Below are 144179 nucleotides of genomic sequence, written 5' to 3'. Positions count from 1 at the left end.
GTGTCCCTCCTTTGTGTCCTCTCTAGTCTTCTGTGTCCGTTTGATCAGATAATTCAGCTGTGATCACATTTGTTTATGTTTTACAGAAACGAAACTTAAGACCGTTTGGCTAATTAGCATAAACTGTTAGCGGCGATAAACCAACTCGCTCCTTGCGCCGCTGATGCGATCAGTTTCTTTTGGACTAAATGACACGACTCTGTGGATTATGTGTGTTATTTCTGTGACAGAAGAGGCGCTAATGATGGTAAGTGTGTTCTGTGTGTATAGAGTATAGGAGATAGTTCATGTTTTAGCTTTTCAGCGTCACACGAGTGCAGATTGTACGTGTGCAGATTGTACGTGTGCAGGTTTAGCGCAGCTCTTAATTTTACAGTCATTTCACTCGTTTGGTCACTTTATTTATGTTGGTCAATTTATTTATGTGACTACTGTTGTGGTGAAAGGCTGGAAAGTGTCTTTTGGACGCATGCGCACTCAACTTTATGTTGCAGTAACCGGGGTACTGCGTTTACATGCCACAAGTAACCCGGTTACTATCGGAATAAACCAGCTACAGTAACCTGGTTTCTAATAACCGGGATACTGTCATAACCGGGTTACTGAAACCGGGTTACTGCGTTTACATGCACCCTGAAGAAACCGGGATACTCAAAAAACCCGATCATAACCGGGTTATTGATGTGCATGTATACGCACTCAATGTGTAGTCAGTCAGCCACAAGAGCAGCCATCCACCACCATGGCAACCAAGGAATTCCATGGCACAAACAGAATCCATTATGTGTTATTAAAACTGTTCCTTCTGGATGTTGTTTTGACGTTTGGTGTTTCACTGAATCTGTGGGAAAAAAACAAAACACAGAAACAGTTCAGATCAAAATCTCATTGTTCCAAGTGAACAATAAAACCATTATTGTCTCACATGAAAAGTGCATTGTTCAAAAGTCTTTTCTTTTCATTCGGTGGACGCCAGTAAATCATTTGAATGAGTTATTTGGACATTTTTGGCCACAAGTGAAAAATGTAGCTCTTATAAAAAAATTATAAATCCCATATTCTGAGGTTTATTAAAGATGCACTGTGTAACTTTTCTGGTGGAGGGTCCATCAAATGCTTGTTGCTTGCTCGATGGTGACATTATTGCTTTGTCTGGAATGGTTCACCGTACGGCATTAAACCTTTCTATCTTCATGCAGACTAAACCAGGAAGTTACAGGTCAGATCTGTGGAGAGGCAATGCCGCTCACAGTCAGAATGCCTGTTTTTATAGGTATTTTTGAGCTATAAAACCTCCTGTATTTGAAAAAATGTAAGGTAAAGCTGTTTAATGTCATACTGTGGAACATTCCAGGCAGAACAATAACCTCTCCATAGAAACAAGCAGGTGACGTCTACTGAACTTTAGTTCAGTAGAGGTTGGCAAGCCAGGCTGGCGCCACCTAGTGCCTCCACTCAATTTCATTTCTCTCCAGCGACTAGGTCAATCAGAATACACTAGACCAGGGGTGCCCAATACGTCGATCCCGATCTTCCAGTCGATCGCCAAGGTCGTGTGGGTAGATCGCCGTGTCTTAGTACTCGTCTTGGACTCGATTGCGTTTGGACTCGGTCTTGTCTCTCACTCAAGGTCTGACACTCAACAAGTGTGATCATATTTCATTACAGCCGCTGCTGTTGGCAATAAAATTGTACAGGTGTGCAGGAGGTTGTGGGGCGTCTCAGTGCAGCTTGTGCGCTCATTTGAAACCTGCGGAGACTCTATGTCACATCACAAACACACACGCTCCCTATGCACGGCTCGTCTGCAACAGCGTGTGCCCTTGTGTACCAGCGTGCATCACAGGGCAGGTTCAACTTCCTAAACATCCTACCTGTCCATCTGCCTCACGTCAGCACGCCGCCCCTCGCCTTTTCACGCTCTCACTCCTTCCTGCGTACAGCGAACACAAGCCCCTCCCACAGTGCGGCTGATTAGAAGAGTAAGACGAAACGTGAAGCAAAAACGTCTAAATTTGTGTTCCAGTGTTGGCACAAAGCAGGTCTACAGCATAGAGCAGATCTACAGAACAGACCTACTGCCACATTTGGCTGAAGTTTGTCTAACAAAAGTGCACAAATGCATCTGTGTTTGTCACGATGTGCGTTTGGTTTGGTAAACGTGCAGAGGCTGGTAAATATCACTGCAAAACCAGAAAAGAATGCAACTTCAGTTTGGAACTTTAAAAAACAGGTTTAAAAATCTTCCTTCACTTTTTTCACAGTTTTGTGTAAAGTGCCAGAGGAAGTTCTCTTAAAGAAGGGGTTCTCAAACTGTGGGTGAGGGTCCAAAAAAGGGGCACAGAGTGTTTCAGTGCAGTTTGCTTGGCTTTGTATTAGGTACATTATTTTGACTTGGTCATTTTGTAAGTAGCTCGCATGCTGAAAAAGTGTGAGCACCCCTGCACTAGACAGTTCGCAAAAACCCCAGAAGTGCGAGTTCGGGCACCAGCCAATCAGCGAAGAGCCATACATTCTGTGTTGTCAACTATTCCCGAGATCGAGGATTTAAAACTGGAACAAAGAGAATGTTTGGTGAATTTTATCAAGGGGAAAGAAGTTATTGTCCTTCTTCCTACAGGATTTGGGAAAAGCTTAATATACCAGTTAGCCCTGTTAGCGGCGCATTACATACCAATACTGCAGTGATTGGTTAAATAAAAAAAAGTACCCGCCTACCATCGAGCAAACGAATCCTAACACTGCAAGGTCAGACGGTTTCCACGAATCAGGCTAGACATTGACAATTCCAGAGCTGAAATTATCCATATGATTCTAGTGAAGGTGTACGGAGATTAAAAACACAGTGGAGCACTTCCTGTATTACCACATGACATCACAAAGTGGAACAGTGTTTTCTGATTGAGAGAAGAACTGAGCCTATGTTTGAGTTTGTATAAATGTGTGAATGAAACAAAACACAGCTCCAGGTATATTTGGGATGATGTCATAGATGAGAAAATTACGTAATATGGGACCTTTAAGACAAATCCTGGTTTATTTTGGGCTCATCAGATCTTTAATCCCGACCTCCTTCTCCTTGTTAAACTGCCTCACACATGAACAGATGGGCTGAGGTGGTGTTCACACTTGAATTCAGATGAAGGGCAGGGGTTTGTAGAAGTTCGGGACATTCACAGTTTTTGAAAGAAATCTCCAAACTTCTAATCCTCTCCCATTATGGCAACAGACTTCCTATTTTTTATTATTATTTTTATTTTTGAATGTCTTTAGCTCTTTTCCGGGAGCAGACGTGGAACTTCAAACTGAGTCATGGGAATCGTGAGGGGTTTAATCCAGACTATAATCCTCCAGATGGGACAGATTCGCTCGGATTTGGGAACAGAAATTCACAGTAACTATTCCACGCCGTAATTTTGGCTACTGTAGATGGAGTGCGTTTGATACTGATTGGGGACTTCATAAAAAACATTGCACCATAATATTAAAGACACTTAGACCCCATTTACACTGAAACAAAAACAGTCTTTTCGTGGACTGATGACGAGGTTCCGTTGTTACTTAGCGTAACACTGGATTTTACAGAAACAAAACTTAAAACCACATGGCTAATTTGCATAAACTGAGCACTCAAAAAACAGCTCGCTTTTTGCGCTGATGCAGTTCAGCTTCTGTCGGACTAAAGGACTATGTGTTCTTTCTGTGACAGAGGATGTGCTGCTAATGGTGAGTTTGTTCTGTTCTTCTGTTGTGTTGGAGATGTTCATGTTAAACTTTTCAGAAATTAAGTAAGTCTCCATTTATATAGTGCTTTTCAAAGACATTTTTGTCACAAAGACGCTTTACAGAGCATTACATTCAGCATATATTATTCATTCACTCTATACCTGGTGATGGTAAGCTATTGTTGTAGCCACAGCTGCCCTGGGGCACACTGACAGAGGCGCAGCTGCCATGCCAATCGGCACCATCGGTCCCTCCGACCACCACCATCACTCACGCACACACCACTTTCATACTAGGCAAAGTGGGTGAAGTGTCTAGCCACTAGCACCAGTGCCCTGGACAGGTTCATTGATTGACTGTATTTAACTGACCTTGACTGTTAACTGTTCTTTGAGACCTGTAGCATGTTTTGGGTTGATGGGGGAAACCGGAGCACACGGAGGAAACCCATCCAGACACAGGGAGAAACATGTAAACTCCACACAGAAAGGAGATCGAACCTGGAACCTTCTTGCTGTGAGGCATGAGTGCTAGCCACTCAGCTACCGTGCCGCCAGTTATACAGTCTATGTGTACGATCACACGCATAGACCGTTCTTATGAATGGACATATATTCTAGCTTCTTAGCGTTTTGGCACTGAATTAGCTATTTCTTGGGGCATAGACCTACATCAGAGTATCAGTGTTTTCAGGCTTCCACACAGTGCTGGATCAGATCTGTACTCAAATGAATTCGTAGGAGCTGGCGACACCAGATTGTTTCGTCTCTGGAGCTGTTTTCCATTGGATTAGTGTGAACGAACACTGGATCCGCAACAAAAACGATTCGAATATGTACAAGTGTGAACGGGGCCTTACTAGTAGGACTGGGTATCATTCAGAAGTTGCCGATACGATACATACCTCGATACATAAGCCACGATACAGTGAGATTTAAATTCACTACAAGTCAGTATGATATATTTCAAATCTATTTTGAAGAATGACGATGAGCTGTTTTTCAGTGGGTTCTGGCTGTGCGCTCCTTCATAACGTCCCTCCCTGTCAAACTGCAAACATGTCTGCGCGGATTTTATTGTTTCTTCTAGGCTACATGTGAAGAGTTCCGTTACAGCTTTACTTTTACGCAGAGCGGAACTTAAGCTCTGTACGTATTACTGCGCATCGGGAAGAGATGAGGCAACTTCATTCCCCAGGAGTATTAACCAGCCTCCTCTGTACCTGTGGAGCGACCGGGAGAGTAGGGAGGAGTCGTGTCTTTCCTCAGATCAGAATGACCCGAAAAGTTCAGCATTTTAATAATACTGTCCTCATCTGTATTACCAAATTTTCCGCACTATTAGTCACTCTGGATTATAAGGCACACTGTCATTAAATGGTCTATTTTCAAACTTTGTTCACAAATAAACTGCACCGGACTTTAAAGGAAACACAACAGTTGGATGGGTCAGTGGGACTTTGTTTGTGCCGTTCACGGTGACTCTGGTCTTTGTTCGGTTGTGGTGTGTAGGGAGGGTGCTGTCTGGGACCGCTGGATTGTCGGCGTGTTCTCAGTGACTCAGTTGTTCAGTTGTGTCTAGAAGCGGCACATTGCACTTGCTTTTTCGGTTCGTTCCTCCATTCCGTTCCTTGTCAGCGTGGAGTGATGAGTGTATCTGCGGTTGTGTTTCGCCGCGCGGTCGCTGTCTGCTCTGTGTGTGTTTGCGTGCGCTGCAGGTGGTGTGGCTTTGTAGTTTACTGAAGTCGTGCTGGGACACCCGAGCGGATTCGTGTATAGGGCGCTCTGGATTGTGGGGCACGCAGTCGTTTTTTGATGGGGTTGGAGGCTTATGAGCGCGCCCTATGGTGCGGAAAATACGGTAAATGATTGGCCTATAGAATGTTGTGATGTCACCTGAAACACAGCCGTAATTCAGATCCATCCATCCAATTTTTTTCCACTTTATCCAGGGCTAAGTTATGGAGGTAGTAGTCTGAGCAGGGTGACCCAGATTTCCCTCTCCACACACACTTCCTCAAGCCCTTCCAGAGGGATCCCAAGGCATTCCCAGGTCAGCCCAGAGACATAATCCTTATAACATGTCCTGGGTCTTCCCTGGGGCCTCCTCCCAGTGGGACATGCCCAGAAACACCTCTCCAGATAGGTGTTCAGAACAGATGCCCGAGCCACCTCACCTCACCGAGCTCCTCACCCTTTCTCTAAGGGAGCACCCAGCCACCCTGCGGAGGAAACTCATTTCAGACACTTGTATCTGCGATCTTGTTCTTTCAGTCATTACCCAGAGCTCATGACCATAGTTGATATGGTGATATGGTGATTATGGTGATATGCAGTGGTCCCTTGTTTAAAATCGTAAAAATCGTAAAAATAGCCCACAATAGGTGAAATCCACAATGCAGTCACTTTTATATTTTACAATTATTATATCTGTTTTAAGGCTATAAAACCCCTCACCACACACTTTATACACTTTTACTCACACAGGAGTGTTACAGCCCTTTTTACCTCCATCGCAGCACAGCACCACACCCGCCTTGCCTGCACCTGCCCGCAGCCGCACAGTACAGCACCGCACCTGCCCATTAACCCGAGATTATATCAAACTTTTGAGCTGCCTACGTCACGGACTGAACCAAGACTAAACCAGGACTAACCCAGGACTGATTCCAGGACTGAAGAGGAGGATTAAACCAGGACTGAGCTAGGACTAAAACAGGACTAAACCAGGACTAAACCAGGACTCACTGTCTGGATAGGCTTGGAGCTGACCTCAGGAGAAAGGACCAGCTCAGAGCTCCGCACCTCACAGAGCAAATCTCAGCCATATCCCGATCGCGCTTTGTGGACACTCAGCTCGGGGTTCTCTCTCTTAAATCCAAGATTAGTCCTGGTTTAGACCTGGTTTAGTTCTGGTGTAGTCCTGATGTACTGTAGTGCTGATTTAGTCCTGACCCGCCCATGTGTAATCACTACTTGCCCGCATACCCACCCGTAATCAGGATGCAGGGGGAGGGACACAATGCGCTTTCATACGCTGTAAAAAAAAAAAAAAAAAAAAAAAAAAAAAGCATGCAAAATTGCACTTAAAAAAATCTGTGAAACAGTGAGACCACGAAAGGTGAACCGTGATGTAGTGAGGGATGACTGCGGTGATTATGGTGACATGGTGATTATGGTGAATATTGTGATATGTTCATGATCAATTCAGACACAGTTTATTCATAAAGAAAACCTGAGTCATGTTTGGGTGACGTCCAGAGAATAATGGAAACACAACTGGGCTGAAGGGACCAAACAGACCTGCTCCAAGACCCAAAGAGAACTCTTCTGTAACTCCTCTGGTGGAGTGGGATTAAAAAGAATGTTTTCTCCAAGTAGATGGAGTCTCCAGGCAAAGTTACTGCTCAGATCTGTGGACAGGACATCCTTCTTACTGAAAGAATGCATGCTTCTTAAAGTATTTGGGCCCTAAGAAATAAGTGTTAAATCAGTTTAAGGCCAAACTGTGGATCATTCCAGGCAAAGCAGTAACATCCACACGAGACAAGCAGGAAAAGTGATTTAGTACATCTTTAATCTGATGTTTTCAAGACTGTGTTTCCTCCTGGTTCCATCATTTGTTAAAACTATGACATGTAACTCCCACAGGTCCTCTCCCACCGGACTGAAGTAAGAATTAGAGAAACATGAAAACCTGTCATAACTGAGTGTTTATTCAGATTTTGTTAAATCACTGAACCACAATCTGGGTTTTCTGATTTCCCTAGTGACACTTTGCATTTGATATCATCAACACTTCCTGGAGGTGTGATGCTAACTAAAGGCACTACTCTGTTAGAAGTTCTGATACTCAAGTTTTAGTGCGAGCTTCATTTGAACACAATCTGTCCAGAAATACATGACTTGGTTAGAACTACAAATCTCCCACACATAAAACTACAGTCACAATCTACAACAACAGTTGTTTTTTTTTTTTTCGGCTAAAGTGACCAGATTGGGGTTATAAAATCAAATACTTAACCTGTTTAGATTCATTTTGTAGTTTTGTCTTTAGTTTTCATATGATCTTAAAACTATTTTGTCTGTGTTTGCAAATGTCTGTATTGTGTTCCTATGGTAACTGCTGAACATTATGCCAACAGAGATGTAAGTAGAACACTTCCTGCATGTCTCCGCAAAGTATTAATAGGATTTCTGCAAAATGCCTAGACTGGAGTTTAAGAGCATGACAGGTTTTCATGTTTTTCTATCCATCCATCCATTTTCTTCTGCTTTATCCAGCAGTGTGAGCGGGGAGGCCCAGACTTCCCTCTTCACACACACTTCCTCCAGCTCTTCCAGGGGGATCCCAAGGGGTTCCCAGGCCACCCAAGAGACATAGTCTCTCCAGGGTGTCCTGGATCTAAGCTTAGTATTAGATTTTACACTGTACTTCACAAAAATTAAAACAATTAACAACTTACTAAAATCTTAAAGGGCCAATGTTATAATATTTTCTGTTCTGTGTTATAATAATGTAGTTTCCTCATCGCAAACAGACCTGGACTTGTGTTTTGTTTCATTCACATGTTTAACACTCAAACCCTGCATATTTAAGTTCTTCTCTCAAACAGAAAACACTCTGTTCCACCTTGTGATGTCATGCGGTAAAACAGGAAGTGCTCCACTGTGTGTGTTGTTGTTGTTTTTTAAACTCCATACACCTCTGGAACACCAGCTCTGGAATTGCCAATCTCTACTAAACTAAAGGTAAACTGTAACTGTTAACTTGAAAACTCAGACTTCATGACATCACAAGGTGGAACAGAGCATTTTAAGCTTTGTATGCAGACAGACTCATAATAAAGAATTACTCAAACATGTGAATGAAACAAAACACAACTTCAAGTCTGTTTTTGAGGAGGTAACAACATTCTAACATGACTTAAAGCTCAAATGAAATGTGGTTGAATTGTGAGCAGAGCCCACAGCGCAGAGCACACATCTCAGCCCAACACTGTGAGAGTTCGGGGTGAGAGTGTCGCGACCTCATTCGACCTCCGCTCCTCATCACTTCCTCGTTGGTTGCCATGGTGACGCTGACAGACGGCTCCACGGTGTCCCCAGAGGCCGATCGGGCAGAAAAAAAAACATCACTTATTGACAGCAGCGATCAATAACGTTCAGTCAGATTTAAAGAAGAAGAAATGTGAAGTGTTCCAGAAAAGGGGCAGTGTTTAGCTACATGTTTGTTTAATTTAAGGACTTTTTAATAACAATTTAAAGGCGCTGTACCTGAGTTTTGCTTTTTTAACATGTGAAAAACAGAACTAGTTCGCAGTGGTCCAAAATTATTCCGCGCTTACCTCATGTATTTTGATCATCTGAATGCTTCACCATGATGCAATTATTAGCACTTTTCACAACTTTCTGAGTCCAGAGTGAGGTTTTGCTGTCACAGTAAACCTAGCGACAACTAGCATGCTAACCGTGCACTTCAAACCGTACACAGAGACTGCGAATGTCCATGCCCAATATACAGTACCTGTACTGGTGCAAGACACATTTTGTTGTTCAGATATATGAAAAAGAAATTGGGTACAGGCCGTTTAAATGAAATTATACCAGAATTGACCAGAATTTTTTGTTTTTGTTTTTTTGTTTTTACTTTTTAAACTTTTTTCCATCCATCCATCCATTTTCTTCCGCTTATCCGGGGCCGGGTCATGGGGGCAGCAGTCTAAGCAGGGACTCCCAGACTTCCCTCACCCCAGACACGTCCTGCAGCCCCTCCCTTCAGCGTGTCCTGGGTCTTCCTCGGGGCCTCCTCCTGGTGGGACATGCCCGGAACACCTCCTGAGGGAGGCGCCCAGGAGGCATCCGGAACAGATGCCCGAGCCACCTCAACTGGCTCCTCTCTGAGCTCCTCCCGTGTGACCCTATCTCTAAGGGAGCGCCCAGCCACCCTGCGGAGGAAACTCATTTCGAGCGCTTGTATCCGTGATCTTGTCCTTTCGGTCATTACTCAGAGCTCATGACCATAAGTGAGAGAAGGAACGAAGACTGACCGGTAAATCGAGAGCTTCGCCTTTCGACTCAGCTCCTCTTCACCATAACGGTCTGATACAGCGACCGCATCACTGCAGACGCTGCCCCGATCCACCTGTCAATCTCACGCTCCATCCGCTCGTGAACAAGACTCCGAGACACTTGAACTCCTCCACTTGAGACAGGGACTTTTTTCTTTGCTACACAATTCCAATTCCATTCCATTGCTGTCCTCTGTATGTACACATGCATCCTGAATTTTGAACTTCCGGTCATCGCCCAATGCATACTGAGAAGGGCCCTCCGAAAAGATGAGCATCAAACCGCCATGTTTGATTTCCCAGTGGGATGTGTTTATTGACAAAGCTGATCTTTTCAAGTCTTTTGAACCATGTCGCTTTTGTTTCTGGTTCTGATATTGTCACATTTTAGTTATGGAATGTGTTGTTTGTTTCTTGGTGAACAGATGGTGCCTTTCGCTTTGGCATTGATTTTTAAAATTTGTAACCAGGGTAGATTGAGGGATCGGGGTTTTGTTTTGTTGTCACTCCACATACAAAATGTTCGCTGCAAACTTGGGATGATTTAGGCAGCCAAAGTTTATCTTTTTCATCGTTCCTGTGGATCATTACTGCCCATCGCCTTCACCTTTCACTATTTTTCAATTCCGTTGGGAAACAGTTTGAACAGAGGTTTGCATTCACACAGATCTGATTCTCTTTTGCATTTATGGAGTTCAGAAACACATTTCTCGAGTCGTTTTCTGCCGTTAGGACATCCAACAACCACACAATTACAATGTCTGAATCCCAAAACTAAAATATGACAATATCAGAACCAGAAACAAAAGTGATATGGTTCAAAAGACTAGAAATGATCGACTTTGACAATAAACGCATCCCACTGGGAAAACAAACTTGGCACTTTTTTGGAAAATCCTTCCCAGTATGCATTGCGCAATGACCGGAAGTTCAAAATTTGAGATGCATGTATAGAAAATGTTGAAAGTAGTAAACATAAATAAATAAAAATAAATAGATAAATAAATAAATGAGATGGTGTGTCCAAACTATTTTTTCTCTCACAAATTTTTTTCCATAAACTTTCATTTAAAAACATATATTTAAAAAACACAAAATCAATCAGTGTATTTAAAATCTGTTTCTTTATTAAAACATTGCACAGAATCTTGAGGTTTAAATGTGTTTTTGGACTTAAAACATCTGAGTTATGGATATTAGTTAGCAGCATGTAGCTGGTTAGTCCCAGTCATGTCTATGAAATATTAAGCTTTTTCTGTGGTCTATGTGAAAAATGTATGTAAATGAATGAAACGGTAGTTCCAGAACCAGATCAGGTGGCTACGGTTGAGCTCCATTTCAAGCATTTAAACAAGACACGGAGCATGTTGACAGTAGAATATAGTAGTAGGGTCCAGGGGTAGAAAGTAACTCATTTCAAATACTCACGTTACTGTAATAGAGTCAATTTTTGGGGTAAACTGTACTTGTAGTAGACTGTCAAACCTGTAATTGTAGTAGAAATTACTTGCCTGACACAGCCACAATAACCCATAATTCCTGGCACAGTTTTGTTTATCGGTACTAGTGATCCTTACTAGTGTCCTTAACTAGTCCTAAACTGCACTACAGTACTCTGTGTGCTGACTGTCACTGTTTGATCTCGAGCTCGTCAGGTGATGAAAATTTGGCAGCAAATGTAAATACGTCATATAATTATTTAAATATAAATACTTTATATAAATATTATTTTTTATTTTAAAAATAAATAAATAAAAAATAGAAGGTGCAGACATTTTATTATTTGCCAAAAAAGAGGATTGCTTCATAGGGCCAGTTCAAGTGGTGAGAGGCAGAGGGGGCTGGGGGGCTGGTCAAAGTTAGTTTGAAGACCCCTGCTTTAGTCTGTCTACATCTCCAAAGCTCAAAATGCTCTGTCCACCTTGTGATGTCACGAAGCAGCAATTTTCAAGTTAACAGCTACTTTTTTACCTTTAGTTCAGTAAAGATTGGGAATTCGGTGTATAGAGCTTAAAGGGGATAGTTTGGTTTTTTTTTACATGAATCTGTATGTCATCCCCGTAAACAGTGTCGTGCATCCACACTGACTTACCCCCGAAAGCATCTGGCGAGCCGAGATACTGGCCGTTTTTGGTGCTGACGAAAGTAGTCCAGCAAGTTGGCTGGGGATATTAAAATAAAGCGTTTTTCTTCTCAAAGCAATATGTGTTCAAAAGAGTGATACATTTGCATCACAAAACCTTCGTCCTCAAAAAAATCAGACCTCATAATCACTTGGCACTATTTTCTCTCCGTTCGTATCACTGCGTTGTTTTTTTTTTTCATGTCAAAAAACCCGAACTATCCCTTTAAAAACACAGTGGAGCACTTCCAGTATTACCACATGGCATCACTAGGTGGACCATTTATGTATTAAACATGTGTGAAAAAAACTACTACTACTACTACTACTACTACTACTACTACTACTACTACTACTACTACTAATAATAATAATAATAATAATAATAATAATAATAATAATAACAGAACTCCAGGTATGTTTGTGTTAAGGATACAGCATTATAACATAAAATCAGAAAATTGCATAATATGAGCCATTTAAATAAGAGGTTACTGAGTATTGTACAGGCCCCAAACCACAACTCTCTCCGCTTCTTTACCAACAAACACACGTTACAGCTGTAAATCAAAAACAAAACAACCTGAGGGCCAATACAAACCAGTCTGAGGGCCACGTTTGACCGCGGGGACATAGTTTGGACGCCCCTGGATCGTGGTGAACTACCCCCATCTAGTGACCACATCTCAGTATTACACAAAATGGGCGTTCTCCTGCGTCATCACGTCACGTCTGCGTCTTTACGTCTGTGGACTTTCGCCTCTCACACCCACGCCGTGAAGTCTGCAGCCGGAGTTAAGCACAAAAAACAACAATTTCTGCTAAATAACTCAACTTAACAAGGTATTAAACGTGCACATATAGTTAAACTTTACGTGTGCACAACCTGTAATGTTTATACGTCCCGGGAACGTGTGTTTTTTGCAGTTCAAACAAATAGCTAACTTGCTAAGTCCTATTCAACCATACATTCATCGCATATGTCGGATAAAAAATTGCAGAATATTGTGTAGCATGGTTTCAGTGCGAGGGTGAGTTTGTGTTTGTGATTTATGGGTGTGCACGTTTTGTAAAAGTTTTCAGGCACTGATTTCATTCTTTTTTCGTGAGATTGAGAAGGACGTTGTGTGACAGACCGCTAGACGCATGCGCAGAAGTCGTGAATGAAATGTCCATTTGGGAAAAAAAAAAAAAAAAAAGTGGAAAAAACTGCTGTACAAATATAGAAATTACACCTATATGAAGAAGAGACATTTAAATAAACTTGAATTATAGCACCAGGTATAGAAAATTAGCTGGTTATAGTTCAAATTACTGTCTCTCTTTTATAATAATTTAAATTTACTTAATACAATTTTTAACAAGTCAGTTCAAATCTCACTTTAAACCTAAATATCATGGGTAGAGAGGTCAAATCCATTAACCCACAGGTTGGCGGTGCAATTCCTGCCCCCACAGATGAATCCTGTTGTTGTGTCCTTGGGCAAGACATTTAACCCACCTCATCCCCGATGTCCTGGTGTATGTATGAATGTGTGTGTGAATGAGGGCGTGGTTCTTTGATATAAAATGTGTTGGTGCCTTGCTTATAGAAATGTGTGCATTTATTTACCATTTTAAAGTTAGTTTTAGTCAGTTGCAGCCCTAGTTATTGCATATTTGCTTTGTTACCGTAATGCTTGTTGTGGTAGTTGCTAATATTTGAACTTTTGCAGATCCAAGATGAAGGAAGTATCTTCAAACAAATGTGCTGGAGGTTTCCAGAAGGTCTTTGAACACGAGAGGTGAGGTGACCTTTTTGTTTGCCGAAAATGCTGTAATATATTCTTAAAGATGTAATATTCAGTTAATATAAACACATTGCCCCACACTTAAATCACAAATGTATTATCTTGAAAACACTCCAAAAATCAACAGAAAAAGCAGATTCAAAGTATTCTATTTTTATTTTCACTTTTTGCCCTTAACTTACAAAGCTTTACATTTTAAATCTTGTGCCCTACATCCTAAATGTAGAGCACTTTACTCACAAAATGCAGGCCTGTGGTGGTGAGAAGAGAAAGATCTATAACATGGTTAAGAACTCTTCCAACAACTTTATAACAACAACAAAAAACCTTTGTATACAAATCAGGTTAATTAGTGAATCAATTTTTAAGGTTTTATCTGTTTTTTTTCTCATTTGATTTCACACTCCTTACTTATTTATTGTATTGTTTTTGTTAAGCGCTTTGAGATGTACGTTGTGCAGTATTTTGATTTTTACGAGTTGAAATCATTTTGTTTATAGCACTGAGCTGAAGTGTAAGATGAAGTTTGCAGTGTTCCTTCCTCCAAAGGCAGAGACACAGAAGTGCCCCGTACTGTACTGGCTCTCAGGTCAGTCACCGAGGAGGTTTTATGATGCTAATCAAGATTAATCAATAATTAACTAACTGACAAGCAAAATTAAATCACTTTATTTAAATGTAAATTAGAATTTTCTATGTAACTGTCAGATGGCAGATTTGTTGACCTGGTTTATGATTAATATCTCTGTCATTACTGAGACTATTCACATTCATCATAGTTTCAGAAAGTGGTGCCAATATTCAACTCCAAAGATGTACTTGTAGAAAGGAGCCATGAGATTAATGTAAGTTTGTGGAGCCGATCCCAAACAAATAATGAGAAGGAGAAGCATTTCTGGATCATAAGTTTGGATATTTATTAAAAAAGAGTAAATCTCCCATAGAGTTATATAGACTCCTGCCCTCTGTTTGAATTCTAGAAGGTAAACGCTGCCTGTTGCACCTCAGATGTAATCTCCTGTAGCAGCCTTGTTTTGTTGTTGTTTATGTTGTGTTCTCTCTTCAGGGCTCACGTGCACAGAGCAGAACTTCATCACTAAAGCCGGCTCTCAGCTCGGAGCCGCTGAACACGGACTCATCCTGGTGGCTCCAGACACCAGCCCACGTGAGTGCAAACCAGTGATGGAAGAAGTATTCAGTTTGGTTGCTTAGTAAAAGCACAGATACCAGAGCAAAGAAATACTCAAGTAAAAGTAGGTATCACATGAAAAGAAAAAAAAACAACTTAAGTAAAAGTATTAAAGTGCTGTTTAAAAATGTACTTAAAGAGTGAAAAGTATAAGTATATCACACAGATTTTGAGATCTAATGAACATTAAAATTTAGTGATTTTAAGATAGATTTGTGCTGAATTTTGCATCAGCCCATTTTTGCTTGTTGTTTTTAGTTGTCTATTTTTGTTTGCTCAAACTATGAACATAAAAATTGAAAATAAAGGCTCAAACTATAATAAGAAATACTTTTCTTTTCAGTCCTGTTCAAAAATGTAGAAAAATAGAAAGTACAGATACCTGCTCTCAATTGTAGTGAAGTAAAAGTAAAAAGTATACACTTTAAAATCAACTCAAGTACTGATAACTAAAATTTATACTTAAGTACAGTACTTATCCAAAGTAAAACATAATGATCCATGGGTAATAATAACTGTAGTAACTTTATATCAGACAAAGCTTTAAACTTTTCCATCTCATATTAACTCAATTAGAAGCTTTTACTGGAAAAAATATTGGTGATTCTTGTATTAGTTAGTTTAAGAGTTTTCTGTCAAATGTTAATGCTTCTTGCACTGTGAACTGAATATTATTATGAAAAACAATATTGAAGATCGAATCATTGTTAAAATACTTAAAAATGTAAGCCATACATAGTTCCGTAGCACTTTTCTTACTTTTTCCTACGTTTCCCATGATGCCGCAGGTGGGTGTAACATCGAGGGGGAGGACGACGGCTGGGACTTTGGGACCGGAGCAGGTTTTTATGTGGACGCTACTCAGGAGCCGTGGAAGAACAACTACCGCATGTACTCCTATATCACAGACGAGGTACACGGGAGAGGGCTGAAAGATTAGCCACTGCTCTGTCAGAAAAACAGAGATACAGAGTAGTTTTGAGAGATTTTGTCATGCCCTGGTTCTGTTTTTCACATTCTTAAGACGGTACCATTGTGATTCTCTTGACTTCTGTGTATGTGTTTGTGTTTTAGCTGCCCAAGCTGATCAACGCTAACTTCCCCACTGACCCTGAGCGCGTGTCCGTCTTCGGACACTCCATGGGGGGGCACGGGGCACTTATCTGTGCCCTCAAGAACCCAGGCAAATACAAGGTACTCCTCTTTACACATGTATGCAAATGGGAGATGGTGACCGACATTAATATATTTTATGGTAACACTTTATTTTAGGGTATACTTATTAACATCTAACTACCTTGTAATTAGCAGAGTTGTAGATGATTAATTTGTTATTAGTTAGACTTTATAAACACTGTCTATTAATACATTCCTTATTGCTGTTTATTAGTTTGATAATATCCATTTTTGTCCATGAATTATGATTCTAATAAGCTTTTGAGTAATAAGCGTGTTGTTAAGGACTAGTAGCACAAGAAATGTAGTTTTTACTTACTGTATTTTCCGCACTATAGGGGCTCTGGATTATAAGGCGTACTGTCATAGAATGGTCAATTTTCAAAGTTTTTTCACAAATAAACCACACTGGACTTTAAATGAAACACAACAGTTGGATGGGTCAGTGGGACTTTGTTTGTGGCGTTCACGGTGACTCTGGGCTTTGTTCAGTTGTGGCGTGTAGGGAGGGTGTTGTCTGGGACCAACGGATTGTCGGCGTGTTCACAGTGACTCAGTTGTTCAGTTGTGTCTAGAAGTGGCACATTGAACTTTTCGGTTCGTTCCTCCGTTCCGTTCCTCATCGGCGTGGAGTGATGAGTGTGTCTGTGGGTGTTTTTCGCTGTGCGGTCGTTGTCTGCTCCGTGTGCGCTGTAGGTGGTGCGGCTTTGTAGTTTACTGAAGTCGTGCTGGGACACCCGAGTGGATTCGTGTATAGGGCGCTCTGGATTGTGGGACGCGCAGTTGTTTTTTGATGGGGTTGGAGGCTTATAAGTGCGCCCTATGGTGCGGAAAACACAGTATTTGCACTTAAAAAATATTGCTTACTCTTATAATATAAAATAATGAAACCCTGTCTATTCAGTGTTAATTCATGGCTAGTTGGGCTCTATTAAGTCATTAAGCTCTAAATATGTCCCCCATTCTAAAGTGATGTTTTGATCGTTAATAAGTGACGAGTTTGACACAAATTAAAATGAAATATGGTCACTATTCTATTGCGGTCTTTTCTTCACACTTAATTTATGCATTGTGACATGCAGATTAATAGTTCATAATTGAACAGGTAGTTGTATAAAACAATTCATGAACAAAAATGGCTTAGTATCAAACTAATAAGCAGTAATAAGGAGTGTATTGAAAGTGTTTGTAAATGTCTAATAACAGAAAATTTTATGGGGAAGTAGACATTAATAAGGGCTGAATAAATACTAACTCATGACAAATTAACCATCTACAGCTATGCTAATTAGCAGGTTGTTAGACGTCAATATGTGTACCCTAAATTTTATTTTTTATTTTTTTTGCATAATCTGGATGACTATTAATAATAATAACTAATAATGCAGCAGGAATGTGCTAAAATGTGTTTGTAAATATCTTAGTTGAGGTTCAAGTCTCGCAAAACAGGAATGGAGCAGAAAATGAGCCACAAAAGTGCAGAAATGTCTCTCTATTTCCATGTTTGGGAGATTACACTGCCTTTTTTTGTTATTTTAAAATAGTTGTATTAATATACATAATGTTGACAGAGACACAAAGGCCACGCAGCTGTAACAGTTTGCTGCAGTAAAACTTGATGGTGTTATGATTTGAATGGTGGCGCGTGCAGACGTAGCGGCCCCTCGCTCTCCCAGTCTACACATGGGACAGAGAGAACATTATTTAGATTCTTTTGTACGTCTAGAACCTGTGAAGAAATTGACAATAAAGCTTTTAACTTTTGAACTTTGAACTCACCTGCAAGATTCCATGGAAATAGAAAGTTAAACCCATGCTTGGGTACTATCTCCATGGAGAATGTTCGTAAGTACAGATATGTAATGTATATGATGCCATATTATTATAACAGGCCAATTATAAAGAGTATAGCCAAAGGAACATTTCCATGGAAACAAACAGGAGGCCAAGGAAGAATCAGGTTTGTGGAGCTACGACTCCGCCCAGAGTAAAGGTGCTTGTTTTTCTGTTTTTCATTGCAATAAACGCAACCAGACAAATGGAAAAAGTAACATATTGTAGCTTTAATATTAATATATAAATAATATGACTATGTACCTCCATAACAACAATTGCAATACATTCCAATTTTCAATATTTCTCCTGCTTCACAAAATATCCTGTCTACATCTGTATGAAACGTCTCCTGCTGCTCGTGTGTGTGTGTTTTATTTGTGTGCGTTGTGTTTCAGTCTGTGTCTGCGTTCGCTCCCATCTGTAACCCCATGCAGTGTCCCTGGGGTCAGAAGGCTTTCTCCGGATACCTGGGCCCTGAGCGCTCCACCTGGGAGGTACTCATCACTTCATTACATCATTACAATCTCTGTCATTTAGACGCTCTGGTGGAATTTACTGTTTAACTTCTCCTCCATTCTCTCCTCCTTCTTCTTTCTCCCTTCCTTTCTTTCCCTACCTATCTCTTCCTCTCTCCCTTCTGTCTCCCATCTTTCTTACTTCTCTTCTCCTTTCTCTTCCACCCCCTAATTTCTCCTTGTCTCTTTCATCTCCTCCTCCTCTCTTCCCAACCGCGCTCTCTCCCTTTACCCCCTCTCTTCACCTCTCTCCCTCTCTTCTCCTTCATCCTATCTGTGCTCCGTTATCCTCTCCTCTCTCGACCTCTTTTTTTATCGCCTTTCGCCTTCCTCTCTCCGCCTGCCTCTCACTCTCCCTCTTTTTCCACCACCACTCCCATCTCTCCTCCCTCTCTCTCCCTCTCCTTTCCCCTTCTCTCTCTTCCTGTCTCTGCCACCCTCTAATATCACCTTGTCTCTTTCCTCTCCTCCTTCTCTCCTCAACCTCACTCTATCCCTTTACCTCCTCTCTTCACCTCTCTCCTTCTCTCATCTCCTCCTCTCTCTCCCTCTTTTCTCCTCCATTCATCCTCTTTCTCATTCCTTTTCTCATTTCTTCATCCACCTCTCTCTCTCTCTCTCTCAACCCCTCTCTCCTCCTCCACTCCCATCTCTCCTGCCCTCTCTCTCCACACCCTCTCCCTCCCTCTCCTTCTGTCTCTGTCTCTCCCTGTCTCCCGTGGTCTCTCTTTCTCTTCCCCACTCTGTCTTTCTCTCTGCCCCTCTCTCCGTCTCTCCCTCGCTGTCTTTCTCTCTGTCCTGCTCTCTTTCTCTCTCTCTCTGCCTTTCTCTCTGTCTCGCCATCTCTTTGTCTTTCTCTCTCTCTCTCTATCGCTCTCTGCCCCCCCTCATCTCTTTCTCTCTCTCTGTCTCTCTCTCTCTCTGTCTCTTTCTCTCTCTCTGTCTGTCTCTGTCTCTGTCTCTGTGTGTGTCAGGCGTACGATGCCACAGTCCTGGCCGCCTCATACTCTGGTCCTCAGTTGGACGTCCTCATAGATCAGGGCAAAGACGATCAGTTCCTGTCGGCGTCTCAGCTGCTGCCCGACAACCTCATCGCCGTCTGCTCCGAGAAGAAGATCCCCGTGGTCTTCAGACTGCAGCCGGTGAGGAACTCTGCTCTTTGCACTAAAACACACCTCACGGACACATGCAGGGTTTGGCAAAAGTATCGACAATCAGATACTAATCAGTACTAAAACTCATACCGATACTCATACTCATATTTCGCAGGTATTGATACTAAAAACACCCATTCACAGGACAGAAATGAACCTCATATTAACGTCACATATGAACAGTTCTTCAGATAACTACAGCATAAACAACAGAACATAAGTTTACCAAACTCTCTATCTCACTCCAAATCACTAAATTCATTCAATTCTTCATCCTCGGTGTCACTTCTGAGCAACTCCGCACAACTTCGGTTGTCACTGAAGTCCAGGCTTTGTCCATCCATCCATTCTCAAGGTATTTCTTTAGCAATAAAACTGGACAAATACAAAAAGCAAAACGGATAAAACTGATGCCATGCAGTGGAAATTTCCAAGTGCGGCAATAAGATCTCCATAGAGACGAGAAGGTGGCAAACCCTCCACCAGAAAAGTTCCGTAACAGTGAGTTTAACCATTCTTGTTCTTTTTCCTCCTGCAGGGCTACGACCACAGCTACTTCTTCATCTACTCCTTTATGAACGACCACATCAAACACCACGCCAAGTTCCTCAACGCCTGAACTCTCAGATCCACCGTCTGGACCAGGGTCTAAACAAAGAACTAAATCAGAACTTTCTGTGACAATTTGGTAACTCCAAAATCAAAGACAATTTTTACACCAACCACAAAATAATCTCACAAAAATAAACACTTTAAATGGCCTATATTATGCTATTTTTTTGATCTGTGTTCTAATGTTTCCTCATCACAGACAGACCTGGGCTTGTGTTTACTTTCATTCACACAGGTTTTCATGAGTTTGACTCGGTTTGGTGGGAGAGTACCTGTGGTGAATGTTCGTGTAAGTTTTACATCAGTTAAGTGACATCATCAACAACAACAAAAACAGTTCAACCTAAAATGCAGGAACATTTCTATTAAACATTGATTCAACAAAATAAAGGTGTCCTCTAGTTTTATTTGTCTGATCATGACTATTGTGGTTTTGGTCCTTTTTAACATTACGGTTGCTAGGTAACAGTTATGGAAGTACCTCTACATTTGTCACATCTGCTGCCCGTGTCCAACCAAAAAGTAAAATTATAACAAGACTTTTGTAAAATCTTGAATATGACGACAACTGTATGTGTTAAAGGACCCATATTACTCTATTCTGATCTATGTTTTAATGATGTTTCCTCACCACAAATTCAGACCTGGAGTTGTTTTGTTTCATTCACATGTTTAACACACAAACCTGCACATTTAGGCTGAGCTCTTCTGTCAAACTGAAAAAGCTCTGTTCCACCTCGTGACATCATGAAGCAATACAAGAAGTGCTTCACTGTGTTTTTAAACTCCATACACCTTCACTAGAATCATTTGGATCATTTCAGCCCCATCAACCCCATAAAACATGCACCACAGGTTAAATCAGGGGTCATCAAACAAAGGCCCGCGGGCCGACTTCACGCCCCTTTCACTGGCCCCCAGCCCCTCTACCTCCCACCACATGAACTGACCCTATGAGGCCTCAAAAGTTGTCATGGTCTATTTTTTTTACTTACTTTTTGGCAAATAATAATATAAATAATATATTTATATGATGTATTTACATTTGTCACCGAATTTCCGTTACCTGACAAGCTCGAGATCAAACAGTGACGGTCAACACACGCAGAGTTCTGTAGTGCAGTAAAGAACAGCAAAATGGCAGGTGTTAAAGTACAAAAGCTTGACAGAAAGTGCGGAGTTTTGAAAGAACAGAGGACGACTGATATTTTTTGTTCAGTGTAAGGAGCGTCCAGTTTGATATGTAAAGAAAGTGGCAGTTTTCAAAGAATATAATCTGCGTCATCAGGGTCAAACAATCCTGTTATACGACCGACCCAACCTTGGCTCATCACAGTCAGGAGCCATAATGTGGCCCCCAGAGAAAAAGGTTTGGTGGCCCCTGGGTTAAATCCTCCAACTCCAGTCCTGACCAAGCCTAGGAACAAGATCATGGAGATTTAAGGTTTTTAAAACCACGTGACCTGGTGTTTATGCCGCCATATTGGAGATCAAACTATCCATCTGGACAAATGTGTAGTATTTGTGTGTGATAACATTTGAATTGAATAACATTGGTTTTGACCTGTGCTGCTATTGGATGTTCTGGCCGGAGTCAATCTGCTAAAGAAGGAGGCCTAAGTATCTATCGATCGGATCCCAGCTGATAAAGATCGTGGACATAAAAAGAGGGATGGAGCCCACTGAGTACAGTCGTCTGTGCAGGCAGCATTTCATTTCTGGGGAGGGACTCCACACAAACTAATAAGGGATTTACACTAAATGAAATGATACATACCAGAAGTATTTTTGTCTCATAGGTATGAAGAATGATACCCCACTTTCACCAGATTACGTCCCATCATTATTCATGTACAACCCACCGCCAGTGTAACACAAAGCAAAATGTTCACTTATTTCCTATGAATGAAGATCTAACATGAAAAAACAGATATAGAAGCATGCGTTGATTAAACTAACAAAGCGTCCATTGGAATTAGATGGGGATTTATTCCACAACCCAGGAGGACGACATTAGCTTTATACCTTTCTAATGACGCTGGTCTAACAAGCTGGTGATTTCAGGACAGTTTTATGTTGTTTGCGCCGTTTAAAGTCGCCATGATTATATTGTAACTGAATAACACCATCCAGATCAACCCCAACCTTGACCTCCTGACCATATGACTGCCAAAACATGAAATCACGTAACTGCCACGTCACATGCAAATCCTCAATTGGTCCTCCGGGGCGCCCCACGTGCTGCCCACTGCTCCTGGACGGATGAGTGAAATGCAAAGGAGAATTTCCCTACAGGGATAATAAAAAGTACTGCAAAAAATAAATTAAAATGTTTGGCAGATCAGCAGTTACAACCAGCTGCCTGTAAGTGACATGGATGCGATTAGAGTCACGTTCTCCATGAAAAACTTCTGCTGGGCGATGGTTTCATCACATCGGAAGTCCTCATCCACTTCCAAACGTCTTCCGGTAAACGTGAAAAGAGCCTATTTCACACTCTGAATTTGAATGAGGCTTGAAAATATTTGTGCCGAATATTTAAAAAGTGAGTTTTCTATTTAGAATTTTTAAAAACACTTAAAATGTACACTTCAGAATAAACAATTCAAACATGTTTTTTTCAGAGTTAAAAAATTCTAAGTGAGAAATTCAGCGTTACTTAAAATTCAAAATCTGATAGACCAAATGATCTTCATAAACATGCGACTGTTATTATGAGCCACTTGTGTTTTTGAAGAGAATAAAAAGTCCACACTCAGCTTTAGCACTTTTACTGTGCAGTAGTTTACAGTATTTACAGTATTCACAGCAGGTTAAGGCCACATCAAAGGGGCAGTCATGCAAGCACATCTCTGTACGAGAAAACTCTTGGTATGAAAGACAGTTTTTACATCAACCACAAAATAATATCTCTCACAAAAATACAAAAAATAAACACTTTAAAAGGGATGATATTACTCCGATATTATGTTTCCTCATCACAAACAGACCTGGAGTTGTGTTTTGTTTCATTCACACATTTAGATCTAGATTTAGGATCTTTTCTCTAACAGAAAACACTCTGTTCCACCTTGTGATGTCATGCAGTAATATAGAAAGTGCTCCACTGTGTTTTTAAACTCCATACACTTTCACTAGAATCATTTTGGAGCGGGTGGTACCACAGGGTGTCGCTGCTGGGCCACAGACAGGCAGAATTTAAGGGGAAGATGGTGTGGATGTGTTTGACCACGGATATTGGCAGGTTTTAAATCGTTTGCGTTGTGAATGTGAATGAGGATGTGTTTTTGTAAATTACTTGTTTGTGTTAAGGCGGTCGTGCCGTTTTTAAAAGCTGAGCCGTGCATAAAATACCCAATGACCCACGGGTTATGTACTTGGGCTTGTTGCATGAAAACAACATTCAAACAGAGGACTTCTATTTGTTTAAAGTGATGCTCTTGGCTAGTAAGAAAGTAATTACACTGTAATTACTTTCTTTATATCTTTATATCTGTCCATTGCTGTAATTATTACAGCAATGGACAGATATAATAGAGGAAATTTATGGGATGGAAAAAATAACCTATTATTTGAGACTGAAAGCTGCTAAATTTGAAAAGCGATGGTCCAAATGGTCTATTTGCAAAGCTCACTCAAGTGCATGAGGTATTTATTTTTCTTTTTGTTCTTTTATGTACATTTGTTAAAATTTTGAAAAAGCACAAATTTTTAAAAAAAGAGAAAAGCTGAGCTGTGCAGCGGGGGAACTCTGCGTGGAGCTCACGATGCACAGATAGCTACATTTTTAAGTTTATTAAAATTTCTCCAGCCTGTTTAAGTGTTTTTTGTAATTTTGCATTTTTGTGTTTACAGTTACAGTCACTGTCCCTGCTGACCTTTAGTTGTTTTTATTTTTGAGTTCACTAGTTGGCTTATTTTCTTTTATTTTTTTGTTTTGTTTCCGGTCACTCCCCCTCCCAAAACGCCTTACCGTATTTTCCGTACTATAAGATTATATAAACCGCACCCGAATTTAAATGAAACCCAACAGTGTGATGGGTGAGTGGTTTTGTTTGTTTGTCACATTCACGGTGACTCTGGGCTTTGTTCAGTTGTGGCGTGTAGGGAGGGTGCTGTCTGGGACCAACGGATTGTCGGCGTGTTCGCAGTGACTCAGTTGTTCAGTCGTGTCTAGAAGTGGCACATTACACTTTTTTCGGTTCGTTCCTCTGTTCCGTTCCTCGTCGGCGTGGAGTGATGAGTGTGTCTGTGGGTGTTTTTCGCTGCGCGGTCGCTGTCTGCTCCGTGTGTGTTTGCGTGTTCTCCGGGTGGTGCGGGTTTGTAGTTTAGTGAAGTCGTGCTGGGACACCCGAGTGGATTCGTGTATAGGGCTCTGGATTGTGGGGCGCAGTTGTTTTTTGATGGGGTTGGAGGCTTAAGAGCGCGTCCTATAGCCCAGAAAATACGGTATGTCCATTCCTCTTAAATAAATGACCTAAACCTAGACATAAATCCCCGACTCCGTATTCTTACTACCAGGGCTATAACAATTCGGATGATTTCAGATTTGGAACTGCCCATTTCTATCAAACTAAATGCAAATAGTAGCTGTTAACTTGAAAACTACCACTACATGACATCACAAGGTGGAACAGAGCATTTGGAGTTTTGAAGACACATACAAACTAATAAACAAGGATTCCTCAAACGTGTGTGAATGAAACAAAACACAACTCCAGGTCTGTTTTTGTGGAGGTAACAACATTTTAACATGACTTGAAGCTCACAAGAGTCAATTTTGTGTAATATACGACCGATATACTTTACTTTTAATTCATTTGTATGTTTTTGTAACTCTAAATAAATTCACCAGCAGATCCTTTTGCAATAATAACCACTGAGGATCAATGAAACTAGTCCCAAAGATTTCCCAAACCAAGATTAAACTTCTAAGTTTGCCGTTTTAGCTCCGATATCTTTTTGGAAGAGTTACATTAAGGTGCAGGAAGTAAGAAGGAAATATTGTATTAAATGTATTGCTTTTTCCCCGTAGCACTGCACAGGGCATGGACTCAGATGTAACAAAAAAAACGTTTATAGATGCTAATTTCTTACAAGAACAAATCATTATATTATTTGGGGTCACATGACATCTCAACAGTTTCCACGGAGATCCCAGAAAAGCTACGTCGTGCAGCTTTAGGGGTTCTACGTCTACAGCTGGATTTCCTCTCCACGGCTCAAAGCAGTTGGTCCCACCTCACCTCGCAGCTAATCCACTGTCAAAATGGCTCGTGTTTTTGTTAAGATTGTCTTTACAGGTCTTTGGACACAACACTTCACTAAAGTTGCACACCAAAAAACTAAAAATATATATTAATATAGTTTTTTTTACCCAATTTAATAAACAGATATGAACATGTTTTCCTAAAAAGTGGAAAATATTTCTCATTTATATACACAGTTCTGTTTCCAATTTCGTAACATTTTAAGAAAGCTTTTCCAAATGCTCCTTTACTTTTAAAACAATATTGATTTACTAAAAGTGAATTAAAAACAAGGGGCTGATCGTATAAATATAGATTTTTAGGGATGGTACAAGATCTCGCGAGACAAAATCGTTCACACAAGAGACGAAACAAACTTCTGAGATTTTATTTCATGTTGTTGGTTGGATGAAAAGGGTCACATGTTGGTGAGTTGCGTTAACCAGTTTGGCGCCACCTAGTGCCTCCGCTCAATTTAATTTCTCTCCAGAAACTAAATCAGAAATCGGAATACACAAGACGGTTTGCAAGAACTCCAGAAGTCTGGGCACCAGCCAATCAGTGAAGAGCCATAGATTCTGTGTTGGCAACAATTCCCAAGATCGAGGATTTAAAGACGGAACAAAGAGAATGTTGGGTGAATTTTATCAAGGGGAAAGATGTTATTGCCCTTCTTCCTACAGGATTTGGCGCATTACATAAGTCACGACCAAATAGCAGTGATTCGTTAAATGGCCCATCTCATACAAAATAACTCTTTTCACATTGTATCTTCTGCACATAAACAAGGACAATTTGGGTTTTGGAACATCCATTACACAATAGTTCTGAAATCTTACTGATTTCTTGGAGATACTCACAGACCAGGAATTATGACAGGCCGACTATTGCTCATCCCCCCCCCCCATCCTGAGAAAGCACAGGCTCCGCCCTCCAAACGTGATGTAGGCTCATGAATCTATTAAAATAACTGGATACAGTGTTGCTGCTTGTAGCTGCCTCCAGTTGACGTAGTGTCACTCACTGGTTCTACAGCGGAAAAAATCCCATGGGCCGAGAGAAGATTTTTTTCATAGAGGCAATGTAATCACATCATCTACAACTTTAAAAAATGTCGGATTTTGTGGTGATTTTTACCTATTTTTAGATCATACGCTTTTTCTCAGCTCAAAATCCTTCAGTTGTCTTAACAAACGCTTTATAATCATTAGCTCCGGCTCCGCTCTGCTCCGCTCTAGCTCCTCTCACTCTGATTGGTCAAAGCGAGCACGTGATACACGAACTCGTGCACCGTGCGTGCGTTCGCATGCATTCGCATGTGCCCGCGGGAGAAAAAGAGCACTACTGCACATGCTCGGTCGGCCCACAGCCACCGGAAGTAGGCTAGGCTAATCTGGGATCATGCGCCATTGAGCTCGGCCCATTGACATGAATCGGCGGCCATTTTGGAACCTGGGGGTTTGCGTAGGCTCTGAGTGAGCCGCCCTTCCTCCGCCCATCTCAGGGAGGGAGGGGGAGACAGACGTGCACCCTGACAGTGGTAGAAATAAACTTTTATTCATCATGGAGATACAGCGCGTTCAGCCGCATGTGTTGGACCTGGAATCGGACGAGGACTTTGAGGTGCACGAAGCTCAAGCACCGCGTCGACATCAGCTGAACATTACTGATTGGTAAAGTATTAATAAACACTAGTAGATCAACTTATTATATTGTGCACACTGCAGTCAGGGTGGAGGCGGTGGAGCGGGGCGGGTGTGTTTTCTTCTACGTCAATCGCGTCATAGGTGTATCTGCCGTGTCATCGTTGTAGCAGCTTTAGTTCATTGTCACGTGGAAGGGTGGCAGAAATACGCTGCAATTTGTTAAAAAAAAAACGCTGGATCAATCTAAAAAAACACTTCGGCGACAAATACAAGGCCCACACATCACTCTTAGAAAGCAGAAAGCTCGGAAAAGTTGATTTTGCATGAGATGGGCCCTTTAAATAAAAAAAGCATCCGCCTACCGTCGAGCGAACGAATCCTAATGCTGTGAGGTCAGACGGTTTCCACGAAGTGAAACCATCAGGCTACATTTGCGTCTCTTACAGTTCCAAAAAAGCAGCACTAGAATGGAAACGAAACTATGAAATAAAATAACAAAACTGTGAGCCCGAAACTGGAAACCAAACAGTGAAATTTACATATTAAGAATTATATTAAAATCTCGTCTCGTCTCGTCTTGTGGAAATTTTGTCTCGTCCCATCCCTGAATATTTCGCACTCAATTAATTAAAACTATTCTTTGTTTTCCATTGGCAACTAACAGGACATTTTGGAAAGCCTTAAGATTTTTGGAAAAATACAAGTTACAAATGACCAAATTTGCAAAAAAGTTGATTTTGTGCTTGCATATTTTAAAAGCATTTTGCATAATTTACATGTTTTTTTTCCTGCTCGTGACATTATAAAACAAAATCTAACTGAATAAATAAAAACATGAGACCCATTTCTTGGATCAAAAATTGCTCCCAGTCATTTCATCCCAGTTTCTGTTAAGATTAAAGATGCACTGTGTAACTTTTTGGTTGGGGGTCTGTCACCTGCTTGTTTCTATGGAGATGTCATTGTTCTTCCTGGAATGTTCCACAGTGTGACATTAAACAGCTCTACTTTACATTTATTCAAGTACAGGTGGTTTTATAGCTCAAAAATACCTAGATAAACATGAAACTAGGCATTTTGACTGTGAGCAGGGTCGCCTCTCCACAGATCAGACGTGTAACTTGATCTGGTTTGGTCTCCATGAAGATAGAAAGGTTTAATGCCATACTGTGAAACATTCTAGACAAATCAATAACATCTCCATGGAGAAAAGCATTTGACGGAGCCTCCACCGGGAAAGTTACACGATGCAGCTTTAAAGTAGAATATTGTGAAATACTTTTAAAGGAACTGTGTGAAACCAGCGCTCTTACTGTTAAAAAAAAAAAAAGTACTACAATAATCCATGTGTCATTCGTTCATTCGTTTTTCAATATAAACCCAAAAATAAGAAAATGAAAAAAGAAGGATTTTCTTCATTATTTGTCTCCAAAACTAAAATGAAAAAACGGATAACAATTCAGTTTTTTCAGTTTTCAATTTTGTGTTTGGAATGGAAAAATGGATAATGGCCGTTTCCCGTTTCCGTGACTTAAACTGCGATGCCGGACTGAAACAAGACTAAACCAGGAGTGTCGGGACGGACCTGGAGGTGTGCTCGCGTAGACTGTCAGGTGATCAGGACTAAGACTGGGGCCAGACCAGGACCAGAACCAGGACTGAGACCAGTTTAGCCCTGGTTTAGCCCTTGTTTTAATCCTGGTTCAGTCCTCGTTTAGTCTTGGTTTAGTCCTGTTTTAGTCCTGGTTCAGTCCTGGTTCAGTCCTGTTTTAATCCTGGTTCAGTCCTCATTTAGTCTTGGTTTAGTCCTGTTTTAGTTCTGGTTCAGTCCTGATTTATTCCTGGTTAGGTCCTGGTTAGTCCTGGTTTTAGTCCTGGTTCGGTCCTGGTTCGGTCCTGGTTTAGTCCTGGTTTAGTCCTGGTTCAGTCCTGGTTCAGTCCTGGTTCAGTCCTATTTTAGTCCTGTTTTGGTCCTGGTTCGGTCCTGGTTCAGTCCTGGTTTAGTCCTGGTTCAGTCCTATTTTAGTTCTGTTTTAGTCCTGGTTCAGTCCGGCATTGCAGTTTAAGTCACGGAAACGGGAAATGTCCATTATCCGTTTTTTTCCATTATTCATTTAAACACAAAATCAAAAACTGAAAAATCGAAATCATTATCTGTTGTGAACAGAATGAATGAACGAATGATACACAAATTTACAACCACAACTGAACATTGTCAAAGCCTTAACCTGCAGATAGATAATCGAATTTTTTTAAATATCTATGAGAAAAATAAATGGAAAATTGACTTCAGAAACCATGGCAATTTCATTAAGAATAAAAATCTTATATACAGTTCCTTTAATGATAATTCCACAGTAATCTACTTTTTAAACCTAAACTTACCATCAAAAATTCACATAAAAATAATAGAAACTGTCCCTGCGGTCTGTATAAACTTTAGTGCTGTTTATGTAGTTTTACCTGAATACAACAACTGCAATCACACAGTCCGTTTGAAAGGCGCTCGTCCGGTCTGCGCCGCGAAGAAGACGAGACGGCCGACCTCAAGCCGCGGGGGATCTTCCTCCCTTTCCTCTGGTGGGTTTTTCAGTGTGCGTTTTGTGCTTTTTGTCCCGGGTTTGCTCACGTCCCGAGCGCGGTGTGGTCGACGAGGGCTTGCACCGTGACGCAGAGTTTCACCAGGCCCTTCTCCTCCAGGATGTGGTGAGGGAGACACAGTTTGTCCTGGGAAATATAGTCCAAAAACAGAACCAGGAAGTGGCAGAGGAGGGACAGAGGGGGCAGTAGGGAGCAAGGGAGAGTGGGTTATTTAGACACGATCATAAAAATATTAAACAAATAAAGTTAATGTATTTTGGAAGTGACGATTCAGGACCTACCCATGCACCAAATAAACTACAGTAAGTCCCAAAATATGTTTCATTGACAAACTGATGTCGTTTGGTTTAAGCGTGTCCAAACCGTGTGGCAGTCGTTCATTCGTTTTTCAAAATAAAACCAAAAATAAGAAAAGAAACAACTATTTTCTTCATTATTTGTCTCCAAAACCAAAATGAAAAAGTAGATAAGGATTCATTTTTTCAAGTTTTGATTTTGTGTTTAAATGAATAATGGAAAAAACGGATAATGGCTGTTTCCTGTTTCTGAAACTTAAACTGTGATGCTGGACCGAACCAGGACTAAACCAGGACTAAACCAGGACTAAACCAGGACTAAACCAGGACTAAACCAGGACTGAGTGTCGGGACGGGCCTGGAGGTGTGCTCGCGTAGACTGTCGGGTGATCGGGATTGAGACCGGGACTGAGACCGGGACCAGAACTGGGACCGGAACTGAGATCAGGACTGAAACCAGAACTGAGACCAGGACCGCAACTGAGACTGGAACCGAGACCGGGACCGAGACTGGAACTGAGACCAGGACCAGAACTGAGACAAAGATTGAGACTAGAACTGAGACCAGGACTGAGACCAGGACCGCAACCAAGACCGGAACCGAGACCGGGACCGCAACCAAGACCGGAACCGAGACCGGGACCGAGACCAGAACTGAGACCAGGATTGAGACTGGGACCAGACGCAGCCCAGACCGGGACTGAGACCAGGAATGACACCAGGACCAGATCGGGACTGAGACCGGTTTAGTCCTGGTTTAGTCTTCTTGTAGTCCTGTTTTAGTCCTGGTTCAGTCTTGGTCCTGGTCCCAGTCTGATCCTGGTCTTAGTCCTGGTCTCTGTCCCGGTCTCAGTCCTGATCACCCAACAGTCTACGAGGGCGCACCTCCAGGCCCATCCTGACACTCAGTCCTGGTTCAGTCCTGGTTCAGTCCTGGTTCAGTCCTGGTTCAGTCCTGGTTTCAGTCCAGCATCGCAGTTTAAGTTTCAGAAACGGGGAAATGGCGTTTTACATTTTTTCCATTATTCATTTAAATGCAAAATCGAAAACTGAAAAAACTGAATCATTATCTTTTTTTTTCATTTTGGTTTTGGAGACAAATCATGAAGAAAATAGTTTTTTTTTTTTTTCGTTTTCTTATTTTTGGTTTATTTTGAAAAACGAATGAATGAATGACACATGGATTGTGTATGACAGGTTTTCATGTGTTTCTTGGTTTGGTGGACAGTACCTGTGGTCAGTATTTATCGTAGCTTTACATGAGTTTAGTTGCTGTTTATGGAAAAACAGTTAAGAAGAAAAGTACAAAAATACAGGAAGTGGTGAGTTCTGGGGTGTTTTTCACACTGTCACTGATGTGGTCGATGTAAAAGAGCTCAGGCTGGTGTGAACTCTACAGTCACATTTCAGAGCACAGTAAAGAGCCACTATAAGGCCCCGTCCACACTAGCTCCAGCTCCCACGAATTCATGTGAGTACGGATCTGATCCAGCCTGAAAAAGCTGATACACTGATGTAGGTCTATGCGCTGCAAGGTAATTCACCGCCAAAACACTAAGAGGCTAGAATATATGTCCATTCATATATACGGTCTATGTATACGACCTGCAGACGTATAATCTCTGAAAAGTTTAACATGAATCATCTCCAACGCGATAGAAGCACAGAACAGACTCACCATCAGCAGAACATCCCTCTGTCACAGAAAGAACACTCATATTCCACTGAGTCGTGTCCTTTAGTCCGACAGAAGCGAGCTGTTTTTTTTGAGTGCTTAGTTTATGCTAATGAGCCATGTGGTTTTTAGTTTTGTTTCTGTAAAACGTTAACAAATATGCTCAAAGCTGTGTGGATAACTTGCATAAACTGAGTGCAAAAAAAAAACAGCTCGCTATTGTCAGCTTCTGTTGGAGTAAAGGACATGACTCAGTGGAATATGAGTGTTCTTTCTGTGACAGAGGGGTGTTCTGCTGATGGTGAGTCTGTTATGTGTTTCTGTGTTGGAGATGATTCATGTTAAACTTTTGAGAGATTATACGTCTGCAGATCGTACAAACAGACCGTTTATATGAATGGACATATATTCTAGCCTCTTAGTGTTTTGGCGGTGAATTACTTCGTGGTGCATAGACCTACATCAGAGTATCAGTGTTTTCAGGAGTCCACACGGTGCCGGATCAGATCTGTACTCAAATGAATTTGTGGGAGCTGGTGGCACCAGATCGTTCAGTCTCTGGAGGCGTTTTCAATCGGATTAGTGTGAACGAACACTGCATTCACAACAAAAATGAATTGAATACGTACTAGTGTGGACAGGGCCTGAGAGCGCCTCAAACAGGTGGTCTCAGAGCGCCTCCACTCTCTCTCTGGAGTGGAGTGAGAGCAGTGTGAACGTGGTTGACCTTTGGCTGATCTCCACAGTCTGCACTGACACTGACAGCTTGGTTTCTGCTCCTCTGTCTGCTCCTGCCTCCGTCTGTGCAGGTGAGCATGAGCCTTCACTGTGTGTTGTTTTCTCTTCTCTCTTTTATGGTTGCTTGGTAACAGTTTAGCAGCAGTTTAGTGAAATCAGTAGTTATTGTTTAGCCTGTCACATGCACTTCCAAACTTTAATTATAACACCTTCCCATGTTGGTTGGAAAATTAAACCTCAAACCTCGCTTAAACCTGTGTAAATCAGCTTGTTCATTTTGCATCTGAAAATGGTGAGACGACAAAATGTAAAGACAATGTAAAACTTTATTAGTTTGATGATGTCTGGGCTGAAACACATGTGCCCATACCCACATTCAGTGTAATGGGCTTCAACTCTGATAGCGTCACTGGTTAGTCCATATTGTCTGAACGTGAGTCCCTTAAAGGTCACAGGTAAACCCTCTGCTTATTAAACAAAACACTGTATTTCACTTCACACGCACATGAAGCCTGTTGGTACATTTACATGGCCAGAAGAAATCAGAGAACAGCATATCAGATAAACCCATAATTAGATCTGATTTCACAAGAGAAATCTGATCATCAAAAACCCCTGGTGAATGGATCTTTTGAAAAACTCTTATTTTTGGAAGACAAAGTACAGTGGATTTTAAAATACTCTTTTCAATCTTTCAAGGGACCATATTACTGTCATTCTGATCTATGTTCTAATGTTTCCTCATCACAAACACACCTGGAGTTGTGTTTAGTTTCATTCACACACGTTTAACACACAAACCTGCAGATTTAGTTCTTCTCTAAAACAGAAAACACTGTTCTATCTTCTAATGTCATGTGGTAATACAGGAAGTGCTCCACTGTGTTTTTTAACTTGATACTAGATCATTACTAGAATCATTTGGATCATTTCAGCTCTACAATTTCCAGTCAGTAGCTATTAACTTGAAAACTACCACTTCATGACATCATAAAGTGGAACAGAGCATCTGGAGCTTTGGAGATGCTGACAGACTAATAATCCAACATGTGTGAATGAAACAAAACATAACTCCAGGTGTGTTTTTGAGGAGGAAACATGAAGAGTCAATTTTGTGTAATATGGAACCTTTTTCATTTTTGTCAAACCTGCACCGGTGTGAACAGTCAGAAAGCAGTCCGATTACTCACCTCAGATGGACCTGTTTACATGACACTTCAATAATCTGATAACACCACAAATCAGATCATGATCAGATCATGAACAGATCATGATCAGATCATGAACAGATCATGAACAGATCATGAACAGATCATGAACAGCCAGTGTGACATGTGGATTTGGGGTTTTCAATTTAAAACACTCTTTCCTGAAGATACAGATGCAACAAATTTGTGCAGAAATTTTCATTTAGGGATTCAAAATACTTAAAAAATCTAAATCTGAAGACAAAAATTCTCTTCCAAACATGTCCCTAATATGAGAACAGTATAAAGCCTGTTAGTGTAAATGCTGAAGAGAAATAGCATGATAAAAGTACAGTGGACTGTGTGTGTGTGTGTGTGTGTGTGTTGTTGCATAGTCTGATAACTTATTATATACTTATTATACCTTATATATCATTAATATAAATCATGTATATACAAAATATAGGGTAACTAATAATGTTACAATATTACAGAGTCATTTATAAAGTTGAACATTTCAGGCCTTTTCATTCAGTGATGGCTTCAGACTGTGTGCTGTTTCTTAAAGTTTGTGCTAAATCAGAAAGTACATAATGTGTTCTGTACAACTCTAAACCCAGAGTCTTCCAGACCAGAGACTAGTTCAAATGGTCTGGAGCAGACCTTCCCAAAGTCTATGTGCCACAGTCCCCATGTCTATGTGCAGATCACACAGGGACCCTCCAGTCATATTTTACACTAAATATAAAAGAGTATGTCATGTTTTCTCCTTAGATTTACATGTTAAAACAACACATTCCAGTTCCATTAATACTAATATAATGAAATATAAACAAATATCTTATATAAAGTTGATTTAAAACTCTTATTTTCTTTCTTGCTTGTTGTGTGGACAACCTTGGGGGCCCCTGCAATGCTTCTGCACAGCCCCCCCAGTCCTGACAATAAACTGTAGAGTAGTCTGTAGTAGACTGTAGTCTTAACTCTAAAGGTGTTAACCTCTTATTGAAACACACGTGTTGATGTTCAGTGCAGTTCTTCAGATGGATGCATGTACACAGCTCTGACAGAGTCACTGGGACACTGAATAAGGCCTAGAGCATCCACACGTCTGTACCACCACACAAAGGCTTCTTATTGAGGCTATGATATGAAAGGTACAGTATGGAACTTTCTGTATGTGGCACATTTACCCACATGGTTCCATGGAAACTGAAAGTTAAAACCATACTTCAGGACATTGTTCATGGAGATAAACAAGTTTTATGCCATACTCTGGAATATTATAGCTAAAGGAACAACATTTCCATGGAAACAAGCAGGTACAGGTCAGGTTGGTGGAGATGCAAGCCCACAGTAAGAACACACCTTTTTCAGTGCTTTATCCACAATAAAAAAAAATAAAAATAAACAATATGGCTAAAAGGTTACATACTGTGGCTTTAAAATTACAATAAAATGTGTGCCTATGATCATTTGGGTCAATTCAGCAGGAGCTCTGAGGGCCAGCAAAATTGTAGGGGCCATATGTGGACCCCAGGCCACAGTTTGGTCTCCCTTGTTTTAGTCTATATGATATAACATAAATATTGATACTTTGCAGTGACATCACGTTGGGGGTGTTCTACATGTATCTCTGTGGTGTTACCATGGTGACACAATGCACACATTAACAAAGACTGTCAAAAATTATTAGACTACTTGGTATCGGCAAGGACTCAAAAAGAAGCAGTTGTACTGTTTTTGAAAAAGGAGTGCATCCCTATTAAATATTAAATACCTGAAAAAAGTATGTCTGTTCAAAAAAACTTGTTGCAGTTAATAGGTGTTTTTTATTGAAATGAGTGACAGTCTACTCCTGAGTGGGATCGTCATCAGGAGGAGCAGCTCAAGCGCAGAGTGAGAGGTCTCCATGCCTTGTCCCTCGAACCACACTCGCGTTCTCACATCAAAACATTCCACACAACGAATGATGAAGCTGCTGTACCCACCTATGACATACAACCACTCGTCAACAACCTCGATGCTAAAGTTACTGCGCCGCTCAGCACGTTGAGTACGGGGCACCACGTGTTTGTACTGGGGTTGCAGGTCTCCACGGGGTTCACGCGTAGATTACACATGTTCCTCATCTGTGTGATCATGGTCCGCTGATTGGTTACTGCTCACAGTTAAAGCCTCCACAAAAGTAGCTCTTTCTGTTGTACGTCATGCTGCTGGAGTCGGTGCTCTGTTTGGTGAAATCATCGTCCCCTGGAAAGTATCGTTTGACTGTCTCCAGCCTCTCCTCTCCATCGTACCTGCCTATGGTGTAGATCAAACCATCCAGCAAAGCCATACTAATGTGGCACCTTCAAGAATGCATGGGCGTACTTCTAGTCTCGTGTGATTTGCCAGGTCGTGCTCTAACCAGGTACACAGATCTGTTAAGGAACACTGCACTGTGGTGTGACTTCATCGTCCACCCAGAACTTGGCAAGGTTGTTGTACACTTCAGTGCCGTTGGTTGGGTTCTGCAATGGCCTTTGACCACCAAAGTTACAGAGGGACAGTTGTTGGTCCATAACCTCACTGCAGGTTTGGATAATCCCACTCGATGTAAGTGGACAGCAGGTGTTAAGCGCTCCTGAAGGTTTTCCTGGGCGATATGGACCCAGTGAAGCAGTAGTCCAGGATGATCTTCATGATTTCAGCTGACACATTAGAGATGTCACAAACCTAGCATTCAGAGCTTGATCAGCAAGTGAACAGAGCTTTGAAGGATGTGCTGCAACTACACAAGGCATCTCACAACTTCTGCTCCCTTCTCTTCTCCTTGGACACGATCACGGAAGCGTACAGTGGTTGGTTTTGTATTTAACATTCATGTATTTCTTTGAGGAGAGGTAAAAACACGTCTCCCTAAATTGTGAGATATGAGATCAAGTACAGCAGTGTATTTCCCTTTAAGAAAGTAACTGTATTATATTTGGAGCTGTATTCTCTTCAGAACTCAAAATAAGTATTCAGAATATGTATTCCCCGTACATGTTTTCAGTTACTTCCGAATACTGTCTCTGTATTACCAATAAGGTGGCTACGTATCTTCAATAGACTTAGCTCTTATAAAAACAACAAAACATGAGTTCGCATCTTGGATCTATACTTCCATGGTTCAGAACTCCACAGAAGGTTTGGACGGTTTGTTTTTCAAGAGCCACTGTCCACACTGCAAGGTGATCATACATACAATAACAGTACTAGTAAAAGAGTTCAAAATATCTAGTAGACTAGTACTAAATGGATTCTATATTCTCTGTAGACTGTGTTAGACCTACATAGGACACCAAGCTCATCATAAACTAATGTGTGGAGATCCCATCCTGTGTGAATCTACTGAAGAGTCCATTTACTGTTGGAAGAAGTTTCATTTTAATTACTAGGAACTAAAACTGTAATCATATTTGCACTATTTCATGTACCTTCTGAAATGCTGTAGAATTTAGCAAATTTTGTTAAAAAAAATTTTTCCCTGGAACCCCGTTTTTGTCCAGCATTGACACTTGTATAATGTAAATGACACTTGAACACTTGAATTTTTAAAACATTCACACGTTTTAGGCAAACAGTAGAACGTGTAACTGCAACAATAGACACGGACGATTGATTAGTCCTTAGACTACTACGTTCCAGTTTGCAGCCCTGTCATAAACCAGCTCTGATCAAATTGTGTTCAAATAAAGCTCAGATTAAAGTCTGACAAGCCTCAGACAGAGCAGTGCTTACAGTTAGCATCACACCCCCACGGATTGTTGATGATATCAGCTGCAAAGTATCAACTGTCAATAAACGTGTCATCTAATACTCTGAGAAAAGGACCCTCAGTTACGTCAGTTCGCTCCAGGTATAAGCTAAGAACAGCAGCAAAATACAAAGTACATGAACCAGGCTTGGACCAATCAGATCCCAGAAGTGCCAGGAAGGGGGCGGGGTCTGCGTGGTCACCGAAACAAAGGAAGGGGAGGGGCTAAGGCAGGAAGGGCAGCAGGAAGTGGACGGGTGAGCTTCCTGTTTTGGTTGGGTGTCCATGGCGACCAGAGCGCGGAGGGTGGAGCAAACGGGAGACAGGCGGCACTGAAGGATGTCGTAAGGAGAGCACAGGGAAGACTGCAGTAGTAGTAGTAGTAGTAGTAGTAGTAGTAGTAGTAGTAGTAGTAGTAGTAGTAGTAGTAGTAGTAGTAGTAGTAGTAGGAGGAGGAGAAGCAGTAGTGGTAGTGGTAGTAGTAGTAGTAGTAGTAGTAGTAGTAGTAGTAGTAGTAGTAGTAGTAGTAGTAGTAGTAGTAGTAGGAGAGGAGAGGAGAGCAGTAGTAGTAGTAGTAGTAGTAGTAGTAGAAGAGGAGTAGTAGTAGTAGAAGTAGTAGTAGGAGGAGGAGGAGAAGTAGTAGTAGTAGTAGTAGTAGTAGTAGAGTAGTAGTAGTAGTAGTAGTAGTAGTAGTAGTAGTAGAGTAGTAGTAGCAGTAGTAGTAGTAGTAGTAGTAGTAGTAGTAGTAGTAGTAGGAGGAGGAGAAGCAGTAGTGGTAGTGGTAGTAGTAGTAGTAGTAGTAGTAGTAGTAGTAGTAGTAGTAGTAGTAGTAGTAGTAGTAGTAGTAGTAGGAGGAGGAGGAGGAGGAGGAGGAGAAGCAGTAGTAGTAGTAGTAGTAGTAGTAGTAAGAAGAGGAGTAGTAGTAGTAGAAGTAGTAGTAGGAGGAGGAGAAGTAGTAGTAGTAGTAGTAGTAGTAGTAGTAGTAGTAGTAGTAGTAGTAGTAGTAGTAGTAGTAGTAGTAGAGGAGGAGGAGGAGAAGCAGTAGTAGTAGTAGTAGTAGTAGTAGTAAGAAGAGGAGTAGTAGTAGTAGAAGTAGTAGTAGTAGTAGGAGGAGGAGGAGAAGCAGTAGTAGTAGTAGTAGTAGTAGTAGTAAGAAGAGGAGTAGTAGTAGTAGAAGTAGTAGGAGGAGGAGGAGGAGAAGTAGTAGTAGTAGTAGTAGTAGTAGTAGTAATAGTAGTAGTAGTAGCAGTAGTAGTAGCAGTAGTTTAAGTTGTAGGAGCAGTAGTAATAGTAGTAGTGATAGTTGAAGTAAGAGAAGTAGCAGTAGGGAAGTAGTAGTGTTTGTAGTTGTAAGCATAGTAGTAGCAGGAGCAGTAGTAATAGTAGTAATGGTGGTGGTGGTAGCAGTAGTAGTAGGAGTAGTGGTAGTAGAAGTAAAAGAAAAAGAAGTTGTAGTGGTGGTGGTGGTAGTAGTAGTTGGAGTAAAAGTAGTAGTAGTAGATGAGAAAGAATATAATGTCAGGATGAGATTGGTGATAGAAAAAGTAGTAATTGCAGTAGTAATTAGTATATGATTAGACAATTTGTAGTAGTTTGGATGTCGTGTTTATAGTTGGAAGCATAGTAATAGTAGTAGTGGTAGAAGTGGTGATAGTAGTAGTAGTAGTAGTAGTAGTAGAAGGAGAAGGAGGAGGAATAGTAGTGAATGATGAAGAATAAAGAAATGAAATAGACCGACAAATGATATTAGTAGAAGTAGTAGTAGTAGTAGTAGTAGTAGTAGTAGTAGTAGTAGTAGTAGTAGTAGTAGTAGTAGTAGTAGTCATTGTTGCACATAACGTGAAAGTGAAAGAGACGAGAGAAAAAAGGAGAGACACAGTCCAGGGGAAAGTCAAAAAGAAGAGAAGGAGGAGGTTAGCATTCAAGTTCAGAAAAAATGACAAAAAGAGAGACAGAAAGAGAGAGCGAAAGAGAAACTAACGGTGCAGGTCGGGAGGAGCCAGAGCAGCCAGCAGGGGGAGCTACTGCAGGTTAGTGCCAGCGACAGGTACACTGCAAACTAAGAATATATGTACATGAGGTGAAATGACTTTATTTTGAGAAGATTAACAACACACTAGGGAGAAGCCGATTTGATTTATTTTTTTAATTTGTACCAACACTATGCAACACGGCAGAATCCTACGTGTATCACCTTGATGGCAATACAACGTCTTGATTAAAGATAACTCAAACATTTTTAACGTTGGTGAAGGAAAGAGAATAAAGAAGCGTATAAAGTAGGGTGACCAAAATTTCAAAATAAAAAGCTGAGACATCCCCGTTTTTTTGGTGGTTGGTAATAAAAAAAAAAGTGAAACGAGTGCATAATTAAGGAAAATTGTTCTGCAGAGACCATTCATGACTAACACGTGAGTCAGTATCGTCACATTTTCTTTCTGTTTTGGTCATTTCTAACCAGCCTTTCTGTTTTTTACCTAAACAAATGACACTTTATGCCACTTTGCTGTTGGCAGGGATCAAATTGGTCCAAAATAGGGACACCTGAGACCTGGGTATCATTAAGAAGTTGCCGATACAATATATACCTCGATACATAGGCCACGATACGATACATCTCGATACAGTGAGCTTTAGATTTGATATGAGATCTTTCAAATCGATTTGATACACTTCAATACAAAATAATGTCTAAATGTCTTTATTAAAGCACTTCTTTGTTAAACCACAGTGAAAAAGAAACACACCCACATGAATCATCAAAACAGCTTGCTCCTCTGAACAAGCAACAAAACTGAAGCACTATAACAAAATAATTTAGTGAACAATTCCAAAAAATACTCTTGGCGATATATCGATACAGCCCTGATATCAATACTGTATCATCATGAGTAGATGTCACTATTTCCCCGGGACAGTCCCAGTTTTGTCCTGTGTCTCTTGTCCCAGCAGATTTATCCAAAACCATTGATTTGTCTCAATTTTATACAAAAAATGTCCCAGGTGTCCCTATTTTTGACCAGTTTGATCCCAGTAAAGAGAGTCATACATTGTAATTTGTTTAGGTAAAAAGCTGCTTAAAAATAACCAAAACACAAAGAAAATGTGACTATACTCACTCACATGATAGTCGATACGATACATAGGCCACCATACGATACATATCTCAATACAGTGCACTTTCGGTTCGATACGATATATTTCAAATCAATTCATTACGGTTCAATAAAAAATAATATCTCCAAATCATGGCTGTGATACTAAAAGTCTTTGTTAAACCACTTCTTATGCAAAGTTCATATGAAACACAAATATTTTAAATCATCAAAACAGTGAAAATGTCAAATGTGTCACATAAATGAGTTTCCTTCCTCCAAACAAGCAACAAAACTCTGGCACTGTATCCAAATTATTTAGTAAAATAAACCAAAAAAATACACTTGGCGATATATATATATATCTATATATATATATCTATATATATATATATATATATATATATATATATATATATATATATATATATATATATATATATATATATATATATATATATATATATATAATATATATATATATATATATATATATAGATAGATAGATAGATAGATAGATAGATAGATACAGCAACCCCTGATATCAATACTGTATCACCACATTAAACAATACGATATATCAATATTTTGATATTTTTGCTCACCCCTGCCTGGGACATATCTTGTATTAAACTGGGACAAATCACTGGTTTTGGATAAATGTATGTGACACATTTGACATTTTCACTGTTTTGATGATTAAACTGTTTGTGTTTCATATTAACTTTGTACAAGAAATGATTTAACAAAGACTTTTAGTATCAAATCGATTTGAAATATATCGTAGCTCACTGTATCGGGATGTATCATATCGTGGCCTATGTATCGAGGTATATATCGTATCAACTTCTTAATGATACCCAGGTCTCAGGTGTCACTAGTTTGGACCAGTTTGATTCATGTCAACAGTAAAGTAGCATAAATTGTAATTTGTTTAGGCAAAATATAGAAAAGCTTCTTAGAAATGACCAAAACACAAAGAAAATGTGACTATACTGACTCATGTGTTAGTCATGAATGGTCTCTGCGTAACAGTTTTCCTTAATTACACTAATGTCACAATTTTATTAACAACCACCAAAAAAAACGGAGACGTCCCAGTTTTTTATTTTGAAATTCTGGTCACCCTACCTTCAAGTCAAAATAAGAAGAATATTTGAGTTCATTTAACCTCATGTACATATATTTCTAATGCAGTGCTCAGCGAGTTAGCAGAGTTAGCGGAGTTAGCGGGGTTAGCGGGGTTAGCGCAGAGCGGCTAGCGGGTCGGCAGACAGCAGATTAGCAGTAGCTTTGTTAGCTTAGCATCAGAGCATTTGTGAACCTTAAACTTGTACATAAATATTCTGTTTTGCTTTGTTTGACTTAGTAACTTTTCTGGTTTATGGTTTAAATGTGTACCATGTTCTTACTTGTATAATTTTACATCACCTTTTCATAATATCCGTATTTTAAAGGTGCACTACGTAACTTCTCTGGTGATGGATTTGCCTAGCAGTGGTCTCAAATGTTCCACAGTACGGCATTACGCTCACACATCTTGCAATTATTCAGTTATCGACGTAAAATGGCTTGAAAAACAATGTAAACAACATCCTTCTCCATGGAGATAGATACGTTTAACAGACAACGGACACACCAGAAAAGTTACACACTGCACCTTTAAATGAGTCCACAATTTTGGCACAAATGACTCTAGTTTTGTTAACGGACAGTTCAATATGACATGTAAAGATACTGTCTCACCAAAATGTTCACTCACAACTGAAGCCACACTGCAAAAAGTCATGTTTAGATAAGTTCATTTAAAGGAATTACGTAAACAGTGTCGCAACTTGAATTGACTTGAGTGAAATAAGATCATTTTAAAGGAAACATGTAAGATTTTGATTTTAAATTTCATACCTGAGTCCCAAACATCTAAACATGTTCAAATCAAATGTACCTTTTACTGATAACAATTGTAAAGCTGATTTATTGTTCACTGACAATCAAATCAACTCCAGGTAATTCAAGTATTTTCGACTCGTCACAACAGTACTTTTTGCAGTGCATCCACATAATTCTTTTGTATCTTTATCTGGTGTAGTGAAGCAGAAGCCACAGTCAGCAGCAGCAGTTGAATGTTCCAGAACAGAACTGGGATTTGCAGTAAGCCAATAATGAAATAGCACTTTGAAGTTTACATGAAATAATCAAACATATGAGTCTAATATCAACAGAAACCCCAGGCCTGTTCAAGAAGAGCCTCTCCCCAGGTTCATAAACAGATCAGACACATGTGTTCACAGTCCAGACACTGCTCTTTTGAATCTACAGGCTGAGATCTGAGGCCGTTCAGGCAGGTTAGTGTATTCAGGAGGTCATCAAGTTTAAAAACATAACTTGATTTTCATTGTTTTTATCTGTAATACAAGAAACACTGCTCTAGAGTTCAAAAGAGCAGTACCCCCCCTTCCCTCCCCCCCAACCCTCCCTCGGGTCTGGGTCTCACCTCTGGGACTCCGATCCTTCTGCACGCGTCCAGGAAGTTCTCCACATTTCGCCGACACTTGGCCATGCTCAGTTTGGGCTGAAAAAAGGAAAAAAAAAAAACATAACTGAATGTATTGTATATGAAATTTGCAGTTGTTTTGTTGAAATGTATCTTCTTATTGATAGAACTTCAATTAGTCACCAGTAGGTTGTTGGTTCGAGTTCTCTTTAAAGGACACACATTATGCCAAATGGATTTATATAACATTATTATAGTAGATGACGATCCCACTCAGTTATAACATTGTTCCTACATCCAACACCATACCTGGAGTTGTATTTTGCTTCATGCACTCTGATTTGGTGAATCCTGTTCAGATTACATCACATTGATGTGTCAGAGGCATGTCATATGCATGTTGCGATTTCTAGCTTTTGTGTTTTTCAATAGTGATTCCCTCTGCTGCCAGTAGATGTCCTCCTAACACCAGATCACCAAAAAGCACGTCTACATTGTTTCTGCTGCTAAAACAATAGTACTAACAGTGTTGGGAAGGTGACTTTTAAAATGTATTCCCCTACAGATTACAGACCCCAAACGTTTGTAACGTAATCCATTAAATTACTTAAAGTGAGTAATGTAATCTGAATAGTTTGGATTACTTGACTTTCTGTAGAGTAGCAAAGACTCTGATATCTTCAGATGTTTTGTCTGCTAAAAGAAAATAAAAAGCCCAGTTTTTACTTAACCATATTAAAAATATTATTGATAGAAGAGGAGGAAACACGGTCCGCGCAGCATGATTTAGTCCTGTTAAATCCTGTTTTAGCCCTGGTTTAGATCTAGTTTAGCCCTGGTTTTAGATCTAGTTTAGACCTGGTTTTAGACCTGGTTTAGTCCTGGTTTAGTCCTGGTTTACAACTGGTTTAGATCTAGTGTAGACCTGGTTTTAGTCCTGGTTTAGACCTGGGTTCAGTCCTGGGTTCAGTCCTGGTTCCTGATTTAGTTCTGGTTTTGTGTCCAGCAATGAGTGGAATTACTAAAAAAAAAAAAAAAAAAAAAAGGGATATAGCCCAAAATGTGAAAACAGGAAAATACCGCCGTGTAATCCCTTTATTTCAACAAAGTAACTGTAATCCAATTACTACTCATTGAAACAGTAACTGTAACTGAATACAGTTACTCATAATTTGTACTCTGATTATGTAACTCTGGTACATGTAATCTGTTACTTCCCAACACTGAGAACTAAAGAGCATTAAAGGCCAAAAACACTACAAATAATGCATTGTTTTTGCCCTTTAAGTAAATGTTTATGTAATTAAAATGAGAATATCCAGTCAAATCAAACTGTCAATATTAATATTTGCCCATATCATCCACTCAGCATCAAGACAACACTCAGTCATGCACCCGAGGGAGAACTCAGTGCCAAAGTCTCGCTGAGGGGAGGTTAAGTCTTGGTACGCACCACAGCAGGGGAGGGGACGTGGATACTGGCCACAGATCTGGGCTTGATGTGATTTGCCAAATGGCACAAAACAACTCCATCCATGAGAGAGGAGCCCAGGTCTTCAGGAAGGACCACCTTCAGACGAGACTCGATGCTCTGAGGAGACAGGAAACCATTATTTGTTGGGATACACCATCTCATTACATGTTCTTTTATTTATATATATATATAAATATATGCTGAAGGACAGCACAGAGGCACTGATCCTGGCTGCTCAGGAGCAGGCCCTGGCACTCGAGCAATAGAGGCCCAGATCTACCACACCAGACAAGACCCACGGTGTAGACTGTGCAAAGAGGCTCCTGAGACAGTCCAGCACATAACTGCAGGGTGTAAGATGCTGGCAGGGAAAGCATACATGGAGCGACATAACCAAGTGGCGGGCATAGTGTACAGAAACATCTGTGCAGAGTACGGGCTGGAGACCCCAGGATCAAGGTGGGAAACACCTCCAAAGGTTGTGGAGAATGACCGAGCCAAGATCCTGTGGGACTTCCAGATACAGACTGACAGAATGGTGATGGCGAACCAACCAGACATAGTGGTGGTGGATAAGAAACAGAGCAGAGCCGTGGTGGTTGACATCGCAATACCAAGAGATGGTAATATCAGGAAAAAGGAACACGAGAAGCTAGAGAAATACCAGGGGCTCAAGGAAGAGCTGGAGAGAGCCTGGAAAGTAAAGGCATCAGTGTGCCTGTGGTGATCGGACACTCGGGGCTGTAACCCCCAAACTGGAAGAGTGGCTACAACAGATACCGGGAAAAACAATGGACATCTCAGTCCAGAAAAGTGCAGTACTGGGAACAGCAAAGATACTGCGCAGAACTCTCAAGCTCCCAGGCCTCTGGTAGACGACCCGAGCTGATGAGGGTGAGAGACAACCACCGTGGAAGGTGAGAAACACATTTTTTTTTTTTCTTTTATTTTATATATATAATATATATAATATATATATATATATATATATAGATAGATAGATAGATAGATAGATAGATAGATAGATAGATATATAGATATATAGATATATAGATATAGATATAGATATAGATAGATAGAGATATATAGATATATATCTATATATATGTTTTTTTTTGTTTTTTTTCTACTGAAACCATCAAATATGTGAAGAAAAATATAAGGAATTATGTAGCAAGGAAAAAAGTTAAAGGTCCTATATAATGCTAAATTGACTCTTGTGAGCTTTAAGTCATGTTAGAATGTTGTTACTCTCTTTAACACAGACCTGGAGTCGTGTTTTGTTTCATTCACACATGTACAGAGACTAATAATAAAGTGTCACTCAAACACCTGTATAGCTCCTGTGATGTCATCAAGCAAGTTTTCATGTTAACTTTACCTTTTGTTCAGTAGAGATGAGAAATATTGATTAATTGATGAAATTATCCAAATGATTCTAGTGAAAGTGTACAGAGACTAAAAACACTTCCTGTATTACCACATGACATCACAAGGTGGAACAGCCTAAATCTGCAGGGTTTGTGTGTTAAAACGTGTGTGAATGAATCAAAACACAACTGTTTGTGATGAGGAAACTACATTAGAACAGCGTAATATGGGCCCTTTAATAAAATAGACAAAGCTGGATGACTATGTTTGTTAATGTGTGTCTCACGTCTCTGAGCTGTTCCATGAGCTCCAGCTCCTCCCTCAGCTGCTCCATCCTCCTCCTCATGGTGAACTGAGGGTCCACAGACTCCAGGCTGCGGTGGCTGCGCACAAACACTGCAACAACACAAAGTCACTGTTAGCACAAGTATACAATACATGTGAAATGCTTCTTTCTGTAATTTACTCTACAGTAACTTTACTCTCAGAATGTGAAAAATGAAGGTACATAGTCATGTAGTAGGCACACACTCAACAGTAGTCAGATTTCTACGTTAATTTTGGTAAAATATAACTTTTTTTTCCCAGGTGGAGTTCAGATCATCATAGGTATCTTATTTAATATCTGAGTAATCCAGGTATTAAACATGCACTATGTAACTTTTCAGTCAACTGTTTTGTCTGAAATGCCTCCACAGATCAAATGGTCGCCTCTGTGAAGTTAAATACATTAATGCTACAATGCGGAACATTCTAGGCAAAGTAGCATCACCTCCCTGGAGACAAGCAGGTGGTGAACCCTCTTTCAGAAAAAGTTACATAGTGTACCTTTAACTAAAATTAAAAAATCTTGGCTGTTTTTGGAGTTAAAACTTTGATAAATAAGTCAGGTTTCATGCAGGGTAAATGCAGGTTTAACTCCAAGATACTGGGGGATGGATCAAATGCAGGTTTAACCCAGACACATTGATATATGGGTCAAATATAGGTTAAACCCAGAGACACTGGGGGATTGGTCAAATGCAGGTTTAACTCAGAGACACTGGCGACGGGTCAAATGCAGATTTAACCCACAGACACTGAAGTATGAGTCAAATATAGGTTCAACCCAGAGACACCAGGGGATTGGTCAAATGCAGGTTTAACCCAGAGACATCGTGGGATCGGTCAAATGCAGGTTTAACCCAGAGACACCAGGGGATTGGTCAAATGCAGGTTTAACCCAGAGACACTGGCGACGGGTCAAATGCAGGTTTAACTCAGAGACACTGGCGACGGGTCAAATGCAGATTTAACCCATAGACACTGAAGTATGAGTCAAATATAGGTTCAACCCAGAGACACCGGGGGATTGGTCAAATGCAGGTTCAACCCAGAGACACCGGGGGATCAGTCAAATGCAGGTTTAACCCAGAGACACTGAAGTATGGGTCAAATGGAGGTTTGACTCAGAGACACTGGGAGATGGCTCAAATGTAGATTCAGTCCAGAAGTACTGAAGTATGGGTCAAATGTAGAGGACAAACTCTCTACAAGGACAGTAAAGTGTAGGCCAACCTCAACCTCTAGTTTACAGTTCACCTGCACAGTATTTGTACATGAGTTTTTTTATTTTTTGTCTGTATTTCTCTGTCGTGTCTGTGTGTTTTGAATGACTCTGTTTATTGTCTATTGCCTTGTATTTCCAGTCTGTACTTTTGCCCTGAGTCATTTGAACAGCAGCTGACGAGTTCATGTGGAAATCTGAGCGTGATGTGAGATTCACTGACACAGAAAAAACAAAAGCCATAAACAGAACATGAACAGCGCAGGGCATTACACATGACACAGTACAGCTGGACAGAATTCATTAAAAGACAGTCCATAAAACATGTACCAGTCTTATGCAAGCGCAGTGTTATGTGTTATGCTACACTGCTAACACAAGCTAACTCAAGCTAATAAGCTCAAAGAGTGACAGAGCTGCATGGAGACGTGATCAGAGCTGCAGGCGACTGAAGAAATTCTAAAGGTGTGGGAAAAGCTGTCAAACCTATTACTTTTTATTATCTCTGTGTATCTGACCCAACCTGCACTCACAAGACGACACCTGCAGGGGGAGAGCATACAAAAACTATTCATGCAGAGAAAAGTACTAGACAACAATGTATTTAATTAAATGTGTGAATCCTGACTTTACATAGAACTGACTGACAATCAACTGAACAGAAATGAACACTGAAAGCCTTTTATTTACACTAATAATAATAATAATAATAATAATAATAATAATAATAAAAAGATGCATTTCATGGAGATAGATGCATTTTATGCCATACTTATGGAGATGCAAGCCTGCTCACATAGTTGTTGTTTTTTTTGCAACACAACCAAAATGAAATCTATTTGTGTAGTTTTTTAGCTTTCTAATGTGTTATAACGTTGTTACCTCATCAAAAACACGCTACTACTGACAGCTACTACTGACAGCTACTACTGACAGCTACTACTACTACTACTGCTGCTGCTGCTGCTGACAGCCGTAGCTGTAGTAGTACCTAAGACCTCTTCGGGTGTGTTTTTGATGAGGTAACAATGTTATAACACAGTAGAAAGTAGTAGTATTAGTAGTAGTACTAGTAGTAGCTGGTAGTAGGAGTGGTAGTAGTAGTAGTAGTTGATAGTAGTAAAAGTAGTAGTAGTATGTAGTAGTAAAAATAGTAGTAGTAGTAGGCGGTAGTAGTAGTAGTAGTACTGGTAGTAGTAGTAGCTACTACTAGTAGTTGATTGCTACTACTACTACTGACAGCTACTATTACTACCAGCTACTACTACCAGGTACTACCACTACTACTACTACCAGCTACTACCAGTACTACTACTACCGCCACTACCACTATCAGCTGCTACTACTACTACCACTACTACCAGCTACTACTACTACCACTACTTCTACCACCACTACTACACTACTACTACCCCACTACCACTACCACCAGCTACTACTACTACCACTACTTCTACCACCACTACTACCACTACTACTACCCCCACTACCACTACCACCAGCTACTACTACTACCACTATTTCTACCACCACTACTACCATTACTACTACCACTACTACTACTACTACTGCTAAGCTTTCTACCATGTTATAACATTGTTCCCTCATCAAAAACACACATGAAGAGGTCTTAGCTGTCATCCATGCATGTTTTTAGCAATCTCTCCCGGGTCTCATTCGAACCCTCCTCAAGGTCAGCAGTACAATCTTGCGAACCCTCCCCCATGCTCCCACACGACAATTCTCCATAAATATACAAAAACATACAGACGCAGGCTGACTGTGTTGTTATAGCGCTCTTAAGGGGAGTGTCTTAGCATAGAGAGCAAAGGGAGGATGTTGGCAGTAGAAGTAAAATACCCCCACGTTAAAGTCCCCATTAGTTTACATAATGACTCCTGATTTCTGTTAGGTTGACTTGGCAGTAAATCATGCAGAGATGTGGACTCACTGAGAGCACTGTTTATTTATTCTGCCTGTGGACAAACTGCAGTTCTCATCAGCAGCCAGAGGGGGGCACTGTTTCTGAACTCACACACACCAGGGTTCATACAAGTTCTATTTTCAGAAACTGCTTTTCCACATGAATGAAGAACTGCACTAAGCAAAAATAACTGCCCGACCCAAAGACTTCAAGAGCCACAATACAAGCACTACACTGGAGAACATAATGTGTACTCTAGTGTTGTCAAGATACTAAAAACTCCATTTCGATACTAAGGACTAAGGACTACTCGATACTCAATACTGATTCTGATACCACAGTGATAAATAAGAACAATGTCAAAAGTACTAGGGCAGAATCGCTTGGTCAAATGCATGATATAAAAATGTGTTTATGTAGTATAGTTACGTAAAGTACTGTGAGCTCAGTCAAACATGATCAGTGATGACATCTGATCACATACAGCAGCCACTGTGGAATTATAACATCAGAAAATCACAGCCTGAGGTAGTGACGGGGGTGCTACTACTACAACTACTACTACAACGGACAACTACTACTACTGCTACAACAGACAACAACAACAGCAACAGACAACAGCAACAGACAACAACTACAACTACAACTACTACTACAACTACTACTATTACTACTACAACTACTACTGCTGCTGACAGCTACTACTACTACTGCTACTACTTATGACAGCTACTACTACATCGGACAACTACTACTACACTACAACTACTACTACTACTACATCGGACAATAACAATTACTACTACTACTACTACTACTACTACAGCTACTACTACTACTACTACTACTACTACTACTACTACTACTACTACTACTACTACTACTACTACTACTACTACTACTACTACTACTACTACTACTACTACTACTACTACTACTACTACTACTACTACTACTAGCTACTACTACTACTACTACTACTACTACTACTACTACCAGCTACTACTACTGCTACTACTACTACTGCTACTACTACTACTACTACTACTACTACTACTACTGCTACTACTACTACTACTACGCTACTACTACTACTACTACTAGCTACTACTACTACTACTACTACTACTACTACTAGCTACTACTACTACTACTACTACTACTACTACTACTACTACTAGCTACTACTACTACTACTAGCTACTACTACTACTACTACTACTACTACTACTACTACTACTACTACTACTACTACTACTACTACTACTACTACTACTACTACTACTACTACTACTACTACTACTACTACTACTACTACTACTACTACTACTACTACTACTACTACTACTACTACTAGCTACTACTACTACTACTACCAGCTACTACTACTACTACTACTACTACTACCAGCTACTACTACTACTACTACTACTACTACTACTTGCTACTACTACTACTACTACTACTGCTACTACTACTACTACTACTACTACTACTACTTCTACTACTGCTACTACTACTACTACTACTACTGCTACTACTACTACTACTACTACTACTACTACTACTAGCTACTACTACTACTACTACTACTACTACTACTGCTACTACTACTACTACTACTACTACTACTACTACTACGCTACTACTACTACTACTACTACTACCAGCTACTACTACCAGCTACTAGCTACTACTACCAGCTACTACTACTACTACCAGCTACTACTATACTGATCCTAAACTAGGTTGGTAGTTTGAATCCCGCTCTTGACATAAACATCATGGGTACAGTGATCAGAACCACTGACCCAGAGGTTGATGGTGTGATTCCAGCTCCCACAGATGACTGACAACTACCACTACTACCACTACTACTACTACTATTATTGAGCAAGGCACTTTTCCCATACAATTCCATAATATGCGGCTAGTGGACAGGAAGGGCAACTGGCATATTCGTTGTGGCTATCTTTAAGGCCAAAAGGCTAAAAAAAAAAAAATCTCCTCTTGAGGTACTTCACGCAGATGTTGACAGATGTGGTGGAGCGTGAAGCTTGCCGATTGGTGCGTTCACGTGCGAGCCGTTGCGATTGGTTGTTAATGAGGTCGTGAGTGATGTAATCTGGTGCGCTACAGTGGGTTAGTCATCGTCTTATCAGGAAAGAACACTGCTCTTCACACATCAATGAAATTATACAGCCACGGAGGGACTACAACAGTGTTATGTGAACTGGAATAAACCCCCAACGTTAAAGGGCCCATGCGACGCTGTTTCCTGATCGATGTTCTAATGTTGTTTCCTCATCACAAACAGACCTGAACTTGTGCTTTGTTTCATTTACACAGTAACATGGTAAAAGGAGCTGTTAACTTGAAAACTACCGTGTCATGACATCATAGGGTGGCACAGAGCATTTTGAGGTTTGGAGATGTAGACACACTAATAATTAAGGGTTACTCAAACATGCGTGAATGAAACAAAACACAGCTCCAGTTTGTTTTTGAGGAGGCAACAACATTATAAAATGGCGTAAAGCTCAAAAGAGGCAATTTTGTGTAACATAAGATGTGTGTTAGGGTCCTTTTCACTGCATTAGTCACAATTTAGAAGCTTGTAATAAAATGTAATTAAAGGCAATGCACCCGATTTTTATTGTCTTAAAGGGACAGTCCAGAATTTTGGACATAGGACCTCATTTCCTAGTGAGCCAGAGTGTTGGAGACGTGTGAAGACACTTTTTAAAATATTCCATCCAGTCCTTGTATTTGCAGAGGTCGCTGGTGCTAGGCTATCCTGCCACTAAAAACAGTCTTACCCACTCCACAAAACACCCGAATCAAATCTATTATTATGCCAGACTGTCGATGTGAATGTCTGCAGTGAAGACTGCAGTGAGCGCTACATTGGAGAAACAAAACAGGCACTTCTCAAGAGGATGTACCAACACAGACGAGAGAGCAATACTGGACCTCAGTCTGCTGTACATCTGTACTGTATTGCTGCCGAAAAGCCAACATAATATCAGAATATTTGTTTTGTGGCATGACTCCCAGTCGACATTCACCTGATATTGCCTTGTTTTGTAGTCCAGAGTTACATGTAGAAGTAACTCTACTTCATCATCAGTCCAAACAAGCAAGACGTCTTTTGTGCGTGTGTTCGCCATCATCAAATTCTTGTGTTTGTTTGTTGTGGAAGACGAAGGACTTTATGCGCATGCGCTCTCTGTAGTATTGTGTGTCCAGCGGCTTTGGCTGTATCCTGTTTACAGCACCACATACAGGTGTAGCATATGTATTACTTCGTTTTCACTCAGTGCACTGTTGTTGTGTCGACGTGAATATTTATTGATCCGACAAAGTGTGTGGATGCAAATAAAAAAACATCCAGGAGTGTTTTCGTGTGGACGTAATCTCAGTGTAGTTAGCTCCTCCCTGCAGGCAGATGTAAAGTAGTGTCTACCGGCATCTGACCAGAACTGAAGAAGCAGCTTGGAAGAGCTGCAAAACGGTTTTGACCTAAATAAACATTTGTACAGTTGACAAATTGAATTTCTCCTTTGCCATGGATTCGACCTGGATGACTGAGGGATTCTACACACAGTTTGCAGTGCTCCGAAAGTTACCCCTCACTTACCTCATGCACTCTGAGCATCCTAATTATTCACCACAATGAGTTTATAAGCACTTTTCACAACTTTCAGAGGCCTACAGCAACTAGTATACTAACTGCACACTTCCTGATTCTTTCACAACAAAACGTTTATAATCAGATGCGGGCAGAGCATAGCAGACTTATTTTGACCTCTAGAGCTCCATATATAATATATCTGTACTGTGGAAAGACTAACTTTGCTCAAAAACATGGGGAAAAAGAACTAGTACAGGCCCTTCAATTTTAGCACACACACAGACAGACACACACACACACACACACACACACACACACACACACACACACACAGCTATACATCTCATTCTGTAGCGTGGGTCTGTAGTGTTGTTTCAGTTGTGCCTCCTCAGCGTATCTTAAAGTATTTTGGCCAAAGTAGAGTTTTTCCACGTCTCGTCTCATGTTTTCTGTCGTAAAAACGTTTAAAGACATTCTGAGCTGCAACCGCTCTTTATACGACCACAGGCATCCGGGAGGGCATCTGAGCTACAGACGCTATGTTAGAGCAGACATCGAAATGGACTGGAGAGAGTTTATAGTGTGCAGTTGTAATATAAATACAACAATACCCAGTGGACTATTAAAGGTCCTGTATCTGATTTTTACTGTCTTTAAAAATAACTTGAAAAACGGAACTAATTCATTTGAAAAGTGCACTTGTTTCTATGGATATATCATTGTTCTGCCTGGAATGTTCCACAGGGTGACATTAAACAGCTCTACCTTACATTTATTCAATTACAGGTGGTTTTATAGTTCAAAAATATCTAGAAAAACAGGCACTCTGACTGTGAGCCAGGGAGCCTCTCCACAGATCTAACTTTAAGTTTGTCTAGTTTGGTTTCCATGACGATAGAAAGGTTTAATGCCATACTGTGAAACATTCCAGACAACGCAATAACATCTCCATGGAGAAAAGCACTTCACAGACCCAGAAAAAGTGGAGTTTTGGTGCTTTGTTTCATTCACAACACAAATCCCGCTCCACTGTGTTTTTAAACTCTACACACCTTCACTAGAATCATTTGGGATTGTCACTTTCTTCACAAAAAGTAAAAGGTCGCTGTTAACTTGAAAGCTACCACTTCATGACATCACAAGGGGAAAAGAGCATTTGGCGTTTTGCAGATGTAGACAAACTAATAACTAATAATAATTCAAACAATTGTAAACTAAACAAAACATAACCCCAGAAATATTTTTGTGCATAGGATAGAAATCAGTGCATATTTGGGAAATTCGTGCATACTTGTCTGTAGTTGAGCATAAAATAAATATTTGTAAATTCTCGTATGAGTCCAGTCGTACATAAAATGTATTGTGTATTTTATCCATCAGAATACGAACTGAAACGTTATGACATTAAGAATTACAATCACGAAATGAAAATATACGATTACGCTTATTTCAGTACGAATACAAATTCACATTCTACTGTCAAAAACACGTCGTCACTTTACAGGCATTATTTATTGAGCAAAAGAAATTAGGACTAAAACAGGACTTAAACAGGACTGAACCAGGACTGAGTGTCGGGACGGGCCCAGAGAACCATTGGGTGAAGATTAGTCCAGGTTTAGTCCTGGATTAGACCTGTTTTAGACCTGTCTTAGTCCTGGTTTAGACATGGTTTAGTCCTTGTTTAGACCTGGTTTAGTCTTGGTTGAGACCTGGTTTAGTCCTGGTTTAGACCTGGTTTAGACCTGGTTTAGACCTGGTTTAGTCTTGGTTGAGACCTGGTTTTTGACCTGGTTTAGTCCTGGTTTAGACATAGTTTAGTCCTGGTTTAGTTCTTGTTTAGTCCTGGATCAGACCTGTTTTAGTTCTCGTTTAGTCCTGGTTTAGACCTGGTTTAGTCCTGGATTAGACCTGTCTTAGTCCTGGTTTAGTCCTTCTTTAGACCTGGTTTAGACCTTGTTTAGTCCTGGTTTAGTCCTGGTTTAGACCTGGTTTATTCATGGTTTAGTCGTGGTTTAGACCTGGTTTAGACCTGGTTTAGGCCTGGTTTAGACCTGGTATAGACCTTTGTTTAGTCATGGTTTAGTCCTAGTTTAGACATGGTTTAGTCCTGTATTAGTCCTGTATTAGACCTGTTTTAGTCCTGGCTTAGTCCTGGCTTAGTCCTGGTTCAGTCCTGGTTCAGTCCTGGTTCAGTCCTGGCTCAGTCCATATGTGGCACAAAAGTCCAGCATCTCAATCAATGTTTCTTCTGCTCAATAAATAACCCCTGTGAAGTGACGACGTATTTTTGAGAATCGAGTAGCGTCTGAGAATTCGTATTCATGCTGAAGAAAGCATAATCATACATTTTCATTTCGTGATTGTAATTCTTGTGAATGTCGTAACTTTTCAATTCATATTTTGATGGATAAAATACACACATTAGATTTTAAGTACAACTGGACACATTTAAGAGTTTACGAATATTTATTTCATGCTCAACTACAGCCAAATATGCATTGGTTTTCTGTCCTATGCACATGGATATTTCTGAAAGCTTTCACACTCCATAAGGTTACAACATTCTAATATGACTCAAATTTGCGTAAAATTGGACCTTTAACTACAAACGGCAAATAAGATGAAGAAGCAAAGCAGTCCCAGTGTGTCTGTGTTAAAAACAATAAAGTTTGTTATAGTGAGTCCCGTTTTTGGGGCAATGCGGAAACCTACCACTGTGAATGTCCACGACGTCATGGTCTCTGTAAGGGGGCGTGTCCTGTGAGCGGTGGGAGGAGTCAGGACCGCGAGGGGGCGGAGAGCAAGGCATGGAGGGCGGGGCTAAACCAGGAAGTGTGCGGGAACCACCGGCGACGACATACAGGGCGGGGAGGGGCGTGTTTTTAAAAGGGGTGTGGTTATAGAAAATGCGATTGGAGTGGAAGGATAAAAACACCATGAAAAAAAAGGTTTAGACAAGACGTGAGGAGGCAGGGTCACCAGAAGGGGGTGTAGTGCGTGTTTGTGAAAGGAAATAACGAGAACAGCGTGTAAAAAATACCCCAAAACACCAAAATGTACCAGTTGATGTAAATAAATGATCATAAAAGAGGATTAAAACCAAAATTTGCATGCATTTGGTAGACAAGAAGCAAGCAGAACATTTAAAAAGACGAAAAATGAGTGAGTGACATGTAGGGATGACAACAAAGAACAAAAACAGCACAAAACAAAATCATTATTAGCAGCGGCACATTCAAAAACAACATGTTAGCATTGTTAGCAGTTAGCGGGACTTTTACGTACAGTTAGCAACACAGGCTAAATGGATGCTAGCAGTTTAGGAGCATGGCGGCTGGGAGTTATAATGTTGTATTGACATAAAGAAGCACAATGGAGTTTTGATAAGCTAAATGTAAGGTAAACTAAAACTGTGGGTGATTTTTTTTGGTTGTTCTTTCAAAATAAAAGCTTTAAATGAAAAAATATTGACTCACCCGAGCGAGGTTTGAGACCAAACGGTGCAGTGGAGAAAGCTGGAGGACCACTGACTGGAGATCGGTCATTTCTCTGGAACAAGAATTACATAAACAGGGGTAAGTTAGCAAAAACAAAACAATGTAAAAGAAAAAAAAACATATACTTGGTTTATAATTTACAAATAAAGTCTCTTTCTATGAAGTCGAGCAAAGTCTAGAGCGGCGATTGCTGGTTTCAGATGACATCACAACATTCTATAGGCCAATAATATTTACACAGATGGGGGCACCTAGTGCCTCCGCTCAATTTCATTTCTCTCCAGTAACTAGGTCAGGAATCAGAATACACTAGATGGTTCGCAAAAACTCCGGAAGTGTGAGTTCAGGCACCAGTCAATCAGCGAAGATCCATACATTCTGTGTTGTCAACAATTCCCGAGATCGAGGATTTAAAGCCAGAATAAAGAGAATGTTTAGTGAATTTTATCAAGGGGAAAGATGTTATTGTCCTTTTTCCTACGGGATTTGGGAAAAGCTTAATATAACAGTTAGCCCCGTTAGCGGCGCATCATATACATCACGACCAAATAGCAGCGATTGGTTAAATGATAAAAAGTACCCGCCTACCGTCGAGCGAACGAATTCTAACACTGCGAGGTCAGACGATTTCTATGAAGTAAAACCAGCTGATGAATCAGGCTAACACCTATAATCAATATTGTTAAAATTTGTATTGTTACAATACTATTTTTGGCGGGATCTGACCGATACCAGTCTGATACCGCAGTGTGAAGAAGTACACTTAGGCTACTCAGTTTTGTAACATACAAGAGAAAAAATAAATCTTCTAAAAGGCTATTTTTAAAGAAATGCCACAATAAATATAAATTTCACTAATATTTTAGTCCTCAAAATCTTAATGCTCTTGACATAAGTAGTGCTGATTTAAGATGATTTAAGCAGTTTCACTTTCTACCACATGCCGGTGTCCTGTCCATTTGAGCTACCCTGATGCTTTATTTTCCTCCAGAGTCCTCTCATTGTGTGAACACACCTGTACATAGCTCCTCCCACACTACCTTGCTATAGTCTGTGACATACAGCGCTCTCCCATCCTCTTTCTGGACACTAAATCTATGTTATATTACATAGAAATGTCTCAACAGACTGTTTTCTGTGTAAAACTTATGTGAGACAGTCTAAGAAAAAGATCTTGTATATCGTAAGTGCGTATATGAGCGCATTTAATTAAAGCTGAAAGCAATTCTCAAGTATTTAAAAGTTAATATCTTTGTAATTTTTGGGTCTATTAATGTAAAATAAAAAGTGTCTGAAAGATAAAATCCTCCTCTGTTAGAATATTTCAGTTGTAAGTCCCTTTGAAGCTGTTTTCTTGTTGCATCTGAGAAGAATGCTGCGATAACTTTTCCTTTTGGACAAAAATAAATGACAACACAGCGCGCACGGAGGGACACGTGCGTATCGACACATGTATCGAATCGTGAGACCAGTATCGAACAATTTAATATTATATTGAATATCGTTGCATCCCTTGTAGATATGTCAGTGCTCTGTCAGGAATGTTCCACAGTATGACTTTAAACAGCTCCACAAACTTTCCATATGAATCTCATGGCTCAAAGTATTTTGACCAGATAACAGTCCTGTCTTCAGACTCCGCCCCTGCAGCCTGGTGGTTGTGATCCAAAACACCTGGCTGTAATCGGGGCAGTGCTGTGTGATGTCACATAGTACTTGAAATCGCAGAGGCCATGGGAAGAAGCACGCACTCCTTTTTTAACACGGAAAAGCTGCAAGTTTGACCATTTTGCACTAAAATTGGACTTAGAACAGTAGGGAATACTATTAAAACACAAAATAGCAAAAAGGTTGAGTTGAGTAGCGTGATACATTTTTCAAAATCAGATGACGACAACGATGACTGACAGCACACAAGATCTCATAGGACACACAGTTCTAAATTACATGAAAACAAACTACTACACTTTTAACAGCAAATTAAACAAAGCCAAAACATAGACTTCTAAAAGGTGCTGTTTTTTACGATGTAACCGATTTTTTCTCTGAGCAAAATACATGCGTCAAGAATTTCGGACTTTCGGTCATTGTGCAATGGATATTGGGAAGGATTTTCAGAAAAAGTGAGCATCAAAGCGCCATGTTTGTTTTCCCAGTGGGATGTGTCTATTGACAAAGCCGACCTTTTCTTGTCTTTTGAACCATATCACTTTTGTTTCTGGTTCTGATATTGTCAGAAATTGGGATTCGGACATCGTAATTGTGTGGTTGTTGGATGTCCTAACAGCAGAAAACGGCTCGAGAAATTTGTTTGCGAACTCCACAACTGCAACAGGGAATCAGATGTGTGTGACTGCAAACCTCCGTTCAAACTGTTTCTCTTCCCAGCAGAAATGAAAAAAATAGTGAAAGGTGAAGGCGATGGCAGTATTGATACACAGGAAGAATGAAAAAGGAAACCTTTGGCTGCCTAAGAAATCATCTCGAGTTTGCGAGTTTCTAGCGAACATTTTGTATGTGAAGCGCCATCAAAGCAAAACCCGAAGCACCAAAGCAAAAGGCACCAGCTGTTCTCCAAGAAACACCTTCCACTGCAAAGCGACCAAGACCTGATGTTGCTGTAAAACCACAAGAACAAGAAAGTGCGAGCTCGGCGTGTTTGTCTTCTGTAACTCACGCTTAACAAATGGGATCCCGCTTTGATGTCGCTCCACATACAAAATGTTCACTGCAAACTCGGGATGATTTCTTAGGCAGCCAAAGGTTTCCTTTTTGGTCCTTCCCGTAGATCAATACTGCCCTTCACCTTTGCCTTTCACTATTTTTCAATTCTGTTGGGAACGGAGGTTTGCAGTCATTTATTGAGTTCACAAACTTCTGAAGCCCATTTCTCAAGCTGTTTTCCACTGTTAGGATCCAACAACCACACATTTACAATGTCCAAATCCCAAAACTAAAATATGACAATATCAGAACCAGAAACAAAAGTGATATGGTTCAAAAGACTAGAAAAACTGGATTTGTCAATAGATGAGATTTGATGCTCACTTTTTTGGAAAATCCTTCCCAGTATGCATTGCACAAGGACCAGAAGTCCGAAATTTGTGATGCATGTATTGGTCTTACCCCAGTATAGATATACTGTGTAAGTAGCTCTCGAGGTCAAAATAAGTCCATTGTGCACCGTCTATATGTACTCCACTATGGTCTATGTGAAAAGTGCTTATGAACTCATCGTGGTGAATAATGAGGATGCTCTGAATGTATAAGGTAAGTGAGGAAAAATTTTGGACCACTCCAAACTGTTTACAATGAACTCATTTTGTTTTTCATGTGTTCAAAGATGCAAAAAGGTACAATGCCTTTAAATCAATCAGTTAGGTGTTTGCAAAAGTCTCTGGACATGGCTTTGATTACTATAGATACATCAGCACCAGTTACATGAACATTTAAGCAGAAGCACTGGACCATCAGACAGACTTAAAGGTGCATTGTGTAACTTTTCTGGTGTCTGTCAAATGCTTTTCACCGTGGAGATGTTATTGGTTTGTCCGGAATGTTTCACAGCATGGATTGAAACCTTTTTATCTTCATGGAGACCAAACCAGACCAAGTTACAGCTCAGATCTGTGGAGAGGCGACCCCGCTCACAGTCAGAAAGCCTGTTTTTCTAGGTATTTTTAAGCTACAAAACCACATACTTTAATAAATATAAGGTAGAACTGTTTAACAACAAAGCAATGACATATCCATAGAAACAAGCAGGTGATGGACCCCAAACCCAAAAGTTACATATTGCACCTTCTAACCTAAATCCTTATGCTCTCTCTGTCTATGTTGTTTACCTATATTTGTTTACCTGTCTGGACAAATAGGCCTGATACTGCAGCAGTGCATTCTGGGACGCACACCTGGCCTTCTCTAGAATCATCTGCCTCTTCTGCTGGAACTCACAGGGCTATGAACGCATCACAGCTTTAAACTCTTAACTCTTAAAAAGTAAGTCAACTAAACAACCTTAACATCATAACACCGGAGCTGTATGGTCCTTAAAGGAGACACATGATGTAAAATAGAGCTTTATGAGCTGTTATGATATTTCCTCATCACTAAAGATCCTATATTATGCTAAACTGATTTATGTGAGTACCTGGAGTAGTGTTTTATATACTATTAATATTACAGATGTTATAGATATTATATTTAGATATTATTTAGATCTAGAAAATTGGTGAATGAAAATCTCCCGCTTGTTATGGACATATGCCACTATGAAGAGGAAGTCACCCGTTTCACTCACTAAGCTGTTTTAGATCAATGTTGCAGTTTACTAAGGATGTACTGATCCAGGTTTTTCAGATTTTTCGATACCAATAACGATAGTATGTCTTTAATCTGCCGATATCCAATGTTAACCGATACCGATAGGGACGAAAACTGGCATTTATTTCTCTCAAAATACAGTTCAGGGTTCTCACTCTTTTTCACTGACAAAATTTGAAAACTTTTCCATGACTTTTTCATGACCTAAAGTGAATTTTCCATGACTTTATGACATCTACATGTGTATAATTTGGTATTATAATTTTTTAACATTCAAAATACTGTCAGTGCATTTATTGTTGTCTCTTTTAAACAAAAGACGCAGACGTTCGGAAATAATCATAACAGCCTAATGAGAACTGAACAGAACGCTGTAGTTGGTGAAAGAAATACTAAAATTCCACGACTTTTCCAAAACTTTAATTGAATTTACAAATTTCCATGACTTTTCCAGGATTTCATGACTGTGAGAACCCTGATATTTACTGTAATTCATCTGTTCGTGTTATGTAACTGTTATGGTATCCAGCAAATAACCACTGAACAACTTTGTATGGGTTAAAGTTCAAACATCATGAGATGTCATGGGGCTATATCAGTCAGTAAACAGTCCAACCGGGATATCGACTGACCCGATATCATGGAACTGATACCCGATAATGCACATTTTCCTAGATTGGCACAGATATTTGATACCAGTGTCAGTACTGATGCATCCCTACAATTTACAATGAACAAAATGTAAAAGAGCACACTATGATCTCTTTTAAATGATAACTTTCCATAACAATAACTACAGGGTCACTATTTGGGTAATTAATGTCTCCTCCACTTTTGATTCATTCTCTGGGCACAGAACATATTTTAAAACACAAACTAAACAAGACACAAACTCTCAACTGTACTGTATACATTCACTGTTGAGCAAATACCAAAGACTGTATAAAGAAGTTTACTAAGGGAGTGTGACATCACCCATAGCTTTGGCTCCAGTCAAATGAAGCTCACCGAGGCGGCAGGTATAGGGGCAAATTTGAAGCCGAGTTCCATATTAGGAATTCACTCCACGGCAATATAATGTCATCAGTTTTGGGGACAGATTGGTGGCAATTTAAACTATACTATGTAATTTGAGAACTGTTCATCAAAAATCAATCAAACTTGACCTAAAGTGGCTCTGTACCTTTGGTGTAGTGCAGTTGTCAGCCTCCTGTCCACTGTAAAGACAAAAACAGAGAATGCAAAGGATTATTCATTTAACATTCATTTGATGTAGAAGTTGTCTGTGAATTGGTCATTTCTTACTTGCGAGCCTCGTCGATTGTGACCATGTCCACTGGATACAGCTGGACACCGGACAGGTCTGTGCTGGCTCTGAAAACATCAAAATATAGGAGTTTCAAAATAACAGTTGGCCAAGTTCTTCTAGTCTTTTGTTTTTGTTTTTTTTTTACAGATATGAAAAAGTTTATTTTATCTAAACCTTTTAAACACCATTATACATGGAATGGATTAGAATGTCTATTTATTTTGTACATTGTGACAAAATGTGAGTTATTACTTATTTGTTTTAAATGGTTAATCACTATGGTAACAGCCCTAATTTTTCACTATTCTGAAACCCATAGATACTAGGTTTACATTTTGGAAAAAGACCAAGTCAAGAATAGATGTGAACCAGGCCTACACCAGGTCTACACTAGGACCAAACCAGGTCTAAACCAGGATCAAACCAGGTCTAACCCAGGTCTAAACCAGGTCTAAACCAGGACCAAACCAGGCTCTAAACCAGCTCTAAAGTAGGACCAAACTAGGTCTAACCCAGGTCTAAACTGGCTCTAAACCAGGCCAGGTCTAACCAGGTCTAACTCTAACCAGGTCTAAACCAGGATCAACCCAGGTCTAAACTAGGACCAAACCAGGTCTAGACCAGCTCTAAACTAAGACCAAACCAGCTCTAAATCAGGACCAATCCAGGTCTAAACCAGCTATAAACCAGCTCTAAACCAGGTCTAAACCAGGTCTAAACCAGGACCAAACCAGGACCAAACCAGGACCAAACCAGGTCTAAAGCAGCTATAAACCAGGTCTAAGCCAGGTGTGAACCAGGTCTTAACCGTGTCTTAACCACATCTAAACCAGGATCAACCCATGTCTAAACCAAATCTAAACCAGGCCTAAACTAGTCCTAAACCAAATCTAAACCAGGTCTAAACAGGACTAAAATGGTGGGACCTGATTGGATCCTGCAGCAGCTCCACAGCCTCCTTCAGTTGGTGAATGAGGTCGATGTGAATCTCTGTGCTCCCAGGGACTTTGGACCTGAGACAAAACAAACAAAAACAAATAATACAGCAGGATTTATGGGTAGGACAGTCGTGTAGGGACCACACGTTAAGGGTTGATTGTAAAAGGCAAAATAAGAGCTCAATTTTCTTTGTGTTAGTATTTCTTAAGAACCTCACTTAAGTTGTGTTTTGTTGTCATCTTGGATCTTTACTCTGCACTCTGAATTTTGACTGTTGAATTTGAGGGCTTGATCATAAAAATGTAACTACAATACAAACTTACAATAAATAAAAAGAATCTATATATCAAAATTTGGAAATGCTCACGTAGGCTCTGCTGTCCAGTTAGTGTCCTCTTCTATCCTCAGAGGCTCCTCGAAGTCCGCTGCTGTTCGACCCTAAAGACAACAAATAAAACGTCAACAAAAGCATAAACAGGAGCTCCAGCTGCACAATCACATGACCCGAATCCTGAGCCGTGATTGGCTGAGTTGCAGGGACATCACCGCTGTCTCCTGAAGCAAGACAATAGGCCTAGTGTAACTCACTCGAACAAGCAAGACAGAAAATATAAGAAAATATATCAAAGTTAACGTCACAAGATTGTAGAATCCCTATAGATACTTTGCAGTGTTCTACATGGATGTCTATGGTTGAAGGTTCTGCAGTTACCATGGAGACACGATGCACATATTAGCAAACACTGCCAAAAATGTTTTTAAAAAGTCTGAAAACTCAAGAAAAAACAAAATGGATTTAAGCGGCACATTTTCAGGGGTTTCTGATCAATTCGAACATTCACGATCTTGTTTAGGAGTTTGATTTTTAACACAAAAGATGAGAGTAACAAACTGAAAAACTGTAATTCTATGTGTGAGGGACTTGTTTAACTGCACAAAAGCATCTCCCCAACTCAAGCTCTTTCTGGTCAGATTGTGTGAAACCAAAGTTCAGATCAAGTGTAGCTAGAATAACAGAGCTTCAGACAGAGTAGTGCTTTTAGTTAGTTTCACACTCACGGGGAACGTTGTTGACATCTGCCGTAAAGTGTCAATAGTTTAGCTGGAGGACAAGTCAAAACTGTAAGGTGGAGTTTGCCGTGTAACTGTCAGATTGCAGATTTGTGGACCTGGTTTATGGTTCATATCTCTGTAACTGGACTCGATTTGGACTCGAGTCAGACTTGAGTCACTATTTCGATGACTGGAAACTCGACATGTTAAAATGGACTAAGACCTGGGACTCAACTCAAGCTAAATTTTACAGGCACAAACTGGAACATATCCCTCTCCACTATTTAGCAAACAGTCGGGAGCAAAAGCTGAACTACTGATTGATATCGTAGTCCAATGTCTCACAATGATATTTTGGGTATTTGATTACGAGCTTCATCGCTTAACCCTCTGACACTCTTGGAGACCGTTTGTGTACATTTTGCAAACTTTTTTTTCACTGTTCAAAGCAAATGTGTTATGTTGCAGTTAGAGCTATGACACTTTCCAGATAATGTTATTTTTTTATTCAAATTTTCCGTTCTCACCTCACCCCTCCTACCCTGATTCATCAGTCAGTTTCACTTCGTGGAAACCGTCTGATCTCGCAGCATCACGATTTGTTCGCTCGACAGTGGGTGGGCACTTTTTATTATTTAACCAATCACTGCTGCTATTTGGTCATGACGTATGTAATGCACCGCTAACAGGGCTAACTAGTATATTAAGCTTTTCCCAAATCCCGTAGGAAGAAGGGCAATAATGTCTTTCCCCTTGTTAAAATTCACCAAACATTCTCTTTGGTCCGGCTTTAAATCCTCAATCTCGGGAATCGTTGACAACACTGAATGTATGGCTCTTCACTGATTGGCTGGTGCCCGAACTCGCACTTCCAGGCCTTTTACGAACCGTTTAGTGCAGGGGTGTCAAACTCATTTTGGTCCGGGGGCCGTATCCAACCTACTTTGATCCCAAAGGGGCCGAATCAGAAATCGCATGGCATATAAACCCCAAAAATAACAATAACTTCAAATATTTGTGCAGAGAAACACAAATCTATTACAGAAATCTTTTTTAATTGATGAACTCTTTCTTTTGCAAAATATTATAATATTATGAACAACCTGAAACTTTAAGAAAAATGCAATTTCAACACAATGTTTTAACATGAACTTATATGCAAACAGGAATAAGTCAATTTTTCTTGGAAAATCCTGCACTCGGCTCCACTTTTCTCATGTTGGACATTTTGCTGATGAGGGGGTCACAGTCAAAATGTTCGTCCTTTAAAAGAAGCAAAGAGGCTTCATTTGTGCTGCTCTGGTGGGAGGGGCCACGCACAGAGGCCCTGGAGATGCTGCTATGATAAGTGGCGTAGAAAATTACTAATATTTTAATAGAAAATATAATTAAAATATTTTAGTAGAAAATCAGCAGAGGGCCAGATTAAAGGTTTTGGAGGGCCGGATCTGGCCCCCGGGCCTTATGTTTGACAGCTGTGGTCTAGTGTATTCCGATTCCTGACCTAGTCGCTGGAGAGAAATGAAATTGCTAAAATTTTTAACTAAGTTGTTCCCCCTCAGAACCAAACATGTCCCAGTGACTTCCATAATAAACTGACTTTTTCTGCTGTAATAAAGACGTTATATGATGTGATATCATGAAACACCATCTCAAATTAAGCTTCTGGGTTGAAAACTGAATAATTTCTGAAAAATTTCCTCTGGACCTCCTCTGGGCCCCTGTGGTTTTTATATGGACGTTCTGAAGCTGATATGTTGCTGTAAATTATTGACATATGTAAGTGTCTAATAACAGCAACTCAAATAATCCCAAATTTTGAACTTTTTGTGTTTTTGGCATCTAAAAAAATGTGACTTTTGCATCTGAAATGCCCCCTCTCTAAAAATATTCATGAAAGTTGGATAATTTCTTGATATGTTTGGACAGAAGACAAAAGATTTGAGCCATTGAAAGTGAAAACAAATGTTAATTCTGTCTTTTATAACAATTTTATGTGGTGGGAACAGTTTGTGTCACGAAGGGTACCAACGTGACCAAAAATATTGAGGTGTCAGAGGGTTAAATTCATTGTTTTATTGCAGTAACAGTTAAAAAATGTTAATTCTGTCTTATTTTATAGCACTTTTATATGACGGGAACATTTGTGTCACGAAGGGTACCAAAATATTGAGGTGTCATGAGGGTTAAATACATTGTTTTGTTGCAGTAACAGCTCAAAACAGAGGGAACTACAGAGACGATGATTCTTGGTTTAGCTTTTATGCCATAGTGTGGAATATTACAACTAAAAGAACAACATTTCCATGGAAACAAGACAGAGGCGTTCCCCCAGGCCAAATATGAGTCAGGTTTGTGGAGATGCAAGCCCGCTCACCTTAAGTATGCATGTTCAAAATACACAAGATGAAAAAAAATAAATTAATAAATAAACTTTCTATATACGTTCTATATTTTGGAAAAAAAAAAAAAAAGTTACACACTGTGGCTTTAACAAAGTGCTGTCATCAATGTGGATGCAGCTTTTCCTTCAATCCATCATCATTAAAACTCCATACCCTCCTCCTCTTCAGTTTTCCTCATGTTTATTCCTTATTTGGCCATGTCTCTGTATCCTTTCTCTCTCTGCCAATACAAAATGCATTCGCTCTTAACTCAAAGTGACATTTCAGGACACGCTCGCAATAAAACAAAGCACTCAACGTCTAAAAACAGCCACCAAACACAAGAAAACGTCAAAAATAACATTACGTAAGAGCACTTAGCATAGCATGGAGCATTATTTATGGATTCGGACAATTGCTGCATGAAAGTTTAAAGAGGAGGGAAATGGAAAAGGAGAAAAACTACAAAAGTGGGGAGAGACGCTAAAAGTAGACTTACAGCTTCTCTGATAGAGGTCTGCCACTTGCTTGTTTCCAAGGAGATGTTATTGCCTTTCCCTAGAATGTAGTCTTACTGTAAGCAGGGTCGCCTCTCCGCAGACCTGACCTGTAACTAGGCCTGTCGCTATAACAAATTTTAAAGCACAGCATACGAGTATTGATGCGTAAACGATAATACTGAAACAGCTGTATGCTTCTGGATAAAGCAGCAGTGTTCCAGTAAACCACTTTAAAATATAGACTGTAGACAGCAAAATTAACTTATTAGTCCAAACTAAGGCGATGTTCAGACTAGACATGGGCATGATTAGTTGACTAATCAATAATTGATCATTAAGAATTTCGTCAATCACGTTCATTTTTAATCAACAAACCAAATGTAGGTTGCTGTGTGTAGTGTAAGCAGACGAGGCTGCGTCTGACACAAACACTGGAGTTGTGCCTCACAGTCCCACGTTTGGGCTCTGGCTCCTTGGAGACACTGTTCCACTCAGTGAATGTGTTTACATGTACATCAGTGTCTCGGGTATGATCGAGTTTTTTGAGTGTCCCGGTTTCATCATGGTGCATGTAAACACTGTATCCTAGCTACTGCAACATAAAGTTGGGTGAGCATGCATCCAAAAAACAAACACTTTTCAGTCTTTTCATCACAACAGGAGCCAAAATAAATAAAGTAGCCAACATAAATAAAGTGACCAACATAAATGAAGTGAATGAAATGATGTTAAATAAAGAGCTGCACTAAACCTGCGTCTGATCTCTGAAAATATGAACCATCTCCAACGAGACATAGGCACAGAACAGAACAGAAGCTGAACGCATCAGTGCACAAGGACAGAGCTTATAGTTTATGCAAATTAGCCATGTGGTTTTGAGTTTCGTTTGTGTAAAACATAAACAAATGTGTCAAAGCTGCATTAAACACATTATAATGTCAAACAGGCTGATGTGGTTCTATAGTGGTTATGGTTTATATGTTGTAAAGTTGAGTTTATTTATGCAGACTGGCAATAGTAATAATAGTGATGATCATTTTAATATAAAAACTTTAATGATTAATCGAAAATCAATTGTTAATTCTCCAGACGAACAATTAAGAAAATCTAACCGACTGCCCATCCCTAGTTCAGACTGCAGGGCTTAATGCTCAAGTCGGATTTTTTGTGAAATCCAATTTTTTGTGAGGTCGTTCATATTTCCAATTAAATGCGACTTGTATGTGATCTCCAGTGTGAACTTTAAACACCCCAAAAGTGTCCCACATGTGCACTGGAGGACACGACGACGTCACACACAGCAAGCATGCTCAGTGTTTACGGAAACAGCCTAAACATGGACGCAGCATTGAGCACCTGCAGATTTTAAAGTTGCTGTCGTACCGGAGCCAGAACATGTACAGCTTATTTGTTTTAAGGAGGAGATTGAGAAGGACGAGGTTTTTGGCCATGACGTTTTGTGAGGCAGTGACAGCAACGTCCGTAGAAAGAACGTGTGGGTCGGAGCCAAGAGTGGAGAGATTGCGATGTACTGCGCTGCTTCACTGACACAGAGTTCAGACAAAATTTTCATCTGACGAGAAGAACGTTTGTGTACATTTGTGACGCCAAGGTTGGATAAAAGCGTCCTGGTTCAGACTGAAGTCGCATGTCAAAAGATCGGATATGTATCGGTTTTAGGAGCACATATCCAAGTGGCCTGGGTCGCATCTGCAAAAATCGGATCCGTGTCGTTCAGAATGTCATTAAAAGATCAGACACAGGAGCATAGGGGTGAAAAAATCGGATTTGGGTCACTTCAGGCTGCAGTCTGAACACAGCCTAATTAACCAAACAAGTGATTTATTCAAAACTTTCATTACAAAAAAACAACAAAAATCTTTATGACACTTTGCATTAATGACATGATGGGGGTGTTGTACGTGTATATCTATGATGAAGATAGTCTGAAAACTCAATAAAAACACTAAATGGATTTAAACAGCACATTTTCAGGAACATCTGATCAGTTTGAGCGTTTATGGTCCTGTTTAGGTCTTTTATTTTCAACAAAAAGGTGAGAGGAACTAACTGAAAAACTAAAATACTGTGCCTAATGCTGGATTTGACTGTAGTATTATTTATGAGAGACTTGTTTAACGGCACAAATCACCTTACCTGTTGCCGTTCCAACTAAATCAGTTCTTTCTAGTCAGATTGTGTTAAAACAAAGCTCAGATTAAAGTCTAACAAAGCTCCAGACAGAGCAGAGCCTACAGTAAGCAACACACCAAAGAAAGAAAAGAAAATGTACACAGTATAAATATATGTTTCTCTTCCATTTAAGTCGATATAGTCGTTATCGTGACGTATCTGTAACCTGTCCTGCTTGTCTCCATGGAGATAAGGCCTCATGTTATTACTGGGCTTCAGATGACGTCACGATATCGCCGATAATATTAAATACAGATGGGTGCAGGAAGTTCTTGGGTCTAGTCACTAAAAGAAATGATCCGGATCAACATTTGTGAATTTACTTTTCAGATTTTCAGGCTTATTTCATGGCAAAGTCCAGTGTGATCAATAGGAAAAAATCTCATCTGAGACTATGACATCATCACATTCTAGAGTCTTTGCTTTTTTTTTTTTTTTTTGGCCTAATCGGTCCATGGAGCTATTCTTTAAACTCGAGTTAGCCTTATACGGCAAAATGGAAACTGAAAGTAGTTTCCGAGTTGCTTACGACAGGGGGAGATAAAGGACGCTTCAGCTCGCAACAATTCATCTCACAGACTCAGAAATATGTGATTTAAGGAGAGAACGGCTCAAAAGTGTGTCAGATCCAAAGTCTGTATCAGTGGTACTTGATTTTCTTCTTTTAAAGGTCAGGTACAAACTACAAACTGAGAGTTGTAGACTTTTATTTTTAAGATTAAAGAGCTCATACTACAGTATTTTCTGATTTATGTTCTATTGTTGTTTACTCATCACAGACAGATCTGGAGTTTTGTTTTGTTTCATTCACACACGTTTAAACACACAAACTCGATATACTATTTAGGCTCTTCTCTCAAACTGACAACACTCCACTGTCTCTTTAAACTCCACACACCCTCATTAAAATTATTTGGATCATTTCAGCCCTGCAATTTCCAATCTTCACTAAACAAAAGGTAAAATGTAGATGTTAATTTGAAATCTACTGCTTGGTGACATCACAAGGTGGAACAGGGCATTTTGAGCTTTGGAGATGTAGGCAGACTAATAATAAAGGGTTACTCAAACATGTGTGAATGCAGCAAAACACAAGTCCAGGTCTGTTTATGATGTAATAACATGATAACACGGCTTAAAGCTCACAAGGACTCATTTTGTGTAATACATAGGGGTGTAACGGTACATGTATTCGTGCCAAACCGTTTCAGTACAGGATGTTCGGTTCGATGTGCGTCTGTGTACGAGTGAGTTCGCACAATTTGTGTGTGTTTACATTCCTCCTCTACATGTGCAGCTACACGAAAGGCTCGGCTCTTTAATATTCATGAGGGAACTCGTCCGTGATTGGGGTGGCAGTGTTCCCCGCCTTGACTATGTCCCGCCTGAACCACGTGAATCCTCGCAAAACTACGCTCGTCGCACCCTGGTCTTCACTTTCACCTTTCGTCAGCACAGAATCTCCGCCCCTTCCCTATTGACATTGTAACTGCAGCAGATCTGCACTTACTGCAGATAATGAGGACAAGTTGGTTCTTCTGGCCAGAAATATGAAAATTGAGTTAAACTGTTAGTACTGCACTTTAAAAGTTTTGTATACATTTGTTGCTTATTTGAGAATATTTTATTTAGCTTATTAGTATTACCAAGCAGCACTTTGCATTTATTTTATTTTCCCGTTTGTATAATGTTAAAACAAACTGTTGATTTAATAAACAAAAATAAACAACAAGCAAATGGTTTTCATTTTGTTCCCATACTGTACTGAAAATGAGTCAAACCGTGACCTCAAAACCGAGGTACATACCAAACTGTGATTTTTGTGAATTGTTACACCTCTAGTAATACAGGACCTTTAAGCAATAGCAGCTTTCACATTTTACACAGTTTTTTCAGCTTTTACAGAAGAAAATGTCATTACTGCCTTTGAAAGCTTGTGTCATGAGTCTATGAGTCTAATTTTGTGATTAATAAAACCTGATTTGATTATTATTGTCAGGAGCGTTACCTTAATGTAGTTGAGGAATCGTGAGCTCAAACTGGAGTCCCTGTAGAACTGTTCGCTCAGGGTTTCCGTTGGACTCTCTTCAATCAGACGCACCGAATCAGAGTTGGGATCTGCACAAGAGACAAAGTCAAGTCAAAGTCAAAGTCAAAGTTACACACGACTGAACTGAAAAGCTACTACATCACATTTAGAAAAAACTAATATGGGCCCTTTAAACCCTGCATAAAGTTGCATTATGAGGAGACAACCAGGCCAAGTTCCAGGTCAGATCTGTGGAGAGGCAAGCCTACTCACTGCCAGGTGCTTCTTCCATGGGTCAGCAGTAGGATGGGGTCAGACTTTCGGGTCAGCTGCAGGATTTCAGACCTCCGTTTGTAAGTACAGAGGCTTTATAAATAAAGCCCGAGTCAGGATCTAACCCACAACCTCCTTACTGAGAGGAGGAGACGGGCTAACCACTCTGCCACATGTATACAAACCTGTCATGGAGCTCAGTTGGTCGCTGGAGTCGTCTTTGGTGAACCCTTCTTCTCGGATGTGGCTCATTGGTGCATTTAGACTGACGCTCTCCTCGTCCGATGGCTGAAAACACAAAGATATTTAGAGCTGATGACTTTATTTGTGTATTTTGTTTTATTTTAACTTGTAGTTAAACATGTATATAATTACACCTTATTTGACACCAGTCTGTTGCTATTTTTGCTACTTATTCATTTAGAATTCATTATTACAATTTCTCTTTTGTTGTAATTAGAGCCAGATCAAATTGATTTTTTGATGCCACTGAATAAAACAGGATAATCTCAGTTGCAATACGATACCGATAAAACATTTATTTTGGAGGTGCAGATAGCCGATATAACAGCTGATATATTTATTTAGTGATGTAAACATTCACTGCAAATCTTCAACTGATTATAAGACATAGGTTTGACTCTATTAGATTTTAAATGGGGTTTGTTTAGTTTGCTACATTTCCAGTAATTTTGTCTCTTTGCAGTCATATTTAAAGACAGTATGTAGGCCTAATGGCATTTTTGCATGACATCTGACACACAGACACACAGGCACCTCTCAGAAAACAAGTCTTCACAAATAAGTCACCTTTAATCCTGACTCAAAACACTTTGATAAAAACAAGCAGTAGTTTTGTTGTTGGTCTAAACTGTGGTGAAGTTCACTTTTATGTATAGTCAATATCTTAGATCAGGTACAAGAGCATTTAAAGGGACAGTCTGGAATTTGACATAGGACCTCATTTCCTAGTGAGCCAGAGTGTTGGAGACGTGTGGAGACACTTTTTAAAATATTCCATCCAGTGCTTGTATTTGCAGAGGTCGCTGGTGCTAGGCTAGTGCATGTCAATGGCCATAGTTATCCTGCCAATAAAAACAGTCTTACCCACTCCACAAATCACCCGAAACAAAACAATTATAACACCAGATTGTCGATGTGAATGTCTGTGTTGACAGAATAATTTTAGAAGTAAAACCAACCTTGCATTTGAAGGATTTATGTCTGAGTAGCAGCGAGTTTCACTTCCTGACAGAAAGCTTGGCAGCGGCGGACTGATATCACCTGGCACTGGCCTTACCGGCAAAGTGAAATTCCGCTGCTGCTGAGAAAATAGTCCCTCAAGTCCCACGATTCATGTGATGCAAGGTTACTTATATTTCAAACATTATTCTGTCAACACAAACATTTACATCAGCAGTCTGGTGTAATAATAGATTTGCTTTGGGTGTTTTGTGGAGTGGGTAAGACTGTTTTTAGTGGCAGGATAACTATGACCATTGACATGCACTAGCCTAGCACCAGCAACCTCTGCAATTACAAGAACTGGATGGAATATTTTTAAAAGTGTCTCCACACGTCTCCAACACTCTGGTTCACTAGGAAATGAGGTCCTATGTCCAAAATTCCGGACTGTCCCTTTAAAGCCAGCGCCTCTGTGCAGCCTCAGAGCGACTGAAGAGAACACACTGGTGTAAACAAGAGCACATGAGTCACATGACTCTGGGGTGCATTCAGGTCCAGTACGGTGTCACACAGACAGCCAAATGACTCCTCTGTTAAATATTGATGCGGTAGCACATAGTAACACATTTATCTGTCTGTACGTTAGATTAAATGTAGAGTGTAAACTTTATAATGAGGTATCACATGCCCACGTGGACATGCCCATGTCTCCAAGCGCCCATATCAGTTAGGTCAATATTACTGTTCAGTTTTATACACTACTTGAGACCCATTATATTTACTGGAGATTAACATTTGATAAACATGAATGTGTCCCTAGATACATCTGAACAGTTTTAGTGATCACAATAAACAAGATCCAGTTGTTTAAGCAGTGTTCAGACTGTTTCCACAGAAATGTCTTTGTGTATTTTGCTGAGTCGTGCCAAAATCACTAAATCATGACAGATGAAGCACAGGACAGGAAGCTGTGGATGGATGTCTCTGACAACATGTTAAAGCAGAGCTAGTCTCAAAATGGCAAAATTGCAGATTGCAAAAATATCATCAGATTACTGTTATTGGAGTTATGAAATTATAGTTTTTTTGTCAGTATTTGTCTGTTCTCAACTCTGAAAAGTCCTCAAACTGGTGCCTACAAACAGGAAACTCAAAGCCATCCCCCTGTCTCTGTTGTGTCCTCACCTCTGTAGCAGACAGTCTCTTGTCTCCATTGTCACTGCCGACTCCAGAGTCTGAGTCCAACTTCCTGTGAGTCTCCATGTCCTCCACACTGGAACAAACCACACACGACATATATACACATATATACACAACCAGTCAAAGTTTTTTTTTGTGTTTTTGTTTTTTTATGTTTACTACTTTCTAATTTTCAGATACAAATAAATATTAAACAACTCGACAAAATAGCTTTCATATTTTATATTCAAATCCACAGTCTCCACCCTTTGCTCTGACAACTGCAAACTCTTAGGCTACGTTTATATGATGACGGTCTGAACAGAAGACACAAAAGTGGCATCGTGTCTTCACTTTTTATTTCACGTTTAGATGAGTGTTTTCGGGAGGAAATCGGCATGCATACGGTGACGCAAAAGTGTGTGGAATTGAACTGGATTTGCATGCCAGGCGGTTAAGTGGTGACATTAGGTGATGATGTATGTGACGTAAACGCGTACACGATGTGAGCAGACCAGAGTTTTGCGTCTTGGGCAGTGTGGACGGAAACGCTACAGCAGAGCATATTCACCTTTTCCACTCTGGAAGGTGGTTTCAGATTTTTGCATTTTTAAGCCCCAAAAACGCCGTCACTGTCTACATGAAAGGCACTTCCGATAAAATATTTTGTCGTTTTTACCCGCAAGCGTTCTCGTGTAAACAGTCCCTAAATCTCCTCTCAATGCGCTTCTTGATGAAGTTTCTTGAAATGGTTTCCACTTCACAGCTGTCTCGCTTCAGGGTCAAAAGTAGTAACCAAAGCAAAGGACTGGTATTTAAAATCAGTTTTGAATTTAATTTTGAGTTTACTTTTTGCACGTTTCATTCATAATTTTGATGCCTTCATTGAGAATCTACAGTGGAAACAAAGACGTAAACAAACCTTTGACTGGTAGTGTGCGTATCATAAAGACATATTTATACATTGTGTTTGGAAGTAACTATGGATACGTTGCAGTCATATCACGCTGGTGGGCTCTGTATATATGTGTATGACTTAATGTTCAGTAGTTACTATGGTGACACAGCGCACACATGAGCAAACACAGCCTGATAAGTTTGCTGATAAGTGATAAGCCTGTAAGATCTACACTGTGCTGAACATCACCAGAGCTGTAAAAAGGAAGTCTCTATGGACTCAAACTCAAAATTGTGTGTATTATTTTTTTAATGTCTATGTATTCGTCAGCAATACATTTGACTTTGAAATGTGTAATCATGACAGGTCGATTTTGGGCTTCTTTCAAATCTTAAATTCTTCTCTAAATTGTGCAGCCGAGGTTACGTAAAAGTATCTAGTACAGGCCTGATTTTGCAGCGGAGTGAGTGCGAGGAGCAGAGACTGAAGTGGGCCAGAGGAAAAGATAGTCCTGATCTAGTTTCTGTGTCCCAGGAGGAGGAGGAGTCAGGCTCACGTCTCAGATACAGACTCACATTAGCCTTAAACTCTGGGGTAAAAAATAGTCTGTAGCTTTCCATGTCTTATGGGTGGGCAGTACTCGGTGACACTTAAATTTTTTAGTAACTTTTTTAAAGAAATGATACTTTTCAGAGTACTTTTTTAGTCTAAAGTGATAAAAGCTTCATGTGGAGAATATGAAATGATGTGAACATTTGTGTTTCTTGCAGCGCTCCTTAACATATGATTTGTGTCTGTCAGATTTTGTGCGTTATTAAAGGACAATTACATTCACTTCAAATTATAAATCAATTATGTTACGATAGTTACTCTTTCAGTTACTCTTACTTGAGTAGCAAGTTTCCCATTTATTTTTTAGTCTTACTTGAGTTATTTCTTGGACCACTACTTTGTATTTCTGCTTGAGTAATATTATTTTGCAGTAACTTTACTCTTACTAATCTGAAAATGACCAAGTACAGTATTTTTCAGACTATAAGGCACACCAGATTATAAGGCTCAATATCAATAATGTTGAATTCTCTCACCTATTTTCATACATAAGGTGCACTGGATTATAAGGAGCATCAAGCGAAACAAACGGACAACACTTGAGACTGATCCTTTAGTCCAGGCGTCCACAATCCATCGGCAGATTGTGGCGTAATTCGCCCGACGTTGCCTCCCTGTCTTGGTGAATGTGTATCATGAATATGAATGTGGGTGGATCATTTAAGTTTGTTTTTTTATTTCCTATGAGGATGACTCAAATATACATTGAGTAGTAATGTGTTTAATGCAGCTTTGCGCACATTTGTTTAAGTTTTACAGAAACAAAACTTAAAACCACATGACTTATTTGCATAAACTATAAGCACTGAATAAAAACCTGCTCACTTGTGCGCTGATGCGGTTCAGCTTCTGTCGGACTAAAGGACACAATTTACTCCTCAAGGCTCCTGACTACGAAAGCCGTAATGCTCCGACAATCCATCAAGCGGTGCAGCTTCATAGTTACCAAAGTCATACTAAAACATTTTGACGAATTTTTGAGCGCCGTGTACCACATAAAATCAGTTCCAGATCAGTAAGCACAAACAGAATACATACATAAGGTGCACTGGATTACAAGGTGCACTGTCGATTTTTGAGAAAAGTAAAGGATTTACTTTACTACTGTGTGCGTTAGGCTACGTAAACATGACAGTTCTCCTGGATTTTTTTTTTTTTTTTTTGCAGGTTGAAAAAAAATTGGGAGGGTTGCAGCCTGCCTTGCATTGGAGGACCCTGGCAATGACGGGTCGCTATGTCATCGTTTTGCAAAAGCTGTGGTTTGCTTGTCTACACGACAACGCAACACCGGTGTTTTCAGATTTCTCCACTCTAGAACCCGATCTCAAAAAACGCCATTTTCGCCCACCCAAAACAAAGGCCAAAATGAATACAAACTTCACAGTTTCGACCAAAAAACTTTATCGTGTGGACAGGCCCTTATAATCTGAAAAATATGGTAAACAGGACAGAACTAGACCCTTCCTGAATTAAAGCTGCACTGAGCAACTTTTTGGCCAAAATATAAGCAAGTTCATTCATTTTGGTGTTTTTATTGCATTGAAAAATATATAAACATGCAGCCTATATTGAGTGGGCTTGCCTACCCACAAGCCTGACTCTTATTTGACTTGGAGAAAGACCTCCTCCTGCTTGTTTCTATGGAAATGCTGTTCCTTTGGCTATAATATTCCACAGTATGACGTAAAATGGAGAACGTTCCGAGGTATGGATTCAACTTTCTATTGCTATGGACTCAAGCGGGTGACGTGCCGAAGCCGCCTGCAGAAAGTTACGCAGTGTCGCTTTAATCTAACTGTCGATGAGAAAAACAGAACCTCTTACCTCCCCGTGTTTGGGCGTGACATGTTGGGCAGGTACAGAGAGTCGGCCATCTTGTCACTTTGGCACGCCTCCAGACTCAGGTACTTAAAGATGTGTACTTTCCCTTTAAGACAGATCTGCAGCACAGACGCACAACAAAAACAACAAAAACAACAACAACAACAACAGTGTGAGTAAGAGCTACAGAGAGGACTCACTGATGCAGGGAGGAAACTCACACTCAATGAATCGACAAATGAAGAGCTGACTAGTCCAAAAATGATTTCTATAGTACTCTGAGACTTTTGTAATACACAATCAACCAAAGAAATGTTGGAATATGGGCATTGGAGGCGTCACAATAGACAAAATTTACAAATTAAGTGTATTACAGTAGTAGCAGTACTAGCAGTAATAGCAATAGTATTTGTATTAGTATTTGCTGTAGCATTGTTAGTAATATTGTCAGTAGTATTGTCAGTAGTATCATTAGTAGTATTGTCAGTAGTACTGTCAGCAGTAGTATTGCCAGTAGTATTGTCACTAGTACTGACAGTAGTATTGTGAGCAGTAGTATTGTCAGTAGTATTGTGAGCAGTAGTATTGTGAGCAGTAGTATTGTCAGTAGTATTATCAGTAGTTGTAGTGTCAGTACTTGTATTGTCAGTAGTTGTATTGTCGGTAGTATTTTCAGGTGTAGTACTGTCCATAGTTGTATTGTCAGTAGTATTGTCAGCAGTAGTCTTATCAGTAGTACTGTCAGTAGTATTGTCAGTAGTATTGTCAGTAGCTGTATTGTCAGTAGTAGTACTGTCAATAGTAGTACTGTCAGTAGTAGTATTATCAGAAGTATTGTCAGTAGTATGTCAGTAGTATTATCAGTAGTATAGTTGTATTGTCAGTAGTATTGTCAGTAGTATTGTCAGTAGTATTGTCAGTAGTATCGTCAGTAGTATCGTCAGTAGTATCGTCAGTAGTATCGTCAGTAGTATCTGTCAGTAGTATCGTCAGTAGTATTATCAGTAGTATTGTCAGTAGTTGTATTGTCAGTTGTAGTATCGTCAGTAGTATTGTCAGTAGTATCATCAGTAGTATCATCAGTAGTTTTATCAGTAGTATTGTCAGTAGTTGTATCGTCAGAAGTATTGTCAGTAGTACCGTCAGTAGTATTATCAGTAGTATCGTCAGTAGTATCATCAGTAGTTTTATCAGTAGTAGTACCTGAGCAGGGGGGCTCTGTAGAGGGTTGTTGTCCAGGTTGAGACTCTGCAGGTGTCTCATTCTTCTGTAGGACACTGGGATGGTGGACACTTTATTACAGGAGAAGTCCAACCTCACCAACGGCAGCTCACACAGGTCTGAGGAGGACACGTTTACACAGTCACAAGGAGGACAAACATTTAATATCACATCAAAACAATCACAAAAACAAGAATCATTCCTTTGCGTTGGAGTACTGCCACCACTTTTTACATTTACAGATAAGTCCTATATTACGCAAACTTGACTCTTGTGAACTTTAAGTTGTGTTATCATGCTATTACCTCATCTAAAATACTTCTTACATTAAGTATACTACATTATTAGGCTGTCTGCATCCCAAATACTCAAAATGCTCTGTTCCACCTTGTGAGGGAGGTAGTTTTAAGCTTTAAACTGCTGTAAATTTAAAAGTTAGGTGAATCCTGGGCTGAGATGATTAAGGTTACGTTTACACTGAAATTAATCACCGAATCACTGTATCAGAAACGATTTGCTTCCAGACACGTCATTTCTGTGTCCAAAAGCCTTCCCTATCCACACAGCTTTGTGCATATTTGTTTACGTTTAACAGAAATGAAACTTAAAACCACATGGCTAAACTGCATAAACTAAGCGCTCAAAAAACTGCTCGTTCCTTGTGCCCTGACGCGGTTCAGCTTCTGTCAGACTTAAAAAGGACACGACTCAGTGGAATATGAGTGTTCTATCTGTGACAGAGGGATGTTCTGCTAATGGTGAGTCTGTTCTGTGCACTGTTTCCATTTGTCTATGGTTTTCCACAATAGCGTCACATGAACGATGTCACGAACACAGCAAATCAGGAAGGCACAAGTCACAGTAACGTGGACCAATAAGGACCTAACTAGAGCTCCTACATCAACATATCAATGTTTTCAGGCGTCCACATGGTGCTGGATCAGATCTGTACTCAGGTGAACTTGTGGGAGCTGGCGGCAGCAGATCTGGAGCCGTTTTCCATTGAATACATCCACAACGAAAACAACTCGAATACGTACTAGTGTGGATGGGGCCTAAAATGACTCTAGTGAAGGTGCATGGAGTCTAAAAACACAGTGGAGCAAAGTGGAGTTCACTCTGGAACAGTGTTTTCAGTTTGAGGGAAGAACACGGCGCATCCTGTACAGCGAGGTGGATTCACGCGATATTTGTGAGTTCACAAACTCAAGAATCCATACCTGCTGTACGGTTAATTGACCGAGTAGGACCAATCACAGAGCAGCATTGAGACTTCAGACTATTAAGTTTGATAAAAACAAAAAACAGGTAAGAGCTTTGTGCATTTGTGGACAGAAGAGATATCTGAGCTTTTCAATCAACTGGATTTAACTAAGTTTGATTGTTGTTTTGTTCCACTATTGTAGTGCTTCGACCATCAGATTTTAATACTCATGATACTCCGTGTTTTCTGATCTCTTTCAGCGAGAGACGTTCTACATTGATAATGTGTAGAACTCAACTCAGAGTGACACACAGATCAATCTGACGTGAGCCTAAATATGCTGAATTTGAGTGTCAAACATGTGTGAATGAAACAAAAACCCAACTCCTGGTCTGTTTGTGATGAGGACACAACATTATAACATAGTAGTGTAATAAGGATCCTTCATCCTCCACATTGATTGGATTCATGTTTGATCTGAGTTACTTGAGCCTGACTCAACCGCACCACACCCAAGTCTCCAAAAATACACAGAACCACAAACCACAGGGGTCAACCCAAGTTATAAACACAAGATTCAACCTCAGTACTGCAAAATCACAGTATACTTCAGATAGAATGTCTTAAAGATCCTACATTACGCTTAAGTGACTCTTGTGAGCTTTTAGTCATGTTACAATGTTGTTCCCTCCTCAAAAACATACCTGGAGTTGTGTTTTGTTTCAGTCACATATGATTATTATTAGTTTATTATTTGTCTACATTTCTAAAGCTCAAAACTGGTAAAGGTGTATGGAGGTTTCAAAACACAGTGGAGCACTTTCTGTACTGCCACATGACATGAGATGGAACAGAGTGTTTTCTGTTTGAGAGAAGAACTCAGCCTGAACATGCAGAGTTTAAACAGAACTCTGTGGTGGGGTTTGCAGTGTAGCTGTCAGATTTCAGATTTGTTGACCTGGTTTATGGTTCTTATCTCTGTCATTACTGGGCCTATCCACATGAAACAAAAACACAAAGTTCAGTGTCTTCTCTGTCTGTATAAATAAACAAAAGTGATTTTTTTTTTCACAACAGCTTCAAAAAGTGGTGCTGTTATTCAACCAAAGACGTGATTGTTGTCCGTTCAAAAGGACTTTAAACTATCAGATTAATAAAACAAATAATGAGAAGGAGAAACTTTTGTGGATCATAAATAAGGGCGAGCGAGTCTGCGTCACTGACCATCAGGCAGCACGCACAGCAGGTTCCTCCTCACGTTCAGTTCCCTCAGAGACTTGAGGCGGCTCACGTGACGAGGCAGAGCTGTGATCTCGTTGCAGCTCACGTCCTAAAAACACAAACGCACAATCATGGGTTTTTATACTGCTATTTTTGTATTCTAACTTAAAGGACTCGACTGTGTCCCAGATATGAGGTAAATATGTTCAAATCAAATATACTGGAATGTCTTTTGTGCTAATAAAAAGTCTCTCTCTCTTTCATTAGACAAAAGAATGAGATTTTTAACATTAAATCATAGTATTTTCTTTTCTATTCACATGTGGTTTTATATCTGTGTAATCCCTCAGTGGTCCAGGTAGGTTCCATAGTGGTCCAGGTCTAAACCAGGACTAAACCAATACTCGATACTTTTGATACTAGATTGCAATACCTTTTTTAAAAACTGTAAGGGCGCAGGTTACATACAGTTAACACTATGGGCTCTATTTACGCTTACGTCACAAACTAAGAAGACATTTTTTAACATGTAATGACAACTTCTGGCGGGCTCTGTTCGCAGTAGTATGTCTAAGAAAATCTAGGAAAAAAGAGAAAATGGCCCAGTCCAAACTGGGCACTGGATACATGCGATTAGAAGAGATGGGGGGCCAAATTCAAGGTGAATCCAAACAGCACATACATCTGCAGTCTTCATTTTACCACTGATCACATTTACTTCAATGGGTTTTACCACAGTCAGTCGATGAGCCCAGTGTCGGGAACAACACTTGAAGTTGCTTCCAAACATCTTCCTGGTTTGTGACATAAGCGTGAATAGAGCGTGTTGTACATTTAGAGTGTACATTTATCTTGTCAGTGGCGTTAATTAATGTAATTGAGACATATATCAAAATGCAAACACTGTTAAAAGTTTTAAGATTGTCTGAAAACTCAAGAAAAAATACAAAATGGATTTCCATCCATCTTTTTTTTCCGCTTATCCGGGGCCGGGTCATGAGGGCAGCAGTCTGAGCAGGGACTCCCAGACTTCCTTCACCACAGACACTTCCAGCTCCTCCGGGGGAACTCTGAGGTGTTCCCAGGACAGCCCAGAGACATAGTCCCTCCAGTGTGTCCTGGGTCTTCCCCAGCGCCTCCCTCCGGTGGGACATGCCAACAACACTTCCCAAGGAAGGTGTTCATGAGGCATTCGGAACAGATGCCTGAGCCTCAGCTGCTCCTCTCAAAGTGGAGGAGCAGCGGCTCTACTCTAAGCTCCTCCTGTGTGACTGAGCTCCTCACTCTATCTCTAAGGGAGCGCCCAGCCACCCTGCGGAGGAAACTCATTTGGACCGCTTGTAGCCACGATCTTGTCCTTTCAGTCATTACCCAGAGCTCATGACCATAGGTGAGGGGAGGAACGTAGACTGAGAGGTAAATCAAGAGCTTTGCCTTTCAGCTCAGCTCCTCTTCACCACAACAGCTCGATACAGCAACTGCATCACTGCCGATGCTGCACTGATCCGCCTGCTCACGCTCCATCCTCCCCTCACTTGTGAACAAGACCCCGAGATACTTGGATGGATTAAACAGCACATTTTCAGGAACCTGTGATCAGTCTGAGCATTCATGGTCCTGTTTAGGAGTTTGACTTTCAACTTAAGAAGGTAAGAGACTGAAAACTGTTGGCTGTTGCTGGCGAGCTTGTGCCTGTACTGCTGTTTGAGAGGGACTTGTTTTACAGCACAAACTCAGATTAAAATGTGATTTGAAGTTTGCGGTGGTCCTCACCAGCTCCATGAGCGCGTGCAGCTGTCCAACGGCCTCTGGAAGATTCACCAGTTTGTTGTTACTGGCGTTCAGGACTCGAAGAGGAAGACTGCACAGACACGCCGGCAACGCACACAACTGGTTCCGACTAGAGAGAGAGAGAGAGAGACAAAGAGAGGGAGGAGGGGAGGAAGAGGAAGAGAGAGAAGAAAAGAGAGAAAAGAGGGAGAGAGAGAGAAAGGGGGAGAGAGAAAAGAGAAGAGATAGAGGGATAGACACAAGGTAGAGAGAAAGAGCGAGGAAGAGAGGAGGGGGAGGGAGAGAGAGAATGGGAGAGTAGAGAGAGAGAGAGAAAGAGAGGGTAAAAAGGAGAAAGAGTTAAGGTGGAAAAGAATTAATAAAACAACAGTGTTTGATAAAAAGCAGTCCTCCTCTGATACACACAGTCTGCTCTTTATCTCTTTATTGCTCTCTCTCTCATCCCTGCATCCATCTCTCTCTTTCCCTCTCCCTTATCTCTCTATCACTCCCTCCATCCCTCCACAAATGTAATAAAACAGCACATCGTATGACACAAAACACTGACCTCCTCTGTTACACACCTGCTCTCTCTCTCTCTCTATATATATATATATATAAATTGTTTTTCTCACTCATCTCTCTCTCTCTATCCCTCTCTCCTCCCTTTCCCACTTTTCTCTTTCTCTCCTTTAGCTCTTGGTCTTCCTCCTCTTTCTTTCTCTCTATGTTCTCTCCTCTGCTCCTCCTTTTCTCCTTTCCTCTTCACCTCTCCTCCTCTGCTCTTTCTCCCTTATCCTCTGCTATTCATCTGTTCCTTTTCTCCTCTCCTCCTCTCTCTCATCTGACCCTCTCCTCTGTTCCTCCTTTTCTCTGCTCCACTCCTCTGCGCCTCTTCTTTTCTGCTCCTCTCCTCCAATTCTCGTTTCCTCTCCTCCACTCCTCTCTTCCTTGCCTCTCCTCCTCTGCTTTCCGCTCTTCCTTTTCTCCTCTCCTCTGCTCCACTCCCCTCCATCTCTCTTCCTCTCCTCCTTGTCCTCCTCTCCTCTCTCTCCTCCTATTCTCCTCCATTTCTCCTCCTCCTCCTCCCCTCCCTCCCTCCCTCCTCTACCCCTATGCTTTTCCTTTACATCCTCTGCGCCTCTCTTCCCTCTCTCCTCCTCTCCTCCTCCATCTCTCCTCCTCTCTCCCTCTCACCTCTTCTCCTCTCTTTCCTCCTGTCCTCTCCTCTTCTTCTCTCTCCTCTCCTCCTGTCCTCCTCTCTCCTGTCCCTCTCCTCTTCTTCTCTCTCCTCTCCTCCTGTCCTCTCCTCTTCTATCCTCCTCACCTCTTCTCCTCTCCTCCCTCTCCTCCCCTCTCTCCTCCCCTGTCCTCTCTTCTCCTTCTCCCCTCCCTCCTCCTCCTCCTCCTCCTCTCTCCTCCTCCTCTCCCCCTCCCTCCTCCTCTCCTCTACTCTTGTGCTTTTCCTCTACTATCCTCTGCGCCTCTCTCCTCCCTCTCTCCTCTACATCTCTCTTCCCTCTCTTCCTCTCTCCTCCTCTCCTCCTCTCTTCTCCTCCTCCCCTCCTCTCTCTCCTCCCTCTCTCCTACTCCACTTCTCCTCCTCTCCTCTTCTCCTCTCCTCCCTCTCCTCCCCTCTCTCCTACCCTCTTCTTCTCCTCCTCTCTTCTCTCCTCCCTCTCTCCTCCCTCTCTCCTCCCTCTCTCCTCTCCTCCTCTCTCCTCCTCCTCCTCGTGTGTTGATGTGGCGTTGGTGTGTGTCGTACCTGAGGTTGAGGTTGGTGAGGGACTGCAGGCTGATCATGGTGTCTGGTACAGTCCTGATGCAGTTGTGATACAGGTTGAGACTCTCTAGCGCCACCAGCTGACACACTTCTGAAGGCACGTCCGCCAGTCTGTTTTTGGACAAGTCTGAAACAGAGAAGACGGAGCCACGTGAGTTGAAGGTCAAAATGAAATGATTTTACTACAAACAAATTAAAACAACATTTCTCAAACTACTCAAACCTTGAAACCAGGACAAAACAGGGCTAAAGCAGAACTAAAGCAGAACTAAACAGGACTAAAACCGGACTAAACCAGGATCAAACTAGGATTAAACAAGAATTGAACCAGATCTTAATCAGATCTAACCCAGGACTTAACAAGGACTAAACCAGGACTAAACCAAGACTATGCCAAAAATACACAAAGACTACACCAGAACTAAACCAGTACTAAACAAGGTCTAATTCAGGACTAAATTAGGGCTAAACCTGGACTGAACCAGGACTGAACCAGTACTAAACCAGGACTACAACAGGTCTCAACCAGGACTAAACCAAGATTGCCCCAATAATACACCAGGACTGAACTAGGACTAAACAAGTTCTAAACCAGAGCTAAAACGGGAATAAACCAGGACCAAACTAGGACTAAAAAAGGTCTAAACCAGGACTAAACCAGAGATAAACCAGGGTTAAACCTGGACTAAACTAGGACTAAACAAGAACTGAGCCAGATCTTAACCAGATCTGACCCAGGACTAAACAATGTCTAAACCAGCACTAAACCTGGACTAAAGCAGGACTAAACCAGGACTGAACTAGGACTACAAAAGGTCTCAACCAGGACTAAACTAAGACTCCACCAAGAATACACCAGGACTGAACCAGGACTAACCAGGACTAAACCAGGACTAAACAAGGTCTAAACCAGGACTAAACCTGGACTAAAGCAGGACTAAAGCCGGACTAAACCAAGACTGAACTAGGACTAAACCAAGACTAAACCAGAACTAAACCAGTATTTGACAAATCTTTATCTAAACTGCAGATCTCTGTCATTTAAACTGAGAAATCTATTAGTGTTTATATTTCCTCCCGTCATTGTTCGCTCCCATTCTCACACTGGCACATCACTTTGTTTCTCTCAAATCTCAAACACGACTCGAGTCTTTGTTTTGAAGGTCGGACCTGATGACCTCACTTCCTGTCCCACAGTTTATCAGCAGCAGCGCCCAAATAAGGCCAAGAAATGTCACTGCAATTGTTCCCTCTGACAGCCCGCGTTTGGTACTTCCTCTCAACAGATAAGACCTGGTTTAGTCCCAGTTTAGTCCCGGTTTAGTCCTGGTTTACTCCTGGTGCAGACTTGGGTTAGATCTGGTTTAGTTCTGGTTTAGACCTGGTTCAGACTTGAGGAAGAGTCCTAATTCAGTCCTGATTTCTGGTTAAATCCTGGTTTAGAACTGGTTTCCTGATGTAGTCCTGGTTTAGTCTCAGTTTAGTGTTGGTGTAGACCTGGTTTAGTCCTGGTTTAGACCTGGTTTAGTCTCCATTTAGTCCTGGTTTAGACCTGGTTGTAGCAGACCTGGAGTAGTCCTGGTTTAGTCCTGGCTTAGTCCTGGTTCAGTCCTGGTTTTAGTCCTAATTTAGTCCTACGTTAGTCCTACTTTAGTCCTACTTTAGTCCAGGTCCAGTCCAGGTCCAGTCCAGATCCAGTCCAGATCCAGTCCAGCCCTGGCTCAGTCCTGGTTCAAAACCTGTTTTTAGACCTGGTTTTAGTCCTGTTTTTAGTCCTGTTTTTAGCCCTGGTTTTAGTCCTACTTTAGTCCTACTTTAGTCCTGATTCAGTCCAGGTTTGGTCCTGGTTCAAAACCTGGATTTAGACCTGGTTTTAGACCTGGTTTTAGTCCTACTTTAGTCTTACTTTAGTCCTACTTTAGTCCTACTTTAGTTCTGATTCAGTCCTGGTCCAGTCCAGGTTTGGTCCTGGTTCAGTCCTGGTTCAAAACCTGGTTTTAGACCTGGTTTTAGTCCTACTTTAGTCCTGATTCAGTCCTTGTCCAGTCCAGGTTCAGTCCTGGTTCAGTCCTGGTTCAGACCTGGTTCAGTCCTGGTTCAGTCCTGGTTCAGTCCTGGTTCAGTCCAGGTTCAGACCTGGTTCAGACCTGGTTCAGTCCTGGTTCAGACCTGGTTCAGTCCTGGTTCAGTCCTGGTTCAGTCCTGGTTCAGACCTGGTTCAGTCCTGGTTCAGACCTGGTTCAGTCCTGGTTCAGTCCTGGTTCAGACCTGGTTCAGACCTGGTTCAGACCTGGTTCAGACCTGGTTCAGTCCTGGTTCAGACCTGGTTCAGTCCTGGTTCAGACCTGGTTCAGTCCTGGTTCAGTCCTGGTTCAGACTTGGTTCAGACCTGGTTCAGTCCTGGTTCAGACCTGGTTCAGTCCTGGTTCAGTCCTGGTTCAGACCTGGTTCAGTTGAGTCATTCTACATAAATGTCTGTTACACAAACATCTTTAATATTTTATCTTTGCATCATATAAAAAAAATATAGTGAGCACAATTTTCCTTTTCACAACAATTCAAACATTTCTGAAGTCCACAATTCACATTTTCCACAACAGTCAAATATTTTCGCCCCATGAATCAGGAGAGGAACTCAGTCTGTCTGGTCTAGAAATAAAAACTGCTTGGTATTTGTCTGGTAAGTCCCAAATGAAACCTCTGTATTTTCAGACCAAACACGACAAAGGAAACAAACACCCTCATTTATGGAAGATTTGTTTAGTCACATTTATATTTGAAACACAGCTGAATTTCTCATTTCTCGTTTTGAACTCTTGTATTGTTCTCATTTTGAATTTCAAAAGCTGAATTTTTAAGTATGTATGAAAATAAATACATAAAATAAAAAACGGAAATTCATTTTTTAAATATTCAGCACAATATTATTAGCCGATAGCCGATATAATCGCCGATATATTTAGTGATGTAAAAATTCACTGTAAGTCTTGAATTGCTTAAAAACCTTAGATTTGACTCTAGTGGATTTTAAATTGGGTTTAAAATGTATTGTTATTCTGACTCTGTGCGTCATATTTACAGACAGTAAGTCGGACTAATGGCATTTTTGCATCACATTCTGGTGATGGGTATTCAAGTTCTTTTTAGAGAACCGGCTCTTTTGGCTCGGCTCACTAAAAGCAGCTGGCTCTGTCGGCTCCAAAGCGGTTTTGTTGCAAGCAGGACTAAACCAGAACTGAACCAGGTCTAAACCAGGACTGAAAAAGGACTAAATCAGGACTAAAACAGATCTAAACCATGTGTAAAACAGGACTAAACAAGAACTGAACCAGGACTGAGTGTCTCTATCTCTCTCCCTCTCTCGAGCCCAAGATTAGTCCTGGTTTATTTATTTTATGCTAAACTAGAGCCAAATATGCTAGTTTTTTTCTATCCTATGCACATGCATATTTCTGAAAGTTTCCTTTTCAGCCGCTGACGCTGTCAAAACTACCACAAGTCTGCACGCGACATGAAGAGAAAAAAAGTGAGAAAGAGACAACCCAGCTCCCAATAAGAAACATGCTCCCGTCGTTCACTTCAAAGAGCCGGCTCTAAGAGCCGCTTCGATCGCGACCGACCCATCACCACTAGCTAGTAAAGAAACTACCGCTATTAGCCTTTAGCCGTAAATGCTGCGTGCCGCGGTAATGAATTATATGCATAAATGTGGATCATTCACATGTCTATTCACAGCTCATTTACATATCAATGCAGGTCCAGTAACATGTTTACGGCCAATGTAGTCACTTTACAATAGGCCAATAGAAAACAGCCTGTTTATGTGTGAGAGCTACAGCAGCTAACCCATAATAAATGACCAAAACTAGCTTCAAAGTCGACATATTTCCAACACTCAAGTCCTTTTAATCCAGACTCAAACCAATTGTCCGTAAAAAGAAAATCTCAGTGTTGTGCACATGGATCTATGTCTGTGGGTGTAAACAAGAGCACGTGAGTGACATGACTCCGTGGGTGTGTTCAGGGACAGTACGGACACACACACACACACAGACAAATGACTCCGCAGATAAATCCTGATGAAAATCCTGATGTGGAGCCACATATTAGGACATTTATCTGTCTGTAAATTGGATTAAATGAACAGAATGTAGAGAGTTTAAGCTTTATAACGACGTATAACCTGCCCAAGTGAAATATCGGCCCATATGGGCAAGATTTAGGCCAATCGCAGATATGTTTCTAGTTGCCCATATTGGCCGATAATATCGGCCAACCAATATATCGGCCGGGCCCTAATTCAGAGTTTAAAAAATTCACAGCAAAAATCCAAGATGCAAAGACATGAGCAAATTCAAAAGCATCATCAGGTCACGGTTTAGAAAAGACCGGATAGTCTTGGTGGAGTCCTGGTTTGGTCTAAATTTAGACTTGGTGTACTAGACCTGGTGTAGTTCAGATTTTGTCCAGGTTTAATCCAGGTTTAATCCAAGTTTGGTCCAGGTTTGGTCCAGGTTTGGTCCAGGTTTGGTCCAGGTTTGGTCCAGGTTTGGTCCTGAACCAGGACTGAACCAGGACTGAACCAGGACTGAACCAGGACTGAACCAGGACAGGGGCCCTTTATTAATGTTGTAGTTTGTGGAGGAAATTATGGTACTACAAAAATGGCAGCCCCTTTTACAACTTGCTAAATGCTTGCTGATCTGCTCCTCTCTCAATCCTCTCTTCTTGTCTTTGTTTTCAGCAGAAAAAGCTCGGACCCTTTAAACCTCATCTCTGTATCCGAGCGAAGTCATGTGACTCCCAAACAGGAAGTACTATTTTAACACACACGACACACACAGATCCGCAGTGTCTCTATGGCTCTGTAGAGAGAATATGCAAACTCTGAACTCTGAACTTTGACCCTCGTCTGCAGGAGAGAGGACGACGGTTATTTCAAAATACTTCAAAATATGATTACTCGCACATTGAGATGAAGTAAAAGCAGGAGTCTGGATGTGACATATGATTTATAAATAAAGTTAATGTAGTAAAGGATGTTAGTAAAGGATAAATCAGGACTAAACCAGGACTAAACAAGAACTTAACCAGGACTAAACCAGGACTAAAACTGGACTAAAACAGGATTAAGACAGGACTAAACCAGGACTAAATTAGGTCAAAAGTAGAACTAAACTGAACCAGGACTAAATCGGGACTAAACCAGGACTAAAGCAGGACTAAAGCAGGACTAAAACAGGACTAAACCAGGACTGAACCAGGACTAAACCATGAGTAAACCGGGACTAAAGCAGGACTGAATGAGGATAAAATCAGGATGAAACTGAGACTGAACCATGTGAAGTTCAAAGACTTGATCAGATGATGAAGAGCGAGACACAAAGGAGTGAGTGTGCAGAGACGGAGGAAGAGGAGGAGGAGGAGAGAGAGAGAACTGTGAAAGCATGAATACTTCCTGCCCACTGATGTTCTGAAGAGAGAGAGAGAGAAGGAGGGAGGGGGGGACAGAGAGAGAGAGAGAGAGGGAGAGGGAGGAAGACAGAGAGAGAAAGGGAGGGCGAACAGAGAGAGGGGGAGAGTGAGAGAATAAGTGAGACAGGGAGCGAGAGAGAGAAAGAAAGAATAGATGGGGAGAGGGATGGGGAGAAGGATTGAGAGGGAGAGGGAGAGAGAAAGGGAGAGAGGGGGAGAAAGAGAGAGAGACAAAAAGAGAGAGAAAGAGAGAGGGGGAGGGGGGGTGGAGAGTTTCCTTGTCATTTACTCTGTCAGAGTTGTATTTAGAGAGATTATGTACACTGAAGTAACGTTTATACTCCTACTGCACACGCCCACTGCTCTGTACTCTCCAGTTTTATTTTCTTAATCTGTACACACACATAGATTCTGTATGTAAGTACAGTAATTGGTCTGTCTACATCTCTAAAGCTCCAAAAGCTCTGCTCCACCTTGTGATGTCATGTAGTGTTTTCAAGTTGGGACATTTCCAATCTCAGTCTAAATCTCCAGGGTTTGTGTTTTAACCCTTCAAGACCAAAGGGCAATTTTAGTACATTTGTCCTCACCTGGATTTTTTTCTTAATTTTGCTTTTAAAACTCAAAATGTATGTATGTTCAACTACTTAGTCTTCATCAGGGCACCCTGACAGCCCCGATGAAGACTAAGTAGTCGAAACACGTTGGCGTGACTATTAATAAATTCACCTCAAATCAGAGTGCCTCTGCCATCCTTTTTTTCCACTCCACAAGAATCTAATCCCTCCGGTTTGATGAGCACCTGTATGCATAAGTTTTTGATTTTTTGACATTCTTATTTTTATGTATAAACAACTTTTTTGGACATAAAAATGCTTAATTTAGGGCCTTAGCTACAAAAGTGCAAAATATCAAGTCTGTAAGTAAACTCAAAATATCCTTATTGCCTCAAAACAAAACAAAAGTACTGGTGTCAGTCATGGAAACAGCTGGTGTCAGGTCCAGGGCACAGAGCCACATCACTTCCTGCATTTCTATGGCGTTTATGGTTTTGTACATTTTGACTGAAATAAACCTTTCAAATAAAAATAGCAAGGGATGCACAATTACGCCGACCAAGATGTGTAATTTGTCATTTATTTGAGAAATAAGTGCACGTAGAGCGGCTTTTTCAATTATTACAAACACAGACGCTTAGAGCAGCCGACCATTTTGACTCACTACACTCTTTGGCAAAGTTTGGCCCAATCAAAATGGATGGAGCATATGTGTTTGGTGGAAAACAAAATTCAGGACTGAACCAGGTCTAATTCATTAATAATTAAGCCAGGAATAAACCAGGACTAAATCAAGATTGAGCCAGGACTAAACCAAGACTAAACTAGGACTAAACAAGTTCTACACCAGTGCATAAAGCAGGACTAAACCAGGAATAAACAAGAACTAAACCAGGACTAAATCAGGACTAAATAAAGATTAAACCAGGACTAAACCAGGAATAAACTAGGAATAAACCAGGACTAAACCAGATCCAGGACTAAACCAGGACTAAGCCAGGACTAAATCAAGACTGAGCCAGAACTAAACTACGACTAAACCAGTTCTACACCAGTGCAGAACAGAGCAGAAAACAGAGCTATATGGGCATTCTAAAGCCGTTTGACATGAATATTGTGATTTAAAATGTCCAAAATATAACATAATGACAGTTTTGGGTGTCATAAACACAGTCTTCTTCAGGTTTTTTACTGCGTTGGTGTTGTATAAGTCTTAAACAACGGACTGCGAGCCGCTCAAACCACAAACAGATGAGGCGTTAGCTGCAGTAAACACACACGATGCAGTATTTCCTTTGAGCGTGACCACGTGTGATACGGGTCAAAGGTCAATGCGTCTCTGAATGAGTCTCTTATCTCTGAGGGTTTTACGAGAACTACAACAGCACATAACATGACTCATTTCACTAAGACACACTTCAAAACATGCACGGTGTAACCTTTCTGGTGGAGGGTCCGTCAAATGCTTTTCTTACATAGAGCCTTTAAAGAGAGGGTATTTAACTAGGGATGCACCGATACTGATACTGGTATCAGGTATCGGCCCAAAACTTCCTTAATATACTCGTACTTGTTAAACATTTTTTTGATATCACGCACCGATACTATTACACAACACTAGGGATGGGCATGATTAGTCGATTAATCGATAATTGATCATTAAGAATTTCATCGATTACGTTAATTTTAATCGACAACCCGAATGTAGGTTGCTGTGCCTAGTGTGACCAAACAGGGGTCTGTACATGTGTCTCTGCACTCAGAAGGAGCGAGCAAACACAAACAGTAGGTCAGTCTGCAGCGTACCGAAGCACAAATGTGTATTTAACGATGACTTGTACAAGAAATTCCACGCTTTCCGTTGCGTTCGGGACAAGTGGGAGTCCATGTGCACAGTGTACAAAGCAGCACATATGTGTCGGTGTCCAGAGGGAAAAAGCTTTGCCAGGTGAGAGTCGCTCAATGTCGATGATGAGTCCCCACCTCCCTCCCCCCGTACGGTGTCCTGGTTTTGACAAATGCAAATATGTTCACACTAACCTGTATTCCACTGAATCATGTCTTTTAATCTGACAGAAACTGAACCGCATCAGCGACACAAGAGCTGTAGTTTTATCTTCGCTGAGTTTATGCAAATTAGCCATGTGGTTTTAAGTTTCGTTTCTGTGAGAGTTGCGCAAAACTGAATTAAACACATTATAATGTCCAACGGGCTGATGTGGCTCTAGAGTCATTACAGTTTATATGTCGTAAAGTTGAATTTATTTAAGCAGATTAGTAGTGCAGATAGTAATAATAATGATGATCATTTTAATATAAAAATGTTAATGATTAATCAATAATCAATTGTTAATTCTTTCGATGATCGATTAAGAAAATTTCATCGAATGCCCGTCCCTACACATTACACAGTATCCCGGTTTCAGTATTCAGAATAAGCCAGTATCCGAGTAATGAGAAACCAGGATAAATAAAGGGACTGTACATGAGAATGAAATGACTGTTAAATAAAAGAGCTGCACTGCACACGTACTATCGGCACACATATGACTGGCACACGTATGATCCATACACACGTACGACCCGCACACACGTACGACCCGCACACACGTACGACCCGCACACGTATGATCTCTGAAAGGTTTCAAATGAACCATCTCCAATGTGATATACGCACAGAACAGACTCAACATCAGCGTCACATCCCTCTGTCTGTTCCACTGAGTCGTGTCCTTTAGTCCGACAGAAGCTGAACGGCATCAGTGCACAAGGAGAGACCCGTTTTTTGTTTTTTTTTCAGAGCTCATAGTTTATGCAAATGAGCCATGTGGTTTTAAGTTTTGTTTCTGTAAAATGTAAACAAACGTGGCAAAGCTGCATTAAACACATTATAATATCATGGTTGTTTATATTTTTCTTGGTTTACTAAATATATAATTTTTGCACTTAAAAGACTATGTCAAAAAATCAGGATACTACATTTGATCATGTCACAGGGATATGAGTGTCCTAGTTTCTCAGTGCACTTGTAAACAGCATATCCTGAATACCGACATAATCGGGACATGGCTAATAACTGGATACTGATGTGCACGTAAACGCACTTATGGGGTTGGGGTTATCGGTATCGGTACTCAGTATCGGCAAGTACAGAAATTATTATACTCGTACGGGTAGCGGTTTTCAAAAAAGTGGTATCGGTGCATCCCTAGATTTTACTTTTTACACAGAACACATTTAGATCACTCTGTTAGATTAGATTCTTTTAAAAACGCCATATTCACCAAAAAACAACCTATCAACATGTTTTATAACTTTTACTTTTGTTTTTGAAGTTCTGAGTTCCCCCTCTCTTTGCTCCCCATGCTAAGACACTCCCCCTTCAGATCTTCAGTCAGCGTGCATCCCGCTAATGAAACTACTGCACATCACATCAGGTTTGTGAAGTTGTAGTACTCTGTTTTGTATCATGTTTTTGTGTATTTATGAAGAATTATCATGTGGGAACATGGGTGACGTAGGCTTGTGGGCGGAGCCTTGTACAGAATCTTACAGCTAACTATAAGGAGAGTTCAAATAGGGCCCAGGAGTGATCACTAGATTACTCAAACAGGCATGGATGACTCTAAAATGTTTCAGGCATGTTTTTGATGAGGAAACAATGTTATAACATGAGAGAAACACCCTCTCTTTAATGTCAATATTTAAAGGTGTACTATGTAACTTTTTGGTGGGGTTCGTGACCTGCTTGTTTCTATGGAGATGTCTTTGCTCCGCCTGGAATGTTCCACAGTATGACATTAAACAACTCTACTTTACATGTATTCAATTCACATAATCTGACCTGTAACTTGGTCTGGTTTGGGCTCCATGAAGAGAAATATTCCAAAGTAATAACATCTCCATGGAGACAGGCATTTGACGGACCCTCCACTAGAAAAGTTACACAATGCACCTTTAAGATTTAGCCTTTTTTATTTTGATGAAGTTTAATCATATTTTCACTTCCTGGGTGGGCAGTAGATATAATTACACAATAGTTATAATTAGTCCAAAAAAAAAAAAAAAAGAAGGTTGAAATGATGAAATCTTAGATAATTTGATTTAAAACTCAGCGCTACTTCCTGTATTTTTGTACTTATCTGTACTTCTTTTCCGCAAACTGTCTTTTAATTTTAACTGATGCAAAACTATAAGAAATATTCAGCATTGGTACTATCCCAACAAACAACAAAAGTCAGAAAAACATGAAAACCCGTCAGATATGTATTTTAAAAGTGCATTGTGTAACTTTTCTGGTGGACGGTCCATTCATTCCTTGTCTCCATGTTGTTGCTTTGCCTGGAATGTTTAACAGTATGTTATTATCTTTGTCTGTTTCAGTAAAAACAACCATGCGACGCCACTAAGAAGAGTTACAGGCTTGATCTATGGAGAGGCGACCCCACTCGTAGTAAGAATGCATGTTTTTAAAGGTATTTTTGAGCAACTAAAACAACTTTAATTGAATGAATGCAAATGCAAAATGGATACGTTTAATTGCGCATCGTGGAATATTCGATAATGTCATCACAGAGACAAGTATGAAAGTTACACAGCGCACTGTTATATCAACAAAAGTGGTCTGAAAAACGACTGGGCGATATGGAGCAAAAAATATATCTCGATATGTTTTGGTATATCTTGATATACAATATATATCTCAATATCTGTACAGGAAAAATAACCCCCCAAAACTACAGGCAAAAACAAATATGCCAAAACCAGGAGTGCTCCTTGGATATACAAAAATTGTGCAGAATTGTCCTTTTGGTGCTCTTCAGTGTAGGGACAAATATGCCAAATTTCACCAGTTCAACTCAAGCTCATCTTTGCATCAAGTCTGTTAACCGTACGATAACCAGAACCATGAGTTCATTTAGCACAGGAAGCTCGGGAGGTTCCTTATTTTAATAGATACATATATGAGTGAACATAGTTAAAGCATTAGCCATCGCGTGCCAAATAGGAAGTTCTCCAGGAGGCTCTTAATAATAATAATGTGTTTAATACAGTTTGCCACATTTTTTTTTACACTTTACAAAAATGAAACTCAAAACCACATGGCTCATTTGCATAATCTATAAGCGCTGAAAAAAACAGCTCGCTCCTTGTGTGCTGATGCGTTTCAGCTTCTGTCGTACTAAAGGACATGACTCAGTGGAATATGAGCGTTCTCTCTGTGACAGAGGATGTGCTGCTGATGGTGCATCTGTAAATGGTGGAAAAGATTTGTGGTGCTAGAAGCTTTGGTTGGCACAAACTTTCAGCATTAACGGGCTGGTTGTGGGCGCCGCAGGGAGGGGTAACAAAATCAAGGAACGTGAGCGCAGAGAAGACAAACAAACAAAGTCAGAATATACTTCGCCGAATACATGATACATACAATATAGGATATGTCAGAATCCATTTGGTGTTTAAAAAATATCTCGATATATTTTAAATTTGGAGATATCGCCCACCTCTGCTACTACATATAAATATAATAAAACAATTGGAAAGTGCGAAGTTAGCATGCTAGTTGTTGTTTGCATCACCGTCCCAGCAAAACTCCTCCCCCGTCTCTGAATGTTGCGAGAAAGTCCTTATAAACTCATCACTGTGAATAATTAGGATGCCGGATTGACACTTTGCAGCTGACGTCGACAACATTTTCAGGGGGCATGACGCTAACTAAAGGACTGCTCTGTCTGAAGCTTTGTTAGACTTTAATCTGAGCTTTATTTTAACACAATCTAACCAGAAAGAGCACCCCCCAGCGCAATGTCACTGCGATGTATTAACAGAGCTAATGTATCTGATTATCGGTATTGAGGTCATTTCCACGAGATGAGACAAGATACGAGATTGGGTCCACGAGAATGAGACAAGATGAGAGGTTAAAATAATTCCTAATATGTACATTTCACGGTTCAGTTCCCAATTTCTCTCTCACAATTTTGTTATTTATGTCTTTTCATAGTTTTGTTTCCATTCCGGTACTGCTTCTTGGAACTGTAAGAGATGTAACTCACCAACACATGATCTTTTTTGTCCAATCTAAATGTAAACACTTGGGGAAAAAAATCACTTTTCTCTTGTGTGCACGATCTTGTAGTGATTCTGTCTCGCGAGATCTTGTGGCAGGAGATCTTGTACCACGCTTATAAAACGCAGTCATGTTTTTTCGTTGGTAATATTACTGGAATTGTGATTGGACGACATTTCGCACTGAGTCGGTGGAAGACCATTTTTAGCTCTGGTCTGAGGAGCTGTGGTTTCCTCTGGTCAGCCTCTTCCTGATTCAAAAACAACCACAAACACTGAGCTCGTGAAAGCCTGAGATAGACACTAGAACAAGAGTCTATATGTCTATACAGACAGTCGCTTTCTCGTCATACTGACATTTCAAACTCGATTTCGATACCACGATGGTCATAAAAACACCATTTCTTTAGACAGTTGAATGTCATTTTCAACATTAAATCATAGAACTTTCTTTTCTATTGCCATGTGGTTTTATATCCATGTAGGGCTGGGCGATATGGAGCAAAAAATATATCTTGATATATTTTGCTATAATATCGAGATACAATATGCATCTCAATATCTGTACAGGAAAAATAATCCCCCGAAACTACTGCAAAAACAAACCTGCCAAATTCCAGAAGGTCTTTTTTATTGAAGTGCAAAATATATTCACATATTTAAACGTGTTTTTTGAAGAACTCACATGCATTTTTTATAACAATTATAACTTTTGAATGTTAAAAATGACTTGGTTGTTTAAACATATTTTACTGAAAATTAGATAAGTAGTTATTAATGAGTTTGGTAATCAAAGTGATGTATAATGATGTGGAATCTTGTTAAAATAGACAGGGCTGATCAACTGAGTATTTAAATAGGGGATACCTATGACTATAGTAATCTGACCCCCCAATATGTTTATTATAACACAACATTACTAAATTCAAGGTCTTTATCCATACAAATCATTGCCTAAATTGACATAATGATTAAGGATTATCTGAACAGAGCAAAGTAAAAACCATAACAATGTAAAATACAATATAAAAAGTGACCAGATTGTTCTGTATATGCAATTTTAACAATACGTTACACTTACACAAAATACCAAGTCGTTCTCCATCAAAACATTCCTTAAAATACCTTAAAAGAAAGTGAACTACTGCAAAAGCAAATCTGCCAAATTCCACAACGTTTTTTTTTTTTTTTTTATTGAAGTGCAAGAGGTCGGCATTTCATGTAGGAACAAAGTGCTTCTGCCACATTTAAGATTACAAAAAATCCCTGATTACATAAATAATAATTTAACTGTAAAATAAAATAAATAATACATTCTTTTCATTCATAAATAAAACAACTCAACTCAAGCTCATCTTTGCATTAACTCTATTAACCATATGATAACCATGAGCTCCTTCAGCTCTTTAGAAGAAGCTCGGGAGGTTCATTATTTTAACAGACCCATGTTCCTCACCAGCGTAAGGAGCTCTGAGGTTTCCCACAATCCACTGCAGATCAAACCCAAAGCTTCCAAACACTATTGTACAAGTTACACTGAAGCAGGTTATTCATTAAAATCTTCTGCATAAACTTTACATTACTAAACTTTATAACATATAAACATAACAACTATAGAGCCACATCAGCCTGTTTGTGTTTAATGCAGCTTTGACACATTTGTTTACATTTTACAGAACCGAAACTTAAAACTGCATGGCTCATTTGCATAAACAGCTCGCTCCTTGTACCGCTCATATGGTTCAGCTTCTTTCGGACTAAAGGACATGACTCAGTGGAATATGAGGATGTGCTGATGGTGGAAAAGTTTGTGGTGCTAGAAGCTTTTCATTCACGGCGGTAGTGAGGAGTGAATGAGACACAAGCGAGCAAAATCAGGGAGGCGGGGGAGCGCACAGAGAAGGCAAACAAGCGAAGTGGTGAAATTCAGAATTAAATATAAGCATTATATCGAGATACACATCAGAATCCATATAGAGGTTAAAAAATATCTTTCAATAGATTTAAAATATCAAGATATTGCCCACCCCTATATCTGTGTAATCCCTCAGTGGTCCATGTAGGTTCCGAAGTGGTCCATAGTCGTATATTTGTCTATGTGCTCTTATACAGTGGCAGAACAAGTACTCATTTGTGTTATCTAAAGCTGCATTGCGTAACTTTTCTGGTGAAGGGTCCGTCAAATGCTTGTCTCTGTGGTGATGTTATTGCTTTGTCTGGAATGTTTCACAGTTTGGTATTAAACCTTTCTATCGTCATGAACACCGAACCAGACCATATCCGTAGAAACAAGGGTAATCACAAATAGTTGCTGAAACGGGCGTGTTTTAAAGTTCTGGAATTTTACGGGCGGGTGTGCGGGTGGGTAGTGATTTCACAGGGGTGGGTCAGGTGAGTCAAATGAACGACGAACGGGAGAAAAATGCTTGATGCGCGTGCAGGGCGTCCGTTGCCCTGGAAACAAGTGCCATTTCCCGGTCTGGAAATCCTGGAATGATGGCAGACCAGGCTGGTTTAATCCTGGTGTAGTTCTGGTCCAGTCCTGGTCCAGTCCTGGTTCAGTTCTGGTCCAGTCCTGGTCCAGTCCTGGTCCAGTCCTGGTCCAGTCTTGGCGATCGCGAGTATATATTTATAATCCGGTAATGCTCAGTCCTGGACTAATGGGCTGGCCCTGATTTATCACGGGCACGGGTGGGTAACGGGTGAAATGTTAACAGGTCAGGGCGGGTGCGGATTTAACTTTGATAGGACTCTGGCACCGTAAACCGGCGCAAAAGAATAGGTAGTAAAAGCAAAAGTAAAATTAAAAGTAAGTAAGTCAAGTAAAAGTAAAAGTATCACACGGAAAAATTAAGTGAAGTACAAGTATTAAAGTACATGTTAAAAAATAGTAAAAAGTCTAAGTATTTTGTGCTGATTTTGAGATCTTCAAATGTAGTGATTTTGATCTATTTGTGCTGAGTTTTGTTCAATAGACACAATTAAATCAATAGTTTTATTCTTTGTATATTTTTTTGCTCAGCCTACAAATGTGTTAAAAATAAACCCTCAGCCTTTTCAGGAGGCCTCAAACAATACAGACATCCCAAATTTTGGACTTCCAGTCATCACGCAATGCATACTGGGAAGGATTTTCCGAAAAATGAGCATTAAATCGCCATGTTTGATTTCCCAGTGGGATGCGTCTATTGTCAAAGCCGATCTTCAAGTCTTTTGAACCATATCACTTTTGTTTCTGGTTCTGATATCGTCATATTTTAGTTTTGGGATTTGGACATCGTAATTGTGTGGTTGTTGGATGTCCTAACTACGGAAGCCGAGAGGGGTCACAACAAACGCAAATGCCGCAACAAATACAAATGCGACAACACAACAAAAAGCCACAACAAACCAAAAAAAGCCACAGCGGGAATGACCGCGGGACTTTATTTTAATGCAAACGTCACAACAAATACAAACGCCACAACACAAACGCAAACGCTGCAACACATTAAAAAGCCACAACACATCAAAAAGCCACAACGGAAGTGACCGCGGGACTCTATTTTCCGACGGACTGATCAAGCGGCAAGTGAAGAAGAACTGCAACGTGAAAAGTAAAGGAACGGAGAAGTCGGAAACGTAAGTAAAAGTAATTTATTGTTTTATCATTATTCGTTTCACATTGTAGTTCTTCACTTGCCGCTTGATCGGTCCGTCGGAAAATAGAGTCCCACGGTCACTTCCGTTGTGGCTTTTTGATGTGTTGTGGCTTTTTGATGTGTTCTGGCTTTTAAATGTGTTGTGGCATTTGCGTTTGTGTTGTGGCGTTTGTATTTGCTGCGGCGTTTGCATTAAAATAGAGTCCCACGGTCATTTATGTTGTGTCTTTTTTTGGTGTGTTGTGGCTTTTTGTTGTGTTGTCGCATTTGTATTTGTTGCGGCGTTTGCGTTTTTTGTGACCCCTCTCGGCTTCCATACCTAACAGTAGAAAAGGGCTCGAGAAATGGGCTTCGGAAGTTTGCAAAGTCCATGAATGCAAAAGGGAATCAGATGTGTGTGACTGCAAATCTCCGTTCAGACTGTTTCCCTTCTCAGTGGAACAGAAAAATAGAGAAAGAGCAGCTCAAAATCATTCTAAAGCTTTTCAACTTTCAGTCTTTTTTGGTTGACTTTTTTAGTGTCTATACCTCCTCAAGTAAGCATCCAGTTCCGATACTAGTTTTGGTATCGATTAGTATCTGATTTTGGATACTTTTGACACCACATGAGCGTGTATGTACAGAGACACAAACTAATAAACACACAACTACAAAACTACTAAACTTGGACTACAGTAGACATGTTTACATTGTTATTCTTTGCTCTGTTGTAATCTTTGACTTAATTTTTGGTGGGATAATCAAGCCCATCAACAAAAATTTGGGGGCCCCAGGCAAGAAGTCTCACATGGTCCCCCTATAACATTAATCAATAGGAAAAGGGTCCAGTTCTGGGCCTCTTAAAACCTGGGGCCCGGGACAACAGACCCCTTTGTCCCCCCCGTCTACTGCCCTGGGGGTAATACTTGTTGTAAAAGTAAATGATAGTTTTGCACCAATCAAGAAGCAGTTTGTGAAGAAAAGTAGAAAAATGTGTTGAGAATGACAGGAAGTAGAGAGTTCTGTTTTAGAGAGTCCCATTCTGATAACATTGCAGGACAGGGAGAATTCTATCCAAAAGAAACACATTTTCTGAGACTTTTCAACATTATTTCAACAAAATTAAAGTGTTTTCTTGTATTTTTATTAATCAAATAATAATTTTTGTGTACATTAGAGGAGTTTTGACCCAATGTACAATATGGTTGCTCAGTAAAAGTTACGAAATTCCCTAGTGTGATGTCATAATTTCCAACTAGGAAGTGAAATTTTAAACCAACATATTGGTCAAACTGAAAAAAAAAAAAAAAACTGAAACAACAAATAAATAAATAAATATATTGGCCAAACTGTCATAGGGATTTTAAATCACAAAACGAATCTAAAATAGTTTAAAATGCATATCACAGATTTTTTTTTTTTTTTTATGATTCTCTTATTCTGCCATAATTTGGTAGCCAGGCTCTTCGCCACCCAGTGCCTCCGCTCAATTTCATTTCTCTCCAGCGAATAGGTCAGGAATCGTAATACACTAGACAATTTGCAAGAAACCCGGAAGTTTTAGACCGCACACTGACCAATCAGCTGTGAGCTGTGAAGCCATGACGTCAAACTCGTTGCGTCTGTCTGGGTCCCTTTTGTGGTTCAGCACAACAATAAACAAAGCGGTCGAGATGGATGTAGACGAAGACAGACATTCTGTGTTGGCAAAGATTCCCAAGATCAAGGATTTAAAGCCGGCGTGGTCTAGGATTTTCACCCCGTGGTGAGGTCAGAATCCTATTATGTTATGTTGACCCCCCATAGAATATTGACCCCCCATGAAAATCTATATTTTATTAATAAAGAACTTGAATTCTATAGAAAAAAAAACTTTGAATATTAATACCATATATCTATCTATATATATATATATATATATATATATATATATATATATATATATGCAAAGTAAAACATATTGACATATTTAGAAGTGTTTTTTTTAAAGAACTCAGATGCATTTTTTTATGTCGATTATAACTTTTGAATGTTAAAATGTTAGTTGTTTAAACATATTTTACATATTAAACACATAGTGAAAATGAGATAAGTAATTATTAATGAGTTAGGTCATCAAAGTGATGTATAATGATGTGGAATCTTGTTCAAATAGACAGGGCTGATCAACTGAGTATTTAAATCGAGGATACCTATGACTATAGTAATCTGACCCCCCAATATGTTTATTATAGTTCTGATGATGTAAAGTAAGAAGTAATGTTAGGTGAATATTGACAATGATGACTATTATATATAAAAAAGGTCAAAATCCTATGACCCCCCCAATATGTTTATTACAACACAATATTTCTAAATTCAAGGTCATTATCGTTACAAATCATTGCCTAAATTGACATCATGATTAAGGATTATCTGAACACAGCAAACTAAAAACCATAACAATGTAAAATACAATATAAAAAGTGATCAGATTGCTCTGTATATGCAATTTTAACAATACGTTACATTTACACAAAATACCAAGTCGTTCTCCATCAAAACATTCCTTAAAATACCTTAAAAAAAGTGAATATGTAGCAATATATAATCAAAGTAAATGACATGAGAAATAATGATCAGATAAGTAACTACTGAAGAAAAAAGTAAGAGGAGTCAAAATCCAAAAGGGGAGTCACTTTACTATAGTGGTATGTTGACCCCGAGGTTAATATACTATGGGGGTCAAAATACTATCTCACACCGGCACAAAGAGAATGTTTGGTGAATTTTATCAAAAGGAGAAAGACGTTAATTGCCCTTCTTCCTACAGGATTTGGTGCATTACAAACGTCACGACCAAATAGCAGCGATTGGTTAAAAAAAAAAAAGTACCCGCCTACTGATTCACGAAGTTTTCGACTGATGAATCAGGCTAATAGTTTGTTGGTATTCTACTGTAAATACAAATGATAGATTTACACAAATCAAGAAGTAATTTGCAAAGAAAAGTTGAAAAATATTTTGAAAATTACAGGAAGTAGAGAGTTCAAACATGACATCACAATAGGGAGAATTCTGTCTAAAAGTTATCCACAGTTTTTATGCAAGAAACTAATTTTTTCCTGATTCTCTGATACAAATTGGGAAAACGAATGTGAATGTTTTTGCAAAATTCTTGAATATAACGATCTTAACTGTGTTTTCGTAAAATAAGCAGTCCAACCTGTCATTATTATGAGCCCATATTACGCTATTTTCCGGTCTATTACAATGTTGTTTTCTCATCGCAAACAGACCTGGAGTTGTGTTTTGTTTCATTCACACAAAATGAAACATACAAATGCAAAGTTTGGTTGATTAAGACAACACTGAATAATTAATAGACTAAAAGACGATGGCCCCATGGTTAGTACAGTATCAGAGAAACGGATCCCAGAGGAGAGAGAGTGACCTATATTCTACCATCTGCTCTTCCTCGTCTACCACCTCCTCACTCCTCCTCCTCCTCCTCACTGCTGCATCACCGATAACAGAGAAAAACAGAGGAAATACAACTACCATATTAGTATCATATTGTTATTGGGTAGTTGATGTTTGTTTTGTTTTGGGTTTTTTTGTCCTGTGACGTGACGTGTGACGTGTCTTTGTAGCAAAATCCAAAAAATATATTGTTTTTTGTACAACTCTTTTAATTTGAGACATTTGAACACGTCCTGCAGAGTCTCAAGTCACTCCACTGGACAATCATTCTAAAATTGTCATGTTAAAAAATTCCAACAAATGACATAACATGTGTATAGTTCTCATGGAATAATTATATAACATTATGTAACTGTCACACCGCAGGGCATTACATTTAATCATTAATTAATGAATTAATCATTGCATTTATATAGCACCTTTCAACATACCCAAAAGTGCTTTACAGTTCATTGTTCAACACTCAGTGGTAGTATGCTGCTACTGTAGCCACAGCTGCCCTGGGGCAGACTGACGGAAGCGAGGCTGCCAATCAACACCATCGGCTCTTCCGACCACAACCACCTCACACACACACACACACACACACCACATTCATACTGGGCAATGTGGGTAAAGTGTCTTGCCTAAGGACATAACAGTTTTTGCCACTGGTGCCCCACTGTGGCGCCTGGAATTCCCAGAGATCTCCCATCCAAGTACTAACCAGGCCCGGCCCTGCTTTTGCACTGACGCATGTTCAAAGATTTTCAGAAAAGTTTGCAAAATAAAGAAAATTATAATTATTTAATTTGTTCCATATCTTAACCCATTAACCACAGAGCTCCTCTTGATGTATAAGTGTCAGATGAGTTCCTTCTCGTTTTTGTGTCACTGGAGAGTCAGAATGCCTGTTTTTCTATGTATTTTTGAATTATAAAACCACATGTAATTAAATAAATGTAAAGTAGAGTTTATTAATGTCATACCGTGGAACATTCCAGGCAGAACAATGGCATGTACACTTGTATATTGTGCATCTTTGGTGCAACTATAAGATAAAAAGTTTCCAGAGTTTGACAGTGGCCTATAATGACTGAGAAAACTACTGGGTCATTCCACGCTGAATCTCCGAATGCCTCCGCCTGACCATCTCAGATTTGACTGAAAAAATTCTAGGAGGTTCACACACTTTCCAATAGGAAACGTCTCAAATTTTAGCTCCCAGCTTCTTAAAGTTTTGTCATTAAAACATATTTTGTCAACTCCCCCCGATTGGTTTTGAGCAGAGTTATCCAATGCCACTTTCAGATTGCTGTATCTAAAAAAATATTTAAAGTCGGTCCTTTAAATTTTCAATTGTTAAAATTTGGCAAATGTACTTGTAGAATATGGACTTTTACACATCACAGATTTCTGGGGACTTGAATTTGCTCAAAAATTCTCCTCTTCAAATATGAGGGCTCTTTGAAGGACTGTGGAAAGTGCAATTTCAAAGACAGAGGTTTGATATTAAACATATACACCTTCACACACATGCTGTGTACTTTATATTTTAAAACTGACCCTCTGTGTGTTAAAAATGGAAAAAATAATTTTGGTGCCACCTTTACCATGTTAAACCAAAAAAATGACAGCACCCACTAACATAAAATGGACTGTTTTAGAAACACTAGACGCCTGTTTTTAACATATCCAACATTTGTGATGGTGTTCTGCCTTATTTTCGCAATAAGGACTGACCTACTGAAAGTGCAGAGTTTCTGTAGCGTCAGTGAAATGTTTGTGATCTGTGGTGCATGACCCTGTGTTGTCAGGATCATGAATCTGAACAATCAAATCATACAAGCTCTAGTGTGTCATGTGAGGAACTATCAGATTCACCTCTGAGCTCTGGACACACTGGCGCTCTTGTCTTGTCTGTACACATTATAACATGCACTGTATATTTAAAATTAGATTCTTATTATTTTTATATACTTACAATATGAACCAGATATTGTGTTTTTAATAAATATTGGATGAATTGAAGAAATGAATGGAACTTTTATGAACTGTCTGTGACGCAAGAGACTCTTCTAGAATTTTTTCATGAAAAGCGTGACAGTCATCACACGGCAGGACATTTGTGTGTTTAAAGTGAAGATACAAAGATACTGAACACGACACCATTCTAAAACTATGTGTCATTTTTAGAATACAATAGGGATGGGAAGAGACACAGTTTCCACAAGACAGGACGAGATACAAGACTGGGTCCACGAGAACGAGACAAGACGAGATTTTAACAGAAATCCTAATATATACTAGGGATGGGCATGATTAGTCGATTAATCGATAATTGATCATTAAGAATTTCATCGATTACGTTCATTTTAAATTGACAAACCAAATGTAGGTTGCTGTGCGTAGAGTGACCAAACATCTGTTTTTCCCCGGACATGTCTGTTTTCCACGTCCTGTCCTGGCCGTCCGTGTTTTTTTTTATATATATAAAGTGATGCAAATGTCCGGGTTTTCATTTATCTTTCATTGGGCCATTAAACTGAGCAGCTCTTATAGCTCTGTGCACTCAGAAGGAGTGAGCAGACATAAACAGTCGGTCAGCCTGCAACATGCTGAAGCTCAAATGCGCATTTAACGATGACTTGTACCAGAAATTCCCCACTTTCCGTTCCGGTCGGGACAAGTGTGAGGCCATGTGCACAGTGTGCAAAACAGCACATATATTTCGGTGTCCAGTGAGGGTGTCAAGGACCTCAAAGCACCAGGACACCGAAAAACATGAAAAAGTTTTGCCAGGTGAGAGTCGCTCAGTGTCGATGACGAGGCCCCACCTCCCACCCCCCGTACGGTGTTCTGGTTTTGACAAACGCAAATACGATCACACTAACCTGTGTCCTTTAGTCTGACAGAAGTTGACCGCATCGACACATTTTTTTTCTTCGCTTAGTTTATGCAAATGAGCCATGCGGTTTTAAGTTTCATTTCTGTGAGAGTTGCGCAAATCTGCATTAAACACATTCTAATCTCAAACGGGCTGATGTGGCTCTAGAGTGGTTACAGTTTATATGTCGTAAAGTTGAATTTATTTACGCAGATTAGTAGTGCAGACAGAAATAATAATTATGATAATTTTAATATAAAAACATTAATGATTAATTGAAAATGTATCGTTAATTCACACGACGACCGATTAAGAAAGTTTAATCAAATGCCCATCCCTAATATACACATTTCACATTTCAGTTTACATTTATTTATTTATTAGCAAGTCATTTGAAGCCATTGCGCTGAAAATGGAGGTCAGAGCATGTTTCCATGTGATTTCAAGGTTATATATTATGAAAATCAAACAAGTAGAAGTGTGCACCAGATGCTTTTAAGAAACAGTACTAACAGCTAGGATGCTCGCGCGCACTTCCTGATTCTCTCAAAATAAAATGCTTTCCAATTTGATGCAGAAACTACACAGCTGAATTATTTTGGTTTTAATGTTTTTACTGTTTTGAACATAATTTTGGTTATGGTCTGATTTCATAAGTCCGCCATGCACTGCCTCCAGCTCAGTGTTTAATTGTGCAACATTTATGAAGTGTGTGTTAGCATGCTATTTGTAGTCATCTCTGGTCTCTGCGGGTTATAAACTTATCACGGTGAGCAATTAGGACGCTCAGAATGTTTAAGGTAAGTGAGGGGTGACTTTGGACCACTGCAAACTGTTTACAATGAACTAGTTGTGTTTTTTTTGTTTTGAAGAGAGTAAAAATCTGGTGCAGCGCCTTTAATGAGGACTAAACCAGGTCTAACCCAGGACCTCCCACGACTAAGCTTCCGCATCCCCAGTCTGAACATTATATAAGAGCATTCACTCACCCACACATCCCCTTTAAACAGCTCATATGTTTCATCCATGTTCTGTGTTGTTTCTTCATCACAAACAGACCTGGAGTTGTGTTTTGTTTCATTTACACATTTAACACACAAATCCTGCACATTTAGGCTGAGTTCTTCTCTCAAACCAAAAACACTCACATTGTGATGTCATGCTGTAATGCAGCAAGTGCTCCACTAGGGGTGTAATGGTGCACAAAAATCATGGTTCAGTACCTCGGTTTTGAGGTCACGGTTTGTTTCATTTTCGATACAGTATGGGAACAAAAAAATCATTTGCTTGTTGTTTATTTGTGTTTTTATTAAACCAACAATTTGTTTGAACATTATACAAACAGGAAAATAAATGCAAAGTGCTGCTTGGTAATACTAATAAGTTAAATAAAAATATTCTCAAATAAGCAACAAATGTATGAAATATTAGAAAAAATGAATTCCTTGTAAACAGTAAACAAAACCTTTCAAAATGTAAAGCACAGCACGAAGTTCCAGCATGAAGTTTTAATCCAGGCATGTCCAAACTATGGCCCATGGGCCAAATGCGGCCCTCAGACAAATTTTTCTTGGCCCTCAGGCTTACAGGTGAATTGGCTCAAATCAAGATTTTTTGAAAATCTACCTTGATAAAGCTAATATTTAATATTTGGTGTATGGTTTTAAGGATCTTAGCATGAATAAAGACTGATGTCTCATTCTAACATTTTAAACATGCACGTATTTCAGTTATTCACTGTATTTAGCACCAGTCTACGGCCCTTCATCAGCCCTCTGCTTCGTCTGTTCTTAAATATGTGGCTCTTGATGAAAAAAGTTTGGACACCCCTGTTTTAATCAGTCTTCATATTTGTCTACAGTAAGTTCAGATCTGCTGCAGTTACAATGTCAACGGGGGAGGGGGCGGAGATTCCGTGCCAGCAAAAGTAAGGATTAGGGCGGGACAATCGTAGTTTTGCGAGGATTCATGTGGTTTGGAGGGACGAGGTCAAGACGGGGGGCAGTTGTTGTCAAGGCGGCCGTCCTAACTATAAAGCGCTGCGGGAAACACTGCCCCAATCACGGACGAGTTCCCTCATGAATATTAAAGAGCTGAGCATCCGTGTAGCTGCACATGTAGTGGTGGAATGTAAACACACACAAACACACACGCCCTGCACCTACTGTCCCGTATCGAAACGGTTTGGCACAAATATATGTACCGTTACACCCCTATGCTCCTTTTTAAACTCCATACACCTTCACTAGAATCATTTGGATCATTTCAGGTCTAGAATTTATATTTTCTACTGAACTAAAGGTAAACGGTGAAACAAAACACAACTCCAGGGATGTTTTTGAGGAGGTAACATCATTGCAACATGAATTAAAGCTCACAAGAATCAATTTTGCGCAATATAGAACTTTTAAATCACACTTTTAAACCAATGAAAATATGTATGCTCCACTTTAAAACTTAGTAATATAGTTAGGGATCAAAAACATGTCTGAAGAGGCTTTAGATGTCATCCATGCATGTTTCAGTAATCTAGCGATCTTTCCCAGGCCCTATTCAAACCCACTTTACGGTTAGATGTAAGATTGAGTACAAGGCTCCGCCCACATGCCTACGTCACCCATGCTCCCACACGACAATTCTACATAAATACACAAAAACAGGACTGTGTTGTGATAACGCTCTGAAGGGGGAGTGACTCAGAGTGACAAAAAAAGAAAATGAAACTGTTACATAGTTTCTGGATGAATAAAGCATTTTCAAAAGAAACTAAGGTAACATGGTGATCTAAATGTGTTCTGTGTTCGCTGTTAATAGGCCAGAGAAGTAAAAAAAAAAAAAAAAAAACTCTTTAAATACAGAAGAAAGAGAAAGAGAGAGAGAAGGAGGAGGAGAGGACAGCGTGAAGTCTCATAACCTGCTTCTCCTTCAAAGAGCAGACTCCAAAACAGAAACAAACCAGAGCCACAGTCAAACTAACGCTCCCGTGTCTACATTTACCTCTCTACTGAAGTACAACTAAAACGAGCTGTTCACTTAAAACTACCACTTCATGACATCACAAGGTGGAACAGAGATGTAGACAGAGTAATAATAATGGATTACTCAAACATGTGTGAACAGCAGTGGTAACAGCAGCAACAGTACTAGTAGTAGTAGTAGTAGTAGTAGTAGTAGTAGTAGTAGTAGTAGTAGTAGTAGTAGTATGTACTAGTAGTAGTAATAGTAGTAGTAGTAGTAGTAGTAGTAGTAGTAGTAGTAGTAGTAGTAGTAGTAGTAGTAGTAGTAGTAGTAGTAGTAGTAGTAGTAGTAGTAGTAGTAGTAGTAGTAGTAGTAGTAGTAGTAGTAGTAGTAGTAGTAGTAGTAGTAGTAGTAGTAGTAGTAGTAGTAGTAGTAGTAGTAGTAGTAGTAGTAGTAGTAGTAGTAGTAGTAGTAGTAGTAGTAGTAGTAGTAGTAGTAGTAGTAGTAGTAGTAGTAGTAGTAGTAGTAGTAGTAGTAGTAGTAGTAGTAGTAGTAGTAGTAGTAGTAGTAGTAGTAGTAGTAGTAGTAGTAGTAGTAGTAGTAGTAGTAGTAGTAGTAGTAGTAGTAGTAGTAGCAGTAGTAGTAGTAGTAGCAGTAGTAGTAGTAGTAGTAGTAGTAGTAGTAGTAGTAGTAGTAGTAGTAGTAGTAGTAGTAGTAGTAGTAGTAGTAGTAGTAGTAGTAGTAGTAGTAGTAGTAGTAGTAGTAGTAGTAGTAGTAGTAGTAGTAGTAGTAGTAGCAGTAGTAGTAGTAGTAGTAGTATGTCAGTAGTAGTATGTAGTAGTAGTAGTAGTAGTAGTAGTAGTAGTAGTAGTAGTAGTAGTAGTAGTAGTAGTAGTAGTAGTAGTAGTAGTAGTAGTAGTAGTAGTAGTAGTAGTAGTAGTAGTAGTAGTAGTAGTAGTAGTAGTAGTAGTAGTAGTAGTAGTAGTAGTAGTAGTAGTAGTAGTAGTAGTAGTAGTAGTAGTAGTAGTAGTAGTAGTAGTAGTCAGTAGTAGTAGTACTAGTAGTAATAGTAGTAGTAGTAGTAGTAGTAGTAGTACAGTTGTAGTAGTAGTAGTAGTAGTAGTAGTAGGTAGTACAGTAGTAGTAGTAGTAGTAGTAGTAGTAGTAGTAGTCAGTAGGTAGTAGTAGTAGTAGTACTATTAGTAGTAGTAATAGTAGTAGCAGTAGTAAGTAGTAGTAGTAGAAGTAGCAGTAGTAGTACCAGGACATGTAGTAGTGTGTATTAGTCGTAGTACCAGTACATATAGTAGTGTGTATTAGTACTAGTTGCAGTACATGTAGTAGTATGTATTAGTAGTAGTACCAGTATATGTAGTAGCATGTATTAATAGTAATAGTACATGTAGAAGTAAGTATTAATAGTAGTCGTAGTATGTTGTAGTAGTAGCAGTACATGTAGTAGTAGTAGTAGTAGTAGTAGTAGTATAGTATAGTAGTAGTAGCAGTACATGTAATAGTAGTTGTAGTAGTATGTAGTAGCAGTAATGTCTGAAGTCACTGGGTGGTTCAGTTACAATGAAGTGACAGGACTGAGCAAAGACAATGAATAAATAAACAGCAAAAAGCAGAAGGAAAACGAAGTGTATAAATAGTGAGAGATGAGAGGAAGAGAGAGAGAGGGGGTAGAAAAAGAAGGAAACAGAGAGAGCGGGGGGTTAGATGAAGAGAAAGACAGAAGAGGACATGAGCGATGACAGAGAGGAACAAAGATCTGGAGTGAGTGACAGAGAGAGAGAGAGAAGACAGATAGAGGGGAGATGAGAGGGAAGGAGAGTGAGGAGAAAGAGCAGCAGAGAGGAAAGAGATGAGAGGGAAGGAGGAGAGAAAGGAGGGAGAGAGAGAGAAAGAAAGAGAGTGAGATACAAGCAGGAAGAGAGAGAGAGAGAAAGGTTGAAAGAGGGATATGAAGACAAAGAGAGAGAGACAGAGAGAAAGACACAGAGAGGTACGAGGAGAAAGAGGACAGAGAGAAAGCCTGAAAGAGAAATACAAGGAGGAAGAGAGAGAGAAAGAGAGAGAGATATGAAGACAAAGAGAGAGAGAGAGAGAAAGGCAGAGAGAAAGATACAAGGAGAAAGAGAGAGACAGGGCGAAAGCGTGAGAGAGAGAGATACGAGGAGGAACAGAGAGACAGAGAGAAAGCCTGAGAGAGAGAGAGATACGAGGACAAAGAGAGAGAAAGGCAGAGAGAAAAAGGTTGAGAGAGAGAGATATATGAAGACAAAGAGAGAGAGACAGAGAAAGACACAAAGAGAGGTACGAGAAGAAAGAGAAGAGGAGAGAAGAGAGAGAGAGAGAGAGAGAGAGAGAGATACAAGGAGGAAGAGAGAGAGAAAGAGACAGAGAGAAAAGCAGAGAGATGAGAGAGAGAGAGAAGAGAGAGATACAGAGAGAAGAGAGAGAGAGAGAGAGAGAGATACAGAGAGAGAGAGAGAGAGAGAGAGAGAGAAGAGAGAGATACAGAGAGAGAAGAGAGAAAGATACAAGGAGAAGAGAGAGACAGAGAGAGAGAGAGAGAGAGAGAGAGAGAGATATACGAGGACAAAGAGAGAGAAAGAGAGAAGAAGAGAGAGAAGAGAGAGAAGAGAAAGAGAGAGAGAGAGAGAGATACAAGGAGGAAGAGAGAGAGAGAGAGACAGAGAGAAAGCCTGAGAGAGAGAGAGAGAGAAGAGAGAGAGAGAGAGAGAGAGAGAGACAGAGAGAGAGTGAGAGAGAGAGAGAAAGATACAAGGAGAAAGAGAGAGAGACAGGGCGAAAGCTTGAGAGAGAGAGAGATACAAGGAGGAATAGAGAGAGACAGAGAGAAAGCCAGAGAGAGAGAGATACAAGGACAAAGAGAGAGAGAGAGAAAGACAGAGAGAGAGAAAGACAGAGAGAAAGATACAAGGAGACAGAGAGAGAGACAGGGCGAAAGCCTGAGAGAGAGAGATACAAGGAGGAATAGAGAGACAGAGAGAAAGCCTGAGAGAGAGAGAGAGAGATACATGGAGAGAGAGATACATGGAGGAACAGAGAGAGACAGAGAGAAAGCCTGAGAGAGAGAGAGATATGAGGACAAAGAGAGAGAAAGGCAGAGAGAGAAAGAGAGAGAGAGATACATGGAGAGAGAGAGATACAAGGACAAAGAGAGATAGAGAGGTACGAGGAGGAAGAGAGAGAGAGAAAAAGACAGATAAGAAAGCGAGAGATACAAGAAGAGAGAGAGAAGGAGAGAGAGAAATGCGAGGAGAAAGTGATTGAGGATGAGGAGAGAAGCTGGGGGCAGAGGAAGGAGGGGGCCGAGATAACAGGATTAACATGGGGGGATGTTTCCTTTTCAATCTGGCAACCCACACATCGCACACTGTAAACACATGGCAACCCCCCAGACTGAGTGACCCACATATGAGTTCACCTAACGCTCTGAGCCCAGGGGGAGGGGCTAGGGGGGAGGGGGATCTGTGTGATGTACAGTGACGAGAGGCTCTGTTCTCATTCTCCATGTGGATGATGCACATTGTATAGATACATACATACAGGACGTCACAACATTCACATCTTTACTCGTGAGGGGAAACATTACAGAGATGTGAGTTCAGACTGCTGGACCATTTTGTCTAAAAATGTTTTTCTCCAGAAATTCTAATGTTATTTTTTTTTCCACCTCTTCAATTAATTAATGTTCTGCAAACGAGACAAAAAAATGACAAAAACTGAAAAGACTGTATCAGTGATCATGTTGAACCCATTGACCATTACTATTGCATTAAAGGGGCACTGCGCAACTTTACTGGTGTAGGTCCATCACCTGCTTGTTTCCATGGAGATGTTATTGCTTTGTTTTTTCTAGAACAGAGTTTTTCAATAGGTAATGTCCGCCTCCTCTGGGGGGCGCAAAAGAGCCCCTGCAGAGGCACGACACACACGTGAAGAAAAAATAACGGTCCACATGTGTCCACATCTGCAGCAGAAGCAGGGTGATTGTGCGTGCATGTGTGTGTGTATTATCTGTAAAATGATGTCACCATTCTGACAACTACTCATAGTTTGGAGCATCACCTTTTTTTGTCTTGTATACACCGCATGGACCACACCTCTTCCCGTACTCCACGTAGACCGCACCTCCTCCCGTACCTCCTCCCGTACCTCCTCCTCCCGTATCCTGCACGGACCACACCTCCTCCCGTACCTCCTCCCGTATCCTGCACGGACCACACCTCCTCCCGTACCACACCCACCTCCTCCCGTACCCCGCACGGACCGCACCTCCTCCCGTATCTCCTCCCGTACCACACCTCCCCCCGTACCCCGCACGGACCGCACCTCCTCCCGTACCTCCTCCCGTACCTCCTACCGCACCTCCTCCCGTACCTCCTCCCGTACCGCTCCTCCTCCAGTATCCTGCACGGACCGCACCTCCTCCCGTACCCCGCGTGGACCGTATCTTCTCGTGTATGTCGCGTGGGCCACGCCTCTTCTCATCCACAACGCTGGCTGTGCCTCTAAACCGGAAGTAAAACTAAGACTAAACCAGGTTGAAACCAGGGCTAAACCAGGACTAAAACCAGGACTAAAATTAGGACTAAAACCAAGTCTAAACCAGGTCTAAACCAAGTCTAAAATCAGGACTAAAACCAGGGCTAAACCAGGTCAAAACTAGGGGTGTGCAAAAATATCAAAATATCGATATATCATATCGTTTAATGTACTGATACAGTATCGATATCGTGGGCTGCTGTATATTGTATTGTTTTGTTGCAACATATTTGACATTTTCACTGTTTTGAGGATTAAAATGTTTGTGTTTCATATGAACTTGAAGTGGATTAACAAAGACTTTCACTATCACACCCATGATTTAGCCTTTATTTTTTATTGAATCGTATTGAATCAATTTGAAATATATCGAATTGAAAGCTCATTGTATCAAGATATGTACAGTGATCGTGGCCCATGTATCGAGGTATGTATCGTATCGACAACTTCTTAATGATACCCAGCCTTAGTTGGGGGGGGCTGACATTATCTACAGGGCTGACATTCACCCAATTTGAACACCCCTGGTCTAGAATGTTCCATGGTAGAGATTAATCCTACTGTATCTATCTCAAGGGAGACAATTATAGGCTACATTATAGGTCAGATCTGTGGAGATGCAACCCTATTTACAGAGAGAATTATTGTATTATTAAGCAATAGCTATAAGATAAATAGATAAATATTGTCTTGATCTCAAAAGGGAAATTCAGCAACCATTATTTTAGGCGCATAAAGATTTGCTTAATGTCATATTATGGAACATTCCAGGCAAAGCAATAACATCTCCATGGAGACGAGCAGTTTTTAAACCTGCCAGTTCAAAACCAAAAAAAAAGATTGAAAACAGACCAGTATTTTTGGCAGGTTTCACTTGGACACTTGTCATTGTAATCGTGACCTCGAGCTGCTCTGTTTACACTGATAACAGAGACAACTCCAAATAAAACTTCTACTTTGAAGAGGAGAAAGCGGGATAAAATATGCTTTTGTTTTGGCGAAACCTCAAATATCTTAGATCAAATTGCCTGAAAAACTGTGGTAGGATTGAAAATGTAGCGACAGTGATTCCTCTGACGGGCACTTTTTAAACTATTTTCTGATTTGTGTTCTAATGTTGTTACCTGGAGTTGTGTTTTTGTTTCATTCACACATGTTTAAAACATAAACACATAAACAGTGTGTTTGTTTCTCAGTGACACTGCACCTTTTCACAACTCTCAGCGCCCAACTCTCTAAAGGAAACATCAAGTAGCATGCTAACTAGGGATGGGCATTCCATGAAATTTTCTTAATCGATCGTCGGAAGAATTAACGATCGATTATTGATTCATCATTAATGTTTTTATATTAAAATGATCATCATTATTATTACTATCTGCACTACTAATCTGCATAAATAAATTCAACTTTACGACATATAAACCGTAACAACTCTAGAGCCACATCAATCCGTTTGACATTATGTGTTTAATTCAGTTTTGCGCAACTCTCACAGAAACCAAACTTAAAACCGCATCGCTAATTTGCATAAACTCAGCGAAGATAAAACTACAGCTTCTTGTGTCGCTGATGTGGTTCAATTTCTGTCGGATTAAAAGACATGACTCAGGTGAATACAGGTTAGTGTGACCAGATTTGTGTTTGTCAAAACCAGGACACCGTACGGGGGGAGGGAGGTGGGGACTCGTCATCGACATTGAGCGACTCTCACCTGGTAAAGCTTTTTCCCACTGGACACCGAAACATATGTGCTGCTTTGTACACTGTGCACATGGACTCCCACTTGTCCCGAACGCAACAGAAAGCGTGGAATTTCTTGTACAAATCATTGTTAAATACACATTTGTGCTTCGGCACGCTGCAGACTGACCTACTGTTTGTGTCTCGCTCCTTCTGAGTGCAGAGAGACACATGTACAGACCCCTGTTTGGTCACGCTACGCACAGCAACCTACATTCGGTTTGTCGATTAAAATTAACGTAATCGATGAAATTCTTAATGATCAATTATCGATTAATCGATTAATCATGCCCATCCCTAATGCTAACACACACTTTCTGATAGTCAAACAATAAAACACTTATTAACAATTAGATGCAAATCGAACACAGTAGACCTACAACAAACACTACAAAACTAGTACTACTACTACGACGACGATGACGATGACTCCTACAAACACTACTACTACTACTACTACTACTACTACATACACTACTACTACTACTACTACAACTACAAACACTACTACTACTACTACACACTACTACTACTACTACACTAACACTACTACTACTATAACACTCTACAAACACTACTACTACAACTACAAACAACTACTACTACTACAACTACAACACTACTACTACTACAACTACAAACACTACTACTACTACTACTACTACAAACACTACTACTACTACTCCTACAAACACTACTACTACTACTACTACTACTACTACAAAACACTACTACTACTACTACTACTACTACAAACACTACTACTACAACAAACATTACTATAACTACTACTACAAACATTATTACTACAACTACAAACACTATTAGCACTACTACTACTACTACTACTACTACTACAAACACTATTACTACAACTACAACTGCAAACACTACTACTACTACTACAAACACTATTACTACAAGTACAACTGCAAACACTACTACTACTATTACAACTACAACAACAAACACTATTACTACTACTATAACTACTACAACTACAAACACTACTACTACAACTACAAACATTACTAGTACTACTACAAACACTATCACTACAACTACAACAACTACAAACACTATTATTACCACTACAACAACCACAAACACTACTACTACTACTACTACTACTACAAACACTACAACTACTTCTACAAACACTATTACTAAAACTACAACTACTATTACTAGCCTACTGCAAGCACTACTACTACTACTACTACTACTACTACTACTACTACTACTACTACTACTACTACTACTACTACTACTACCAAACAAATACATGGAGAAAATATCAGGAGGGGCGCCTTTAAGAAACCGTTTGTGAGGTCTGAAATAAGCGCTTCCATTCTGTGCGAGTTGGAGAGCCTATGGCAGGAGAATGACAGGAAGAGGAACCAGCTGTGTCCTGCAGAGGTGGAGACACTTCCTGCTGCTGGACCTCCACACACAAACCCCACCTGAAAAAGTTACACACTGTAGCTTTAGCTGGGCACCGCTCTCAAGGACATCTGCTTAAAAACTCTTGAAATACCAGTACTATACCAGATAAGAAACAAGTAACAAAATATGAACTCAATCGAACAAGTATTCATAGTTAATACTGAAACTCATTCTCTGCATTTGACCCATCCTTCGGGAGCAGTGGGACCCATCTCCAGTTCAGGAAACCCGGCCAGAGACAGGGAGAACACGCAAACTCCTCACCTGTCCAGTCAGAACCACATGCTTTGACCAAACTTTACAAAGATGAGTGGATCTGGAGCTCTATCCTGTCTCCCTGATTTGAGCTGGGGGTGATTGGATGGGGGTGATTGACAGGTGGATCGACCAATCAGAGAGATGCATGCTTTGTTTGGGTCAAAACAAACATGGCGGATTAAACGTAAAAAGGAGAAAAACAACATAAAGGACTGAGAAATAGAGTGAGAATTTTGGAGAGATGACTTCTGCATTTACTACTACTACTACTACTACACCACCATAACTAATACTACTACTACTACTACTACACCACCATACTACTACTACTACTACTACTACTACTACTACTACTACTACTACTACCACCAACTACTACTACTACTACTACTACTACTACTACTACTACTACTACTACAACTACTACTACTACTACTACTACTACTACTACCACCTACTACTACCACCTACTACTACAACTACACTACCACTACTACTACTAGTAGTAGTACCACTACCACTACCTGCTAATAGTTCTTCTACTATCACTATTACTACTTTGTACCACACTACCACCTACTACTACCACACTACCACCTACTACTACCTACACTACTACTACTACTACCACCTACTACTACTAACTACTACTATCAATATTACCACTTACTACTACCACCACCACTAACTACTACTACTACAACAACTACTACCTACTACTGCCACTATCCCCACCACTAACTACTACCACCTTACTACTACTACTACCACTACTACTACCACTTACTACCACCACCACTAACTACTACTACTACCACTACTACTACTACTACTACTACTACTACTACTACTACTACTACTACTACTACTACTACTACTACTACTACATCACAAATACTTCAGTGATTATGTAAGCCCTGGCAGTTCTATGGAGCAGGTGGAGCAGGAAGCACCCTCCTCTTCCTCAGTGCATTCCTCTCTCCTCTCCAACCAAAAAAGAAAATGACCATCACAGCCACATCCTAACAGCACACGTACAGAGCTGGAAAATATGAATCAAATCACCGTTAAAGAAGACATACTGTGCTTGTGTCTGCTTTATAGTTCTAATCTATGACACCCATGGAGCATTACGTTATAATTTGGGCATTTTAAATCACAATATTCATCTAAAAGAACTTAATAAAAGAAACAAATCCACTGACTTCAGTGTTAGAAAACTGCGGTGCCCAACAGGAGCTGACGTGGCCATAAAGCTCATCACAACAAAGCACTGTGCAGCTGTGGGCCCTTCCGATGGAGACTAGCACATCACACTAGCGGGCAGAAGTGCACCAAAATGACTTTGCCTCGCCGCCAAATCCTACATGTATCATCGATTAAGAAACTAAAATTGGATAACGAAGTAAGTACATCATGACCAATGTCTTGAATACAGGAGGATAAAGATGGCTCAAAGAAGCACAAATTTCTCTAAATACAACTTAACTAAATACATGAAAAAAAGTCTTACACTTATCACAACTCTGTAAAGGCCCCGTAATATCAAATTTGTGTTTTATTTTAGAAACATCAAGATTAAAAAGGTCCTGTATCTGACGTTTTCTCCATTTACTTGAGAAAAACAAGTCTTAGTACAGGTACTGTATATTGTAGCTCTTGAGGTCAAAGTAATCCTGTTGTGTACTGTTTGTGAAATCCCTCAGTCATCCAGATAGGATCCATGGCAAACGGAGAAATCCAACGGTGCCACTTGGACAAAAGTTCAGAGTAGTTTCAGTGTAGTGAGCTGGTCCCTTCAGGCAGATATAAGGCAATATCCACCAGAGTCTGACCAGAAGTGAAGAAGAAGCTTGGATGAGCTGAGAAGTGTATTTGATCAACTTTTGTCCAGTTGACAGAATTGAATTTTTCCTTTGCTCTTCTGTGTACTGTCTGTAGTAAATTCTAAAGATTTTATTGTCCGAGAATCAGGAAATGCACTGTTAGCATGCTTTTTACGTTACAGCAAAACTGTAGTTTGCTCTAGGAAAGTTGTGAGAAACGCTTATAAACTAATCGTGGTGAATAATTCAGATAATGTGTTAGGGAAGTGAAGAATAGCTTTGAACCACTCCAAACTGTTTACATTTTTTAAATTCATTTTAAGCCAGTAAAAACACAGCAGGATCATAGACTGTACAGACTGAATGTGACGTCACCCACAATGTTCGGCTCCAGCCAAATTAAGTCAATGAAGGCAAGAGTTATAGAGGCCAATTTGTCAAGAGTCAAGATCCATATTTGGAATTCCAAGTGCATGTATCATAGCAACTAAAGAGCTAATCAGGAGGTGTAAAAAATTTGGTTTATTCCTTGTAGGGATGCACAGATCCAGACTTTGTAGTTCTAATACCAATTCCGATAGCTTTAAGTATCTGCCAATACCCAATATTAACCAATACCAGTGCAGAGACTGAAAAAAATAATAAAATGAGATAGAAATTACCCAAAACTGTTATTTATCTCTCAAGAAACAAAAGAACAACTGTGTGTAAATAAACTTTCAAACATTATGAAACTTTCTGAGCTGACTACGACCTGTAAATAGTCTTATTATATCAGTGTATAGGCCCAACCAGGACATCAGTTGAACCGATATTTGTGAGCCAATATCCAATCCAGTGAATTTTTCAGTATCGACGCCAATATCCAATACCAGTATCAGAACGGTGCATCCCTACTTATGACCTGTTAACCACTACTAATTAAATTAAACAAAAGACATCACTATCCGGATAACACTCCTCATCCTCAAATGTAAACTTATTTTTTCTGTACTTATTTCTCCCACCATCATCAGCGCACTTCATACAATCAAAGCTAACTGGACGCACTTCTCTGTCTGAAGAGCTTTAATCTGACTTTAAAAAGCAGATTTAGTTGAAACTTCAGAGCAGATTTGTGCTGTTAAACATTGCCTCTCAAAGTTCATCTTTATCATCTCTGATCTGTGAGATAATCCTCGTCACAAACATACCTGGAGTTGTGTTTGGTTTCATTTACGTGTGTGTGTGTGTTTTTAAACTCCATACACCTTCACTTGAATCGTTTGGATGATTTCATCTCGGGAAATGCCCATCTCTTCTCAATCCATTTTGTAATTTTTCTTGAGTTCTCCAACCATCTTAAAACTTTTTTGTCTGTTTTTGCTAAAGTGTGCGTTGTGTCACCACAGTAACTACTGAACATTCCTCCACAGATACTTCGCAGCTGACATCAACATTCTTTGTGGGTGTGAAGCTAACTGTAGGCACCGCTCTGTTTGATTCGGTTAGACTTTGATTTAACACATTACAACCCGTTTTGTATTTTTTCTTGACTTTTCAGACCATCTTAAATCATTTCTGTCTTGGTTTGTTAGTGTGCGCATCGTGTCACCATGGCAAGCGCAGAACATTGCTCAATAGACATACATGCAGTACACAACAGAGAATACTCCAAAGAATACACATGTACAGATTAGATCTGTGTCTCTGTCCTGCTCTGAGGGAGACTGTTGTCAGCAGAACTTTCCTAAACATTTGTGAACATGTTGAAGCTTGCGTCTCTGTGTTCAGGTTTCCTCTGACTCAGCCCTGTGGAGTTTGGACACTTCTACAAAAAGACCGATTCTAATTCCTTCTTAAAGTGCCTATGACAGGTTGGACTATTTATTCACTAAAACACTGTTAAGATCATTATATTTAAGAGTTTACTAAAAATATATTAGTCTTTATTATATTATCATTGAAATTTTACTTCGTAGTTGGAAATCATGACATAATGTTAGGGAATTCCACAACTGTCACCTCACAGCGACCTTGTACACTGGGCCAAAACTCGTCTATTGTACACGGAAATACACGGATCTGATAAATAAAAATATATAAGAAAGCACCATTATTTCTTGAAATAAAGTTTAAAGTATCCGGGAAAAAAATGGTTTCTTGCATGCTAATTATTCATTTTAACTTTTGGACAGAATTCTCTCAGCATGATTCTTCATTATGAGACTCTCTAAAGTAGAACTCTCTATGGCTGTGTTCGAATGTCCACCCGAGTCCCTAACCCCTCATTCATCACTCGCCAGCCCGCACCTATTTGGATACGCAGCTCACTACATTCAGGTCACATGACATGGTGTCTAGATGAAAAAAAAGTCAGCGAAACTCTGATTTAACTTGATTCTGTCATAAATAATGATCGGTCGGTTTATGTGAAAACTTATGAGTCAATCTGATCTGAAATATTTGCTTTTGTTTGAGATGTGGAAATTATCAATCTTGACATCGATCTCAAATTATCAATCAACAGCTAGAATTAAGGCAAGTGGCTAACACTACCACCGCTTACACCATTAGTCGTGTTTTATTCAGAATCAGGATCAACAAAACCATAAATCAGCGCTTCTATGTACCGTATTTTTCGGACTATAAGTCGCACCTTTTTTTCATGGTTTGGGTGGTGCTGCGACTTATACTCCTGTGCAACTTATATATTAAACTGTTCACAATGACAGCAGCGAGAGGTTCTAGTCTTGTGTGTGAGTATCTGCTGCTCCTGTTCCTCCTGTACCACTGTCACTTCACTCTACTGCGCATGTGTCCTGCAGAAAGAGCCTCTGTCCTGTCAGTCGATCGCACCATTACTTCTGTACCACTGATCAATTTAACATTTAAACAAACTTGAAAAGATGACTGAGAAGACTGAACACAAATGCCCCCAAAAAGAAAATCATATTTTGCAGATTACAAGCTGCAAGGAGCAAAATATGCAGCCGAAAATGGTAATCGATCAGCAGAAAGAAAGTTTGGAGTGAGTGAAACTTCTGAGGGACTGGTAGAAAGCAGGGATGGAGAACACAGCTTCACACCATGCAACTTTTCTGGAAGTCATTGGATGAATGGACAAAGCCTGGACTTCAGACAACTGAAACCATCCTGTTGGGATTCAAAAAGGCCGGAATAATTCTAACTGGAACTGATGCTGAGTCTGAGGACAGCGACACAGAAGAGGAAGTGGCGCTCTGTTTACCTCCGGAGGTCGTGGAGTTGTTCAGAAGTGACACCGAGGATGAAGAACTGAATGGATTTCGTGATTTGGAGTGAGATGGAGAGTTTGGTAAACTTGTGAAAGAGCTACAATTGTGTTGCTTGTTCAGAGAAAAGGAAACTTGTTTATGCAACATTTGACATTTTCAGTTTTGATGAGTAAAATGGGCATTTTTCAAATTAAAGGTGTATTGTGTAACTTTTCTGGTGGAGGGTCCATCAAATGCTTTTCTCCACGGCTTTATCTGGAATGTTTCACAGTATGGCATTAAACCTTTCTATCTTCATGGAGACCAAACCAGACCAAGTTACAGGTCAGATCTGCGGAGAGGCGACCCCGCTCACAGTCAGAATACCTGTTTCTAGGTATTTTTGAGCTTTAAACCCACCTGTAATTGAATAAATGTAAGGTAGAGCTGTTTAATGTCATACTGTGGAACATTCCAGGCAGAGAAATAGCATCTCCATAGAAACAAGCAGGTGACGGACCCCCAACCAAAAAGTTACACAGTGCACCTTTAACTTTGCACAAACTTAGTGACTTTTTTAACCGCATAGAATCGATTTTAAATATATCGTATTGAATCGAAAGTCAACTGTATCGAAAATCTTATCTTATCGTGGCCTATTTATCGAGGTATGTATCGTATCGGCAACTTCTTAATGATACCCAGACCTAATCACAACCAAATCAAAACAATCAAATGACAAAATCTCCTGTCTTACTCTGCATAAACACTGCTCACCCTGTTGATACTTTGCAGGAACATCACACTGGGGGAGTTCTGCCTCTATGTTTATGACGGAATGTTCAGAAATTACCATGGTGACACAATACGCACATTTGCACATTAACGCCGACTAAAAAGTTCATCTGAAAAACTCAAGAAAACACACAAAATGGATTTAAACCGCACAGTTTCAAGAGTCTATGATTGATACAAAGCTGGGGTGACCAGGATTTCAAAATCAAAAACTGGTTTGTGGTGGTTGGTAATAATAAAACTGTGAAACGAGTGTGTAATTAAGGAAAATTGTTACGCAGAAACCATTTATGACTAACATGTGACTCAGTATAGTCACATTTTCGCTGTGTTCTGGTTGTTTTTAAGCAGTTTTTCTGTATTTTACATAAACCGATGACAATATGTGCGTCTCTTTACTGTCAAACTGGTCAAAAATATGAAAAAAATTGGGACAAATCACTGTTTTTTTATAAATCTGCAGGGACAGGGGACACAGGACTCAAAACTGGAACTGCCCCCGGGTAAACAGGGACGTCTGGTCATGTTCAGCGTCCACGTTTAGGAATTTAATTTTCAACAAAACGGCAACTAACTGAAAAACTGTGACTGCAATTTTATGTGTAACAGACTTGTATAACAGCGCAAATCTCTCCTGTTGTAGTTCCAGCTAAGTCAGTTTTTTCTGGTCAGATTGTGTTAAAACAAAGCTCGGATCACAGTCTAACTTGAGTAACAGCTTCAGACAGAGCAGTGCCTACAGTTAGCATCACACCTCCAGGGAATTTTGATGACATCAGCTGCAAAGTTTGGATTTGTAGAAGCATGTCCTGAAACGTGATTCTTCTATTAGTTTGAAAAATCACAGCAAATAATTCTTCAAAATCGTGCTTCAAAATGTTCGGTGAGTCTTTTTGACGGAAGAGTTCTACAGCCACTCACACAAACCCTGCATATTTAGTTCTTTTCTCAAACAGAAAGCAGAATACAGGAAGTGCTCCACTGTGTTTTTAAACTCCACACACCTTCACTTAGGGGTGTAAAAATATCCAAATCTCTCAGTACGATATTTTCACGATATACATCTCATGGTACGATATTTATTGTGATATTTTGTGGAGGCGAACAAAACTGTTAACTGTTGTTTCTCTTAAAATGCCTTGACAAGACTTAATCGAAAGAACTAAGACTTAAAAGTGCTTAGAACTGTTATTTCTTCATGTAGTCTGCACTGAAATGGAGCAAAGGATCATGGTCTACGTAGTTCCCTCTGTCTTTTTTTAGCTTTGCCACCATAACTCTTACTTTAAACAAAGAGACTTGTAATTCGATATATTGTGATGGTCCACGATATTATTGTGAGAATTTTGACGATATGATATCATGATATTTCGGTTATTGTTACATCGCTACCTTCACTAGAATCATTTGGATGATTTCAGATTTGGAATTGCCAATCTCTACTCAACTTATGCTCTATTCTTTTGAATGTCGAGAGTCGATAAATCCGAGTCAGTTCTCCCAACGATCTGATGTACCGTAAATGCATTCCATTGCAATAATCAGGAAAATATGGATGCTGTTTGCTTATGTAGTTAACATCAGGTAATAATAAATAGTGCTAATAAATAGAGTCTGTTAGTTAATTTTCGGCGACTCAGTAATGACAGTTTGACTATTGCGTGTTCAGAAATCCATCCAACTCGGTCTGCTCCAAACTAGTCCAAGTTTGTGTTTCGGAACCTCGATTTGATTGGCCGTTACATTGCACTTTCTCAAGGTGGAGGTCATTTTTTTCCCTGAGTCTCGAGCTCAATAGAATGCAGCATAAAGGGAAGAAGGAGCTGTTAACTTGGAAACTACTGCTTCATGATATCACAAGTTGGAACAGTGCAATTTGAGCTTTGGTAAATGTAGACTTAGATTTAGATAAACTAATAATAAAGGATTACTCAGACATGTGTGAATGAAACAAAACACAACTCCAGGTCTGTTTTTGTCGAGGAAACAACAATAGAACATGATTTAAAGCTCATAGGAGTCAATTTTGCATAATATAAGACCTTTAAAAGTCTGTACTGTTTATATGCAGGAAATTAAGATTGAAAGACATTTTTTTTTAATAAGAAAAAAGTCAAATCATAACCCGTTATCAATCAGTATGTATTAACCCCACAATCATACAATTTTGTATATGGAAAGTATTAAAAATCAGATACCAAAACTAGCACCGAAACTAGATTCTCATTTGAGCAGGTATCGATACTTTTTTTAGTGTCTCATTCACCGGATGGAAATGAACCTTTTTTGAATGTCTTTAGAATGATCTTGAACTGTATCATAACAAGTAAAAAGACCGAATTAAAGTTCTTCGTAGACTCAGCGCACACCACCGTCGTCACCTTGTCGCTGTCATTTTTGATTATGAATCTGCGCCGAAGTCTATGCGCCACGAAGCAATTCACCGCCACAATAGCATTCATGTACATACAAAATGAAGCGGGAAAGCGGAGTATAGGAAATGTATGTAGTAGAGCGGATGTAGAGAGGACCAGTCACAGCCCTTATTGTCTACGTCGCTTCCCTAGGCTGTCTGCGTTGTTTTGAAGCGTAGTTAGAAAATTTCAGAGGTCCACGTCAGTTGACCAATGAGGGATTACACATATATAATAGAAAAGAAAGTACTATTATTTAATGCTGAAAGTCACACTGTATTGTCTAAATAAAGAGTATTTCTTTTTATTATCATTGTAGTATCAGAATCGGTATTGAGTATCGAGTGTGCTCCTTAGTATCAAGATTAGGGATGGGCATGATTAGTCGATGAATCGATAATTGATCATTAAGAATTTCATCGATTACGTTCATTTTAATCGACAAACCGAATGTAGGTTGCTGTGCGTAGCGTAAGGTGACCAAACATCTGTGTCCGGGGACAAACAGGGGGTAGTTCTCTGCACTCAGAAGGAGCGAGCAGACACAAACAGTCGGTCAGCCTGCAACATACCAAAGCGCAAATGCGTATTTAACGATGACTTGTACAAGAAATTCCACACTTTCCGTTCCGGTCAGGACAAGTGGGATGTCATGTGCACAGTGTACAAAGCAGCACATATGTGTCGGTGTCCAGTGGGAAAAAGCTTTGCCAGATGAGAGTCGCGTAATGTCGATGACGAGTCCCCACCTCCCTCCCCCCCCCCGTACGGTGTCCTGGTTATGACAAACGCAAATATGGTCACACTAACCTGTATTCACCTGAGTTGTGTCCTTTAATCCGACAGAAGTTGAATTCCATCAGTGCACAAGAGCTGTTTTTTTTCTTCGCTTAGTTTATGCAAATGAGCTATGTGGTTTTAAGTTTGGTTTCTGTGAGAGTTGAGCAAATCTGCATTAAACACATTCTAATGTCAAACGGGCTGATGTGGCTCTAGAGTGGTTACGGTTTATATGTCGTAAAGTTGAATTTATTTATGCAGATTAGTAGTGCAGAGAGTAATAATAATAATGATAATTTTAATATAAAAACATTAATGATGAATCGATAATCGATCGTTAATTCTCCCAATGATCAATTAAGAAAATTTGATTGAATGCCCATCCCTAATCAAGATTGAGTTTGAAATTTTAGTCCTGTAAACTATAATCTAAGTAACATTTAAAGGTGCACTATGTAATGTTCTGATTGGGGGTCCGTCACCTTCTTGTTTCTATGGATATGTCATTGCAGTGCCTGGAAGGTTCCACAGTGTGACATTAAACAACTCTATCTTACATTTATGCAATCGCAGATGGGTTTATAGCTCAAAAATACCTAGAAAAACAGACATTCTGACTGTGAGCGGGGTCGCCTCTCCACTGATCTGACCTGTAACTTGTAGGTTTCAACCCATACTGTGAAATATTCCAGAGAAAGCAATAAAAGCTCCATCGAGAAAAGCATTTGACGGACAATCCACCAGAAAAGTGACACGACGCACATTTAAGTGTTGACAAAAAACAACACAGCGTGAATCTAAAAATATCAAAACTTGTGAATGCTGCTATTGACGATGTTTTATGCAAATCACAAAACAAGTCATAACATTCCCCATAACTCTGAAGTAAACTCTGCCACTCCCGCCCATAAAACTGCAGTGAAAGTTATGTTAAGTAATGTGACGCTTCTGAAACAACCGAACAAGCACAGGAAGAACATGCAAACTCCACTCAGAAAGCTCAGGAGTCTAACCCACAACCTCCAACTGGACCTGTCACCGTAACACATTTTTAAGCCCAATATGTTGCTACTAGGGATTTAACGATATTTAAGTCTCACCATACAATATTTTCATGATGATACGATATTTCTTGCAATATTTTGTGGCGGTGAACAAAACTGTGAATTACAGGTGGGGATCGTTAAGAAGTTGTCGATACGATACATACCTCGATAAGTAGGCCACGATAAGCTAGATACCTCGATACATAGGCCACGATACGATACACACCTCGATACATAGGCTACGATACGATACATATCTCGATACATAGGCCACGATATCTCGATATATATAGGCCACGATACGATACATACCTCGATACACAGGCCACGATATGATACATATCTAGATACAGTGCACTTACAGTTGAGTACTATATATATTTCAAATCAATTCCATTGCGATTCAGTAAAAATAAATCATGGCTGTGATACTAAAAGTCTTTGTTAAGCCACTTTTTGTGAAAAGTTCACATGAAACACAAACATTTTAATCCTCAAAAAAGTGAAAATGTCAAATGTGTTGCATAAATGACATAATAATTCATTAAAATACAAAAAAATACTCTCGGCGATATAATGATATAGCAGCCGCACAATATCGATACTATATCATCACATTGAACGATACAGTGTATCAATATTTCAATATTTCTGCACAACCCTACTGTGAATATTCTACTTTTTTCCCTTAAAATGCCTTGACAAGACTTAACCCAAAGAACTAAGATTTAAAAGCTTAGAACAGTTATTTCTTCATGTAGTCAGAGCATAGGATCATGGTCTATGTAGTTCCTTCTGTTTTTTAAGCTATTGCTGCACCATAACTATTGATTTCAGTGAATAGATTTGTAATTTGATATATTGTGATATTGAGACTTTCGACGATACGAAATCACGATATTTCGGTTATTGTTACATCACTAGTTGCTACAGAGAAATATTATGATAAACGATAATATTGGAAGTACTTCACGCCACTGACACAAAGCAGGAGGATCCAAGTACACAGATTTTAAAGGGCCCATATTTATTCTATTTTCTGATCTCTGTTATAACACTCTTGCGATGTCATGTGGTAATACAGGAAGTGCTCCACTGTGTTTTTAAACTCCATGCAGCTTCACTACAATCATCTGGATGATTTCAGACCTGGAATTGCCAATCTCTACTGAACTAAAGGTAAAAGTTAGCTGTTATCTTGAAAACTACCGCTTCATGACATCACAAGGTGGAACAGAGCATTTTGAGACTAATAAAACAGGATTACTCAAACATGTGTGAATGAAACAAAACACAACTCCAGGTCTGTTTATGATGAGGAAACATTATAACATACATTAAAGTCACAAGTAGGGGTGTGCAAAAATATCATAATATCGATATTAGGGGTGTGCAAAAATATCATAATATCGATATTAGGGGTGTGCAAAAATATCGGAATATCGATATATCGTATTGTTTAATGTGATGATACAGTATCGATATCGTGGGCTACTGTATCGATATATCACCAAGAGTATTTTTATGTGTGTTTTACAAAAATTTTTTTACAGAGCTACAGTTTTGTTGCTTGTGGAGTGAAAGGAAACTCATTTATGCAACACATTTGACATTTTGACACTGTTTTGAGGATTAAAATGTTTGTGTTTTATATGGATTTTGCACAAGAAGTGGTTTAACAAAGACTTTAAGTATCACAGCCATGATTTAGCCTTTATTTTTTATTGAACTGCATCGAATCGATTTGAAATATATCATATCGAATCGAAAGTGCACTGTATCGAGATATGTATCGTATCGTGGCCTGTGTATCGAGTATGTATCGTATCGGCAACTTCTTAATGATACCCAGCCCTAATTGAAATATATCTTATCATTGAATGTGATCATGTGTTTCGATATCGTGGGCTGCTGTATCGATATATCTCCAAGAGTATTTTTTGGTATATTTTATAAAATTATTTTGTTACAGCACTACTTTTTTGTTGCTTGTTTACAGGAAGGATGTGACACATTTGACATTTTCACTGTTTTGATTATTAAAATGTTTGAGATTATTAAAATGTTTGTGTTTCATATTCATTTTGCAAGTGGTTTAACAAACACTTTTTGTATCACAGTCATCATTTAGACGTTATTTTGCATTGAACTGTATTGAATCATTTGAAATATATCGTATCGATCTGTACAGAGATATGTATCGTATCGTGGCCTATGTATAGACATATGTATCGTATCGGCAACTTCTTAATGATAACCAGCCCTAGTCACAAGAGAATTTAGCACAAAATAGGATCTTTAAATATACAGTATCATATAAAAATAACACAATGAACCAATAATTTGCCATAGAAGTTATTTATTCAACTATCTACAGCTAAATTATACACATAAAATTATACAAAAGATAAATACTGAGCCCCAAAATGTATAGTTTCTGTTTTCATACTGAAGTCGATACAGAAATAATCGTGAGAGATCGAATTGGGAGTTTAACCCACAACCTCCTTACTGAGAGATGTTATGTAACGCAAGGCAGACGGGAACTGCACTCTAACCTACATAAAGCATTACAGGTAGTATAAAAAGAGGATATGGCAAACAGAAAGTAAGATCTGTTACACAATACAAAGGGCAGAGTTCGCACTATGGTATGAAACTGGTCTTAACATTTCTTTTATTAGGTGTTTTTATTGCTAAAAAGTTGCCTTGAACAACATACTTTGTGCTGGGGTTGTCAAAAATATCCAAAATCAGATAGTATCGAAACTAGATACTCATTTGAGCAGGTATCGATACTAAAAAAGTCACATTTATGACCCAACAATGAACCTTTCTATTGCCGTCTCTGTCTTTGTTATCGTGGAGATATCGAACTCGGTATTGAGTATCGAGTCTATTCCTTAGTATCGAAATAGAGTTGTGGCATCGTTATTGTGTGCAGGGGTCGCCTCTCCACAGATCTGACTTGTAGCTTGGCTCTGTGGCATTGTCCGCTTTTTATCCACAGAACATCCCAGTCAAAGCCATAACATCTCCATGGAGACGAGCAAGTGGAGGATGCTCAACCAGAAAAGTTACATGGAGTGGCTTTAACTTCGGATTGTTGCAAAGTGAAAAAGTGTTGTCATGATACTAAAATTTCAAACTCAACTTCGATACTAAGGAATAGACTCGATACTTAATACCAATTCCGATACCACACTGATAATACAAACACTCTTTAGACAACAGAATGTGATTTTCAACATTAAATAGTAGTTTTAGTATCAGTTAGTATCAGATTTTCAATACTTTTGACAATCCTAAAGACAGTGTCTTGTTTTAAAACTAAAAGCTCGGTGGTTCAAACTCAACTCTGACACTGACACCCTTCCCCCTTCCCATTTTTACTGTGTCCTTGGGCAAGTCATTTCACCCTCCTTGCCTATGTTCGACTATAAGTGTGTGTGAGACAGCATTGGTGCAGATCGTAAGCCATGGTTTTGTCACTGTGGACATATGCACCTAAATCTTCATTAGGATGTGATGATGCAGTATCGATATCGTTGGCTGCTGCATCGATATATTACCAAGGGTATATTTTGGTAAATTTTACTCGATTATTTTGTTCCAGAGCTACAGTTTTGTTGCATGTTTAGAGGAAGGAAACTCATTTATGCGACACATTTGACATTTTCACTGTTTTGATGATGAAAATGGGTGTTTTTCCACATGAACTTTGCACAAGAAGTGGTTTAACAAAGACTTTTATTATCTCAGTCATGACTTAGCCATTATATTTTATTGAACCGACCGTATCGAATCAGTTTGAAATATATCGTATCAAATTGAAAGTGCACAGTATTGGGATATCCTCCTGGGACCTGAAGAAAAAAAGTGTATTGCAATCTATATTTCTTATGATTTTTCTATCTATTTGGAGTTACACCTTAGCATTTAGATTTTGTTCTTTTTTTTTATATAATTTTGTCCTCAGTAATAGATGCTGGAGACGTTTTGGTGTTAAATCCAACCTAACAAAACAACTTTTTTGATGACTAACACGTCTAACAAGCTTCTACAGTCAACTCAAAATATTTTAGACTCCCTTTTGATTTCTTAATTCTTTTTTTTTTTTTTTTTTTTTTTTTTAAATCATAGTGCAACCACAGACTAACCCCTATTGAGGGTTTTTTGTTGTTGTCGTTTTTGTTTTTTCTTGTTTGTTTGGAGGGTTTTTTTTGTTTTTTTTATTCTGGACATGACCCATCCATCCATCTTCTTCCACTTATCTGAGGCCGGGTCATGGGGGCAGCCCTCTAAACAGGCACTCCCAGACTTCTTTCACCTCAGACACTTCCTCCAGCTCCTCCGGGGGGGACCTCAAGGCGTTTCCCAGGAGAGCCGGACATGATGGTACCCTATAATCCCCTAGCCCTATTTAGGCAGAGGAACTTAGTCCCCCCATTAAGAGTCTATCTCAAAACACTTAAAAGATAAACTGGTTAACTCAGTGTTCACTACAAATGACATAAATGAATGGGCCGGGTCTCAGGAGGATATGTATTGTATCGTGGCCTATGTATCGAGGTATGAATCGTATCAGCAGCTTCTTAATGATATCCAGCCCTTATGTTCATTTTTTTTTTCCTTTTCTATAGCCTAATCATGTGCGCAGGCCACACAATAGGTCTGCCTTTAGGTTTAGATCAACAATTTCACTGCACATGGTCAGAATCATTGTAATACACACGTTTCTTTACACTTTAAAAAACTATTAAAGGTCCTATATTAAGCAAAATGGACTCTTGTGAGCTTTAGGCCATGTTAGAATGCTGTTCCCACCTCGAAAACATACCTCAAGTTGCGTTTTCTTTCATTCACACGTGTTTAAGTAATCCTGCATTGTTAATCTGTGTATCTCCAAAAAGCTCAAAATACTCTGTTCCACCTTGTGATGTCATGAAGAGGTAGTTTTCCAGTTAACAGCTACCTTTAACCTTTTAGTTCAGTAGATTGGCAATTCCAGGTCTGAAATCATCTAGATCAGATATGTCAAACTCAGGCCCAGGGACCAAATTTGGCCCGCGATATAATTATATTTGGATTTTAGATCATATTATTATATTTATCAATTATCATGTATATATTTATTTAAAATGTTATTATTTTATATTCTGCTTGTAAGGATTCAGTGTTTAAGCAAAACTATTATTAAACATTTATTTTAATAAGAAAAAATTTTACATTACATATTTCGAAAAGAAGAGAAAACATGCAGACGTTGATGAAATTTGTCAATAAATATTTAGTTTGGCCCACGACTTCTCCCAGTTTTTAATTTCGACCCTCTGTGAATTTGAGTTTGACACTCCTGACGTAGATGATTCTAGTGAAAGTGTATGGAGTTTAAAAACACAGTGGCGCACTTCCTGTATTAGGCCTACCACATGACATCACAAGGTGCGACCGAGTGTTTTACGTCTGAGAGAAGAAATCAGCCTTAATATGCAGTTTTGTGTGTTAAACGTGTGTGAATGAAACAAAAACACAGGTCCAAGTCTGTTTGTGATGAGGAAACAACATTAGAACATCGATCAGAAAATAGCGTCATACGTGCCCTTTACGCAAAAAAATTTGGTAACGTAATTTATCACCAAACTACATAGTATAATTATGGCAAGTTAAACAAGTCCACTACTGCATTGTGCTACAAAATATTCCTTTCCACAAATCCCAAATACGCCTCCTCACGCTTCAAACGGAAATGCCACTTCTAAAAATAAACCGAACCGAAAGCAGATTTTGGGGCTGAATTTGAGACCTACCTGCCTCCACCGTGTCCGACAGGTCGTGGTTCGCCGCAGTCCGGGGAAACTCCTTCATCTTGCGGGCGCTGAGGTTGAGCACCCCGCTGACCGCCGCCTCCTCCAGAGCCCGCTCCAGCCCGCGGTTATGGGGCAGATTGACGCCGACGATGTGACTCTGGAGCGGGGCAGAGGCGAGCTGGGAGACCGGGGGGCGAGAGGCGCACTCCGGTCCTAGCGTCGCCATGATGATGATGGTGAAAATAAATACGAATCCCAGTGATAATCCTGCAGGAGCGGAGGGGGGAGCTGCCGCGGTGGGTGTCCCGGGGAGAGTGCGTGGGAGCCGGGGAGCAGCAGCAGCAGCAGCAGAGCGCGGTCCTGGAGCGCGCAGATCCAGCTCCTGTCGCCGCTGCGCTGAGACTGATGTGGCCGCTCTGCCTCCCACACTGCGCCGCCGAGGAAAGCTCCCCACACCGAGCACGAACCACAGCTCCACTTCCGCTTTCATAATAAAACAGAAACAGAAAACGCTCTGTTCTACCTTGTGATGTCATGTGCTCCACTGTGTTTTTAAACTCCATGCAACTTTACTAGAATCATTTGGATGATTTCAGCTCTGGAATTACCAAACTCTACTGATCTAAAGGCAGTGTTGGGAAGGTGACTTTTAAAATGTATTCCCCTACAGATTACAGATTACATACCCCAAAATGTAGTTTGTAACGTAATCCATTAAATTACTTAAAGTGAGTAACGTAATCTGAATACTTTGGATTACTTGATATTGTCATGTTTTTTAAAACTACATGAATATAGCAACCACATCCTGAAAATTCACGTTTGTTCTCTTCAAATTGGCCCTGGTTTAGTCCTGGTTTAGTCCTGGTTTAGTCCTGGTTTTAGTTAGTCCTGGTTTAGACCTCGTTTTAGACCTGGTTTTTAGACCTCCTGGTTTACCTGGTTTTAGTCCTGGTTTAGTCCTGGTTTAGACCTGGTTTAGTCCTGGTTTAGTCCTGGTTTAGTCCTGGTTTAGTCCTGGTTTTAGTCCTGGTTTAGTCCTGGTTTAGAAGTTTAGTCCTGGTTTCCTGGTTTAGACCTGGTTTTAGTCCTGGTTTAGAGACCTGTTTTTCCTAGTCCTGGTTTAGACCTGGTTTAGGTTTAGTGGTTTAGTCCCCTGGTTTAGTCCTGGTTTAGACCTGGTTTAGTCCTGGTTAGTCCTGGTTTAGTCCTGTTCCAGAAAACCTGGTTTAGTCCTGGTTTAGACCAAGTAAATCCTGGTTTAATCCAGGTTTAACAAAGTAAGTTGTTCAATTACCACTCACTGAAACAGTAACTGTAACAAAATGAATACCATGATAAAACTGTTACGGAACAAAGTAACAGTCTATTCAATTTGTAATCTGTTACTGACGTAAACCCAAAAACTGTAACTTTAAAAACTTGTCTAAAGGTAAGACTTAACTAACTAGCACTTCATGACGTCACCAGATGGAACAGAGCATTTGGAGATTTGGAGATGAAGACAGACTAATAATAAAGAGTTATTCAAACATGTGTGAATGAAACAAAATATAACTCCAGGTCTGATTTTGAGGATTATAACAAAAAGACTCTGAAAAGTGACTTATTGTTCATCATTCGTTTTTTTCAAAATAAAACCAAAAATAAGAAAAAAATTAAAAATTTTTAAAATCTTTATTATTTGTCTCCAAAACCAACATGAAAAACTGGATAACAATTAGTTTTTTCAGTTTTCAATTTTGTGTTTAATTGAATAATAAAAAATAAAAAAAACTGATAACAGTCTTTTTCTGTTTCCAACACTTCTGGTGGTCAGTCTGGTTTAGTATTGGATGAGATCAGTTCTGGTTCTAGGACCAGGACTTCTGAGACAGGACCAGACAGGATCGAAATTGAGATCCAGGATCCTGAGACCCAGAGTTAGGACTGAGATCAGGACTAGACCGGAGGACCGGTGAAACCAGACCCTGGTTTAGACCTGGAACTTTTTAGAGCTGTTTTAGTCCTGTTTTAGTCCTGGTCCAGTCTGTCTGCACTGCAAAAGTCCGGCATCACAGTTTAAGTCAAGTTCAAGTTTTTTCCATTATTCATTTAAACACAAAATCAAAAACTGAAAAAAATAATTGTTATCTTTATGTATTTTGAATAACATTTTAGCATTTTGCAGCTTTGTCAGCACATGAACATGTCATCATGTAATTAACATACAATGTGGTCAGGAACATGTACCATGTGGAAGCATGTCCTTCACACATTAACCCTGTAGCATGGACCTTCAGTAAATGAGAATGCTCCCTGGTGGAGCAGTGTGTTGGACATTCACCCTCGCCTGACTCCACCAGGTCAGTATGGTCTATTGAACAACCTGCTCACATCTCCCTCTCACAGTCTACTGTATATCAGGCCACTCAATAATGATGAGGAACCCAAGTTCTAATGTTTAGGGACCTTCATGGGGCCATAAGCTTCATCTAACATATGATGAATTTCCCTGAGGGTGGATTTAAAGCAATTCATAAAGTTCAGACCAAAATAAAGTGGAGTCATTGCAAATGCATTTATCATCCTCCTTAAACCCTTAAAATGATGTGTAACAAAAATCATGGTCCTGGATTAAATATACATCACTTTTACATCCCTTTTATTTGAGAGAATTCTGGGTGTCATCTTCTCCTCAACATGTAACTTTAACAAAACCTTCTCTGGTCATGTGTTACAGTAAACATGTGATATTGCAGACATTTCACCACAACCCTTTATGCAGAAAATACTGATAATACACTGAAAATACACACAGTAGCAAAGTTAGCGTCTCAAAAATAGATCTTTTTCTGTGGTCACAATTGTGAGCAGTGCAGTTTACTGAACTCATTCAGCTGAGTGAGTTCAGTAAGTGACAGACATTTAGAACACTATTGCACTCATTCATATTGTCATGTTTTAGCAGGAAGGAGTCCATAAAATGATAATTGACCCTATGACCACACATGATCACATGTCTGTGTGTGTTTCAAGCCCAGTTTGAAATGTTTCTTAAAAGCAGGAGGCTGGTGCTCTCCTCTCTGAGAGTGGAATAGTGTTCAGGAGGTTCCACCCTGATACGAGAGGGTGTCTGGGAGAGAGATGCTCCCTCTGACCTCTGACCTCTGACGCTCCAGTTACTTTGAGCAGACTTTTGTTTGATAAAAGCATTCACTGGTGGAGGGCCAAACGCTGTAGAGGCTTGTAGGTCAAAGAAGCACATTTACATGTGCAAAGTTTAGAAAAGGACACAACCAGTCAAACGTTCAGATACAGCCTCTCATTGGATGTTTTGTTTCTTTCTGTTTACTACTTTCTATATTTTAGATACAAACAGATCACATATATATACATTGCGTACAGTCCCTGACAAAAGTCTTGTCACTTATCCATTTTGTAGAAACAAAAGCTTATAACTTGACTTTAAATTAATCGATTGGTTTTAGAAATGTCTCATATGAAGCTAAAACCTCCAAATTATGAAAAAAAAATTTCAAAATTACTAAAAAAAAATTAGCTTCACTGGAAAAAAGATTTTGGCAAGACATGAAAGTCTTTTGCCTTGTCATATGATGCACCAATCCTAGATTACAGCCTCACCTGTGATCAGTTACTGATCAATCAGTTAGTGTTTGTGTATAAAAAGAACCCAGCACACCAGACCTTCACATCAACTGCAACTTGACCTCTGACAACATGCCTAAGATCCACCCTGAGACCAAAGCGTTAATTATCAAGAGGCTGAAGACCAGATCCACTGCTGAGGTGGTGACACCTTCAATGTGTCTCAGCGTCAAGTACAAAGAATAAGAAAAAGATCTGAAATGACTGGAGATGTTTTTGACAAGCCCAGGTCCAGCAGACGCTGCAAGACAACTGCTCGGGAGGACCGTTTGTTGATTAAAAAATCCACGGCCCCTTTTCCACTGCAGCAGACTCCACCAGGCCTGGTCACCTCAAGTCCCTGTGTCAACCACAACAGTTTGTAGAATTCTGTCTGGAAATGGCCTCCATGGTTGAATCAGTGCACAGAAACCAGCACTAAACAAAAGGCAATTAAAAAAAAACTGTGTGGCATTTGCCAAGGCCCACAGCCTGATAAAAGGATGGACACTGGAAAAGTGGCAGAAGGTGGATTTCTCTCAGATGAATCCTCAGTTGAATTACATCACAGCTGCCACAAATATTGCAGGAGACCTACTGGAGCCACATGGATCCAAGATTCACCCAGAAAACAGTTAAGTTTGGTGGCGGAAAAAATCCTGGTCTGTGGTTCCATCCAGTCTATGGGGTGTGTGAGACATTTGCAGGGTGGAAGGCAAATATCAATAACCTAAAATATCAAGAAGTATTAGCTCCTCTTACATTCCCAACCATAAAAGGGGTCAAATTTTGCAGCAGGATGGTGCTCCATCGCATACTTCTATCTCTACATCAAAGTTTCTCAAGGTGAAGAAGATCAAGGTGCTCCAGGACTGACCAGCCCAGTCACCAGACATGAACATCATTGAGCATGTCTGGGGTAGAATGAAAGAGGAAGCATGGAAGACAAAACCAAAGAATCTTGATGAACTCTGGGAGGCATGTAAGACGCTTTCTTTGCTATTCCTGATGACTTCATCAACAAATTGTATGAATCATTGTTGAACCGCATGGATGCGTCCTTCAAGCTCATGGAGTCATACAAGATATTAAATATGGATCTCACAGCACCACTACTTCATTCACTGACGTTATGCAACATATTTTTGTATTTGAAGTAAATTATTTGTTCAATTTTCTGTAGGCCACAAAACTTTTGTCTTGCCAAAATCTGACCTTTCTGTGTTCATTAAATGATCAATCTTTTTTCAGTGAAGCTAATTTTTTTTAGTATATTGAACATAATTTGGGAGGGTTTTAGCTTCATATGAGACATTTCTAAAACCAATCGATTAATTTAAAGTCAAGTTATAAGCTTTTGTTTCTACAAAATGGATAAGTGACAAGACTTTTGTCAGGGACTGTATATGAAGCAAGATATGTGGCATTATGTAAAGAAAGAGTATCCACTCTTTGCTGTGTGGACAGCTGTAAACTCTTGGCCTTCTCTCAGTGAGCTTCATGATGAAGTCTCCTGAAATTAAAAATATAAATTGGTAGTTTTAGTATCAAATATATTGAAATATATTGAAAAAACAAATTCTTTATTCTACATGCCCCACACTTGATGGTGAGGCTGATTTGTTGGAGTTAGTCTTATACAACAACGCCATCTGCTGGTCATCTGCAGCATCTGCAGCATCTGCAGCTGTTGTATAGATATGTGGCTGATGAGCAATTCTAGGACAGAAATATCCAAATGATTCTAGTGAAGGTGTATGGAGTTTAAAAACACAGTGGAGCACTTCTATTACCACATGACATCACAAGGTGAAACGGAATGTTTTCTGTTTGAGTTTTGTCAATTGTTTTAGCACTTCTTTAAAAAAAAAAACTTTATTTAGTTTGATCTTTTGATTCAAACCTGTACCTGAGCAGAGCCACGGGTGATCACATCATCTGAAACATTCTCATGAGTTCACACATTTGTCAGACTCTTCCTCACAACACTGAACACAGCTCTCACACATCATCACTGAAGTCACCTTGTTTTTTCTATAACTACAGCTCTGTTCTCATGTGCTAAAGGACTTTGACTCAAACTCTGTCACTTTCAGTACAGAAACTTCAATATAGTTTCTGCAAAAGATTTCACGCATGAGTCAAAGTGAGAGCAGGGCCTGAGCACTGAGTCCACACACTGAGTACATGTACAGACTACACACTTTCACATACATACAGTTTGATTGTGAAGAACACAGATTACACATGACCATACAAAAGTGTTGATATTCCAACAATTTTCTTCTACATAAATATTTTTGATAAAAAATTGCTAAATCTAATTTGTGGTAATGTACATTTATATTTGACACACTACAATACAGACAGGTTTTAGACAAAGAAGCACTTTTCCAGTTCATGTGTGTCAATTGTGAACCCAAAAATGAGACTGCACTAAACCAGGGCTTGTCTGTGGCTCCTGAGAGCAGACCTCAGGCTCTGAGCTGCTCTGTCACATGAATGAAAGAGCACAGAAAACACATGGGCAAAGTGGAAGAGTTTTGATGGTAAAACTTGTTTTGGGGAGATGATCGATCAGTTTTGAATCTAAAACTGCATTTTGTTGAGATTAAATTTTGTTTAGGAAAACTTAAAAATCCTGTTGAGGATTTTGGATTTTGTGAGAGCTGTTTTGCAAATGTAAATTTTCCATAGATAAAAGTGCCAAAACGACTGAAAAAAACTGTAAAGCTAAAGAAAATTGTGAGTCACTTGTGAAAAGTGTCGATTTCACTTCTAATAATTGCTGAGCCTCAAAACCACAAGAACACAGGAAGTCCTTTTGACAGATCTCTCTCTTCCTCTTTCTCCCTCTCTCTCTCTTCTGGCCCTCTCCCCCTTCCTCCCCCTTTTTTCTCCCTCTCTCTCTTCTCCTTATACGCTTCCTCTTTCTCCTTTGTTCCACCATCTCTCTCCCCCCTCTCTCTCCTTTTATTCTCTCTACCCCACTATCTCCCACCTCCTCTTTCTTTCTTTCTTTCTTTCTTTCTTCTTTCTTTCTTTCTCTCTCTCTCTCTCTCTCTCTCTCTCTCTCCTCTCTCTCCATCCCCCCTTCTCTCTCTCTCCTCAGTGACGTAAAAGAATCTCGTCTCTTCGCGGAGAGGAGAGCAACAATGGTGAGTGATCCACATATATATTATTATTATTATTATTTATTGTTCTAAAATCAAATGTTTTAAGTGTTTTTTTTATTTTATTTTATTTTATTTTTTAAATGTAGTTATTTGAGTAATCACTTGGACTTCTGCTTTGACTGTGCAGGAAGTCACAATCTGGAGATAAAGAAGCCAACGGAAGACAGCAATCCGGTGGTAATAGAAGTGATAGTAGTAGTGATAGTGGTAGTAGTGGTAATCAATAGATCAATAAGTATTAGTGAAAATAGTGGTAGCTGCAGTTGCAGTAGTTGCAGTAGTAGTAGTAGTAGTAGTAGTAGTAGTAGTACTTACAGTAGTAGTAGTAGTAGGTTTAGTAGCAGTAGTAGTAGTTGCAGTAGTAGTAGTAGTAGCTAGCAGTAGTAGCTGCAGTAGTAGTTGTAGTAGTAGTAGTAGTAGTAGCAGTAGTAGTAGTAGTAGTAGTAGTAGTAGTAGTAGTAGTAGCATTAGTAGTAGTTGCAGTAGTAGTAGTAGTAGTAGTAGTAGTAGTAGTAGTAGTAGTAGTAGTAGTAGTAGTAGTAGCAGTCAGTAGTAGTAGTAGTAGTAGTAGTAGTAGTAGTAGTAGTAGCTGCAGTAGTAGTTGTAGTAGTAGTAGTAGTAGTAGTAGTAGTAGTAGTAGCAGTAGTAGCAGCAGTAGTAGTAGTAGCTGCAGTAGTAGTTGTAGTAGTAGTAGTAGCTGCAGTAGTAGTTGTAGTAGCAGTAACAATTGTAGCAGTAGCAGTAGTAGTAGTAGTTGATGTTTTTGTTGTAAAAGTAGTAGTAATAGTAGTAGTAGTAGTAGTAGTAGTAGCAGTAGTAGCAGTAGTAGTAGTAGTAGTAGTAGTAATAGTAGTAGCAGTAGCAGTAGTAGTAGTAGTAGTAACAGTAATAGTAGTAGTAGTAATAGTAGTAGTAGTAGTAGTAATAGTAGTAGCAGTAGCAGTAGTAGTAGTAGTAGTAGTAACAGTAATAGTAGTAGTAGTAGTAATAGTAGTAGTAGTTGCTGTTTTTGTTGTTGTAGTTGTGATTGTTTAGTTGTAAAAGTAGTAGCAGTAGTAGCAGTGGTAGTAGTAGTAGTAGTAGTAGTTGTTGTTGTTGTTGTTCCTGTTGTAAAAGTAGTAGTAATAGCAGTAATAGTAGTAGTAGCAGTAGTAGTAGTAGTAGTAGTAGTAGTAATAGTAGTAGTAGCAGTAGCAGTAGCTTTAGTAGTAATAGTAGTAGTAGTCGTTGTTGTTGTTTTTGTTGTAAAAGTAGTAGTAGTAGTAGTAGTAGTAGTTAGTAGTAGTAGTAGTTGCTGTTGTTGTGATTGTTTTTGTTGTAAAAGTAGTAGCAGTAGCAGTAGTAGTAGTAGTAATAGTAGCAGTAGCAGTAGTAGTATTAATAGTAGTAGTTGTTGTTTTTGTTGTAAGAGTAGTAGTAATAGTAGTAGTAGTAGTAGTAGTTGTCATTGTCGTGATTGTTTTTGTTGTAAAAGTCGTAAAAAGTAGTAGTAGTAGTATTTGCAGCAGTAGTAGTAGTAATAGTAGCAGTAGTAGAAGAATAAAAACAAAATACATAATAGCAGTAAATGATGTGACTTAGTACAAGTGGCAGTTTTTGTTACTAATGTGGTAGTAGTAGTACTAGTAATAGTTGTTGTAGTGATATTTAATGAACTAGTAGAAATAGTAGCAGTAATTGAAGTAGTAGGAATATTAAAGTAGTAGTGGTCATATGTCCACAGTCATGAGGTCCAGACTGAACAGAGCCCAGGCGAGCTGGAGTCAGGAGGCACCCAAGGGAGCACACCCCTACGGTGAGATACACACAAATGATTTTTTAATTGAATTTTTTGCTCATTCTTTCACATTGGGGATATCAGTTGAAAATCTTACTGTCTGTTAGGGTTTTATAGTGTATTACTGTTTGATCTTTACAAACCACAGTGTCTTTGGAAGTATGATACAAAACTTCACACTACAACTTCACAAACCTGATGCGATATGCAGTAGTTTCATTAGCGGGATGCATGCTGAATGTGTTGATACTGACCTCTGAAGGGGGAATGACTTAGGCTACATCCACACAACAATGCTCCTGATTTTTTCTTTTATGGACTGAAAAATATTCTCATCCACACACGTGTCAGATCAATATATATTCACGTCCAGACGACAACGGAGCACTGAGTGATAATGATGTAATACATCTGCCACACCTGTACGTGGCGTTTTTTGGTCAAAACAGTGAAGTTTGTATTTGTTTTGGCCTTTCGTCCACACAGAGCCGGTATTTTGGGTGGGCAAAAGCTGAGTTTTTTGAGAACGGGTTCCAGAGTGAAGAAATCTGAGAACACCGGCGTTGCGTTGTCATGTGGACAAACAAGCTGCAGCTTTTGGAAAACAATGACGTCATGATCCCGTCATTACCAGGGTTCTCTGATGCAGTGAAGCCTGCAGCTCTCAAACTTGCCTCCGCTCACTGCAAGAACATGGCTGAAATGGGACAGATGTAGCCCCACAGAGCTGCTCCTGTCGCCCAGCAACCGAGACATGCTGCTAGTGCTAATGCTAACAACACGCACTGGGCGGATTACGCACACAGATTAGTAACAAAGATTACACAGTTAGCGTAATACAACTGTTGCATTTGGAGACCAAGTTATTCTAATAATTCTCTTCCAAATCTTATGGCTAAAAATGAAAACTTATGTTTAACTTTTGCAAAACAAAATGGCTATATTTTTGGGATACATCTGAAAAAAAAAAAAAGTAATATTTTCCTCGGTACAAATGTCAGTAACGCGTTACAAAGCTTTTTGAACCTGGATTGAAGTGGTGGGTTTTTCTTCATACAAGCTCGCTAAAATCATTGCTATATCAGATGCGCCCACGTAGACTGTCGGGTGACCACGGGCGAAAAGGGGCATGGGACTAAACGCAGCTGACGCCCGATTGAGCCTTGCAGACACCTACGGGCTCGGGGTTCTCTCAGGGGCAGTCCTAGATTCCAAGTTCTAGTCCAACATTAATCCTGGTTTAGTCCTGGTTTACTCCTGGTTCAGTTCTGGTTTATTCCTGGGCACATATTACGCTTCTTCTTTTCTCATCTGTTCTTTTCTGATGTTATTTCCTTGTCACAAACAAACCAGGAGTTGTGTTTTGTTTCATTCACAAATGTTTAACATACAAACTGCACATTTAGGCTGAGAAAACACTGTTCCACCTTGTGACGTCATATGGTAAAACAGGATGAACATCAGTTTGCTTTTAGAACACACAGGTCCACAACAATGGCAGCTGTTCAAATGGTGGAAAATGTTTCACAATCTGATCACTGACCATTCCAAATCTCCATCCTGATTTCATTCTATTCAAAGCACAGCCCTGATAAGAGACCCTTTACTTTGTCCCACTAAATGAATAAAGCGTTAGAGCATTGATTTGGCATTTCTCTTCTTGTAACTTTCACCATTCTGCTGGGAGAACAACACATTCACCTTGCATATAGACCAGGTTCTTAGGAGATCTCTGGAAATCCAGTTCAGATCCTGGTCCAGATCCTGCCTCTGCCACATGACCCACACAGGGAGAACTAGAGTAGGACTACTAGGATTTTTGGATTCATGATTCATCCAGGATTTGTCATTTTGTGGGAAACTGAGCGACGTTTGTTTGATGGAAGATTCTTTTTCCACATCAGGACCAGGAAATGTGACTTGAATGTGAACAGAGCCCAGTGCAAGAAACTAAGAGCTCTGCTGCCTCCTAGTGCTGAACAGGGACAATTACAACCAACACATCCAAACCACTTGATTTCTAGAGGGGGTTTTCAGGTGGAGTTTGCATGCTCTGCCTGTGTCTGCTCGTTTTTCCATCAATCTAAATCATGCACAATATAGACTGAATCCTCCAGGATCCTGGGTCAGCTCTGGTCCACTGGTCCAGACACGTTTAACCCAGACCTTTCAAACCTTTTCTACCATGTGAATACTAGCAAAGGTGGGTATAGTACTGCAATACTTTTACTCCTACTTATAGTGGAACAGTACTCTAATTTCAGTCAAAACTGTGGTTCCTCTTTTCACTGTGAGTCTAAAGTGACAAAATCTTTATGTTGACAATGTGAAACGATTTAAACATTTGTGTTTCTTCCACCAAAACCAGATTTTGTGCATTATTTCATGT

At 39.9% G+C, this 144179-nt stretch overlaps 3 protein-coding genes across 5 annotated transcripts in view; 2 read left to right on the top strand and 1 right to left on the bottom strand.

The window, feature by feature from the left end:
- The first annotated feature begins 12666 nt into the window (after positions 1–12666).
- On the top strand, positions 12667–20339 carry esd (esterase D/formylglutathione hydrolase). Its single transcript, XM_020931679.2, has 9 exons — positions 12667–12761; positions 13634–13702; positions 14209–14297; positions 14775–14873; positions 15686–15810; positions 15972–16091; positions 18305–18403; positions 19399–19566; positions 20117–20339. Exons 2-9 carry the CDS (start codon positions 13641–13643, stop codon positions 20195–20197), a joined length of 843 nt encoding a protein of 280 aa, XP_020787338.1. The 5' UTR covers positions 12667–12761; positions 13634–13640; the 3' UTR covers positions 20198–20339.
- A 6194-nt stretch (positions 20340–26533) lies between these two features.
- lrch1 (leucine-rich repeats and calponin homology (CH) domain containing 1) lies at positions 26534–133612 on the bottom strand. 2 transcript variants are annotated; one of them, XM_020931675.2, is made up of 19 exons: positions 133211–133612; positions 84281–84425; positions 82519–82645; positions 80749–80854; positions 78303–78439; positions 77103–77218; positions 73775–73862; positions 71590–71692; positions 71111–71220; positions 63340–63410; positions 62960–63046; positions 62030–62098; positions 61908–61941; positions 56381–56453; positions 55617–55724; positions 46084–46193; positions 44406–44543; positions 42953–43030; positions 26534–29812 (listed from the first exon to the last, which is right to left on the bottom strand). In XM_020931675.2, exons 1-19 carry the CDS (start codon positions 133434–133436, stop codon positions 29711–29713), a joined length of 2028 nt encoding a protein of 675 aa, XP_020787334.1. In that variant the 5' UTR covers positions 133437–133612; the 3' UTR covers positions 26534–29710. The 2 variants fall into 2 exon arrangements, with proteins under 2 accessions (XP_020787334.1, XP_055004233.1); XM_055148258.1 differs by lacking the exon at positions 55617–55724.
- A 6301-nt stretch (positions 133613–139913) lies between these two features.
- rubcnl (rubicon like autophagy enhancer) overlaps positions 139914–144179 on the top strand; it is a 27913-nt gene continuing 23647 nt past the window's right edge. Inside the window, exons 1-3 of one of the 2 annotated variants that reach the window (XM_020931678.2) lie at positions 139914–139995; positions 140141–140190; positions 141737–141808. In XM_020931678.2, coding sequence (XP_020787337.2) covers positions 141739–141808 — 70 coding nt within the window. In that variant the 5' untranslated portion in view covers positions 139914–139995; positions 140141–140190; positions 141737–141738. The remainder of the gene's footprint in view (positions 139996–140140; positions 140191–141736; positions 141809–144179) is intronic. The other variant, XM_055154113.1, reaches the window with a different exon arrangement.

The sequence above is a fragment of the Boleophthalmus pectinirostris genome, unplaced genomic scaffold (genome assembly GCF_026225935.1).
Source record: "Boleophthalmus pectinirostris isolate CB_2022bp ecotype Guang Dong unplaced genomic scaffold, ASM2622593v1 HiC_scaffold_1, whole genome shotgun sequence".
Taxonomy (NCBI): Eukaryota; Metazoa; Chordata; class Actinopteri; order Gobiiformes; family Gobiidae; genus Boleophthalmus; species Boleophthalmus pectinirostris.
This window is presented reverse-complemented; position numbering and strand designations above follow the sequence as displayed.

What these genes read in the sequence shown, in the direction of transcription:
- esd (XM_020931679.2), top strand. Translation starts at nt 13,641, where the DNA reads ATGAAGGAAGTATCTTCAAACAAATGTGCTGGAGGTTTCCAGAAGGTC. An exon ending in GGCTCCAGACACCAGCCCAC is followed by an intron (nt 14,874 to 15,685) that starts GTGAGTGCAAAC and finishes ATGATGCCGCAG; the next exon opens with GTGGGTGTAACATCGAGGGG. An exon ending in CTGAGCGCTCCACCTGGGAG is followed by an intron (nt 18,404 to 19,398) that starts GTACTCATCACT and finishes TGTGTGTGTCAG; the next exon opens with GCGTACGATGCCACAGTCCT.
- lrch1 (XM_020931675.2), bottom strand. Translation starts at nt 133,436, where the DNA reads ATGGCGACGCTAGGACCGGAGTGCGCCTCTCGCCCCCCGGTCTCCCAG. An exon ending in CTGCTGCAGGATCCAATCAG is followed by an intron (nt 62,099 to 62,959) that starts GTCCCACCATTT and finishes TGATGTTTTCAG; the next exon opens with AGCCAGCACAGACCTGTCCG. An exon ending in ACAACTGCACTACACCAAAG is followed by an intron (nt 56,454 to 61,907) that starts GTACAGAGCCAC and finishes TTCTTGTTCCAG; the next exon opens with AGAAATGACCGATCTCCAGT.